A 144,179-nucleotide genomic window follows, 5' to 3' on the forward strand; every position below is an offset into this window, starting at 1 on the left:
CCGTGGTTTGTTCTTGGTTTACAAGTCTGGGTTGTTTCTTCCACAACAACCTCCAATTCTGGGTTTGGATGTCACGATAAACAACCCAGGAATGTTCCAATTTTTTTTAACTCAGCAGGAGTGGGCAGGCGGGCAAGAACCAGCGTGTTTTCTAGCTCCTGCTTCATTATCAACAATCCATAGTTTAAAAAACCATGGGTTGTTTGCGACATGCGAACTGGGTCTATAGACAATTGCCGCATCCAGGTCTGACAATCAACAACACTGTTGCTACATCTGAAGAAAACTCATGAGATCCTAGGCTACCAGCTAACCTTTTAACTCTAGGGCCCCCCTCCCCCAATGATATTAACCCATATTTCAGCTGATTTAAAAAGTGTGGGTGTGGAAGCATTGAGAGGTGCATGTTAGGTTGTAGCGGGCAAACTATGACTCACTTCCATGGCTGGCATCAAGAGTTGGCATGGTTGGGCACCTGCCAAGGGCCCATACCTCAACAGGGTCCCACTGACAAGTGCCCCTTGGCCTTGCTCCTTCTTTTCACCATTGCAATCTACTTGTTCAGCTGCCTCTTGTTCTAACCCAGCAGGGCTGGCCCAGGACCCTTTTTGCTGCCTGAGTGAAGAAGAAGATGGTGCCCCTTCCCATTCCATGTACAAAAAGTGACTGAACTGAAGTAAGAGTTGAATTTTACTTCAATACTGGGGGTGGGACACTGTATCTGAGGCGGCGCGCTAGCTTAGGGTGGGCAGGGCGGGCCATGTGGCACACATCTCTCTCCTCCAGCACCTTGCTGCTGCCTCCCAGCATCAGTCACCTCACATTACCTCATGGTAGGGCCAGCCCCGTAACCCAGACAACAGTGGTGGAGGACCAGTCGAGGCCACGGCACTGCCTACCTGCTAATTTGTTGTCCGCCTGTCGACCAAGCAAGTAGCAGCAATGACAAGAAAGAGGATGAGGAGCAAGAACAGCCGGTGACGATGGTGGTGAGAACGTCAACTCACTGACGCAGGGAGCCCACTGAGGGTGTCTCGCCCAAGGGCCTTCAAAAACCTGGAACCATGACTGCCACTTTCAATGGCTAGCTTCTTTAAAGAGGAACGCTGGGAGTTGTAGCCTAGAAATCATTTGCGATGTTGATGTTCTGAACTGCTCCTGCCTATTTTCATGTCTATAAAGGGAGCCAAGTTCCTTCAGAACCTGCCCCTGGGTTCTGGGTAAGTCAAGATCTGGCTCTGTGTTCTTCAGGAAATCTGATTCATTAGTGAGTCACTTGGTAAGAATGCTGAACTGGGTTGAACTCCTAGCTCAGGATGAAAACAGATGGCCATCACATCACCACTTTTAAATCTTCCCCTGTGAAGTGAACTGAGCGTGACCACTTCCCCCCAGTGATTTGCAAGATGCCACGAGAGTGTGCTAACACTCACTTTACTGCATGGTTGTGAGCAGCAGAGGCTGGTGCCTCCGATTCTGGTGGGGCTGTGAATCCAGTCTAGCTTTCAGCCAGAACCAGCCAGACCACTAAGGGAGCTATCCAAGGTGCTGAACCTAGTTTGGGGTGGGGTTCAGCACCTTGGGTAGCTCCTTTAGAGTTCTGGGTGGTTCTGACTGAAACCTAAAATGGATTCACAGCCTCACTTAAATGCAAGCCGCCAGCCTCCACTGGATGCAAGTTGCAGACATCTGGACTGTCTGTGTGGTTAGAACAGCCACAGAAAAAGATTCAAAGTAGTGGACCAGTACTAAGGGATTGCCAGTTTCAGACTCCTACCACAGACACTTGATAGAGTTACCGTCTCTCAAACTCAGCCCCCCACATCTATAAAATGAAAACAATTGAAACCCACATCATAAGAGAAGAGGTCGGATGTGCAATCCCATCCTATAGTGCCTGGTGGGGCAAGTTGTGCCCCTCCAGATGTTTTGGCCTACAACTCCCATCAGCCCTAGCGAGCATAGCCAATGGTGAGGGATGATGGGAGTTGTAGGCCAAAACATCTGGAGGACCACAAGTTGTCCACCCCCATGATAGCATGTTCCTTGGAAACTAGTCTCACTAAATCCAAGGGGTCCTACTCCCATGTAAGTGTATAAAACCACAGTCTATGGGCTGACACAAATGATGCCCACATTAAATAGGGCTGTATTTATTTAAAGTATTTAAAATATCTTATGGTATATTAAAATTGCATAAAATTAATTATGCAATTAAATTTTTTATGACCCTCCCAGAGAGCTTCGGCTATTGCGCAATATAGAAACAAACAAACAAACAAACAATCTTAATAAAGCCACAGCAAAGTACAACAACAACAAAAGGCAGAAGATACATAAAATAGGCAGCTACACCAGCTGACTTCTTAAACAAGGCTTCCCCAATATGGTGTCCTCCAGATGTGTTGGACTACAACTCCCATAACCCCCCAGCCAACGTAAGCACCAGATTAGAGAAGACCGTCATCAACCAATTTAAAATGCTTGGGCAAACAAATAGCTTTTGACTTGGCACTGAAAATAATATAATAATGGCATTAGTCACAGCTCCATGGGGATGGTGTTCCACAATCAGGGGGCCACAGCAAAGAAGGCTCTCTTCCTTGTTGTCACAGAATGTACCATGGATATTTGGAGAAGAGCCTGGATGAAGACTGTCTGAAGGCTCCTAGCAAGTAGCTAGCGCATGAAGCTGCTGTCCAGGCTGACTACAGTTTTGAGAACGGCTTTGGGCAAAATTCCCCCTGGTGGTCACCCTCTTCTGTTGGTGGGCTCTTGTGGGTTAACTGAGCAGTGGCAACCGACAGCAGCAGCACTCTGAGGAGCAGAAGAACATAAGAATAGCTATGCTGCCTGTGGGAAACCCACAAGTAGAACATGAGTGCAATAGCACCCTCCCACTCGTGTTCCCCAGCAACTGACATACATAGGCATACTGCCTCTGATACTGACTTAGCAGCCATTGATAGCCTTATCCTCCTTGAATGTGTTTACTCCCCTTTTAAAGCCATCCAAATTTATGGTGGCCATCACTACATCCTGTGGAAGCGAATTCCATAGTTTATGCGCTGTGTGAAGAAATACTTTTTATCTATCCTGAACCTCCCACCAATCAGCTTTATGGGATGACCCCAGGCTCTAGTATTACGGGAGAAGGAGAAAAATCTATCCTTACCCACTTTCTCTGCACCATTACCTCTTTTCCAAGCTAAGCCATCTAAGCTGTTGTAACCTCCCTCATAGGGGAGTTGCTCCAGCCCCTTGACCATTTTAGTTCCCTTTTCTTCACTCCCCCCCCCCCCAGCTCTACAATATCTTTTTTTAGGTGCGGTGATCAGAACTGCACACAGTCTTCTAAGTGTGTGTCGCACAATAGATTTGTATAAAGGCAGTGTGATATTGGCAGCTTTATTCTCGGTTCCAGTGAAGCAATCTTGCTAAGACTAAGTAGTTGTGGTTCTGCCAAGAAGTCTAGACTTTAGAGTCTAGACTGCCACTGAGTGCCATGGCAGAAAAGCAGGATATAATGTGAAAGAAATAATTTCTGTTGACCAGGCTTCCTGCCCGAGCTTTATCTTTTGATTCTCACTCTTTTTGCTCCCCATATTCCATTTCCCAATGTTGTCTTGCTACCAGGGCCGGCCCTACCATTAGACAGAGTTAATGTGGATGCCGAGAGGTGGGGAGTGGACAGAGCTGTATGCCCCATGATGTCTGTGCCCCCTAAGCTCGCCTCCTGCCCCCAGGTGTGGTAGAAGATGCTGTAACATTGCCAATGCTGAAGCAAGATTCAGTTCCTGGTCTGGTCAGTTTTTGTGATGGAATGGGGGAGGCGCCATCTTATCCTTGGCCTGAGGCAGCAAAATCGCTTGGTCCAGCACGGGTTGCTACTCTCTATACAACACTGCAAAGCCCCTTCTTTGTCCCCATGGTGAAAAGTTCTGGTCCAGTATGTGGTCATGTCCTGCCTTGCAGAAACCAGAAGGGAGGCACCCAAACTGAACAGAATGCAAAGGGACAACATATTCTCCAAGGTGCCAAAGGGAAATTTCTTTATTTAAACCTAATGTGCTTCAGATAAAAAGGCTCCTTCGTCAGGGGCAATCTTATAAAATGCAAATGCTGAAAATGGGCTAAGGCAGTTTACAAAAGTGGTGACTCTCCTTCATATACCATGCCTCGCTTCAGGGGGCTGGGACAGGCTGCTAAGTTGTAAGAAGTGCGGAAACTTCACGTTTCTTACAACTTTGCTGCCCGTCCCAACTACCTTTGGGACAGGCCACCACCTTTATATGCTGGCTTAGCTTGTTTTCAGCTGTTACATGTTATGCGGCTGCCCCTGACAAAAGAGCTTTTGTCTCTGAGATACACTGGGCTTAAATAAAGACATTCATTCATTCATTTAAATTTATAAATCACCCATCTGGCTGGACCCAGCCACTCTGGGTGATCTACAGAGTGTATAATAGAACAGTTTAAAACAATAAATTTCTACAGTAAGAACATATTTCTAAAAACACCCTAACCCACCCCGAATGCCTGCCTGAACAACCACATTTTTAATGCGCAGCGGAAGCTCATTAAAGAGGGGGCATGGCGGAGTTCCCTAGGGAGGGAGTTCCACAGAGTGGGAGCCGCCACAGAGTGGGAGCCACCACAGAGAAGGCCCTCTCCCTCATCCCCACCAGCCTAGCTGTCCTGGTTGATGGGACGGAGAGAAGGCCATTCAAGGCTGATCTTGTTAAGCGGCCTGTCTGGTGTTGCTGGAGGCACTCCTTAAGATAGGCTGGGTCGGAACCATATAGGGTTTTAAAACCAACACCTTGAATTTGGCCCGGAAAACAACTTTGAGAATACGTTGTCTTTTTACATTTTGTTCATGTCCTGCTTTGACTACTGCAGTCTTCTACTTTCTGGCCTTCCCTTGTCATATCTCCATCCCTTCTCCAGAACTCTGCTGCCCAAATCATTCTCTTCTCCTGTTGTTCGGACCATGTAATGCCCCTCTTCAAACTCCTTTCCTGGATTTCTGTCCCCTTCAAGCACAAATGCCTTGTCCTTAGTGTTCAAGCCTTCCATGTGCAACATTGGCCTATCTTGTCTTTCTGGTCTCACCTCCTGGTATGCTTGCCCTAAAGCCAAGGTTGTGATCCTCACAAGGCCACCCTGCGAACGCATTATCAAGACATATTTATAAATATCTATTAGAGCCACAACAATGGCTGCAACATAGGTTGAACGCTGCTGGGTGCAATAAGGCCATTTAACACTGGTGCTTCACAAACCAATCTGTCCATTGCATTATTGGCATTGTCAGGGCGACCTGGTGCTAAAAGCATCTCTCTGGGGACATCTGCCATTCTGCTAATGTGAGCTTCTCGGAGGCAGCTTTGCAACTAATTCCAACAAGCGCAGGAAAGACGGAGCACTTTCCTTGCAAACTATCGCAGTATTTGGCCTATAGAATTGCAAGATAGGCACATCTAGCCTTAGCAGTGTGGCATATCAAAGGCATCCATTTACAGGCAGCAGCCGGGCATGGCGGCAGGGATCTGAAGTTGGGTGTGGCTGCTCTAATAAACAGCTCATCCGCGAATTGGAGGGTGATCTTGGGTTCACTGTGGGAGGAAGAGGGGGAAGGCCTGCACTCGGGCAGCATTGTACCTGTACTCAGAACGTGGGAAGGCCGCTTGATGGCTTCTTTGACACAAATCCTGCATAAATGCTCTTCAAAATGTGTTGTATTCTGCAGCTTCAAAAATCAACAACCCCCAAACACCCAACAACACCCAGGCTACAGTAAGTTAGTATCTTGTCAGCATGATCTTAATTTTTCTAGACAAAATCAGTGGCTGGCCTGCTTGGAGCAGCTGGTGGCACGGGCATCTCAGATCCTAGTTTAAGTTTATACTTGGCCATGTAGTTCCTTTGGCAACTCATTCTCTCTCAGCCTACCTCAAAAGGCTGTTGTGAGGATAAATGAGCTAAATATTGGGAAATAAATATTTGAGTTTTTTGAAATGGACAACTACCAGTCAGGGCTGTGCATCTGCGGTATTGGGTGCAGGTTCTAGAGAATCGCAACATTAGCCTGTCATCACTGCTCCAACTCTTTTGTCCCTTTAGGGAGCAATCCTATGGCCACCAGACAGCGGCTAGACGGCCATAGGATATGTTGCTGTCCAAATCATTCTCTTCTCCTGTTCTTTGGACCATGTAATGCCCCTCTTCGAATTCCTTTCCTGGATTTCTGTCCCCATCAAGCACACATAAAAACACACACAAACAGAAGTATACACAGAGACAACATATATTTCTAAAAACAACTGTAAGCAATCAGTCAAACCATGAAACAAATCCAAGATCAATCAAAACTCATCACATGCTGCCAGATGCCTGGGAAAAGAGAAAAGTCTTGACCTGGCACTGAAAAGATAACAACTCTGGCACCAGGCGGGCCTCATCGGGGAGATCATTGCACAATTGGGGGGCCACCACCAAGACGGTCCTCTCCCTTGTTGCTGTCTTCCGAGCTGCCCTTGGAGTAGGCAGCCAGAGGAGGACCTTAGATGTTGAGCATAGCATACAGGTGTGTTCGACCTGGGAGAGATGCTCTGTCTGGTATTGTGATCCTGAGCCGTGACCGCGTGAGGTTAAAACTTCAGAACTCTGCTCTTTCTGCTCCAGTGCCCCATCCCTTAACACTTACGTGATCTCAGCTATCTCTTCCTTCAACGCCCTCTTTAAAATCCATCTTTCCTGTTGTGCCTTCGGTAGGATCCTCCTTATTCCTCATCCCCTATGAGGGGGTGTTGAACCTCAGCCTGTGGGCCGAATCTGGCCTACCTGAGAGTCAAATCCGGCACCCTGGGGTTCACCAGCCCTTCTCCTCGCCCCACCCCCTTTCCTCTGACTGCTGCCCATTTGGTGGTTTCCTGAGTTTTGTTCAATTTTTCCCCATTCTAAAAGGTTGAAATGCCTCTCCGAAGGCTTTATTACTGGCAGTATGAGCTTTAAGCTAAAATATGCTGGTATTTTTTAGTATTTTGGCCCTGCCCTTTTGCATTTGAACCCGCCCACCGCTGGAATGCAAGTTGAAACAGGTTCAACACTCCTATCCTAATGGAAACCCAGTCTGAGTAAACATCACTGAATTGGAGATATATTCTTCTCTTTTCCCTTGCAGTATGCCACTGAATATCAGATGCTGAGGGAGGGGACAACGGTGTCCTCCCTGCCATCTATTGTCTCTCCTTTGTCTCATTTTAAATTGTTTTATTGTGTGTTGTTTGGTTTTAGTTTTTGTGAACCGCCCAGAGAGCTTCGGCTATTGGGCGGTATAGAAATAAATAAATAAATAAATAAAATTGTATACTGTAAGCTCCTTGGAACAGGGATCTGTCTTATCTTGTTACTCTGTAAGGCAACATGTGAACTGATGGTGCTATATCAATCCCACAAGCCACAGATGAACAGAATGATTTCATAAAGCAAAAACAAGACAGCAAACCAAAATGATTTGACAGTCTTAATATGCAGCACGGCTGTGTTGTGGATGGAGTGTTTGCCAGGGGGTGGGGAGGGAATTAGATAACAGAAGTATGAATAAATGATATTTCTAGTTACAAAATCCTTCACGTGGAAAAAGAGGCAAAGAACAACGGAGGGGTTCATCACACTGGGGCAGAAATCCGCATTAATACCCGGGCTTTCTCCACCTGGTTTCATCGTGGGATTAGATCGTGCTCCTTTACACAGTTGTTTCTATCTCGTTATATTCCATCCCTTACCTTTTCACAGGGTGGCTACTTTTCCGCAAAAGGCCATTACACACACTGGGGGCATCGGAATTTTCCTGCCTGGTTCCTGCCCCTTTCCTTCCCCTTGCCAATTACTGGTGGTTTGGTTGTGACTGACGCGCAATGTGGGTGGACAGCAACCTCCACCAAACTGCCCGAACCCCACCCCTGCAGGCACCGGCTTCCCGGCAAACTGCTGGGATGCTGGCATGCCAGCATGCTGGCCATTGTGTGTTGTGGAGTATGCTGCCGAAGTCAGGAGCAAAAGTCGGTGCAAGTCGGCGGGTCAGTATACTGACACACCCACCACCCCAACGTCACTGCCATTGTCATCATGACCACACCCCCCAACAAACCAAAACAGCAGCGCACACACAGTGGTTTCTTTACGCTATGGGAGAAATACACAGGGAGGTCATGGCGCTCCTGTTGCGCGGGCTGAAAAAATACTGCATTTTTTTCCGTTTGGGGATAACGTAGGATAGGCAGGGGAAAATGGCAGGAAAATTACTGGAGGATTACGACATCATGTTGACGGACCTGCAAACTGCTGTGAGCGGCCAATCGTGAACGTGCAATAAAGGGCAGGTGTAGAGATGCCTGGAACAAGTGAGATGCTACCATCACCACTCAACATTGTCCTCATGCTAGACTACAGCTAAATGCCTCCAACCTCCTTCCCCCCACCCTAGAAGGGGCTATGTTGATATCAGAAATGGCAATATTAAAAAAAACAGTGCTGGGGAAGTGGCTGCCTGGGATTAATGGGAGTTGTAATCAAACACATCTGAGGGGTGCCGCACTGGGGAAAGCTGAACTATATGTTACATGCTTGGAGGTCTTGAAAAGAAGAAGTCACTTTAGGAAAGGGAAAATTAGAGTGGAAAGGGAGGGAGGAGGGAGTGCTTCACCCTTTCCCCACCCATCGTTTCTCTGCTTCAGATCATCCCCTCTCAAAGCTATGTTCCCCTTCACTGAATTCCAAATGTGTGTCTGCATTTTGGAGCCTTGTGTATTAGAGGGTTAAGTGACAGGAAAGGCAATTTGGAGCGGAGAATGTGATGGGTGGGGAGAGGGTTAAGCACCTTTCCCCTGCCCTGCCACTTCTCTGCGCTAATTTCCCCTCTCCTAAAGTGTTTTCTCTTTTTTAAGTGCCGGGTGATGGTGGTTCTGGCTTTATATAGGTGTTAAGGAAAGAGCAAGAGGGGAAGGCACTTTATGTGTCCCAAAACAGAAGAGAAAATATTCTCAGGTGCCTAAAAAAACTTTTATTATGCCCAATGCATTTTGGAACAGACTATCCTTCCTGCATTATAAAGCAGTAGAAGAACTATAAAGACCTTTTGCAACAAATTTGGAGAAAGGTAAGTGGTCTCTGAGGAAGGAAAGTCAATTCTGAAACATAGTGGGCATAAAAAAGTTTTTTTCGGGCACCTGAGAATATTTTATATAGGTGTTAGCCTGTAACATATTGCTTTTTACGGGTAAAAATACCTTCTGACTCATTAACTCATCGCAAGTGGTATTTGGGTTTGGTTTGAACTTAGGCAGGCAATTTTCAAGGGCTCGGGGAAGTCTGTTCAGAAGAAAAAAAGGCCTTGAGGGTGGTCAGGCATTTTGTTCACAGTTGGAAGCCAGTGTAAAGCAGTAACAGCAGCAATTAGGAACAAAGGAAGCTGCCTTATACGAACTCAGATCATTGGTCCATCCAGCTCAATATTGTCTACATTTGCTGACTAGCAGTTGGTCTCCAGGGATTCAGACAGGAGTGTTTCCCAGCTTGCACAGAGATGTCAGGGGATTGAACCTGGGACCTTTTGCATGCAAACCACTGAGATGCAGCATGTACAGTAGGGAGAAATGGGAGAAACCCCTTTGTCTCTGTTGTATAAGGGCCTCTTCGTGCATTTCTTTCGAAAGGTATAAACCTAAACCATTTCAGGCTAGAATACACACAAAATTACAATGTGTGAATGCGGCCATCACATCTTTGCAAACTCGGGTTATCATACAGGTCCACCCAGTGAGGAACCAGGATTGGCCAGTATGTCCTGGTGTGTGCACGTACACTCACCGGCAAACCTGGGTACGCCATTGAGTGATGTGTGAAAAGGCTCTAAAGAGGTATTGTTACCTTTGCACTGCAGAGGTACTCAAGACGTCTTTTTTTTAATTAGCAGATGGTGCTGTGAGGAGGCATTCAAAGGCTGCCATGGAACCTTTGGGCAATATCAGCAACGACATACCATGCCACTGAGAATCTGAAAACAGTGCATTCCGATCTCATCACACTGTTTCAAATGTATTCAAGCAAGGCAAGAGAAAACCGCCCTCCTTTCTCTAAAGTGACACAGGCAGGCAAAGCAGACACCATTCTGTAAGGGTGTCTAAAATGCCGATGACAACAACAATAACAAAAACATGGCATGCTTTTTCTGGAAAAGCTGGAACCGAACAGCATCAGGGATGTGCATCGGCGATTTCCAGAACAGATGAAGGAACGGCGAGCCTAAACGTGTTACTTAACAAGGGAGTGGAGGGTATCGGGTGATGAAAATGGAGACTGGGAACCAAAGACTGCCTGCCATGCCAACAGATTTGATCTGGAAGTGATGGATGCAAAGGGGGGGGGGGAATCAGCAAGCTCAATCAAAACTGCCATGCAAGGCTAGCCAAAATGGTCCAAGTCCTTACCGTGCTGTGGCTGGCAGGCAATCCGTGTCTGGGAGCCTTCGGTCCCGCTAACCAGGCTCTGGGGGTTTTGTTTGCAAGAGAGATTGTCCTTTATGGGCTCGGTGCAGGAAAATGGAGAAATAAAGAGAAATGAACACAACGTGCAAGGCAGATAGCCGCAGTTCTTTAGCATGCTGCCTGTGTTTTCGTTAAGCTGCATCCGCAGTCGAGAAAAACGTCCCCAAAAATAGCTCAGGCTGTCAATGGCTTGCTGAAACCTGAGAAAAGAATTGCTGAATGTAAAGATCTGGGTTGCTGTGGGTGTATGATTAGAGAGAGAAATTGCTGGCAGGAGGAAACCAGGACGGACTACTCGTGTGTTCAAGGAGTGAAAATGCGAGTTCACTAGTGACAGGGCAGGGGCTGGCCGGCCTGTGCTTCTCCTGACATCAACCCACCAATGCCCCTTCCACTTAACTCTTGAGAGCCCAGTGCAGAAGGAAGTGATGAACATGCAGGGGAAAGAACTCTCTCCCCCCCCATCCCCCCCATCTTTGGGTGACAAGTTGAATTACGGCAGTGCCGTCCTACTTCTGAACCTCCAGTGTGCTCCAGCGAACTGACATTATGCAGAGGTCTGCACATTTTTAACCCATCAGTGGCATGACTTCCTTTTGTTTCGACTGGATCTCTCTAGGCAGCTTCATAATGAAGGACACCCTGATGCTGAGGCTGCCAAAACTGGGCAAAAAAAAAAAAAAAAAAAATCAAGTTTCAATGTGAAGTGGCTGCTGGCTCAGGCTGCTTATCGTTATAACAACCATGATGCAGGAAGAATATAGAGATGAAGGGCAAACATGCCACAGAAGGAGAGCATCAGGGAGTTTTTGTTGTGTATTATTACATTTATATCCTACCTTCTTTCCTCTTGCAAGGAACCCAAGCTGGATTACATGGTCCTTCTCCTCTCCATTTTATCCTCACAACAACCCTGTGAAGTAGGTTAGGCTGAGAGGCAGTGACTGGCCCAAAGTCACCCAGTGAGCTTCCTGACTGAGTGGGGACTAGAACCGGGATCTTCTGAGGCCTAGTCCAACGCTCTGGCTGCTACCCCACACTGGCCATACACAATTGTGTATGGGGCATTGTTGTTTACCTAGCAGTTAAAATGTGCATGGCATTTTATGAAGAGAGATAGGTCTTTGCCCCAATGAGCTTACAGTCTATAACTCCACGGGAGGCCAGTTTATATGGGACTATCCTGATTCTAAATAGCCATTTTGGTGTCTGTAGTGGAAAATCCTAATGCTCCCCAGCGGAGGCCGGTGGCTGCAATGTCAGTGGGGTGGTGCATCCACTCTGGGTTTCAGTTAGAACCAGTCAGAGCTCTAAAGCCCAGACCTCTAGGAGCTCCTTTAGAGTTCTGAATGGTTTTGACTGAAACCCAGAGCAGATTCACTGCCCCACTGACATCGGAGCCACCAGCCTCCACTGTGCTTCCATCAAGCCTTATTGACATGGGCTCGCATCCCCATTGATACAATTGGGACACATGCAGCTTCTGCTTGTTTCAGTAAAGCTCAGCTAAGAGAACATCCCATAGAACAGATCTGTCCGACTCCCCCACAGCAAACCTCCATGGTGCTCCAAATTTGCCATCTCACTCTTGCCCTGTGGGGTAAGGCAGCCTCGTTCGTTTCTACAAATTCAGGAAATTGCAAGAGTGTTGTTGTTGTTGTTGTTGTTTTTAAAGAGCAAATCCACAATTTCATCTTGGATGTATTTATACCAGGATTCATTGGTCTTCAGGTACAGTTCTGATGATATCGATCTCTCTGTGAAACGGAACTTGAGAAAGCATCCTGTGATAAATACCTTCAGCATAAGATCTTTGTGTGGTTAAATGTAGGGATATTAGAGAATTCCGCCATGGACTCCAGTGAGGCCGGATGGCCCCCCGGAGTCCGTGGCGGAACGGAGCAATCCCCCCCGCCACCCTGCGAAATTTCCTGGGATGGACCCTACCTGTTGTTGGCCGTCCGGTCCATCCGCTGTCCCAGTCTGCAGCCGCGAATGGCTGCCCCAGTCTGCGGCCGCCATTTGCCTCCCAATTTTAGCCGTGATAGGCTACATAAGTATTTACATAGCCTATCACGGCAAACAGCAGGGACGCAAATAGCGTCCGCTACGCCATTTGCATCTCTGCCTTTTGCCGTGATAGGCTACGTAAATATATACGTAGCCTATCACGGCTAATGCAGGGATGCAAATGGTGGCCACTATGGTGGCTGCCATTTGTGGCTGCAGCTCAGCAGTGGACAGAAGTCCGGCTGTGGGCGGGCCCGGCCAGCGGTTCTGTGGGCTTGCCGCGGAGCGGAGCCGGCCAGGGAGGATTCTGGTGGGGAGGGACGGATAGTCTCACCCCCAGCGGATGGCCCCACCTAGAACAGGGTGAGTAATCTGTACACCCCTAGTTAAATGAGTGAGGCAGTCCTGATCGTACCACAGTTGTGAAGGGCAGAATTGGCTTTGGAAAACGAGAGCGCATGGCAGAATTAGTGGAATGGTGCAATTCAAGGCCAGCTTGGGCCATTTGAAAGCCGCCTAAGGGCACAATCCTACTAGGACATCCAGACTCAGAGGCTTATGAGCTTCCTATGCAGAGCAGGAGGCGCGCAGAGGTGATTTTCAGCACTGCACTCCTCCCACTCTGCATTTTGGCTAGACGGACTTTTTCACCCATCTAGCTGAGGCTCTGCAGAGTAGGAGGGAAGGAGGCTGGGGATGCCGGAGGAATCTTTGTGAGCTGACTTGTCCAGCCTCCTCCCCTCCCCGCCCACAGAACCTCCCCCTTTCCCTCCTCCCTGCCTTTGCTCCCTTGCGAAGTGTGTTGCCCTGGCTGTGGACATTGAACTCTTACGTCAGAGGTGCCAAGACAGTGATAAATCATATTCAAAGGTTTACTTAAAAGGAGACTTTATTGGGTAACTTACAGCACACAGGCGTACCCAATGGTTGGATCAGACAGCTTTTCTGAACCCAGAGCCATCGGGTACAATGGGTTTTATACAATACATGTTAGCAGTATAACAGCAGCAAGCAGCCCCTAGCATTCATTCCCAGCATAGACTAACAGCACTTGGTTCTCAGCACAGCTACCTGTAAACCAACTTCGCTTCCCAGGCAGAGTGCTTGATAACACTCTCACTAATTAGTATGGAATGCGCTCGGCCGCGCTATTGGCCCTTTGATTCATCTGCACATGCTCAGAGGCTTACTCGCAAGGGAATTGCAACAATAATGAACTTCAGCAAGCATTATGGATCACTAAGGTAAAGGTAAAGGTGTCCGACTCTAGGGTGTGGTGCTCATCCCCATTTCTAAGCTGAAGAGCCAGTGCTGTCCGAAGACGCTTCCGTGGTCATGTGGCCGGCATGACTGAACACCGAGGTGCACAGAACGCTGTTACCTTTCCCGCCAAGGCGGTACCTATTTATCTACTTGCAATTTCTTGCTTTCGAACTGCTAGGTTGGCAGAAGCTGGGACTGAAGACGGGAGCTCACTCCGTCACGCGGCACTCAGGTCTCGAACTGCTGACCTGCCAACCTTCCAGTCTGCAGTTCAGCGTCTTAACCACTAAGCCACCGCGGCCCCATTATGGATCACTAGGCCCCTCTAACACTACAAATGACTTGGCTACGCTCCTGGGGCCAATACAGGAAGGCAGCTGGCGCGGTTCTCTCCATGCCAGCTGCAAAGGGAGAAGGGGAGGGGTGGGGAGCTCAGACTCTTGGGTCCGAGCACTGCCTCCGGCCTCAGATCCAGGAATCCGAACTATCCTATAGCCACCCCACAGACACTTTTGAAGGGCCACAGGACCGCTTCCTGAGTCTACAGTCCTGAGAACACTGGCTTGGGAACAAGTCTCATTCATAGAATCATAGAATAGTATCATAGAATAGTAGGGTTGGAAGGGGCCTACAAGGCCATCGAGTCCAACCCCCTGCTCAATGCAGGGCGAGACTTCACTGTCTCAACATGGCGAGACTTCACTGTAAACATGCTTAAGGTTCTGCTGCATGCCATATTGTCCCAGCTGGGGTTTTTGCAGCAACCGGCAGTAGTAAACCATTTTAGAGACGTAGTTCTAGTTCTAGGTTATTATGGCTGTTTTATCGATTTCCATGATGTTTATTGTTTTGCATTATATTGTATTTTATTCTTTTTAGTATTTGAATTGTATTTTATATTTTTGACTGTGTTTTAAAATGGCAGCTTTGTTTTTTAGCTGGCTGCAATCTGCCCAGAAAACTGCAGTTACTGGGTGGATTAGAAATGTATGAAATACATAAATAATGGCAAGCAGCAAAAGACAGTATCCAGCACTGCTCAGCCTAGACTCATCATATGAACATGTGATGCCACTATATACTCAGAGATGTAGGTATGGTTCCTCCCACCCCGCCTTGAAGGACTGCAGGCAATGCATGGAGTAGGAAAGGGCACAGCATTCAACTTTCACTTTCATTTTAAAAGGACAGGACGTTCGTAGCCCTTACTGCTGCAAAGATATGCTTGAACATATGTGGGCGATGCTAAAATCTCCAAACCCAGATTGATAGCTAAATACGGGAACGTATGAACCAGTGGAGGTTGGTGGTTCCAATTTCAGTGGGGCTGTGAATCCATTCAGAGTTTCAGTCGGAACCAGCCAGAACCTATCCCCCCAATATGTTCAGCACCTTTAGCGTTGTGGCTGGTTCTGACCAGAATGGATTCAGAGCTCTGCCGAAATCAGAGCCACCAGCCTCCACTGGTATGAACTAGCTGTACAGAATGGAACACAAGGAAGCTGTCTTATACCAGCTTTGCCTATGGACACATCCAGCCCAGTACTGTCTGCACTGACTGGCAATGGCTCTCCAGGGTCCCAGCAGAGAAAGGTCTTTTCATCACCTGCCACTTGATCCTTTTCAACTGGACATGCGAGGAATTGAGCTTGGGGTGTTCTATGTGCAGAGCCAGGGTGCGAATTATGGAGAAGTGTGTGGGGTGCTTAATGAAATCTGAAAGCCCCTGCCCTCTGATTCCCTCACCCCGCAAGTTTTAGCCAAGTCATGCCCGCCCCCTCCATCGCCTTCTGAAACAGCAGCCAAAGGCACCCTCACAAAAAGTAATGGGATGGGCTCACCCACCGCCAGTGGAGGCTGGTGGCTCCAATGTCAGTGGAGCGGTGAATCCGCTCCAGATTTCAGTCAGAACCAGTCAGAACTCTACAGGAGCTACTACAGTTCTGGGCTTTAGAGTTCTTATTGGTTCTGACTGAAAGCCAGAGCAGATTCACCACCCCACTGATGTCGGAACCACCACCCTCCACTGCCTGGAGCCTCCGTTGTGCTGTTTTCGGTGCCAGGTGAAGACCTTTTTCATTTTAGTCTTTTAGCTCTGTTGTTTTAAATCTGTTACTGTATTTTAAATCTCTGCATTGCTGCTTTTTAATTTTGGTTCGTACTTTTACACTGTTGCTTTATACTTTACATTTTATATTGTATTTTATGATGGATTTTGTGTTTTAATTGTTGTGAACCACCCAGAGAGCTTCAGCTATTGGGCAGTAGAGAAATGTAATAAACAAACAAATAAATAAATGGGCCCCCCTCTGGCCCTCCCATAATTCAAGTGAGTATGGACCCTGCCCTGAACTATGGCCCCTCTCGAAAGGTTGTGGCTTGTTCTGGTGGGGCTTTGGTGTGAAGCACAGTTCTTGCTCTTCCCCAGAATAAATGATGCAAAGCAAGACAAATGTTGCAAATGTGCTCAAGTTGCATAAGTTAGACTGTGTCAGGGTTGCATCGGAGCCCAGAGAGCCCCAAGCAGTTCTGATTCTGAAGAAGAGATAGAAACCGCGGGAGAGGAACCTGCGCGCTGTTCAGAGGAGCAGCCAGGGGGAGAGCCCCTCCTAGTACACATTCCTGAGAGTGATAGTGACCCTGGCAGGGAGAGGGAGGAGCAACAGCAGTTTCTGGATGCTAGGCGCTGGCGCAGCGTCAAGCGGGAGATGGCGGGCGCTGAGAGGAGGCGCTCAGCCCTCTTGGCGCAAGGGCAACAGCAACACCCTGATGCCCCATGGGAAAAGGGTGGACTCTCTCATCCTAGCCCATAAGTACAGAGGTTTCCCGCCTTCCCCTCTAAACGGAGATCAACTGATTCCTAAGGTTAGAACCCCTGAGTAGGCAGCTCTTTTAAGTCTCACTCGTAGGATCAAGCAATTAGCATCTGTAAGCGTCATCACGTTGAATGGGAAGAAAGCCTTGGAAAAGAGCCCTATTGTCTGCGTGTTGATTCTGGCTACCTGAGGATCTCAGAAGGCGGCAGGGGCGACCTCCTGACAGACTGCTTGCTGGCATTCCATTGCTTTTGTGGAGAATTTGCCTTACCTGGGAGCAGGGGTGCAGCGGTCCATTTTGAAGTGCAGGTGCTCATCATGACAGTCCCCATAGCCACACCCTTGAGAAGACCCCAAAAGGCAGGCAGTTGTACAGCTACACGCAGCAAAGAGAAGCAGCACATAGCATCACACCCAATGATTTGGATGAGCTGACAGTCACAGAATAGTGAGCTGGCAAAGGGCAGTGTAGGGGTTGGCATGTTGGGCTTTGGATGGAGAGACTTGAGACTGCATGAGAAAGAGAAAGAGAAGGACACAACAAGGCCCCAAGCAGCATAACACCACCAGCTCAAGATTTCTCAGGAGTTTGTTTTGCCAGCACTAGAAAAAATTGTGTTATCTCCGGGGTCCCTAGTGTGGTGCCTCTGGGCACCAATGTGCCCACAGAAACCTCTTCTGGTGCCCTGAAGGCTCTGCCCCACCTGATTTATATTTTTACTTAAGGTCTATTTTAATTCTTTCTTTTTTAAACCTGGGAGGCTGCAAAGTGAAGGGCTGTGTGACGTCACCCTCCCTCAGGTCTGTCTGCTTTTGCTTTGGGACAGCTGTCCTCACTGTCTCACAAGCTTCAGCCCCTAAATTCACCAGGTAAAAGAGACCCCCAATATGCCTAATTGGTTCCTTTTACCCAACCAGGAGAAGTACCCGGGAAATATGAACACTACTGGTAGTGCAGAAAGATGGACAAGATGTGGGAGTTTATAATTTAAAAACAAAGTATTTAATACAAGAGATGTTATATCTTATAATTAATCACTCAGTACCCTGCCTTACTCTTACCATTCTAACTCCTATTCCCACAACCCCACTATCTAGATGTAGCTTCATCAAAGCCAAAGGCCTATCTGTATCTCAGCCCTATCTAACTCCTATTCCCACAACCCCACTAGATGTAGCTTCATCAAAGCCTAAGGCCCTATCCGTATCTCAGCCCTATCTAACTCCTATTCCTACAACCCCACTATCTAGATGTAGCTTCATCAAAGCCAAAGGCCCTATCTGTATCTCAGCCCTATCTAACCAACTAATTGTCTGCTCCTGCCTTCTATAAACGCCATATCCTCACACACAGACAAGCCCCTCTCACCTTTTCACTCACTCACTTCCAAACAACCCTAACTTACCTGGGTTCTATTTAACACAGCAAACACATGATGTTGTTATAGGCTGCCTTCCAGCATCATCTTTATTTGGGCTGAAAAGGGTTGTTTTGTATTTGGAGCTCAGATTCCACCTCTGCCTTGTACTTGGGTTCTTGGGCAACTGACTTTTCTTTTAGTCTTACCAGTCTGCCTCCTGGGAAATGAGTGTTCTGCGACTGGCCATGCCCACCATTTTATGAATGGGCAAGCCCTCCCCCTTCTCCCATGTCAGCTATTTTGTGAGAGCACCCACAACACTCTCTCCAAATTCCAAATGTGCCCACTGACCCAAAATGGTTGGGGACCCCTTATCTCAAAGTCAACTATACAGTTCTAGCAGTTATTGTCTCCATCATGAACAGGGCTTTTGTAAAGTGAATTGGTCTTAATTGCCCATTCAAAACCAAGACGCCACAAAATATTTTGCATTGCAACAGGGAACAAAATTCATTTCCACCCAGCTGCTGTGAGAACTGTAGCTAAGCTCAGAGGAAACAGGGAAGTCTGAGGGGTTGGCGGATGATATCATTATCTCTGCTAATCAGAAAGTCCCGGGGCTTTGACCCTGCAAGCCCAAGGTTCATTACACCACTGCCTGGGAGCACTATTTGTACTGAAAAGGTGGTATACAATAAAATAATGTTGTATCCTTTTAGCATGGAGTAGAAACAGCCCTGCTTATACCGAACTAAATCCTTGGTCCATTCTAGACCGATACAGCCTCCTCTGCCTGGCAATGGCTCTCCAAGACTCTAGCTAGGGATCTTTTCCGATGCTGCTATCCGAGCTCTTTTTAACCAGAGGTGTTTGGGACTGAATCTGGTGCTTTCTGCACACAAAGCATGGGCTTTTCTACTGAACTCTGTGCCCTTCCACAGATTCAAGGGAAACAGAGAATGAGATTTGCTGTGTTATCAGAGAACAGCGTCTGTGCTGATGCGATGGGTTACAGAACTGCGAATAAATCTGAGCTGATTAACGCAGGCCCTCACGGCTTCTCTCCTTTGTTGTAAAGGAGTGAGCTTGCAACAACGCTGAGCCATTTCTGACCTTGAGGAAGGACCGAATCTTCTTACACCCCCCTGCACTGTGGCAGGAACGCCGCTCTGAGCAGTATCCTAGGAAAGGCTTGAATATAAATGGATTATCATGAAATGAAGAGAGCGGTGCGGAACCTCTTTCAGCCTGAGGGCTTAATTCCATTTTGGAGGAGCTCCGGGGTCCCACATTCTAGTGGTGGGAGGGGCCAAATGCAAATGGGGCAGGGCTGAAATTCCAAAAATACCACCATATTGTAGCTTAAAGCTCTTTGTGGCAATAACTGAGTCTTAGGAGAGGCACTTCAAAGTATAAGAATTTCCCAGTTTCAAACTGCACAAAACTGGGAAATCACCAGTTGGTGGTCGGGGCGGGGGGAGGGATGTGGCCTTCTAGAGATCCCTGGACAGCCAAATAGGGATGCCCAGAGAGCCAAATTGCCCCCACCCCCTGGCTGGAGTTTCTGTACTCGAGGGCTACCGAGTTTGAACAATGCAGTTCTCAAATTGTAGGGAGGGCAAAGATGGGTGGGGACAGCCCCCTTACCATTTATTATATTATCTTTTGCAATGCCCTTCTAAAAGTACTGTTTCAGAAGGCGAGGGGAGCATGCTTTGGATTAAATCGAAGGGGGTGAGTCTAGGGGGGGGGTAGCTTATGGGTTTCATTAAGGCCACCTGCATCTGAAGGACAGGTGAGACACTGAGCATCATTTATTTATTTATTACATTTGTATCCCACCTTTTTTTCCTCTTTAAGGAATCCAAGGTGGCGAACGTAATCCTCTTCCTCTCCATTTTATTCTTGCAACAACCACCCTGTGAGGTAGGCTGGGCTGAGAGTCTGTGACTGGCCCAAAGTCACCTAGCGAGCTTCTGTGGCTGAGTGGGGACTAGAACCCGGATCTTCTGACTCCCAGTCCAGCACTCTCGCCACTGCACCACACTGGCTTTCTCATGCCAAGGCCAGATTGACATCTTGAATCATATTGCTACGATCCCATCTTGATGATGATCCCTCTTGCGCATTTATATCTCATAGCACACAGAACGGCATCTGTTGCGGTACTTTGGATAATGCGGAATAGAAAGCTGGAAATAATGCTACAAAAGCAGTACAGAAAGCACAACATGCCCCAACAGTTATCAGTTATCAGTATAGGCACTTCAATGCCTATAAAAAGCACTAGTGTAGATCTAGCCCTTGTCGCATCTTGGCCCCTGACGAAAGGTTGAGGTGAGCCCGTGTCAGGAGAATAGTCTGATCAAGGCCAGGAGAATAATGGTACCAGTAGGGTGGCCACATATGAACTGCCAAAGGGGAAATGCATCACAAAAAAGGGGACAGAAGAGGATGGCAATTTGCATAAAATTTGCATATGCTAATTTATATGTACCGACGCAAATTTAGGAATATTATAATTCAAATAGAGAAACAGTACATGTCACTATAGTCCTGGAGAGTATGGGCTTCTCCACACACCAGGCTTTTTATCCTGCAACTTACCGGGGCTTCTGCTTCAGGATTTCCTGAAAATCATCACTCCCACCCCCCCAGCCCCGCAACACACATCAATGCAATTTGCATTTTTTAACAACTTGCATGTTAGATGCAAAGATACATTTAACAGCATGTGCAGTTTGGCCTTTAGCACCGCAGCACAGAGCAAGGAATGTGCTGAGCCAAACCAAAAATGGAGGAAGGTAACAGGGACTGTGACTGTTCTGGAGCTGAAGGTGCCTGCAATCGATGCTGTTTTCATGTGTAAAACTGCTTTGAATTTGCCCAAAAAAGGAGGGGAGGGAAGAGGATACAAGTCTGAAACAAAGCAAATTCTCTCTGGGGCTTTTAAAGGATTTCCCTCTACTTCAATTAGGGAGCAATCCTATGGCCGCTAGACAGCCGCTAGATGGCCATAGGATATCTGGTTTCCCGGGAACCGACATCCCCTTACTTCCACGCTGCCTTGGAGGCAGCATGGAACAGCGCCGTCCTCTGCGTGCACAAGAGAAGTGCGGAGCGGCCAGAAAGGGGCATGTCCAGGGGCGTTGTGGGGCTGGGAGAGCGGAAATGCCTGTACGACACATCCATGTTGTACAGCAGCCTCCTCCCCTGCTCGGACCCCCCATGGCTAGATGGCCAAAATCGGCTGTCTAGGCGAAATGGCAGGGCAGGAGGAGGGCAGAGGGAACGATCCCCTTCGTGCTTCTCCTGCCCTGTATTGGACAGGCAGTCGCCTATCTGAATATGATTGTGCCCTTACTGTATCAAATTAAACTCTGCTTCTATAATGTGTGTGTGTGTGTGTGTGTGTGTATGTGTGTGTGCATTTTCTCCCCAAATGCTCTGAAGCCAGGCAGCTGGCAAAATGCCAGAACTGTTGGAGGCTTCCAAGGCTAAAGTGTTCTGTTCCATTTGGACTTCACCACTTGGCTCTCCGCTCCACAGCAGGCACACGTACCTCTGAGAATGGGGATTGTCTTCTCAACTTTATCAGTCTTGGCATGTCATTCAATTTAATTCTGTTAAATACATCGAACAGCATTTTAGTGGCTCTTCGAAGTCTCTGGCCAAAATACTGAGAATGTGATTCCTTATTGCGGTCTTTCCCAACCTGGTGCCCTCCAATGTGTTGGAGTGCAACTCCCACAATTCCCAGCCAGTTGGCAACATTGTTCATACAGGGAGGCAGTCCACAGTGGTGTAGTGGTAAATTCTGAGGCACAGGCGCTCATCATTGACAGTCTGCATAGCCACGCCCACAAGGACAGCCCCAAAAGTCAAGTCGTTGAGTTGATCCATATCAACAATCCAGTTCGAGCAGTTTTCATCTCCACCAGGAACAGGGCTTTTGTAAAGCGATGGGTCTTAATTGCCCATTCGGCATCAAGCCTCCACAAAATACTTTGCATTAGGAACTTAAGAAGAGCCGTGCTGGATCAGACCAAGGGTCTATCTAGTCCAGCATTCTGCTCACACAGTGGCCAGCCAGCTGTCGACCAGGAACCCACAAGAAGGCGTGAGTGCAACAGCACCCTCCTGCCCATGTTCCCCAGCAACTGGTGCACATAAGCTTCCTGCCTCTGGTACTGGAGTAGCACGTAGTCATCAGGACTAGTAGCCTTCTCCTCTAGGTATTTATCTAAGCCCCTTTTAAAGCCTTCTAAATTGGTGGCCATCACTACCTCTTGTGGCTGCAAATTCCATAGTGTATCTCTGCGCTGTGTGAAGAAGTCTTTCCTTTTATCTGGCCTGAATCTCCCACCAATCAGCTTCATGGGAATACCCCCTTGGATTCTAGTATTATGAGAAAGGGAGAAAAATGTCCCCCTACCCACATTCTCCACACCATGCATAATTTTTGTACTCCTCTATATCATGTCTCCCCTTACCCTCCTTTTCCCCGAAGCTAAACAAGCCCAGCTCCCCAGGTGTAACCTTCCCTCATAGGGGAGGTGCTCCAGCCCCTTGATCATTTTAGTTGCCCTTTTCTGGACTTTTTCCAGCTCTACAATATCTTTTTTTAGTTGTGGTGAACAGAACTCTACACATTATTCTAAGTGTGGTGGTCACACCATAGATTTGTATAAAGGCAGTATGACATTGGCAGTTTCCCTCACAACAATAAATTGCTGCGGCCAATGGCCCTCCCCCCACAGCTACTGTGCAGATTGCAGCCGGGGATGTTGGAGAAATCCATTTTGGGGTCATGTTTGACGAGTTTTCCTAGGCTCAGCCCCCCAGACTTCATTTAGGTTCCTGCTGCGGTGCCAGACTCAATCTGCAGCGAGTCGGGGCAGTTGGTGGATTTTCCAGGCATTTTGCGCCCCCCCACACTGGTTCTGCAATTTGCGCACGTTTCTGAGTAATTTGCACAAATTGTGGTCGAATTTGTCCAAATTGCTCATAAATTTGCGCAAATTGCTGAACCTACCGAGGGAAAATGTGCAAAAAGGCTTCCCAGAGTTTGGGGGAAAGCCCACAGCTCAGCTCACAAACACAAATCGAGCCGTACATACTGTGGAGCTCCGTCGAGTCAAAAAAGAACCAGATTTCCCAGCGACAGACATCCCTAATTGCAGCCAAGTTCAGAGGCAGAAGGGCACCTGAGTGGGTCTTAATTGTCCCTGCGAATCAGAAAGTCCCAGGGCTTCAACCCTGCGAGCCCTGACTCCACTACACCACTGGCCATCCAGTATTATTACTTCTATATTGCAAAATGATTTCTGCTGCTCTTTGGGTTTCATTCTTGCAGGTAAAAGTGGGATATATATAAAAAACAATAACATTAAATATAGAATGTGCTACTCTAACTCTGTATATTACTGCTTTCTGTGGCTTTGAAAAGGCAAGGAGGTATGCTGGAACTGGCTGCAACACAGCTTTCCCCAACCTGGTGTCCTCTGGATGTTTTAGACTACAACTCCCATCAACCCCAAACAGCAGGGCCAATTGTCATGGGTGATGGATGTGGTAGCCCCAAACATCTGGAGGGCAGCAGGTTGGGGGAGGCTGCTGTAATATAACAGTTTTCAAGTGTTCGAAGTGCTTCTCCTGCCCTGTATTGGACAGGCAGTCGCCTATCTGAATATGATTGTGCCCTTACTGTATCAGATTAAACTCTGCTTCTATAATGTGTGTGTGTGTTTTTATGTGTGTGTATGTGCGTGTCTGTGTGCATTTTCTCCCCAAATGCTCTGTAGCCAGGCAGCTGGCAAAATGCCAGAACTGTTGGAGGCTTCCAAGGTTAAAGTGTTCTGTTCCATTTGGACTTCACCACTTGGCTCTCCGCTCCACAGCAGGCACACGTACCTCTGAGAATGGGGATTGTCTTCTCAACTTTATCAGTCTTGGCATGTAACTCTGCAAGGTAGTCTGGTAATGTCATTTTCATTTTATGGATGGGAGACTGAGATGCAGGGATAGTGGCTGGCTTAAGGTCACTTGGTGCAATCATAACTGTGCTGATATTTGAACCCACATCTTAGGAACATAGGAAGCTGCCTTATACTGAGTCAGACCATGGGTCCATCTAGCCCGGTATTGTTGACACTGACCGGCAGCAGCTCTCCAGAGTTTCAGGCAGGAGTTTTTCCAGCCCTACCTGGAGATGCTGGGGATCAAACCTGGGACTTTCTGCATGCAAACCAGGGGCTCTACCCCCGAGCCATGGACCCTCCCATCTTCCCAGCTTGGCAGCTACATTAAACCAGCTCAGCCCCTCATAGAAACAGCCCTTAGAGAGGACAGCTTGAAAAGGGAGACACGCAACCTAACCCTACGGATGCTTGGACATAAGTCCTACTATGTTCTGCCAGTAAAGTGTGCGTAGCGAAGTGGCACTAAACACAAAGGAGGGAAGGAAAAGGGAATGACCCCAAATGAGTCAAACAGCTGAAGTTGTTTTTGGAGAACCCTCGCCTCCCAGGGACTGTTCTGGGTGCCAGTTGCTAGATGGCAGCATTGTACAGACAATGATAAGAACAAGCCGGTTGGTCCTTCGCTGCCCTGCTTTCATTGAGTGGCCAGTGGAGGCTGGTGGCTCCAACATCAGTGGGGCGACGCATCCGCTCCGGGTTTCAGCCAGAGCCAGTCAGAACTCTAGAGGAGCTATCCAACACCTTCAGAGTTCTGACTGAAGCCCGGAGCAGATTCACTGCCCCACTGACATCAGTGAGGTAGCTGCTCCACTGTGAGCAGCTACCCCTTTCAGCTGAAACAAAGGGTTCGAGACAGTCTGAATGGTTAAGATATCTCTCCATTCCAGGGGTGGGCATGTTTTGGTCTACAGCTTCCATCGTCCCTTGCCATGGACTATGCTGGCTAGGGCTGATGGGAGCTGTAGGCCAAAACACCTGAAGGGCCACAAATTGCCTGCCACTGTCACACGTTGCTGAAGGCACTTATTGGTAGGGTATTTTTATCCTGCTCCTCCTCTAAGGAACTCAGGGTGGTGTACATGGTTCTCACCTCAAGGTTGGTGTCCAAGGTAGGCATGGTTGGGCACTTGCCAAGGTCCCACACCCCAGCAGGGGCCCCTTACGAAGAGCCCCCTGGGGTTAGGGATGGCGGAGAATTCTGCCACGGATTTCAGTGAGGCCGAATGCACTGGCATTTGCCCCCCCGAAACCCGTGGAGGAACGGCATCCCACCCCCCGCGGAATCCCCCCCCCCGGGATGAAAGCTTACCTGGGGCGGATGTTCCGGCGGCGGCAGCTCCGGTGGCGGAGGCTGGTCTCTTGGCCGGCTGCTGCAGACTCAAATGGCAGCCACCACGCCATTTGCGTAGGTGCCTTTGCCGTGATAGGCTACATAAAATCACGGCAAGTAAAAAAAAAACCCAAACAGCGTGCGCAAATGGCGGAGGCTACGGCAGCCGCCATATGCATTCCCTTTTTTCCGCTGTTTTAGCCTACGTAAATATTTACGTAAGCTATTATGGCGAAAAAAAGGGGAACGCAAATAGCATAGTGGGCGCTATTTGCGTTCCTCCCCCCCCCCCGCCGTTTTAGCCTACGTAAATATTTATGTAAGTTATTACGGCGGAAAAAAAAAGGAACGCAAATGGTGCCCACTATGCTATTTGCGTTCCCTTTTTTTTGCCATAATAGCGTACGTAAATATTTATGTAGGCTAAAACAGCGAAAAAAAGGGAACGCAAATGGCGGCCGCCGTAGCCGCCACCATTTGCGTATGCGTTTTTTTTCCCCCGGAAGGCTGCCCAGCGGCTGGATGTCCGGCTGTGGGTGGCCCCAGCCGGCGGCTCCGTGGAATCTCTGCAGAGCGGAGCCAGCTGGATCAGGATTTCGGGGGGAGGTGCAGTGCGCCTCCCCCCCACTGTGAATCACCCCGTTGAAAAGGTAAGTGACTTTCGTACATCCCTACCTGGGGTTGCTCCTCTTCTTCACCTTTGTAGCCTGCTTGACCAGCTGCCTCTCACTCTGGCCCAGACAACGGTGGTGGAGAGGAGGAGAAGGAGCAGATGGCATTGCCTACTTGCTCCTTGGCTCTCTCTGCCTGCCAACTAAGCAAGTGGTAGCAATGATGAGGAAGAGGAGAAGGAGGAAGAGCAGCTCCTGTCAATGGTGGTGAGATGGTAGGCTCACTGAGGGAGGGGGCCCATTGAGGGTGACTCACCCAAAGGCCCTCAAAAGCCTGATGCTGACATTATCTTCACAACAACCCTGTGAGGGGGGTGAGGCTGAGAGACAGTGACTGGCCTCAAGGTCACCCAGTGAGCTTTACGGCTGAGTGTGGATTTGAACTTGGGTCTCCCCAGCCCTAGCCTGACTCTCTCACCGCCATACTACACTGAATCTAGATCAGCCTTTCCCAACTTGGTGCCCTCCAGATTTTTGGTCTACATCTCCTATCATCCCCAACCAGCATTAACTTGCCTGGAGATGATGGGACTTGTAGTCCAAACAGCTGGAGGGCACCAGGTTGGGAAAGGTTGATCTAGACACTCAGGAGAAGAGATGTGTAGATTTTGCCTTCTCTGCGTCACTGTCTATATGCATGGCACTTGAGTTTCCCCATAGGAGTGAACGCAGCCATGCACCTGTATGGGAGGAAGTAAAAGATTTCACTTGGGGACATGGCTGGGATGGGAGCTAAACCTGCTCGCTGCTGCCCCCGGTGGCTCCAGCCACAGAGAATCAAACCTGCTTCTGTCTTCCCAGCTCTATGCTGGGATTCTGTTTCTTGGTCACACTCGAATGTCACAGATTGTTGGGTAGGTGAGATGGAATCTCACGGGGGTTCAGATGCACAGTTGGCTATGGCTCTCCCATTCCTTTCAGCAGAGGAGCGCTTCATTTCTTAATTACATTTCTATATTGCCCAGTAGCTGAAGCTCGCTGTGCGGTTCACGACTGATGGGATTATTTAGCAATGATGCCTCCTGTTAGAAAGGTAACCAGCAGAGAAAAAACAAGAGGCAAAACAGAATGAGCATTTACCAGTCTCGCATCCACACAAGGCTATCTTAGAACAATGAGGGAGACCACACCCTTCTTGAGTGAAGGGAATTATTTATTTATTTATTGCATTTCTATCCCGCCTTTTTTCCTCCAAGGAACTCAAGGCAGCGAACATAATCCTCTTCCTCACAACAACAACAACCCTGTGAGGTAGGTTGGGCCGAGAGTCTGTGACTGGCCCAAGATCACCCAGTGAGCTTCCATGGCCAAGTGGGGACTAGAACCTGGACCTCCTGACTCCCAGTCCAGCACTCTAGCCATTACACCAGCTTTGCTCACAAGTAGTCTTGCACATAAAATGCAGGTACAGCACAGAGTTTCAAAAGCAGCTTGTTCAATCCATTTTGTGTGTTCATTACACAGGCAGGAGCGAGAGAGCAAACACAAGTGACCTCAGCAATGGTGGAAGTCAGAAAGGAAGGGGAGGAGCAAAAGGAAGAAATCCCAGGAAACCACATTGTAGACCATAGAGCTCCTAGGCTAGCTGTGGTCAAAACTCCCATGAATTAGCTAACTGCAACACTGCCCCCTTCCTTTAACTTGCAGACAAGATTGTTGTTGTTGCTGCTGTTGTTGTTATTATTATTATATTTATATTTATATCCTGCCTTTTTCCCCATACTGGGACTCAAGGCAGCTTTACAACATTAAAACTTGTACATTAAAACCTATAAATAGAAATATAAATACAAGTATACAACAGTTAAAAATATAATTAAATCATCAATATTAGAATTGTAAAAATATCAAAACATTAAAAGACAACAAGAAAAATAGTATCCATCTGTTATATATCACAGGTCCAGACTAGTTATCCCCAAAGGCCTGCTGGAACAAGAAAGCTTTCACATACCTATGAAAGCATATCAACAAAGGTGCCACTCTCGCCTCCCTGGGAAGGGAGTTCCAGAGCCTTGGGGCAGCCACCGAGAAGTAGGGATGTACGAAAGTCACTTACCTTTGCGGAGCTTGGATTTGCGGTGTGTGGGGGGGCGCTCCATAGCGGCCGCCATATGCATCCTGCGAAGCTGCCGTGATAGGCTACGTAAGTATTTAGTATTAATAAATTTGCGCAAATTGCTGAACCTACCGAGGGAAAATGTGCAAAAAGGCTTCCCAGAGTAGCAGCCTCGGCCAACCAGGTCTCCGTAATACATGCCAGTTCTGCACCCTTATCCAGGATCATGTCATGGATGAGGGAGGTTTTCTGGGTAACAGACCTGGCATTGCAGAGCAGCAAACGAAGGCCAGAAGATGGAGTCACGCCTCCCCCAGCCATGCACCCTTATTTATTTATTTTTCTTACTGGCAGCTGGGATCGCTTCAAAGCAAAGTGGAAGCCTCTAGCTGCTGTCATCTTGATTTCCCATGGAAGCCTCTGCAAAAGACCTTCTTAGGCAATTGTGTACAGCTGCAAGGTCATGCATAGCATGTAACTGGAAGTCTCCAAAGCAACCAACTAAAGAGCAGTGGATTGATAAAATCTGGGAGACTATGAGTATGCATAAACTTACTCAGCAAATGCAGCAAGCAAGGAATCCTAACTCAAAGAATGATATTATGGCACCATGGGTTCCATTCATTTCCTGTGTTGAGGCACTTCAAACTTTTGCTAAAGTTACAACAAAGTACGTCGTTGCCTATATTTTTTCTGATTAATATGCACAAACACACAAAATGACATACACTTGCACATCCTCCTTTTGTATGTTGTACAATTTTTACTTTCATTAGGCACTGAACTCGTTAGGCCATTTTACTGTAGATATTCCATAAGCATATCAGTTATTGACTAAGATTTATAATTTGTGAATTCCTTTGTTTCTTGAGTGATTTCGATTTATTATTATGTACATTCTTCTTCTTTTTGTTACCTTTATTTTGTTAACCTTATTTCAAAATAAAATAAAACGTCACGATTAAAAAAATAAAGGAAGCCTCTGTGCAGGTTATTTCTCTTTTTGGGACAAGCCCCACCCACCCATGGCAGCCATTTTACGGCTGTGCCCAGGACAGTTTCTCAAATTTCCAAATGTGCCCACAGACCCCAAAGTTTGCCTACCCCTGGCCTAGATTTAAGCCCTGCCGGGTTCTACCTGGGAGAGCAGGAAGATTGACAGAGGCTATTTGTGCCTCTCTGTCCTCCAAAGCAGCTTTTTATATTAGATGAACACATCTAAACTTCCCTCCCTGCCAGGGTGGATCTGGGTCTTGAAAGGCCTTTGGATCCAGCAGATCCAGCCCACTGGCCTCCCCTCAACACAACCATTTCCTCTGCTTCCTGAGGCTGGATTCCAAACCCCAAGAGAGGGAGGTGTTACAGAACTTTCTGCGATGGCTGGCAGAGTGAGAGATCTGCATTCAAATCTCCACCTCCATAGTCAGGACTCTGTCTTCCACCTCAGAGGAGGAGATCCACTGCATCCTATGGCCACTCAGATACTATCTAGGAGCTATATGGCCCCTAGACAGTGTTTGTAGCGGGACACAGCTTTTTCGGATTCCTGGATCTGAGGCTGGAGACAATGCTCCGACCTTGGACCCAGGAGTCTGAGATCCCTGCTTTGTTCCCTTCCCACTTGCAGCTGGGATGGAGATGTGAGCTCTCAAACTTGAGCTTGGAAAGGAGGGAAAGGGGGCAGTTCCATGGGCTGAGAGGAGAGGAGACCGGGGCAGCCGGCTTAAGAAGAATCTTATGGCCACCCCAGCCTCCTTTGCTCCCACTACACAGAGCTCCAGCTAGATGGCCAAAAATGCCCGTCTAGCAAAAATGCAGAGGTGACAATTGCCTCCATGCTCCTCCTGCCCTGCATAGGATGCCCATCAGCATCCAAGTTTAGAGGTTGACAGGCATCCGGATAGGATTGTGCCCGGAGCATTTTAAACTGCTGCCTTGATTTGCCGACTCTCAGCATGCGCTTTCTTCTGATTGTTTTCATAGTTATAGCTTCAGAAACAAAACAAAACAAAGAGATACATCCAGACCTTCTTTGCTTTTTGCCATTTGATTTGGACATTACTCCGGGAAGCATAAATGCGGCCAAAGATACACAACACCCAATCAGTCCAATTATGCTTCATTTTTGTGGCAGAAAAAACTCTGAACATAAACAAGGGAGAGCCAAATTAAATAACTTGCTTTTGTTTAGTGTAAGAGGAGCTGATGTTCTGGAATGTACAAGGGTGTTTCGGAGAGGAACAGCTATTTTCAACACACCATGCTGGCCAACAATTTCGGCTCTTCCTGTCTGAAACACCATTCTAGAGACAAGACTTTACATTGTTATATCTGTTTTATTTATCTGTGTTACTTATTTATAAATCAGCAATATAGAAAATGAACCAAAGTGCAAAAGAAGCATCATAAAGTGTTGTCACATAAAGATGCCTTGATTTTCAGGGGAAAAGTTCTGCAACTAATTTTTTGAAACATCAGTAATACTCTCCTTTTGCGTGCAACAAAGTGCTATTTTGGTTATCAAAGGGGCACCAAAGGGCGAAAGCAGTTATGTGGTGGAAGACCTCAGTGTAGGAACCTAGGTGTCCACTGAACATGTAAAAAGGATGGTGGGAGGGGCGCAATTCAGAGCAGGGAAGCAGTGAATGGGGAGAGGTGCTTAATCCTTTCCTACCCGCCACTTTCCACCACACTCCCTTCACTCAGCTGCTTTTCTGACTGGAAGAAAAACAGCTAGGGAAGGATAAAGTGGGGGAGAACCAGAGGGTGGAGGAAGGGTGAGCCCCCTCCATGACAGTTTTCCAAATCACACCTGCTCCCAGCTCCTTTTCAGGGGTTTGATGGAGACCCAGGATCCCAGGAAGAAATGCATCACCAAAAAAGAGGCCGAGAAAGGACACAGATTTGCATACAACTGACATATTGTAACGCGTAGGTACTGATGTAAATTTAGGAAGAATTATTATAAATACAATAACCATAGTGGGAAAGGTTGTCATTGGCTAACCGGTGGCCCTGCTGTTCAGCCAGCTGTCCAGAGGATAACCGTTGATGGGTGACTTCAAGGCCCCTGCTGTTCTCCCTTCTCAGAGTTCTTTATCCTTAAGGCAAACTTGGCTTGGAGAGCCTTTCAAACAGAGGATGCTTTCAAATAGAGGACTGCCCTCTCACAGTCCTTCAAGTAGAGGACTGCTCCCTGTAAATTAGGACACATGGCCACCCTACCACCGAATGTCTACTTTATTGTTAAAGGTGTTTCTTCTTCTTCTTCTTCTTCTTCTTCTTCTTCTTCTTCTTCTTCTTCTTCTTCTTCTTCTTCTCCTCCTCCTCCTCCTCCTCCTCCTCCTCCTCCTTCTCAACCACCCCCACCCCCACCACCCCCTTGGGAGTTAGGTTAAGCTGAGAGATGGTGACTTTCACAAGGACGCCACATGGGTTTCATGGCTGAGTTGCGTTCCCAGGCCTGAGTCTCCTCCACTAGACCGAGTCTAGTCTGCTAAAGAGACAAAACATCGTAGGCTTCAGGAGATGGCAGCCCCGGCCAACCATTCTGTGGTTTATTCTAAAATATTTCAAAGAACTGCACAAGTAGTTCTGTGCACTTGAGGGGGCACCTGAAATCGTGAACTTCCCCTCCGCCCTCCCAGTATCTCCTGGGTGCAGCAAGCCACTTTTGAAACTGAGGGAATCCCTTGTCAGCACAGTTTTGTGATGCGGGATAGACCTCTGCCTACAGGAGGACAAAAGCATTTGGCGCACCTAGAGTAGCTCTTTGGATCCCTGCCGAGGGGGCCACTTCTGAATTGCCGGAAAAGAGGAAATGTATAAACAAAAAAGAGGACAGAAGTAGACACCGATTTGCAAAAAAAAAAAAAAAATGACATGCCAATTGATATGCATAGGTGCACATTTATAAATAATTATAATTTAAACTGAAATACAGCGCATCTCACTATAGTGTGGAAAGCCAGTGTGAAAGCCAGTGTGGTGTAGTGGTTAGAGTGTCGGACTGGGGCTGAGGAGATTCAGGTTCTAGTCCTCACTTGGCCACGAATCTCTCAGCCTAACCTACCTCACAGGGGTGTTGTGAAGATAAAATGGAGGGGCTAAAGGCAGGATATAAATGTAACAATGAATAAATAAAAAATAAATAAATAAAAGGCTGCCACCAGGTGCCCTGTGTGCCTGCCTGTTCAGTCTGCTGTCCTGGTGCTAACTCTTGAGGGGCAACAGTTCTGATGGTTCTTATCTTTAAATTGCACTGGACAGTCCTTCAGTTAGAGAACACCTTCAAATACAGGACAGTCCTCTGCAAAAGAGGACACATGGCCACCCTACCACTGCTTGTAGCTTGTCAACCAGGCTCTGTCCTGCTCTAACACTCTGCCTCTTTATTATTATTAAATTTATTAATCGCCCATCTGGCTGGTCACCCAGCCACTCTTAAAATGTATTCTACTTTCCAGTTTTTAAAATTACGACTCTCTTAAATCACGCCTCCAGGGATTAAAAATGATCATCACCATCTAAATCACTCACAGTTTGCTGCCTTTTAACTCTGCCTCAGTATTTGCCACCAGAGCTGGGCTGCCACAAGCTGCCTCATGGCAAGCCCAGCCTTGGGCGTAAACAGGAAGTAGAACAGGAAGTAACTTGAGGAAGAAAGGCCTGTTTACACAGTGATACAGTGCCACCATCTTTGACTTTTAGTACCATGGCTGCTGGGCCGCCTACTAAACTGATCCTGCTAGTCCATTAAAAAAAAAAAGCAGCAGCAACGCAATGTGCAAGATTTGGCACAGTTGAACAACCAGGCATGCGAATTCAGGGTTCCTGATCCTCAAAGATTCCTCTATGTTTGTGCTAGCAATGGTTGTTTGTGATGGGATTATTTAGTAATGATGCCTCCTGTTAGGAAGGCAATTAGCAGAGAAAGAGCAAAAGAGAGAACAGAACGAGCCTTTACCAGTCCCACATGCACAAAGACTATCTTAGAATAAAAGGAGACCACACCCTTCTTTAGTAAACGAAAGGTAAAATGGTTTTACTCACAAATGTTCTTGCATATAAAATGCAGGTACAGCGTACGGTTCCAAAAAGAGTCTATTCAGTCTGTTTTGTGTTCCATTACACGGGCAGGAGCAAGAGAGCAAACGCATGTGTTCCCAGCAATAGTGGAAGTCAGAGAAGGGGCAGGGAGGGGAGAAGGAAGGGGAGGAGCAAAAGGAAGAAATCACAGGAAACCACACTGTAGGCTATAGAGATCCTAAGGCTAGCTTTAGTCTAAATTCCCATGAACTAACTACAACACTGCCCCCTTCCAGTACCTTGCAGACAAAGTTGCAATATTCCCAATAGTTTGGGTCAATGTTTCCCAGCTCTTTGGGGGATTGGGAATCGGGCGAGCTCAGTGGTAGAGCATGTGCTTTGCATGCAGTCCTAAATTCAATCCCAGGCCCTTCCAGTTTTTTAAAAAGAAAAGATCGACTAGCAAGTGATGGGGAAATACCTCTGGCTGAGGCCCTGGCGAGAGAGTAGACAATAGTGGTCTAGACTGACAAATAGTCTGACATTTAGGGCGCAATTTGATGCATGTTTAGACAGAAAAAAGCCCCACAACTCCCAGCTGTAGGACTTTTTCCTGTCTAAACATGCATAGGATAGCACCCTTACTTTTGAAAATGTTTTTATACCCTGCCTTTCTGCCCCCACATCTAACAATAAAATCCAGATTAAAAACAAAACCTTGATTAAAACACAAAAAACCAAATGCATTAACAACACAATTAAAAGCACAACAATGAAAGAAATAAACAGCATCAACCCATTAAAAACCCTGTAGCTTCCTGTGCTCTAGGTTGGCCACTTACACTTAAACCTAGTCAAAAAAGTGTAATGTCTGTGAACTCAGTGTATGATATACAACTAAGATAAGAACTAGAGAATAATAATAATAAGCATTTGTTGTGCAAGGGGAGCCAAGGGTAGATATCTTGCAGTCTTACGAGATATTTTAGTGTATGTGTATTGTTGTTGTGTTGTTGTTGTTGTGTTGTTGTGTTATTGTTGTGTTTTGTTTTTCTTTATCCACCATGTGTAAAGGCCAAATCACTGGCACACTGGGGGAGGGCGTTCTGTGTTTTGCAAAGCAGGCTGCATCTCAAGAAGAAACACGACACTAGAAAGTAAAACATTAGGGATTTGAACAGAGGAGACAGGAAAAACACGACACAGCCAATGCTGGCTAGTTCATATTATGGGTATTAACATTATGGGATAGATCATAGATGTAAGGAATTGGCATGAAAGCATCCTCACTGAATTCAGTACAAACACATTTTTTTCTGTGTGTGCCAGCTCTGAAAAAAACAGGTCTGTACATTTTCATTGTGTTTTAGTTGGAACCAGGAAAAAGCTGGCTGTGGAAGTGTGCCTATTGGCTAGCCCCTATTGGCTAGTACCTGTGCCTTCAACAACACCCTTCCCCCAATCCTCGAAACAGTTTTGCAATGGTTTTAAACAAATTTACAATTTTATTTTAAAACTAAATAAATGTACCCATGCCTCTTAATTATTATTTTTCCGGTGGTGGACAGCCTGCCTGAAGCAAGAGGGGAGGGGCTTCTACCTGAACCAGACTTGCTGGTATGCATGTGGGTAAGGCAAGTTGTGAAGCTGGGATTACACTGTGGTGAAGATTTTACTCTGACCAGTGTCAGATTATTACATCTGTCTTCGCCCATAAAATAAGCCATCCAGCATTGGATGGGTGAAGTTATCCATTGCACGAACATGAGCATGGCATGAAAAGAATGTAGATGTTTATCTAAAAACCTTTGCCACTGGAGGGTCTCACAGTTCTCCAAGTTTTGTGTTTAGACAAAACAAATCTGATCTTCCCTTTCTTTTGCTTTTGAAATCTGCTCTGTGAAGCTAACGGAAATGATAGATACTATGGAATCTGTAGAAATGCAGGTGCATGGGAAATCTGAACACACAGAAATTATGCTTTGTGGGTGCAATCCACAGGTTTGTTTTAATGCAAACACGAATGGAATAAATGCAGGGGTGTGTGTGTTTGATGCTTTGCATTTAACTGTTGTGAGCTGCCCAGAGAGCTTTGACTGCCAGAAAAGAAAAAAAAAACAACCTGTTAAGGATGGGATGGCTCCACAATGACTTACAATGGTTAGTACTAGGAGCCATCTGTCTGTACACACCTCAACTCTCCCATACAGTTGCCGGTATATTTGGTGTTGGGCTCCTTATCACAACAGTGCATTCTGGAGCAAGAAAAGGCCCTGCCTTGTGTCTATAGACTGTGGCTAAAGGAAGACGATTATTTTTAAGAGAGCAGAAAGTGATTTGAGAGAGGCTTCACTTCTTATTGCAAACACATACATTTCATTTATCCCCTTGCTACCTCTGATCATGCAGGTTTTGAAATGACAGAAACCTTCCAAACCTATTTAACAGAGGCAAACATGCGACGAGCAGGACACACCATAAGCGATGTTGAACTCAACTCTGCAAAAACTATTGTCGGTCTCCAGCCTGTGGGCGGAGCATACAATGCCAAGAAAAGCTTTACTCTACAGCAGCCTTCTACAACTTGGCGCTCTTCAGCTGGGTTGGACTACAACTCCCACAATCCCTCATCAGGATATGGACTGTGGGAGTTTTGGTCCAACCTATCTGGAGGGCAGTTGTTCAGAACAATAAAAAAACCCTCTAGTTTACTTTGTTTAGCCATAGGAAAGGAGGGATGCACCATCTCTCCAGCAGACCTAGAATGCTTTTTCTTGCCCACATTGAAAGCCCAGCTAAACTACACCAGGTTATGGGGTGGTGTAGTTGGAGGGCAAAAGGAAAGTGGAAGGCAAAAGGAAGAGGGGCCGACCAAGGGCAAGATGGATGGATGATATTCTGGAGGTGACGGACTCGACCTTGGGGGAGCTGGGGTGGCGACGGCCAACAGGAAGCTCTGGTGCGAGCTGGTCCATGAAGTCACGAAGAGTCGGAAGTGACTGACTGAATAAACAACAACAACAACAACAACAGTTGGAGGGCACCAGGTTGGAGAAGACTCCTCTAGAGCCCTTAGCATTGGAAGGAGAGAGAGAGAGAGAGAGAGAGAGAGAGATGGCAAAAGGGAATGGAAAGTTTTATGCTTCCAACTGTTTCTGTATGGAGCAATTTGATCTGCACAGGCTTGGCTATTTTTGTTCTCCTTTGTTTACATTCTCAGTGCCTTTTCTTCTTTTTTAGACATGCAGGCACCTACCCTCACATTTACCCTGAACAAAATGAAGACATCAGAGCAAAATGCATCCAAAGGTACATACATGACAAGAGTGCTGTCTTATGCGAGATGGCGTGCTCTTGGCATGAATCCGTCAGCACACACGCATCTGGTGGAGGCCGGTGGCTCCAATATCAGTGGGGCAGTGAATCCCTTCCAGGTTTCAGTCAGAACCAGTCAGAACTCTAAAAGCGCTATCTAAAGCAGCTATCCAAGGTGCTGAAGCTTCAGAGTTTCAACTGGTTCTGACTGAAACCCAGAGCGGATTCACCACCTCACTGACATCAGAGCCACCAGCCTCCGCTGCACTCCGCTGATCTGCGCAGGATGTGCTGGAGACCTTTTGTTGGCACTGCATGGTTGTGATATTGCAAGATGATGCTCTGACGTGCTGCTCAGATCCGGCACTGATTCACTGGCACCTGCAAAGTTATTGCCGACCCAAGTGGCTGCTGGGTTTGTTTGTCCATAGTTGGACAGACCCTCTGTGCGCCTCCCTTGACTCTATGGCTCAGACATGGATCTCTACTTGATATGGCTTCTTTTAATAGAGAGGAGGCGTGCTGTGTGAGCCTTGTTGCCTGGGGACTTTTGCATAGAAACATGGAGCTACCTATTCCCCTGTTGCTGGGGAACTCTGCACATGGAACTTATATTTGTACTTTCATTAGGTATTGAGCCCCTACTTAGGTCGTTTTGTTGTGTTTATTGTTCCATAAGCATATAGACAAAGATTTAGAATTAGTGAATTCTTTTGTTTCCCTCCCTCCCTCTAGCTGTTCTCTCTCTCTGGCTACTCTCTCTCTCTCTCTCTCTGGCTGCTCTCCCTTTCACTCTCTCTCTCTCTCTCTTTGTTTGCTCTCCCTCTCTCTCTGCTCTCCCTTTCTCTCTTTGCCTGCTCTCGCTCTCTCTGGCAGCTCTCCCTTTCTCTCTCTCTCTCTCTCTCTGGCTACTTTCTCTGGCTGCTCTCCCTCTCTCTCTGCTCTCCCTTTCTCTCTTTGGCTGCTCTCGCTCTCTCTGGCAGCTCTCCCTTTCTCTCTCTCTCTCTCTCTCTGGCTACTTTCTCTGGCTGCTCTCCCTCTCTCTCTGCTCTCCCTTTCTCTCTTTGGCTGCTCTCGCTCTCTCTGGCTGCTCTCTCTCTCTTTCTCTCTCTCTCTGGCAGCTCTCCCTTTCTCTCTCTCTCTTTGTTTGCTCTCCCTCTCTCTCTGCTCTCCCTTTCTCTCTTTGGCTGCTCTCGCTCTCTCTGGCTGCTCTCTCTCTCTCTCTCTGGCTGCTCTGGCTAGTTTCTCTGGCTGCTCTCCCTCTCTCTCTGCTCTCCCTTTCTCTCTTTGGCTGCTCTCGCTCTCTCTGGCAGCTCTCCCTTTCTCCCTCTCTCTCTCTCTCTCTCTCTCTCTCTCTCTGGCTACTTTCTCTGGCTGCTCTCCCTCTCTCTCTGCTCTCCCTTTCTCTCTTTGGCTGCTCTCGCTCTCTCTGGCTGCTCTCTCTCTCTCTCTCTCTGGCAGCTCTCCCTTTCTCTCTGTCTCCCTCTCTCTCTCTCTGGCTACTTTCTCTGGCTGCTCTCCCTCTCTCTCTGCTCTCCTTTTCTCTCTTTGGCTGCTCTCGCTCTCTCTGGCTGCTCTCTCTCTCTCTGGCAGCTCTCCCTTTCTCTCTCTCTCTCTCTCTCTCTCTGGCTACTTTCTCTGGCTGCTCTCCCTCTCTCTCTGCTCTCCCTTTCTCTCTTTGCCTGCTCTCGCTCTCTCTGGCAGCTCTCCCTTTCTCTCTCTCTCTGGCTACTTTCTCTGGCTGCTCTCCCTCTCTGGCTGCTCTCCCTTTCTCTCTTTGGCTGCTCTCGCTCTCTCTGGCAGCTCTCCCTTTCTCTCTCTCTCTTTGTTTGCTCTCCCTCTCTCTCTGCTCTCCCTTTCTCTCTTTGGCTGCTCTCGCTCTCTCTGGCAGCTCTCCCTTTCTCTCTCTCTCTCTCTCTCTCTCTGGCTACTTTCTCTGGCTGCTCTCCCTCTCTCTCTGCTCTCCCTTTCTCTCTTTGGCTGCTCTCGCTCTCTCTGGCTGCTCTCTCTCTCTCTCTCTCTGGCAGCTCTCCCTTTCTCTCTGTCTCCCTCTCTCTCTCTCTGGCTACTTTCTCTGGCTACTCTCCCTCTCTCTCTGCTCTCCTTTTCTCTCTTTGGCTGCTCTCGCTCTCTCTGGCTGCTCTCTCTCTCTCTCTGGCAGCTCTCCCTTTCTCTCTCTCTCTCTCTCTCTCTCTGGCTACTTTCTCTGGCTGCTCTCCCTCTCTCTCTGCTCTCCCTTTCTCTCTTTGCCTGCTCTCGCTCTCTCTGGCAGCTCTCCCTTTCTCTCTCTCTCTGGCTACTTTCTCTGGCTGCTCTCCCTCTCTGGCTGCTCTCCCTTTCTCTCTTTGGCTGCTCTCGCTCTCTCTGGCAGCTCTCCCTTTCTCTCTCTCTCTGGCTACTTTCTCTGGCTGCTCTCCCTCTCTGGCTGCTCTCCCTTTCTCTCTTTGGTTGCTCTCTCTCCTTCTCTCTGGTTGCCCCCCCCCCCGCTGCTCTCTCTCTCTGGCTACTGGCGCTCTCTCCCTCTCTCTCAATGGCTGCTCTCCCTTTCTCTCTCTCTGTTTGGCTGCTCTCTCTCTCACTCTGGCTGCTCTCCCTCCCTCCCTCCCTCCCTCCCTCCCTCCAGCTGCTCTCTTGCTCTGGCTGCTCTCTCTCTCTTGCTCTCTCTCAATCTCTCTGGGCATCTCTACACCAGCCTAAAATCCTGCATTTAAAATGGGGCTTTCTGCTTCCATTTTAAATGCAGGATCACAGTTGACTCCCTTAACACGCGCTACCTCCCCCACCCCCGCCGCCCCTTCTCCCCGTATCTGAGTCTTCCGTTATCTTTCCTTGTTCTCACCCCTCTTCTTGTGGCTTTAACTCTTTTCATGAAGGAAACTGAAGCGAAACACAATGGGGTCATTTAATAGCTCATTATCTGTGATCTATTTAAAAACGTAAAAAAAGGACATTTAGTGCCTTGAATGATCATGGCGTCATGTAAAGAGCCTGCAAACTTCTGTGAAGGAGCAATTTCAGTCGAAGGATAAAAGCTCAGTGTGAAGGAGCCCTCTCCCCCCCCCCCTATATGCACACACTTCTGGAGGGATTCCAGTTCCAGATATTTTCCTTACATAGCACCGACAATTTAAAAGGGCTGGTTGCTGGCTCTTTGGGACAGTTTAGCAACAATATACATCTGCCACTGCTGACTGTAATGGTTTAACACCACAGAGGGGTAACATTTCCTTAAACAGTTTGTCTGAACGGGGAGCACATGGCTAAAAGTGATGCTGACAATTTTTTGTAAAATAAAGAGAAGGAGGGGGAAACTAGCCCCCAAAGTAGTTTTGTCAGCAAGCGATATATCAGAACTGCTGCAAAGTGACCTATGTACAGTAACATTAATGACACAATCCTACTTGGAAGTAAGCCCCACTGTACTCAGTGGGGTTTACTCCCATGTAAGTATTCATAGGATTTCTGCTAACTGAAGACACTAAAATAGGATTGTGAAATTGTCATGTTCAAGATGTCTTGCATTTTTTGTTTTAAACCCTCCCAACCCCACACAAATGGTGGTGCAGATTTACATCTCTGCCCCCTCCCCCCCGCCCCCCAAAACTAAAGGTGTCATTGACTTACGCTCCTCCAGGATTTTTAAAGACACTTTCCAGTCGACTCATTGGTATGTTAACATTTCTTTTACAGTCTTTTTGTGGGGGGGGGGAGGTGGGGAGAGGAGGGGGAGGAGAAAAGAGGTGGAACATTGTTTGCTTTCTCAGGTTTTCATATTATGCCAGCCAACCCCCTCCCCTTGCCCCCCATCCTCATTAAACACTATTCAGGTCTGTAGGCATGGTGTTAATGCTGGTGGTACTTTGAAAGACAGACATGGGTAGACAGCCAGCCTATATAATCCTTCCTAGGCTGCCTTTAAAGGCCTATAAAAATGTAATAAAGAAAAAGGGCTCATTAGCCAGAGGCGGGGGGCTGATGATATTGCCGGCCACACTGTGTTTACAGCTGCCTTGGATGCTAATGTCCACCTATGCAGTAAGCCATGGGTTTAATCGATTTAAGAGATGTATGATTTTTTAAAATGCCATCTTATCTAGTGCATTTCTAAGTAAGCACTGCAGTACTTCTCTAATCTCACTTCTATCTTCGGGAGTGTATGTTTCAGGCACACTACTCAGGATGCCGTTTCTGATTTCGGGGAAGGGAAAAGATTCTCAGAAAGGCACAAAGGCCTGCTTGCAGATATATTCGAGATTAAATTGCAACCCCCCTGCCCCCGCAAACAACATATGCACACGTGCAAAACATACACTGCATTTTAAAGGGCCATTTGTGGAGATATTCAAGATGAAAGCTGCAATCCTATGCTTCCCTGGGAGTGTGCCACTGAACGCAGTGGGATTTACTTCTGAGTAGACATGTATAGGATTGTGTTACAAATTGCAAAAACAACACCCCCCACAAAACACACACACATACAAACATACACACACATATTAAGGGTGCAATCCTATGCAGGTTAGACCGAAAAAAGTCCTACAACTCTCAGCATTCCCCATAGCTGGCTTTTTTCTGTCTAACCTGCATAGGATTGCACCTTAAACCTCCTACCACCACCATTTCCCCCCTAAATTCCACCTCAGGCAGGGCTGGGGGGTTGTTAAAAAATGAAAATAGTCTCCACTGGCATCGATAGAAGCTTTTTCCTTTTGTTTTTTTAAACTGCCCCCAGTGTGTTTGGGGGGATTCTGAGAAAAACGGTGGTGGTGGGAGTTTAACCCTCCCCTCTCCATGCATGGTTGTCCTGATCAGTAAATAAAAAGCTAACCTTCAGCTACACTCGATGCGATTGGCGTAACATGAACTTCAGCTCTAAGAAAACCAATCAAAGCAGGAGATAAATTAATCCACAAATAAATTAATCCACAAATAAATTAATCCACAAATAAACAACTAATGCACTATCATGTAGCCCTTGTGCAATTAAGCAAAGCCTTCTGCTGTTCTTTTACACTTACCCTTGATTATATTTTTAGGATCAGGGTTGCTTCCCCCCCCCCCCGCACCCGCACACCCAATGTGTAACGAATCTGTTTCTCCTTCATCATAAACCAGTCTGAAAAAAGGGCCCATGCACTGGAAGTTGTGTCTCTGCTTTTAGCATCTTGACGTGTTTGCTCTTTTATGTTGTGAAATAGGTCTTCGCTTTCTTAACATAGGCCAGGCTTGACACATAAACCTTTCACCCTGAGGGAGGCATTATATTTGATGACTTAAATGGGCAGGCGTTTGAATTTTGAATTTCCAGCCCAGAGTTGACTTGTCATCTTCCCAATATGCACTGCATCCGTGTTGATGCCCCAGAATCTGGGCAACAAAGCCCTATGAAGACAGACTGAAAGAACTGGGCATGTTTAGCCTTGAGAAGAGAAGACTGAGGGGAAATTTGATAGTGCTCTTCAAGTCCTTGAAAGGTTCGGTTGTCACAGAGAGGAAGGCCAGGATCTCTTCTCGATCATCCCAGAGTGCAGGACACGGAAGAATGGGCTCAAGTGACAGGAAGCCAGATTCCAGCTGAACATCAGGAAAAGCTTCCTGACTGTTAGAGCAATACGACAATGGAACCAATGACCTAGGGAGGTGGTGGGCTCTCCCACACTGGAGGCGTTCAAGACGAGGCTGGGCAGCCATCTGTCAGGGATGCTCTGACTTGGATTCCTTCATTGAGCAGCGGGTTGGACTCAATGGCCTTGTAGGCCTCTTCCAACCCTACTATTCTATGATTCTATGAATCTCCAAGGATCTTGTGATGTTTGGCGCTAGGTGAAATGGAGAAATAAAGCTCTGCAAAAGCTACCATAATAGAGGCAAAGGGTTAAATATTACTGCAGGTGGTGCTGAATGAAGGCTTGAGATTTTGGGCATCAGGGCTGTGCTAGTTTTTTTGCATTTTGCAAACCACTTGAAATCCACATACTCTGTGAAGTTGAATTTCAGCTTAAACAGGTTTACAGGCAGTGATGTGGTGGTAAATTTTGAGGCGTTCATCATGACATAGCCAAATCCACCAAGAGAATCCAGACACGCAGGCAACTGTGCTGAGCCACAACAGCAAACCAGTACCAGCAGTTCTCATCTCAACCAGCTGCGGGTCTTTTGTAAAACTAGTGGTCTTGATTGCCCATTCATTACCAAGCCCTCCTCAAAATATGTTGCATTAGAACAGGGAAAGCTGGAAATACATTGTTGGCTGGGTGAGTAATTTCCCCCCAGCTACTGTGAGGATTGCAGCTAAGCTCAGAGGGAACAGGGAAGCCTGAGAGTGGTAGCGGTGGCACAAGTTGGCAGAAAATCCCATCTTAAGGTATAACCTGATGGGATCTGAGCTAGTGGTGAATGACCAAGAAAGAGATCTTGGCGTTGTGGTTAGGGGTGTATGGATCACTCACCCTGTTCCAGTGGGGCTGTCCACTGGGGGGGGAGGCGACCTGTCCCTCCTCCCCGGAATCTTCCCTGGCCTGCTCCGCTCTGCTGCTGGGCTGCGGCTGCAAATGGCGGCCGCCATAGTTGCCGCCATTTGTGTCCCTGTGTTAGCCGTGATAGGCTATGTAAGTATTTATGTAGCCTATCATGGCAAAAGGCAGGGACGCAAATGGCATAGTGGACACTATTTCTGTCCCTGCTCTTTGCCCTGATAGGCTACGTAAATACTTACATAGCCTGTCACGGCTAAAGTAGGGAGGCAAATGGCGGCCGCAGACCGGGGCAGCAGACGGATCGGACGGCCGACAAAAGGTAGGTCCGTCCCAGGGAAATTTCACAGGGTGGCGGGGGGAATGCTCCTTTCCACCATGGACTCTGGGGGGCCGGATTCTAAAGAATCTGGCCTCATTGGCATCCGTGGCGGAATTCTCTAACATCCCTAGTTGTGGTGGACAGCTTGATGAAAATGTCAACCCAGTGTGCCGCCACTGTAAAAAAGGCAAACTCCAAAAGGCATAATTAGGAAAGGGATTGAGAATAAAACTGCTAATATCATACTACCCTTATATAAATCTATGGTGCGACCACACTTCGAATACTGTGTATAGTTTTGGTCACCGCACCCAAAAAAGGATGTTGTAGAGCTGGAAAAAGTGCAGAAAAGGGCAACTAAAATTATCAGGGGGCTGGAGCATCTCCCCTATGAGCGAAGGTTACAACTGCTGGGCTTGTTTAGCTTGGAAAAAAAGGAGACTAAGGGGAGACATGATAGAGGTGGATAAAATTATGCATGGTGTGGAGAAAGTGGATAGGGAGACATTTTTTTCCCTCTCTCAAAATACTAGAACCCAAAGGGGTTACCCCATGAAGCTGAGTGGTGGGAGATTTAGGACAGATAAAAGGAAGGACTTCTTCATACAGCGCATAGTCAAAGTATGGAATTCGCTACCACAAGATGTCGTGATGGCCATCCATTTGGATGGCTTTAAAAGGGGATTGGAGAAATTCATGGTGGATAAGGTTATTCATGGCTACTAGTCCTGATGCGTCTATGCTGCCTCCAGTATCAGAGGCAGTATGCCTACATACACCAGTTGCTGGGATTCATGGGCAGAAGGGTGCTGTTGTACCCGTGTCCTGCTTGTGGGTTTCCTGTGGGCAGCTGGTTGGCCACTGTGTGAACAGAATACTGGACTAGATGGACCCTTGGTCTGATCCAGCATGGCTCTTCTTATGTTCTTATTATTCCTGCTAATCAAAAGATCCAGAGGCGGCTCTATATGTGGGGTGAATGGGACAGTGACCCTCAGCCTCTCCCCCACCTGCTCATAGCAGATAAATCCCCCACACCCAGGAACATTTGCTCCAGTGCACAGCATGCAGCTGCGTGATCTTCTGCCCTCCTCCAACAATCTCAGTAGAACATGGAGTATCTGCCTTGCCCTCTGGCCCGCCAGCCACAATGAGCACTAGGCTAGCCGCCACGGAAACGGTGCTGGCATTTAGGCCCTGTGAGCCCCGGTTCCACTACAACACTGCTTAGGGGTGACTCAAACATGCAAGTAGAAAATGTAGCACGGTCCTCCCTCCCCATGCTGTCCTGCTTCAGACTGGTGCGTGTGTGTGTTTCACATGCTTCAATATAAAATGCCCCTTGCATGGAGAAACCTAGCTCATCAGGAAGCCTAGGCTGCAAATGAAACCTTTCTCCCAGACTCCCTAGCTTTTCATGGATAGGTAGGCATTGTGATGTTGCTGTTTTTAGAATGGGGGAGCCCTCCAACATGTGATCCCCTACCTGTGGTTTGAGGCGCTACAGTTCACAAAGGACTCTGACGTGTGTTCTTTCTGCCCGAATGTATTCCTGCCGCTAATTTGGGAGAAAACCAGTATACTGGATTAAGTGATATGAGGACTGTAGTTAAAGGCTTGTGGTATATCCCAGCCTTCTTCCAAGGAGCTCAGAGTAGCAGTTTAGCTGCACAGGAGCCCTGTAAGGTTGGGTGGACAAAGACCTAAACCAGCAGTGGGTAACACGTGGCTCTCCAGATATTGTTGGATTGCAGCTCCCATTTGTAGCTCCAGCCAACACTGCCAGTGCTGAAGGACTTTGTGTGGGGCACCCCCCCCAACATCTGAGGGACCATGAATTGCCCACCTTTGACCTAAACCCTTCTCACTCATTCTGTGAATGCACGGGGTGACTCACCCTGTTAATGAATGGGGTGACCAGTCACACACACTCCCAGGCTAATCTACCTCAGAGGGCTCTTCTGAGGATAAAGCAGAGGGGGAACCTATGCATGCCACCTTAAATTCCCTGGAGGATAAAAATGTAATCATAAAGTCCTAGCAACTTTCAAATTGGCTGTGAGGCTTTGAATCTCATCACAGACATTGGCTTTTCTCAGGCTCATTTCCCCAGGTGTAATGGGAATGGTCATGATCTTGCACCAGGACTAGGGATGGGGGGTGGAGTTTGAATGGTTTTCCTAGGCCTGGCCCCTCAGACTTCATTTCCATTCCTGCTGTGGTGCGTGACTTAATCTGCAGTGTGTCAGGCCTATTTGCGGACTTTCTGGGAATATTGTGCAGTTTTCTTTTAAAGCTCTGCAATTTGTGCTGTTTTCGGAGCAAACCTGTGCAAATTATAGCCGAATTGGTGCAAATTACGCAGACATTTGTGCAAATTGCAGAGCCTCCCCCCCAAATGTGCAAAATGTTCTGAGAGTTCGGGGAATAGCCCGCAGCTCAGCTCACGGATGCAAAGCGAGTTGTACACACTGCAGAACTCTGTCAAGCCAAAAAAAGATCTGGATTTCCCAGTGATGGACATCCCTCACCAGGACTAGCAATTTAAAGATGCTAAAGACAAGTCTATCAATAGCTATTAGTTATGTTGGCCATATGCTACCTCCAGGATCAAATCCCCAGTTGCTAGGGAACATGAGCAGGAGAGGTTCTGTTGCACTTATGCCCTGCTTGTGGGCTTCCCGTTGGGGCATCTGTTTGGCCACTTTGGGAAACAGGATGCTGGATTAGATAGGTCTTTGGTCTGATCCAGCAGGGCTCTTCTTATGTTCTTAAGCATGGAGAACCAGTTTGGTGTAGTGGTTAGAGTGTTGGACTGGGTCTTGGGAGATCCGGGTTCTAGTCCCCATTCGGCCATGAAGCTCACTGGGTGACATTGGGCCAGTCACAGACTCTCAGCCCAACCTACCTCACAGGGTGGTTGTTGTGAGGATAAAACAGAGAGGAGGATAATGTAAGCTGCCTTGGGTTCCTTGGAGGAATATAAATGTAACAAATATATATATATATATATATATATATATATATATATATATAGGCAAATGAAACTGGAAGACAATGAAACACGCATTAGTTCCATCCCATGAAAGGGAAACCTTCCTGTTTGGAACACCTTCAAGTTTATTATCTTATAAAAATGATAGAACAAGTACATAAATAATGGTTACACATATGTATCTTGGGAAGACTGGGGGTGGGGTGAGGGACAACTCATCCCAACCCCAACCCGGGCTATGGTGTGTATTTGTTAATCTTAAGCAAATTCACTATATTGGCTCTTCCTTTTTCTTAAAAAGTTGCTATCATACAAATAAATACACCACCTTATGTCCCACCTGTCTTGTCACAAATACAACAGGTGGCTCATCTCCCTTTCAAAAATAAGAAAAATAATAATAAAATACAAGTACTGTACCCTTTCCAACAATCTTCCCTCCCACCCCACCCCACAGTGGTACATTCCAGAAAGGGGCATACCACCTCATTTGCTCAGAACTAGATCTAAGTGCTCATTAAGTTACCACCGGTGAGGTGTATGCTGCTTCAGGCGCCACTTCCATGTTTGGAAACAACTGCCCTGTAGACTGAACTCTACGGTGTTGAATTAGCATCTTGCATTGCGCCGGATGAAACAGGTTGCTGCCTACGAAAGCCCACATTACAATAGATCAATGAGCTTCTGATGTGCAGCAGCCACTGCTGTCATCTGGCCTTCTACGGAGTAGAACCATTGGTCCATCTAGTTCAGTGTTTTCTCTACTGATTGGCAGTAGCTTTCCATGGTTTCAGACAGAGTTCCCCTCCCCCCACCCCTGCACAGGGCTGGTGTCAAAGGTAGGAATAGTTGGGTACCAGCTGAGGCCCACGCCCTAGCAGAGGACCATTGACAAGGGGGCCCTGGACTTGTTCCTCTTCTTCATCATTGCAAACACCTTGTTCCCACCTGCCTCTTGTCCAAACAATGGTGGTGGTGAGAAGGAGGACCAGTAGATGCCACTGCCCTCCTTGCTCACTGGCTCTCTCTAGTGGTCAAGCAAGCAAGCAGCAGCGATGCTGAGAAAGAAGATGAGAAACAAGAGCAGCTGGTGACAATGGCAAGGAGAACGTAGACTTGCTGAGGGAGGGGGACCATGGGGGGTGTCTTGTTGGAGGGTCCTCCATAACCGAGACCCGGTGCTGTCGCCCCTTCTCCCTAGCCATACCTGGAGATGCTGGGGGTTGAACCTGGGACCTTCTACATGCAAAGTGTGTGCTCTACTACCGAGCTAAGGTCCCTGCTTGTCAATTCTCTCCTTCCTTCCGGCAGTGGTCTCCTTTATCCATATGCTGAATGAGCCAAAATGCGAATCATCATCTCCTCCCTCCCCGTTTTTCATGGGGGCAAACAACAGAAAGAAATTGAGTTCAGGGAAATTGCTCGGAAAGATATGTGCAAATGGTATCACGGTGACATCATTAAGAGATATAAATGTATGATGCAGGAGCTGGTCTAGCTAAAGGGGAAGGTATGAATGGGGGCCATGGTTCCTGCAACAAATGATGTCACGTCAAGGCCAAACTAGAACTTACTAGTTAGCAATTGTGTGAATGTGTGTGTGCGTGCTTAAAGTAAATAGGTGCAGGGGGAGGGGAATCTGGATCAGGAAACTAGTTGGGGCCAGGGGGACAGGGGGCTTGAATCCTCTGCCTTCCACTTCAGTTCCAATCCAAAGGTGGGAAAGCTCCCCATGCAAAGGGTTAAAGCTCCTACCCACTAGGGTCCTGATCCAGATCAGGTCTCCCACATCTTCTATTTCCTCTATTAAAACAACAACAACATACAATTAGTAATTGCATATGGTGTAACATCCGGATTGGCTCTTCTTCATCACAGCAGAGGATAGCAAACAATACAGTATTTATATGCACCTATGATGGATGTGACTTCATATAGGCAGCCCAGTGACCACAAGACCCATGCCAAAAGGGATCACCAGAATGTAGCTTTGGGCTAGCTGTACTGTACTGGCCTTTCATGTTTTATTCCCGGGACATGTCAGAGGCACAGAAAAGTGAAAACCATTAAAAACTGAACTTTCCCCTCAAATTACTAGAAAAATAAGAGTGATTCTTGCTAATGCCTACTATTTCAACAGTTAAGGGGCAAATTACATGTCACGCACTAGGGCATGTAGCAAGACAACCTATGCCAGTTTTTGAAAGGCAAAGCAGCTTCAGGCAGCCGAGGGGGAATTTCGAGTGGTGAAGTGCCAGGAGGGAGAGAGACAGCTTGACCCTTTCATCACCAGCTGTTTTTCCACTCAAAAACACCTCCCCCGGTTACTTCCTCTTTGAATGATTCCAGATGTGTTTTATGGGGGTTAAGTGCCCTCCTGCTCATCCACCTGTTCCTACTCCCAAACCTACTTTGCTCTTTTTTTTAAAAAAAAGGCATAAAGGCACAGTTACGCATGTTAGCCCGTAGTGTGTCATTCGCCCCCAAGACACTGCTTTAAAAGCAGAAGGTGCTTGTTAGCCTGAAATCTAGCTTTACATCTCAGGCCCTCTGATACCGTTGTCCTTGTATTTTCTTTTCCAGCCAGGAAAAACAAACAAACAAACCACATGAGTCATTTCAGGATTTGCACTCAGTAGAGGAGACATTGTCTTTGCTAAGTCTTGTCCACCTATTAGGTTTTCTCCTGATCATATGCTTGCCAAAAGTTAACTTTTTCAAATACTTTAAGCAACAATCCTTTGCATGAAACTAAAACTTCTCCTTCCTCTCCAGCCAGTAATGCAGAGCCTCCTAGTCCTCAGAGAGAGATATTTAAAGGCCTGACACAGATCTATGCACAAAGCAGCAAGTTACGCTGGGCATGAGATGAATATTGGCTTGCATTATAAGTTTGGTTTTTAGGGCACTGGAAAGACAAGTGAAATAAGCCCGCACTCCAGCTGCAGATCCGTGCCTTCCTCGTCTTTCTTGCATTTCCCTCTCCAGTGCTCTCTTAACAGTGGTCCTTTTCAGACTTCTCGAGATACAAAACCTTCACCAGATCTTCCAGTTCTGTCCTGCACACTTGACTCTCACACATTTGGCTTATCTGGGCTTCTCCCTCGCTGAATATTTTCCACTGGTCTAAAGAAACCAAAAAAGCAGAAAAAAACTTACACAATTTCAAAGCAGATATACCAATTAAGATATTGACACTTCAAGGCATTTGCAAGAGCATCTGGATTCCAACCTGATGGGAAGATACCATACATTCATGTCTTTCCTAAGAGATTGACGGTCCCCACAAAAACATTTGGGTTGTGCTGGTTCACACAGGCACGTCTAAAGCTTGAGAACTGTAACATAAACAGATACCCTGCCTGTGTAAAGGCTATCATCCCATCTAATAGCAAGCTCAGGTTTGTATTATTCCACATAATTAAAGTTGCAAGCATCCAGCCAAAAAACACCTATGAAACCTGAATCATCCCCCTCCCCCACTGCATAAAAAGCTGAAGTCAATTACTGGAGCATGTATCAACATTTTCACAAGTAGATTACGTTTTAAATCACAGTTAACCAAATGGCTGGGAAGATCGTAAGCCCAGTCAGATAATCAGAATATGGGGCATTTCTATTTACATTTATTGTGTGAATTTAGGGTAATATGGGGCACCCCATCTCCCTTGTACCAGAGCCCCATATGTGCTCTGATGTACACATGGAGTGCTTATACATGTGGCCTACCCTACTTGTAGCAGGGAAGAGAAAGGTTCCTCCTGTGCAAGCACTGGGTCATTACTGACCCCTAGAGGGACGCTGCTTATGCTGGCATTTTCATGGCAGACTACAGTGGGGTGGTTTGCCATTGCCTTCCCCAGTCGTGACTACCTTTCCCCCAGCAAGCTGGGTACTCATTTTGCCGACATCGGAAGGATGGAAGGCTGATTCAACCTGAGCCGGCTACCCGAGACTCAGCTTCCGCTGGGATCGAACTCGGGTCATAGGGAGAGTTTCAGTTGCAATACTGCTGCCTACCACTCTGCGCCACACAAGGCTCTAGCAGTGAAGAGAGCAGATGTGCAAACCTACAAAACTTCCTAAATATGGAAACATTTATTTATTTTTATTCATTTACCAGACATACAAACCTATATCTAAAAAAGATTCCTGAGAGGTGAACAGTAAAGAAAAAAACAATCCAAATACAAAAGAATATAAACATTTGAAATCAGGTGAGGCCAATAAAACCGTGGCTGGTCATTCAGGAAAAGCATGTTTAAATAAAAATTCCTTTAACAGACGCTGAAAGCACAGCAACGTTACCGCCTGTCTGACAGCAGTTGTCAGGGAATTCTGCAGAGAGGGAGCCAGTATTCCTGAGGGCCAAATTCAGTAGTAGGGAAGGTCTTAGGGGCCTGCATTAATGGTGGTGGCCAAAGGCAAAGCCATGGGGCCAAAAATACAAAAAATACCAGCCTATTGTATCTTACAGCGATCCCTGCCAGTAACTAAGCCTTAGGAGAGGCATTTCAATGCTTAAGAAGGGGGGAAAAAACTGCACAAAACCTGGGAAACTGCCAAATTATCAGTGGTTGGGGGAAAGGGGGTGGAGCTAGAGAAAGGGGATGTTGTCATCTGGGGCACCTTGGAGGGCTGGATTGGGACCCCAGGGGAAACAGAATGGGTGAGGTTCCCCAATCAGCAGTACACGGAGAGAACAATCCTATGGCAGCTAATCAGTGGCCAGACAGCCATAGGATATCTGGTTTTCCGGGAACCGACCTTGGAGCCTGTGCTCCAAGGTTGGTTCCCGGAGAACCGACCTCCCCCCACGTCCGCGCTGCCTTGGAGGCAGCACAGAACAGCCCCATGCTCAGCGCTCGCAAGAGGAGCATGGAGCAGCTGAAATGGGGCATTCTGGGGCGGGCAGGGTGGAAATGCCTGTACAACACATCCAATGTGTTCTATGGCAGCCTCCTCCCCCGCTCTGCCCTCCCGCGGCTAGACAGTTGCAATCAGTTGTCTAGCCGAAAATGCAGGGCAGGAGAAGCGTGGAGGGAACGATCCCCTCCGTGCTTCTCCTGCCCTGCATTGGATAGGCAGTCACCTCCAAGTTCGGAGGCAGCTGCCTATCTGCATAGGATTGTGCCCTAAAAGCTCTTTTCTGAGAGGACCCTAAATGGAACTCAGGTCCATGCAGAACCACCAGGCATGCGTCATCCGATGATGTCAGTGACCAAGCAGGTTGGTAAGGGAGAAGGTGCTCTCTCAAATAACCTGGTCTCAAGTTGTTTAGGGCTTTATAAACCAATAACAAAACAGGAAACCGGCCTGGGAGGAAACAGGTCACAGGTGTGACATGCTGAAAAGGAGCCATCCCCAAGCTGTTGCATTCTGCACTCGCTGCGGCTTGCGGACCAACCTTAAGGGCAGTCCTACATAACGTGCTTTACGGTAAGTTTTGAGGTTACCAGGGAGACATCTGAAGGAATGCATGGATAGAGGGAAACACTCTCCGTTTTATATCACAGTCACTCAGAGGAATCTATAAGGATTACTCTAAGGTCTGGTTTACACTGTAAAAATATTCCAAGATGGTAATTTGAGAGCAATGGCCCCTGGCAGCATAGGCAAGGAATTGTAGGGCGATTTAGCCCTTGCAGAACATCTCTAGTCAGGTTACCATTTGGCTCTAAGGAACTGTGTATTCCACCCACCTCTGCATATCAGAGATTTCTGGAGCTGACAAGAAATGGGTGAAGAGCAGTGATTCTTAACTCCCAGTACACTTCAGCTCTTGACTTGCTCAGTGAACATGTAAATGTTTTTCTAGTATAATTGACCATGTAAACAGCACCGTGATTCACACTAATGAAATGAAGGTCAGAATATATTCCAAGTGTTGTATCTGATGTTAATCCTACTTAGAGTAGACCCATTGAAATGTTAGACTAACATTGGGTGCAACCCCAGAGCTGTAGCCCTGGAATTTTCTTGGTATGGCCATACTGGAACATGACACTGACAAGATCAGTTGATTTGTTGAAACTGCTGGATCTTGAGCATTTTGTTTTACATTCCAGAATGATTGAATCCAAATATCTAAGGATAATGGCACATTTAATCCAATCACAGTGCAATCCTATACACACTTACCTGGCTGTAAATCCCACTGAACTCAGTGAGGCATGTACAGGATTGCATACTAAGGGTGCAATCCTATGCATGTTTAGACAAAAAAAGTCCTATAACTCCCAGCAGTTCCTCATGCTGGTTGTGGAATGCTGGGAAGCGTAGGACATTTTTCTGCCTAAACATGCATAGGATTGCTCCTTTAGCAGATTAAGAATGCAATTCTCAGCAAATTTATTGAAGACTCAGAATCCCCACAAAAGTCAGCAGGATTTACTTTTGATTGAAGAAGCATAGGGTCGGTGTGTGTGTGTGTGTGTGTGTGTGTGTGAGGGAGAGAAAGAGAGAGAGAGAGAGAGAGATTTCACATCTAACGTTTTGTAAAAAATCAAAATAAGAAGGCTTGACTTACTCAGAGTGGTCTTTGTGATCTGCTTGAAGTGGGGAAGTTCTCTGAATTCATCCTTGGATACTGTCTCTGTATCTAAGTGACTCAGGATACCTGCAGCAAAGCAGTTAGAAGAGCACGCTCAGTGAAGGACCCGTCTCCTGGCTGTTGGCATTGTGCCTCATGCTCCTTGATTGTACAGCTAAACCACCAGTAAACTGAACCATGTTGTGTACAAATCATTGCCTGGATTTTCAGTGTGCCTTAATTGTTTCCATTTGTTCCAATGGCAAACTGAATTATCTCTTACGGTTAGATCTCATGACGAGCACCCCACTTTGTCTATCCTGCTGATCGCCTTATTTACTTAAGTGTAAGTGCACACAGGCCTGATTTGGATTGGGATCATGGCAATCTGGGAGGATGGATGTACACTTTCCCTCCTCTGATTTTCATCCCAAAATTCCATCCCCCAGCGGGCAGGAGGGATTCAAATAGATTTTTTTTTCCTACCCCCCCCATGGGTGTGTGTGGAATTTCAGGCCAAAAATGGGAGGGGGAAAAGCTTAAATCCCCTTCCTGAATCACCATGGTCCTGATCTGAATCAGGCCTGCATGTGCTTACACTAAAGTAAGTAAGCCGATCATATATAGCTCTGCTGTGCGTGATTAGCAGAACATTTAGTTTGGCCCAACACTTCTGCTCTTGTTGGCCCTGCTAAACGCAAAACCTTTATCCTCTGAGGGGAGTGGGCAGGTGAGTAGCAAGACCGTGCATATTATATGCTAGGGAAATTCAAAATTTTTCCAGCCAGATAAGAAAAGGTCAAACCCCGCAGACTTTCAGCACAATCGTATGCATAGAAGTCGAACCACAGAAGCCATTCCAGCAGAGGCTATACTGAGGGAGATGAGGGGGACTGGAGCGCCATTCCACCAGCCTCGCAAAAAGAATTAAATGTTCCCCTCTTCCCTCCCCATTCCTTTTTCCTTGTGTGTCGTGTCTTTTTAGATTGTAAGCCACTCTGCGAGCTGAAGTGCAGCATAAAAATTCTTCAAACAAACAAACAAACATTTACTCAGATGCACGCCCCACTGATTTCAATGGGGCATACTCCCAAGCAAGTGTCCATAGGAATGCAACCTAAATCAATCAGGGGAATGATTGCTTCTTTTTAGGGCATCACCCAGATGAATCAATTTCCTACATCCCAACGCCTTTGTATATGTGGAGCTCCAGAAATAGGGATATTATTCATTATATATATATATATATATATATATATATATATATATATTTGTGAATTGTATGCCAGTCCTAGGAAAAGATTTCTTGCACCTTTGCTGGGAGGAATGTCTGACATAACTTTGGCTGAGCAGATGTGCGAACTACTTGTAGATACGGATCCTTATGTAACTAATCAAGTAGACTTATTTGCAGTGGCAACTAAAAAGATTAGAGCAAAGGTCCTAAAAACTGTTGCTATAGATTGTGCATATGATGAACTGATTTGAGTGGCTTGTTCAACCTTTTTTTTTCTGTGATTGTCCCTCTTTTGTTGTTGTGGCAAAATTGTAGGAACCTATGGTTATATACAATAAAATCAACTGAACTGAGATGAAGCTGGACAGCCATCTGTCAGGGATGCTTTGACTTGGATTCCAGCACTGAGCAGGGGGTTGGACTCGATGGTCTTATAGGCCCCTTCTAACCCTACTATTCTATGATTCTATGACTCTAATTAAACCTTTACTCAATTAAATTGATTAAGATCACTAGCCCTGAAGAAAAAAGGCAATGCATAGTTTTGTTCTCTTTTAAGGTCATTTGTGCACATGTCATTGCAGACTGCATGAAGAAGAAGCATTCCTTTCTGTGTGTGATAGCATGCCTCTTCTAAGAAGAAGCATTCCTTTACGTGTGTGATAGCATGCCTCTTCTAAGATAGCAACTTCACCTGCAGTTTTTGTAATGTTTCTATTAAAAATAGTCCCTTTTTTTACGCTGCTACCTGATTAATTGTGGGCACTTCTTAATAATTGATCCAATTTTATCAAATCTAACAATTTAATTGACTAAACATTGTACCCCTAATCTTTTTTATAACCCCTGCCCTTTTCTGTTAAGCCACAGGCAGGAATAAAGTCAAACCCAGAAGGCTAACCACTGAATGTCCTGCTCACTCACCCTCTGCCTTCTGCGATTTTATTCTCTTTGTATTTAAATGCAATGAGGACTAGCAGCTTGCTTTACAGAAAAAGGAAAAAAGGCTGAGGGTCAGAACGGGGGAATTTGGTATTTCTAACTCAGGGCCAAAACACAGATCATGTGGCAATCCCTCATAGGCTCCCAATGTTTTTTTGGACATTAAAGCAGCTGTGGAGGGTTTAATTTTGATTGGAGCAGTGGCCCCCAGGATGGGTGACTATGTGTTTAATGCTCTCCCACCCTAGCTGTTTTTTTGGATATATATTATCCTCCCCACAAACTGCTATTAACCTAGGTAGTGGAAAATATACAGATAATAGCAAATTTGGAGAGGTGGTGATTTACATCAAGAACACAGCACAGTGGAAAGGGTTAAACAGCCTTTCACCCATCCATGCTGCTCCAATCAAAATTGGAGCTCCTCCTCATGGCAGCTTTAAAGAGCTTTTCTACACAAACAGCTTTTCCTTTCTTGCTTTTCCACAACATAACCTCTAGGCTATTTGCGTTGCCCTTATTTTCGCCGTAGTCTACGTAAAGATTTACGTAGACTACAGCGACCAAATAAGGAACGCGAATGGTGGCTCCCTATGGGGGCCGCCATTTGCGTACGCACTTTTTTTTTTTTAAGTCACCCGTGATAGGCTACGTGACGATTTACGTAGCCTATCACGGCTGACTTGGCAGATCTAGCCGTGATAGGCTACGTTAATCGTCACGTAGCCTATCACGGGGGCGTTTTTTTTTTTAACTTTTAATTTCGTGGCTGGGCGAGGCGAGGCGCCTCCTCCCCGGCCTGAATTTCGGCCGGGTGAGGCGGGAAGCCTCCCCCCCGGCCTGAATTTCGGCCGGGCGAGGCGGGAAGCCTCCCCCCCCCGGCCTGAACTTCGCGGGGAGAGCAGCGAAGCGCCTCCCCCCCACCGCGAAAAGCTGCGAGACCAGGTAAGTGACTTTCGTGCACCCCTAGGAAACACAGACTACAAACATTAAGAACCTGTGGATTACAAAGGGCTTTACTTTTTCCTAGCTGGAGAAAGTATCAATTGCCATTAACCACTTCGACCTCAACAGGTTTGCAACTTGCAGAGTACCCAAGTAAGTGATTTGTGCCCTTTGATTGCTCTCACTCGATCCAGAAATGGCTTAAGCCAAGGAATTCACAAATGAGCTTATGAGTCAGGTGTCTTCTTGATTCTTTCTGAAATCAGTGGAGCAAGTTGTATGACGCATTAGGATGACTTGCCCTGGATACAGCCTGGACAGCATCAAAAGTTGAGTAATGGATTGTCAGCTATTGAAATAACATGCAAATACGTCGTGTTTCTTTTCAGTGTGGAGTTAAACATCTTTTCACGATGTTGATGAAAAGTCAGACGCCAGCAGTGCAAATGCTTAGGGCAGACTAGACATTATGTTAAAACCGCCTTTGTGAAGGATTGAGGCCTACAGAAGCAAGGCAAGGAAAAAGGTCAGGCCTAGAGGACAGGAAAAGGAAGAAGGTCAGGCTGTGAGAGCTGGACTATAAGGAAGGCTGAGCGCCGAAGAATTGATGCTTTCGAGGTGTGGTGCTGGAGAAGACTCTTACGAGTCCCCTGGACTGCAAGGAGGTCAAATCAGTCAATCCTAAAGGAAATCAACCCTGAGTGCTCATTGGAAGGACAGATACTGAAGCTGAAGCTCCAATATTTTGGCCACCTAATGCGAAGAGAAAACTCTCTGGAAAAGACCCTGATGCTGGGAAAGACTGAAGGCAAAAGGAGAAGGGGATGGCAGAGGATGAGATGGCTAGGTAGCATCACCGATGCAATAAATATGAACTTGAGCATGCTCCGGGAGAGAGCGCAGGACAGGAGGGCCTGGCGTGCTATGGTCCATGGGGTCACGAAGAGTCGGACACGACTGAACGACTGAACAACAACAACAAAAAGTTTTTGTTGGGAGGGGGTATCCCTGGGAGGAGGAGTTTCATTTCCCCAGTTAACTGTCATTTCCTCATGTTTGAAACAGTGCTTTCACTTTTGAAGGAGGAGGGTATACAGAGGGAGTCAGTAAGAGCAGATCTGGAGAGACCAGAGCCTGAAGAGGGAGCAGGAAGAAGCAGCCTAGAGAAGTCTAAGTACAGCTAGGGTAAAGGAACTTGCGTTCTGCAACTTTTATTTTCTATTAATGCCTTTTATATGCCTCTCCTCTATTGTGTAAATACCTTTAGGTGTGATTTGCTTGCTTTAATTTACCAGCAAACTGTCGTGGTTAAACCCTGTGTCTAGAGTGTCAGTCACCCCACGCCTAAAGCCCACATTATTGGAAAGGGGAAGTTTAAAAGAAGGAAGGTGGAGTCTTAAGGAGGCAAGGGATCCTTAAGGAGTTGCTCAGGGAGTCCAGATCATAAGGGGAACGCTGACAGCCTTCATAATTTCATTTAAAAAAGCAGTGGTGCAGGGCCCTGATCCATATCTGGACCATGGGGTGGGTAGAGGGGGAATGTAACACTTAAAATGAAGAAAGCTTGGAGGGACACTGAAGTGGATTTCTATGTGAAAAGATTCTGAAGACAAGGTTGGATCTGGCAATGTCCCAGATCTAGAGCTACTCAGAAGTACATTTGTATTTGTATAGGCAGGTAATCCCAGTGTATGGCTTATAGGGTGCAACAGGCAACTGGGCCACAATTTTGCACCTGGCTTTAGTTGGTGGCCAGGTCTCAGGTTGCCAGCTCAGGTTGACTCAGCCTTCCATCCTTCCAAGGTCGGTAAAATGAGTTCCCAGCTTGCTGGGGGAAAGGTAGTCACGACTGGGGAAGGCAATGGCAAACCACCCCACTATAGTCTGCCGTGAAAATGCCAGCGAAAGCGGCGTCCCTCTAAGGGTCAGCAATGACCTGGTGCTTGCACAGGAGGAACCTTTCCTTTTTCCTTAGTTGGTGGAACTCTAGTAAAAAAGACCCAAAGGAGATCCCACAACCCTGAAGTTTGTCCATCCCTATTCACTGCTTAGTCCACAAAAACATCTGTCACAATACACTTTTTAGCCTTTGGGTACTTGCAGACAAGTCTTCTATTCTGCAACTGCCCTGCTTCAGGGTCAAAGCTCACAATACTCCTGGCAGCTCCATCTTTTATCTTTTTCACTCGAGTAAGTGCAGGGGTCCCAGTTCAGGCTCAGACCCTGGTGTGGTTGGCAAAGGGGGCTTTAACCCTCCCCCCACTGTAGCCCCAATCCAGACTGCCCCCGCACCTGCAATCTATAGTGCCAAATATGGACTCATTTGCTTCAATGGATTGCTGTTTGGCAATATAAATTGCAGGCATGGGAGGCCTGTGCTGGATTGGGACCATAGTGTGTGTGTGTGCGTGTGTGTGTGTATGTGTGTCTGGGGGGGGAGGGTTAAAGGCTCCTTACTCCCCAAGCTAGTGTCCTGATCCAGATTGTGGGCTCTGTGTTTATTCTAGAGTTTTTTAAAAAAGTGTATCAGCTAACTATGTCCTTAAAATAACATGTGCTTCAGGTCTCATTCACTGCATTTGACAGGGCCTTCAGATCAATTTGTAACCTTCCAATGTTTTCCCACCACTTCTTCTGCCTTTTTTCTTACTAGAAAAAAATTCTATTAAGGAGGAAAACATGAAATAGCTCCACAAGGCCTTCTGAGTGGAAGAGCTAGGAGCCCTCCAACTGGAAGCATCCTTGAAATGTTCCTGAAGGCTTTATTCTTTTTGTTTTTGCCTTCTAGTGTGTTTCAGGATACAAACACTTGTTTTTATACCACATCAAAGTTGAAGTCCAACATATCTGGAGGGCACGAGGCTGGGGAAGGCTGACCTAGTTAGTGGCTAAGTCACCACAAGATTTTGTTTAGTTTGCCGTAACAGACTAAGGATGCAATCCTATGCATGTTTAGATGGGAAAAAGTCCTGGCTGGCTCGGGAATGCTGGGAATTGTAGGACTTCTTTCTCTCTAAATGTGCATAGGATTGTGCCCTACCACAGCTCCCTCCCCACAGGGTGGTGACCCAAGACCTTTTGGTGCCTGAGGCAAAGGACAAGAAGGCACGCCCTCCCATTCCATGTAGAAAAGTGAACTGGACTGGCAGATGGATCTGTCTGCAACACTGATAATGGGACAGTATCCTCCACTGCCCCTGAAGACTGCAGGCTACCTTACGGGGCACAGAGCATATGGCATGGCCCACTGCTCTCTCCTCCAACACCTTGCTGCCACCTCCCACCATCTGCCACCTGAGGCAACTGCTTCACTCTGGCTAATGGTAGGGCTGGGCCTGCCTCCCCCCTCCCTCTCCTCCTTGGTCATGGAAAGATAATGTGCTGTGCTCACCTTTCCTAATGGTCCACACATGGATTTCTACCTGTGGCGGCTGATCTTTCTCCACAGCTATTTTTCGCACGGTCTCTCCCTCCTCTGCAAGTACAGCTTCATAGACAGGAAGTGTCTCTTCACCACAGTGATAGTCTTTAACGTCAAGGACCTGACTTTCAATTTCTTCTGCAAGAGAAAAAAGTGATTCATCCGTATTTGATGGATTGATTACATCTTCACCCCACCTTTTCTTCAAGGATCCCATGGCAAATCATATGCCCCACCCTTTTATCTCTCAAACAGCCCTGTGAGGTAGGTTAAGCTACGACTCACCCTATTAAAATTAGTGTAAGCTGTAAATTAAATTTGTTCGTTGTACATTGTTATAGCCCAGTTGGGGGTGGTCAGGAAAAGGCAAAATGCAGAGAGGGGCAGTGGAAACCTCTGTTGCTTGTTTTCACCATGTCCACTCTCTGACTGGGTTCACATGATCATGGTGGGGGAAATAAGCCACAGTGGATTATTTCATCTACCGCACGTGCCAGCATGATTTGCTTAATTACCCTTGTCAGTATGGGTTGCTGTTAGGGATGTATGGATTGTGTAAAATCCATTCCATCTGTGTTTCGTGGGTTGTCAGGCACCTTTCATTCCATCATCCACCCATCAACAGAATTGGTTTTTTTTTTAGTTTCCAAATTTGCGCAAATTCATATTTGCGCAAATGTGAATTTGCACAAATTCACACATGCAAAAATGCAAAAATTCCCACAAAATGTGCAAATCCCCCTAAAATGCACATTTTACCCTTTAGCCTATGGGAGAAATGCACATTTTCAGCTTTTTTTTTAATTTTTGCGTATTTTTCTATGATTAAATTTGTGCAAAATTCTGGAAGGTTAGAAAAATGGTCCAGTGGTCTGCAGAATTCACCTGGCAAGGGAAAAGCTGGTCTGCTGCGGAATCCATGGGTCAAATTCATAAAAATCCGAACTCATTTGGTTCCGTTGCAGATTTCTCTGACATCCCTAGTTGCCGTGTCATGCAAACACAGGCGGCTTGGCTATAAGCCATGCACTGTTGTGGGTTATTTGAAGGTTCCTTCCCACTCCCAGCAAGCCATGGCACCTGTGTTCGAATGACATGGCAACTTGTGCTGGCAAGGGTAATTAAGCAAATTACCACGCTGGCACCCGTGTGTGTGTGTGTGTGTAAATAAGCCACTGTGAGTTATTTCCCCAACCGTGATTGTGTGAACCTGGTCAGAGGGTGGGCATGACACAGAAACCTGCTCTGCGAATGGTAATTAAGCGATAAGCAAATCGAGACGGCACGTGACCAGCATGCGTGGCAGGGGAAACAAGCCACCGTGGCTTATTTCCCCCACTGTGATTGTGCAAACAGGCACATTGAAGGGCCAGCCATGTGGCCAGAGCCTACAGAGGATTGCCTTCCCATGTAGCTATGCATGCCCTCTGGGAGGGTTGCCCTTGGGAAGCAACTGCACAGGGAACCATTTACGGCTTGGGTCCCAATGATCTCAGAGAAAGTCTTCTGCCATACAAAACCCCTCCTCCCCCAACACCTAAGACCTTCTGTTGAGGCCCTTTTCTGGATTCCATTGCATGGGAAGGCCAGATTAACCTCCACCAGGAGCAGGGCCTTTGGGTAACAACCGCGCTATTATGGAACTCCCTCCTAGGGAAGTGTGAGTAGCCCCCCCTGCTTATCTTCCACAGACAAGTGAAAACCTTGTTTCGCTTGACCTTTGGGAATTAATTACTCTTTTGCTCCACAGTATATTGTCTGTTGCTTCCTGTTGTTGTTCTTTACTTTATATTGTATTATTAATTTGTAAATCTCTGTGACACATCGGACAAACATCTTTCTTTCTTTCTTTCTTTCTTTCTTTTTCTTTCTTTCTTTCTTTCTTTCTTTCTAATAATTATATACTGCTTCATATAATAACGTCTATAAGCAGTTTAAACACATACTTAAACAAGCAAAGAACTATGAGGTGGCTATTTCCCTATGAACCAGCCCTTATAGTGCAATCCTATATGTGTCTACTCAGAAGTAAGCCCCACTGAGTTCAGTTGGGACTTACACCCGGGAATGATGGCAGCCTCAGTTCCTTAAAGGGCTCAGGCTGAAGCTGGGGAATGGGGTGTCCCCTTTAAATGCAAAGCAATATTGCCATCCCTACCTGGGCAGATTTTACAGCATTTCCCTTCAATTTTCTTTGGCTGCTTGCAGGGATATCGGTCCGGGCAATTAATCTTTTTGCATTCTTGCTTGGTGACATTGCAGGTACATAGCACGCACTCCACAATTCCGTAGGACCGGAGGTTAGGATGCCAAGATTCCCCATGAGAGTAGGTTTTTCCATTCGAAACGCACACTGTGATGAACAGTTAGAGGGAGGAGGAGGAGGAGGAGAGAAGAAAAGTAGATCTTAGATATCAGCAACAGGGATACGGTGGCTATAGCTCCCATTACCCCTAAGCAGAACAGCCAACGATGAGGGATAATGGGAGCTGTAGACCAAAATTTCTGAAGGGTCACAGGTTGCCCTCCCCTGCTCTAAATGCTTATAGCAGCTTTACCCAACCTGGTGTCTGCCAGACGTGTTGGACTATAACTCCCATATCTCCCCAGGCCACAATGGCTGGGGATGATGGGGGCTGTAGTCCAACACATCTCAAGGGCTCCAGGTTGGGGAAGGCCAGCTTATAATGATGCCCCAGAAGAGGGCATGGCTCACAGGCAGGAACCCTGAACAGAAGCACCCATCTTAGAAGGTGAGGACATTTTGCTGCAGGTCTTACTTGCCAGTGATCATCTTAAAGGTACTTTTCAGTTCCCATGTTTCATGCAGAGCCTGTGGTGTTTAAATCCACATAAGAACAGAAGAGCCACGCTGGATCAGACCAAGAGTCCATACAATCCAGCATTCCGTTCACATGGTGGCCAACCAGCTGCCTGTAGGAACCCCACAAGCAGGAAACGAGTTCAACAGCACCCTCCGTCCATGTTCTCCAGCAATTGGCGTACACAGGCCCACCGCCTCTGGTACTGGAAGCAGCACATAGCCCTCAAGCCTAGTAGCCATTGACAGACTTCTCCTCCAGGAATTTGTCTAACCCCCTTTTAAAGCCATCGAAGTTGGTGGCCATCCCTACATCTTACGGTAGCAAATTCCATAGTATCTTACTATTATGTAAGAGGGATAAAAAAGTCTTCCTATCCACATTCTCCGCATGCACGTGTATTTAGTAGATCCAGCCTAGAGATCCATAGATGCATTTAAAAGCTTAATGGTGCAATCCTATACATGTTGACTCAGCAGTAAGCCCCACTGAATTACTCCCAGTGAAATGTGTATAGGATTGCTGCTGAAATGCATTAAAAAAAAAAATATTGGGATCTGCAGTCGGACTTTCAAAAAAGCTGAGTTTGTGGTACAGCCGTGCACACCTAGCCATGAGAAATCTGCAAAGCAAATCTGAGAAACAAATTTGACTGGCCGTCATCCAAATGCGCCTTTCGGGCCTTTCTAAACATCTGCAGTGAACTTCACGGTTGCTGATTTGGAATGTCAGGAATCTGGAGTTGTGTAGTTTGGAGCCAAATATGTGACAATGAGACCGTGACTTCTAAGGGAGTATCTCACCCAATGAGACACAACATCCCCTTTTCCATGGGACAAAGCAGTGAGCTAGCAAGCTGGTCACTCACAACATATCCAATCTATTTTCATGGGCCCAACAGAAACCTCCAACTGACTGCAGAATTTCTTCTACTCATGGCTAATGCTGCCTCCACATCTCTGCCAGCTAGAGATAACTAGTGTCAGGAAAAGAACAACAAAAACTCAAATAAGACTATTGGAACATGCTTTGCAGGGCCAGCCGAAGACATTTTGCTGCCTGAGGCAAAAGACAAGATGGCACCCCCTCCTGTTCCAGAAACCAACTGGACTCGCACTTGAGTGTTACTTCAACACTGGCAACAGCATAGAGTCCTCCATCACACCCGAGGGAAACAGGCTAGCTTAGGGGATGTATGACAGGCTGTGAGGCACACACAGCTTTGTCCTCCTAAGAGAGTAGAATGGCTGGGGTACTGCAACTGCTGCCTCCTAGCACTTTACACCTGAGGCAGTTGCCTCACTCTGCTGAATGATAGGGCTGGCCCTGATGCTTTGTATGCTAGGGCTTTTCATAATGAAAATAATTCATTTCTTTAGGCATGTGCAGAGTGTTTTCCTATCACTACTCTGAATGAATGAATGAATGAATGAATGAATGAATGACTGAATGGAGTACAATTTTTATTGTTACAACCATTGGTTACAACAATGACCACTGGAAGCAGAAAAATATAAAATACGTAAATGCACATAAAATGTTAAAAGCAACAATTCATAATCAATACAACTTATTTATCATTCCACGTAGGGGGTGGGGAATTAGCTCAAAGTTTAGAAGCTGAAGTTCACCATGGCCAATAGGGGTGCCCTTTAATGGGATGTAAACAGAAAATCTGTATTCTCCTATTTGGGGCAGCGCTACTGAATAATCACAACCAACCTCTACACATGTTTCTAAGTTAGGGGACATGACTCCCACGCATGCTTTAGACATTTCCCCTTTGAGCCCGTTTTTGACATTCTCAACTCAAGACAAATCTAACGTTCTAATCACAACTGCTATTGCTCCTTGGATTTTTGTTTTTGTTTTAAATAGCCCAATATGGTTGCCTGCAATGGGGGGGGGGGGTTAGAGATTTTGGGGGAACTCCCAAATTGAGGGTGGCGGGAACTTGTGGACCTCCAAATGTTCTGGTCAACAGCTCCCATTATCCCTAGACAATTTACATTGTAGTTTTAAGCTTTCATATTTTATATTGTTTTATGTTGTACTTTGTGGTTTTAATTTTTGTGAATTGCCCAGAGAGCTTCAGCTATTGGGTGGTATAGAAATAAATAAATAAATACACACATACAAACATACATAATAGACAGAACAGCCAATGGTGAGGGATATTGGGAGTTGTAGGCCAAAACATTTGAAGGATCACAAGTTGCTCACCCCTGCTCTAACAGCCTATAGCAGCTTTCGCCAACCTGGCGCCTGTCAGATGTGATAGACTACAACTCCCATCACCTCTGGCCACAAGGGCTGGGGATGATAGGAATGGTAGTCTAACACATACTAGGGGTTTTTTTTTTAGAGCGTTTGGGGGAACTCCAAAATTGGGGCAAAGGGTGGGAGGGAGAAAAAGGGTTGTCGGTGTTAGCCCTTCTGCAGCCTGAAACTCTGGATGCCCAGAAAGTGCACAGCCTTCTGTTTGCATGTACAATGGCCCATAAGAACCTCAAACTCTATGGCAGTCATGCCTGTGACCTTCTGAAGTTACCTCTCTAGTTAATTAATAACACTCATGCTAATTGCATAGAACAAAAGAAAAAGACCCTGTCAGCATTCTTGTTTCCATTCAGGGGGAAAAAACCCCTCTTGGACTTTCCACGAAGCAGTGTTCAAGCCCCTGCAAACTGCCCTCGTTGTGGGACTGTGTATGGGAAATGTGCTATTAATTTGGAGGCTTTTTACGTACTGAAGCAAATCAGTTAGAAATTGCTTTGATGATATCTTCGTGTGTGAACTGGGGACCTGAGACACTGCAGCGGGCGGGGATTTCTTGCTTTGAGATCCAACATGAAACATCGTCCCGAGCTGAATGTTATTCCATGATTGTTCAGGTGGATAATAAAGACTCTACAGCCAACATTCCTTCAGTTAGTTAATACCTTAAAATATTGTTGGCCATAAATCAAAGGCTTTCAACATGTTGCGGGCCACTTTGGAGAGCCCGTGGACTGTTGGTTTTGTGCAGAATTGCTTTTTTCTACATCCAGATCTTTTTAGTACTCTTGGGGTTTCACCCTGCAAAACGTCAGGGCCAGCTCACACAATCCTCCAGCTGGAAATTTTATGCATACAGTGGGGCAGTTGGCCCATGGGGTCCTGCTATGCGGGGGTCATTAAGCCTTTGGTACAACCTGGTAGCCTTTGGTGTAACCAGTTGCACTGTTATGGCTGGACTTTAGTGTGCAAGTCCAGAGTTCCATGATCTAGAGCCCCCAAATGACCACCAGAGACAGTGACACGTGATGGGGGCAGCTGGTAGCGTGGGAAACAGGTCTGGCAACAGCAGTGCTGTAAAGGAGCCAACTTTCTGAGCTCCTGCTTTGTGAGCAGAACAAGACAAAGAGAGAGAAAGAATGGGGGGAAATGGGAGGGTTACAAGTTGAAGACGGCATAAAATTTCATTAATGAAGCAGGGAATCCGCCATAAAGGCCTTGTCTTGAAACACCCCCAAATATGGATCTCCTGACATTGCATCTGGCTTGGCGCAAAGTTTTTCTTTACAGATATATTCAAACTTTCCACCACAACCATAAGGACTGGGCTCCTCATGTTCCATCCATAGCCATTAAAAATCAATATTTTGCCATGGATTTCAATGGGATGTGGATTGCGCTGTTAGATTGTTAAGAAGAAATGACAGCAGAGATGCTAAATGATCAATTCTGCCCCAGATACCAGGTTCTGAGATGCATGGAATGTGTACATGCACCCAAAAGAAGCTGTCCTAGTTGTTTTAGCGATGTGGAATTCACATGTGATAAAACAGCCGTGAGAGATGCACATTCAGCCTGCCCTGGTGAATCTCAGTAGAGACACAGCAACTTCTATGGCTTGCAGTTCCTCATAGGTCACTGTTCTGATTATAATGCTTTTTTTTTTTTCTTCTCACAGTAGCAAGCCAAAAGGTGTGCGAGCTGGACTGATTTCATACAGAAGGATTTTGCAAATCCAAATATTACAAACTTTGGCAAGCAATGAAGTCAGCAAGATTGACTCAAAATAAACAAGAACCGGAAACATATTTTAAGTCTCACTGTCTCAACAGGACAGAGAAAGAAGGGCCAGCCTGTAGCTCAGAGCCCCTACTTTGCATTCAGAAGGTCCCAGGTTCAATTCCTGGTATCTCCAGATAGGGCCAGGAAACAATCCTCCCTGGAGATCTGTTGCCAGTAGGCAATCCTAGAATCTGACTCGGTATAAGGCAGCTTCCTATGTTCCTAGAAGGCCATTCTTGGGTCAAGCTCATAGGTAATGTTGTCACTAATGAGCACAGGCAGTTTTTCTCCAGAGGTTTGAATCCAGTTTTACCCTAGCCATAAAAATATGCACAGAACAGCTGGATTCTGGATTAGCTCTAGTTGTAGACCTTCCCTTGTGCTCATGGCAAGCTCCCTGCCTGAGAAAAAGGTTTTAAAATGGGAGATGTGCATTTATAAATTTATACAACCATACTTCATCAGGGGGTAAGGAACCACATGTTAAGTTGCAAAATGGCTCCATTGGTTGGAGGAGGCACATGCTGGTGATATCATAGGTCCAGCAGTGAGCCCTCTGCAGGGGTTTGGGCCTCATCAAGTGCCCCTGATGACGTCCCTTGGAGCCAGCCCTGGCCTTACTTGACACAGAAGTCAACAACATGCCAGACTACTGACACTTGCTTCTTGCAGCTTAAAATGTGCAGGAACTGCAGAGGTAGCATAGAACAACTTTCCCTGTCTGGGTGCCCTCCAGATGTCTTGGACTACAACCCCCATTAACTCCAGCCAGCATGTCCAGTAGTCAGAGGTTATGGGACCTGTAGTCCAACACATCTGGAGGGCACCACATTGGGGAATGCTGGCACAGGAATCTCCACAGCCACAAACATGCATTTCTGGCATTCTTCGATGTGTGTGAATTAGCGTTATGCTGAAAATTTCTCCCACATTTTTTCCGACCATTCTCATTCAATTTAATAGAAAAGAAATTGCTTTTGAAAAGACATTCAAAGGAGAAGAAAACTGTGGAGAAATTCTCATGGGATGAGTTTCAGGTTCTTGTGCGTATCCTACTTACGAGGTGGCCAAGGAATGTGCACAAGTGTCCTGCCTTTCATTGTACAACCAACCCTCTGGCAGCCTGTAGCCTCCTCAGCTTCCTGCACTTCATTTAAAGCCTAGGGAAGACGTCATGAGATAATTCCTCTCATTGGGCTTTTTCACATCAAGAAGTGCAGGCAGCCTGGGAGGCTGCAGAGCAATCGAGAGATGTGTAATAGGAAGAAAACACACACACAGCACCCTCAGGCACCTCGCAGTGATTAGGTAAGCTCAAAACCGCCGCAAAAATAAATGACAAAACACCCTGAGAATGACGCAGTGGAAGCCTCTTTCACGGAGGAAGAAAACTTTCAGGAAATTGGAGGACAGATTTTGGCTCAGCACTGGCTCCACCTCTTCCCAGGAGCTACATACAACACTGCCCCCCTCACACCTGCATTGTGGGGGATGCAAAATGGGGGCCAACCTGCCAACACAGTCAATGCTGTTGCCACTCGCAGTGGCAGCACAAAAAACCAAACCCCCTTAGGAACATGGAAAGAAGCTGCGCTACAACCCCTGACAATGGCGAGCACCTGAGAGAAACTGTCAGAAATGGATTGTCCTTCCCCCTTCACAATCAACACCACAAAGAGACAAAGTTTCAGGCTAATACTACTTTATTCTGCTAGAGACTAGCTTCTAAATGCAGATTCCAGGAAGCTCTCAGACTGCCTTAGGCCCTAAACAGCCAATCTGCGTTCCCTAATTAGAAGAGACGAACTGGAGGGTACTGAAGTTGCCACCAGTTTGGGCATGAACCTCACGGCCAGACTGGCTTTGCAGTGATGCCCCTCCCTTAGGGTGGCTCCCTCCTACGGTAGCTTCCAAGAGTGGCCATCCTGGCGGAGTGTCTGAGCCCTGCTCCTAATTTTTCCCGCTTTGCTTTCCAACGCGCTCTAGTGTCTCTCAAGTCACACCCCTCTTCCTCCTCCTCCTTGGAAACTTGAGTTCTTATGGTGGAGGGAGGGGGCAGGGACTCAGCATGGGCCATCTGTTTGTCAAGTCTTTTGGAGGAATCTCTCCCAGCATCTTGGCTCACTAGGAAGGGTTCCTCCCTTGGCCCCTGATCTAGCTGCTCCAACTCTGATTCAGAATCAGAGCTGCCAGACATCTCAAGGCACTTGGACTCATCCCTGACACTGTTGAGAATTTCTCTTCCCTCTGGAAAAATTTGGGTTAATTGTCTCCCCAATTTCTCTGCCCGCAAACAGGGTGGAAAATTTCTAGAGGCCAGTTGTGCACAGCTCTAGTGCAAATGTTGCTGGGTTCTTTCCCCACCTCCCCCCAAACCCTCTAGCAGGTCAACATCTAATCAGAAGAGCATTAATAATGGAAACACATCTCTCTACCTCGGCCGTGCTTATGTTTGTTGTTGAGGACAATTTGTACAATGGTTCCAGAGGCCTGTTGCATGTCCGGTAGGGCTCCTCTGTTACTTCTACCACCAGCGAATCGTGGGATATTGGCCGTTTGCCTGGGATTGTTGGGTGGCCCCTCATAATGGGAACGATGAGGTGAGTGCCTCTGTAGTGGGGAGAGAGAGAGAGAAGGAATGGGAGATTCTCATGAGAATGAAGGATTTAGGAGGGTGTTCTTATGACTTTTGGAGCCTCTGTTGTCAAGAACGCATTCCGAAAGGATAGCTGTGTCCAAAGGGATAGCTTTGTTTGCAGCAAAAATAACAAAGGACCCTGTAGCACCTTAAAGGCAAAAACATTTCTGATGACAGAAGCTTTGGTAGGCCAGAGCCAACTTTGTCAAATGCATGTAGTGGTCAATAAAGGGAGCCAGTGTGGTGAACTCCTGAACTCAGGAGACCTGGGTTCTAGTTCCCGCTCGGCCATGAAGCCTATTGGGTAACTGTGGGCTAGTCACTGACTCTCAGCTTAACCTGCTTCACAGGATTGTTGTGAGGATAAAATGGAGAGGAGGAGGATCATGTATACTGCCTTGGGTTCCTCACGAGAGGAAAAAAGGCAGGATATAAATGTAATAAGTGAGTAAATATTTATTTATTTATTTACAGCATTTATATACCGCTCCACATCTACACAGATTCTGGAGCAGTGAACAGCAAAAGATAACATGATAAAAAGAAAAAAGAAAGAAAACACCATATTAAACATTGTTATTTTTAAAAACTGAGTACCGATAAATCTGACGGATGGATGCATGGACATATAAAATAAGCAACTAAAAAAGCCAACAGAGATAGGCTTATAATTATTCAGTTAAACATTCACATTTAAATAAATAATTTTAAGCCTCTCCCTGTTTTGGCAGTCACTTATTTGCATATATTTCTGTGTGTCCATGTATCTGTCTGTCTTGTCCACTGTCCATTTTATGCATCTGATGAAGTTGGTTCCAGTCCACCAACGCTTTTTGCAATGGACTTCCTATCTGATTGCAACTCTGTCCTCAGATCTATCCTTGCCCATCCATTCCTATCCAAGCCACACATACACAGGAGAAAAACAACGGTGTTGCAAGGTCAGATACAAATATTGTCGGAATCAGTAACTCCTTTTGGAATCAGTTTTCTCTAGAAATGATTGTAGATGTCTGCTTTACCTTGTCCTAGACAAAAAGCCCACCACTTGAAGTATTTATTTCTTTATTTTGGGATACGCTGGGATCAAGATGTTTGTTATTTGGATTAATAAATAAAAGATCTCCTGGACTGCTTGCTTGTTTCCATTCTGTGAAGTTGTCCCTTTGGTTTGAGGGACCCCATTCTCCCATAAGAAGCCTGCCTAGATCCTCAGGAGAGTCTCTTCTTTCTGTCCCACGTAGGGTGGCCATATGTCTTACTCTACAACAGACAGTCCTCTATTTGAAGTGCTGTTGGAGGACGATCCTCTCTTTGAAGGTGTCTTCTATTTTGAAGGGCTGTGCAGTCCAAGTCCAGTTTAAAGATAAAGAACCAAGAGAGGGCAGCAGGGGCCTTGGAGTTGCCCATCAACAGTTGGCATCACCTGGACAGCAGACTAGGCTCTTCGGCAGTCTTTCCCCATTATGGTGAAATATACTGTATTTCTATTTAAATTATAGTAATTATTTCAAAATGGGCACTTGTACATTAATAATTAGCATATGCAAATTTTATGTAAAACGGTATCATCTTTTGTCGTCATTTTGGTGATGCATTTCCTCTTTTTATACATTTTCAACTTCGAACCAGACTTGGGCAGCCCATCAGATGGAGGACATCTTCAAATAGAGACCTGTCTTCTGTAAAGTAAGACACCTGGGCAGCCTATGTCCACAAAGAGGCCTCTAGCCATACTTGCCCCGGGGACTGCATTTCATAATCTACTCTGAAGTTTGGGGCTAGCAGAATGGAATAATTTCGTGTACTGCCAATTTTTTGTTTTGTAGTGGAATAGTGAGGAAAGATACCATACGCATATTCTGGGAGACACAGTGTATCTGGCCTTGACATGCCATCGCACAAGCTGCCTTGCATGTTCTGGCAACTTCTCCTGATAAGAAGTTAACAGAATAGCCTGCAGGGGCATGACTGCCTTGCTGTGGGCTGACACATCCAGAAGTCAGCATGTGCCGAGAGGTGACCACACAGGACAGAGCCTTCTCTGCAGTGGCCCCACACCTTTGGAACAAGTTGCCATTGGAGTCTGCCAGGCTCCGTCATTGCAGGCTTTTAAGAAGGCCTTGAAAACGTATTATTTTACCGTGGCCTTCTCTTAGTAACATATTAGGTAGAAATAATGAATGAATGAATGAATGATTAAATAATGGCACAATCCTATGGCGATGCCTGTCAGTCTCTGAACATGGAGGCTTACAGGTATCCCATGCAGAGTGGGAGGAGTGGTGGAAGTGATGTTCACCTCCATGCTCCTCCTGCTCTGCATTTTGGCTAGATGGGCTTTTTCACACATCTAGCTGGGGTGCATCAGAGCAGGATCAAAGGAGGCTGGGGAGGCTTTGGATACATCATATCCCAGCTTCCTCGGACCCCTCCCCTCCCTGCCCACTGGCATGCCCCCTTTGCCCCCTCTCCGAGGTCGCCTTTGCAACATTGGAGAGGCAGCTGGCATGGTTCTCTATGCGCTGGTGGGGAGGGGGCGGGGAGTGCAGATACCTGGATCTGTGGTTAGACATGCTGTCTCCGACCTTAGATCCAAGAATCTGAATTATCCTATGGCCCCCCAGACTCTGTCTAAGGGCTATAGGATTGCTCCCTAAATGTATGTCTTAGAAATCAAGTCAACTTCCAGATAAATAGCTGGAAAAAATGATGGCGGTGGATGGAAGCCAGTAAAAGCATATTTGAAGAAGTCCAGGAGTGGTCTCTGCCAGGGGCGGGGGCTGCTAGCAGCTGCCTGAGGATGCTAATCCTGGCCTTGCCATCACATCTGGGATCTGTAAAGAATTCTATCCCTTGTCAGATTACCTAGCGGCTTGGATTTCCTTTCCTTGCAGAGTTAAACACGCTTAAGCCCATTGATTCCAATGGGCATACACTCACTTAAGTCTGTTTTGGATTATGTCCATTATTTTGAGCAATGAAAACACACACACACGCACACAGGCACGCTTGTCAGCCTTTGTTTGCTTTTGTTAGGCTTTGCTCCTAAGATTTCAAAATACTGATCCTTTGCTCCAAATTACACTGTTATAACAATCAGTTATGCTGGACTGAAAACCTGACAGTTTGGTTTCATAATGCAGACACCAAAATCATTGCAGAGACAAGTTTAGTTCCTCGGTATGAACTTTATATCCCTGCTCTCTCCCTCCCTCCCTCCCTCCCTCCCTCCCGGGAAGAACTCTGCTCCAAATGTAAGCTGGGGGTGTGGGAAAGGGACGTTTGCTATCATCACTGGCCAGAGGACAAAGAGCTACTGCAGCCTTTACCAACCTGCTGCCCTACAACTCCCATCCCATCATCCCCATCCCATACTCACCATCCCCATGATGGGAGTTGTAGTCCAACACACCTGGAAAGCACTAGGTTGGGGATGGTCATAAGAAGACCCAGCTGGATCAGACCACAGGCCTATCTAATCCAGCATTCTGTTTGCACAGTGGCCAACCAGATGCCCAAATGGGAAGCCCAGAAGGAGGGCAGCAGACACCGTCCTACTCATGTTCTCAAGCAACTGGTATTGACAGGTATACTGCTTCCAATACTGGAGGTCATGTATAGTATCATGATTATTAGTAGCCATTAACAGCCTTATCCTCCATGAATCTGTCTAATCCCCTTTTAAAACCAACCAAGTTGGTGGCCATCACTACATCGTGCGACAGCAAATTCCATAGTTTAACAATGACAAAAGGCTTCCTTTTATCTGTCCTGAATTCCCCACCACTTAGTTGCACTGGATGATCCCAGGGTCTAGTATAATCCACATCCTCCACACCATACCTAATTTTATATACCTCTATCATGTTCCCACTTTCGCTAAGCTAAAAAGCCCCAATGTTGTAGCCTTTTCTTTTGGGGGAGCTGTGCCAGGTCCTTGACTATTTTCTTTGCCCCTTCCTGTACCTTTTCCAATGCTATCCTTTTGGAGGTGCCGGATGTAGTGATGGCCAGCAACCTATGAGGCTTTAAAGGGGGATTAGATCCATGGAGGATAAGGCTATCCATGGATACTGGTCACGATGGGCTATTTGTGAGGAAGGGTGGGATAAAAATAAAATCACTCACGAAAGAAAATCCCAGTTGCTGGAGAAACAGACTGGAAACAGTGACCAGAGTGCTATCAAATGCAACATATAGGCACATAAGCAATTGCTGAGGAGGTTCAACACAGCCATATGTGACTTCAAAAGAGGAAACTTCTCCAAAATGAGGGGGAATGGTAAAAAGCAAATTGAAAGGGAACTCAAGAGAATCAGTTATCTCCAGAAAGTGAATTAGACGAAAGCATGGAGGATAAGCCTATCAATGGCTACTAGTCATGATGGCTATATGCCACCTCCAGTATCAGAGGCAGCATGCCTATGTACATCAGTTGCCAGGGAACATGAGCAGGAGGGTGCTCTCGCCCTCATGTCCTACTTGTGGGGTTCCCACGGGGGTATCAGGTTGGCCCACTGTGAACAGAATGCTGGACTAGCTGGACCTTTGGCCTGATCCAGAAGAGCTCTTCCTATGTTTTTCTGTTTTCCAACACTCCATCCCTCCCCAAAGGCTCTCCAAAACTTGTGCTGATTCAGTGGCCACAGAAATGGATATAGATGTTGTTTTGATTGGCAAGACACTCTACTCCAACCACAGAAATAAGCAATCTTCTACGTTTCCTTTGCCACTAATTCTTTTTCTTAAACAAAGGATGTCTCCTAACCTTCCCTCCACCCTGAAGACAGGGCCATGAAATGTACTCTTGCCCTTGTTTGCATTTCAACTATTCATTGGCTGCAAAAAGAGAAACCAGGGCCTAAATGGATGGAGGAAATGAAAACACAAAAAGAAAAGAAGCTGCCAAAGAGGAGAAACAGAGCAGTCCTCTCCAAATTTCAAGTCACTGAACTCGGAAACGCACCACTTTCGTTTCCAATTAATTTAGTTGACTCCTCAACTTCCAGAGGATGTCTTCATGACAAAGATACATTTTGCTACCATGTCAATGTCTGCCAGAAATGCTCAGGGTGATACAGGATGGATGCGGAGTTAAAAACACACACAACAACCATCATTTTGGCAAGGTTTGCTCACAGCTCAGTGGGAATGTTCTTTTCTTTTTGATGAGATCATGGACTTGACTTACAGCTTCTCTGTTGGATGGCTGCCGAAAGATGTCACCATCTGAGTTGTCCCACGACAGCTCCCCATCACCTGTGTATAAAGAGACAATACTGTCAAGTATTACTGGAGCCAGTTGTGACACCCCAAGGTGATGTGGATCAGTCTTTTTCTGGGCCCTGATACTTTCACATGAATGCCCCCCAGAAGTCCATCCCATCATATTTCTGCAATAATCTGCAATTTTTTGTAAAAAAAATGCACAAAAAATTACATGTAAAAACATACTTAGATATGTATTTTTCAATGTGTTTTCACTCGAATGATGCATTTTAAACACATTTTCCCTCAAAATATACATTTAAAAATGTGTTTTGGGATATTTTTGAGCTGAAAATTGCACTGGAAGGTTCTGAGAGTGTTAAAGCCAGTAGATAACTAAGTTCTGATCCACACATTAGTCCAAGAGGTGTGGACAATAAAGAAATAATTAAAGGGATGCCGAAAACTTAAAAGCTGCCTTTCCCCTTAGCAGTTTGGGGTGGCTGGTGAGAATTGGGATCATTTAGGCCAGGGTTGCAGAACTTCAGGTCTGGGTGCCAAATCTGGCCCACCAGAGTTCCCTACATGGTCACGTCCACATCCCCTGGCTCCACCCTCTTTCCCCCAAACACCAATCTTTGGTGGTTTTACAGCTTTTGCATGGTTTTTCCTCCATTCTAAAAGGTCAAAATGCCCCTCTGAAGGTTTTGTTACGGGCAGTAAGAGCTTTAAGCTAAAATATGCTGGTTATTTTTGGCCCCAGCTAGGGCTGGTGTCAAGGGTAGGCATGGTTGGGCACCTGCCAAGGGCCCACACCCCAGCAAGGGCCCCTTACAATGAGCCCCCTGGAATTGCTTCTCCTCTTCCCATTGCAAATGGCTTCTCCCCCTGCCTCTTGCTCTGGCCCGGACAACAGTGGTGGTGAGAAGGGGGAGCACAGATGCCACGGCCTGCTTGCTCATTGACTCTCTCTGCCTGTCAAACAAGGTAGTGGTAGCAATGATGGGAAAGAGGATGAGGAGCGGAGGCAACTGGTGACAATGGTGGTGAGAAGGGAGACTCGCCAAAGGAAGGGACCCATTGTGGGTGTCTTGCCCAAGGGCTCTCAAAAACCTGGAGAAAGGACTGGGCCCACCTCTTTTACCTTCAACCCCACCCACCACTGCAATGTGGCCCCTGAGAGTTTCTCCGAAATGGAATTTGGCTCTCTGGCTGAAAGACGTTCTGCACCCCTGATTTAGGCAGTCAGTCATGATCCAAGACCCTGGAGGGCAAGGGCAAGAGATGGCTTAATACACTCACATACACACCCTATTCAGGCATTCCCAATCTATGCACAGAAAATACATGAGGAGGGAGAGAATGTTAGCGCAGCCCTTCCGTCATTGCATTTGTCACCCTGTGTCTGTGAAAGCTCCCCACATGGTCCACAACACGGTTTTTCCAGCATTCAAAGTCACATGGAGAGCCGCCACAAAGAGAGGGCAATGAACACAGTGACAGAGGGAGCTGGGCTAGCACAGTCCCTCTTGTCGCATGTTTAGTCTCCCCCGTTTTGGAATAGCTGAATAGGGCTGCACCCAGGGAAGTGGCATACAAACCCAGGTTTGGAGAGCAATGACGGCTCAAACGAAAGGCTTGCGGGACCTTGGACAGATCGCCCGGAGCGGACAACTAGCTCCAACCGAATCCAAGCTCCAACTGAGCGCTTTGTCTCTCCTGGCCCTGACTACCCCGCCCCTCAAGCTCCACCCTCTCGCTGAGGAGCAAAGATCCCTAAAGGGGCATCTCTTAGCCCTGGAGCCAAACAATCCATTGCCTCTTTGTTATTCCCAGCTGGTGCTCTCCCTGCAGTGGTAAGTGGACATTGTGGGATAGGAGATGCCTGGTATGATGAGTCCCTCGGAGGAGTCGGGCTGAATAGGAATGGTTTCTGGGTCTCCAGGGATTTGGGCTCCTAGGACTTCCAGGTGTAGGGTGGCCAGGTGCAAAGGAAGATGGGGCGATTGCACTTTTAATGGTAGTGTTGAAGAAGGAATTTCAGCAGGTATAGCTTGTCAGGCAAGCTGCACCTGCTGAAATTCTTTCCTTGCCTTCAGCTATTAAAGATGTGGAGCCCAGTTCTCTTTTTGCATCTGGCCACCCCACCTGGTGGCCAGATTCAGGCTTGGTGTTATGGCCTGCACTTCTGCAGATGGTGCTGGTGACCTGGATTGGTTTGATTCTTCCCCCTCCATGTCCACGTCATGACTACTACTTGAGACCCAGGTCATGTCAAAAGCTACATATTTTTTTCTCTCTCTCCCCGTCTCTCTGTGTATCCACATAACAACCCAATCCACACAGCAGCAAAGCGATTTAAACTCATTTCATTCACTTGAAAATGCTAGGACTGAATTGGCTTAAACCCAAGAACATGGCAAAAAATGTTTGCACATATGTAGCAAACACCATTCAGACTTTCAGGGGCTGCAGACTGACCAACAGATCATACGTCAGCCATTTTGCAGACATTTTCATGCAAACAAACTGCTCCACCAGAACCACACACAGAAGATCACTCTCTATGTGCCAAATTGAAGGGAGATTAGTTGAAATGATAATGATGACAACAACAACTATTTTCATGGCACTCATATTTTTCTAAATCTTCGGTCTGATTACTTGAAACAAACCTGAACATGATTTAAATAAAAACATCATTACTGTGGTTCCATGCTATGGGTCCTGAAAAACCTAACTGGGGTGTGGCATAGATGATGTACACAGACCAGGGTTGGATTTTGAAACTTTGACTCTTTAGTTCAAAATCCAACTCACCATATAAGGTTAAATTATATGCCAACGTACCTCAAAAGCTAAAAATAGCAGATAAGGAGCAGAAACCGGGAACTGGATAACCAGCTACTGTTTACCTCTTCAAATAGAAAACATGTATAATGAACTGTGGTCAGCCACAATCTCCATTATTTCTAGCATATTTTCTCTCAGGCTGAATCATATGCTCCTTTGTATTGGGTGACTCTCCACTAACATTTATTTAAGAATAGAACAAGAGCCCTGCTGGATCAGACCAAAGGTCCATTTGGTTTCCAACAGGGATTCCACCAAAGCTTGGAATTAGGCAGGATTTTTTGGTAGAATCTATTATGTTTGTAATGTCCATACCTGTACTGAGGTTGGATGGCTATCTAACAAACTCTAGTATTTTTGTTATTCAAACTGAGCTTGCATGACTAACACATCTAAATTCTGCCATTTCTGTGCATGTCCTGATATTAGTTAGCTGAACCCTTTCTGAGGGAAATGTAAATGTCCCATTTGTAATGCTGATGCTCATGGAATGATGTCACTTAACCCTTCATTTACTGGTTTCCAAACCAATCAGTGTAAAAGTTTGGATCTGAAAACTGGAGAAACAACCATGTATGTTAGTAGAGAGATTCAGCTATTGGGGGCTATAGAAATGTAATAAATAAATAAAATAAATAGTATCCATCCCTTGTTCAACATTCCCCCCCCCCACACACACACACTCATGGCTTTGTTTCTTTCCTTAGTTGCCCCAAGTTTGCTTTTATAAAAGAAAAATACATTTGAAGTTCTAAGTCATGGAACTCCCATGTCAGGTCTAGTTTGACCCTTAGTCAAATTTCAAAATGGTGCCTGGTCAGGCACAAGGGAGTCCAAATTGCTCTCCAGGAAGTTGCTCACCACCTGACAGGAAGGTGACCTTCAAAATTCAAAGGTTGCCTCTGCTATAGTAGTTTCTTTGCTGATTTCGGAGCCTGCGTCTGAAACAAAAGAATGCCATTCAAGTTCAGGGGTGTAGAATGTCTTTCAGCCTGTGTGGTGAATTCCAATTCAGAGAAGCTTTTGAGGCCACATTCCAGTGGTGGGTGGGGTCAAAGTAGGGATGCCGTGAGGGTCTACAGGGGTGATGGATAAGTGGACTCCCCTTCGCCTGAACTCCTGGACCCTGCTTGCTGAACTGCGGGGCATTCACAAACCTACTTGGCAAGCACCCCTCGGCAAATGCCTGGCAGCTGCCTGTCTTCCATTGTGCACAATGGGGGCTCAGGCACTTTTGGGTAGGTAATGTTGTGTAATTGGCAGCCATAAAGGGGCCATCTACACAACATTACAGGCGTGAATGCTCCATTCATGCCTGTAATGTTGTATAGATGGGCCTTTATGGCCAGCAATTATGCAACATTACCTATCCAGAAGTGCCTGAGCCATCATTGTTGTGCACAGTGGTGGCTCTCTAGGGAGGATGGGTGGCCCCGTGGCTTCGTTGGGTGCTTGCCAGGCCGCGATGAAATTCGTGTGCCACTGCAAGAAGGGACAGGCGGTGGCAGCAGCTTGGCGAGCGCCCAACGAAGCTGGGTGTGGGTGAGTCCGTCCATCCCTAGGACAAGGCAAAAGAGACAAGGCCAAAATGCCAAACATACCAGCCTGTTTGAGCGTAAAGCTCTTCTCGCCGGTAATTAAGCCTTAGGAGAGGCATTTCAACCTTTTAGAATGGGGAAAAAAACTGCACAAAAGCCGGGAAACCAGCAAATGAGTGGTGGTTGGGGGGAAAGAAAGGGTGTGGGGAAAGGGGGTGCAGCCACCTGGGGAATCCTGGAGTGCTGGATTGGGGCCCCAGGAGGGCTGGACTGAGTTCTAGAGGCTAAAACACCATGCTTAATTGCTGAGCTCTCTCAAGACATTGATAAATTCTGCAGGCAATATTCGTTTGTTTTACCTCTGCAAGCTGGGCAGCAGGAATCAGGCACGGACACTGGAGAGGAGCAAGTTAATTTGGGACAAGTCTTCAAGCCACAGTATACATTTCCTTCCTGCCATTAAAAAAAGAGGCAAAAACAAGACCCATTAATGCACGATATAGAGACGTTGATCCCTACAGCAGATGGTTGCTATAGCAGCAAAGAATCCAAACTGCATTCTTTACCTTTTATGAAGTGTTCTTTAATTGCAGTGAAGCTTAAGCAGGACAAGCTGCTGTGTATATGAAGGAAAGATCTGGAACCCTCATAACATCCTCATGCCATTGACCTCTCAATAACCCAGATTCAAAGGAAGATGGCAAACATTAGCAGGTGCATCTTTTCGAACCCCTGCAGTGCTAGGACATGAGTGACAAGCCAAACCTTCCCAAATACCCTATTCTTGTGGCTTTCAAATTGTATTTGGGGGAACCCTGAGGTTCCCTGGAAGCTTATCAAGGGTTCCTCAATGAGATCAGTAATGGTAAATAAGCTTCCCTGAGAGTAGGGATGGGAGATGTTGAGTTCAGTTTTTTGATGAGAACGCCACAAAATTCACAATCTTCATAAATGGGATGAAAAGAACTTGAGATTTTAACAAAAATTGAATGTGGGAGAAACCAAAACTGCAGATTTGTCCATCCAGGCTTGCAGCTTTGAGCGTTTAGCTCTTCAAAGTCTGGCTTTGAATCCCTGTGTGTATTTACCTATGGGTCGGGGGCTGAGTTAGGGCTGCCCCCTCTTTTTTTCTGACAGGCTCCTCATCTTTAACAGCTATACGGCATGCAGGTCCTCTCCATACTGGGAATAGCTGAACCTATTGAATTTGGCTAAGTGTAGATGGATGAGAATTTTGTTTTGGTTTGGTGTTTGATAAGAACTTACCAAAATCTGCAAATTTTGCCACAGACAGATTGGAACTTCAGATTAAGTATATTTGAATGTCAGAGAAGCCAAAACTGAAAGATTCAGCCATCCTTACTTGAGCGGGCCTACATTTTTGAGATGCTGTCTTTTAAAACAGCAGGGAGAAAAAAGAATCCTAGCTGGAGATATTTGAGAAGGTTATTTGTTGTTACCCCCCCCCCATCCCCAGGTCTCATTTGTGGCCATTCATTAACTTCCCACATGTCATGTCCATCAGAGGTGTAGACTTCCCTTTTTAGGCAGTAGTCCCCAAAATCCTAGTCTGGATTTAAGACCAAGATTTCTACTGGGGAGATTAAGATGTTGAAGTTTTATTTTATTTTATTGTATGTATGTATGTATGTATGTGATATATACCCTGCCTTTCCATCAAAAACATTGCTGGCTAAGAGTAATAAAACCAAGATTAAAACAAACTTCATTAAAACAATCATAAAAAACAAAGATTAAAAACACAAATTAAAAAAACACAACAGTAAAAGAAATTTAAAACAAACACACAAACACACAGCACCAAAGCCAATAGAACCCACTTCAGTAACAGACCAGCTTACAGGCCAAAGGTCTGCTTGAATAAAGATGTCTTTGCCTGCCTGTGGAAGGACCTCAGAGAGGGAGCCACTCCAGCGTCCCTTGGCAAGGAGTTCCAGAGCCTGGGATCTTCCACCAAGAAGGCCTTCTCTTGCGTCCCCACCAAGCACACCTCTTATGGCAGTGAGACTGAAGAAAGAGCCTCCCCATAAGACCTTAAAATCTAGGCAAGCTTGTATGGAAGAAGGCAGTCTTTCAGGTAGCCTGATCCCAAGTCATATAAGGCTTCATACGTCATAACCAGCATGTTGGATTGTGCCTGGAAGCAGACAGGTAGCCAGTGAAGCTAAGATCTAAATTTCCTGGGGTGATTTTGATGCTAAAGATGGCACTCTTGCCCAGGGTCAAGAGTAGGGATGTTCAGGCACCTGTCGAGGGCCTGCACCCCAGCAGGGGCCCACTGACAAAGAGCCCCCTGGACTTGCTCCTCCTCTTCACTTGCTTTGTTCCCCTGCCTCTCGCTCTTGCTCAGACAACCATGGTGGTGGTGGTGAGGAGCAGGAGATGCTCACTGGCTCTCTGCCTGCTTCCTACACCACTGCTGGTAGATGTGCATTGGCCTTTAGGGAAGGCCCAGTAGGCTTTTCTCACACAAGCACACAGCAGAGGGTAGCGCAGTTGTGTTACTTACAGAGCAGCTGCACTGGGCACATTGGTTGGCTTGTCTGTTTTGGAAGAGTCCCTCTGCCACAAACATCTCCCCATGGTGGTAGGTTGTGCCATTGTATTCACAGGACTTCCCAGTGACCTTACTGCCCACGGAAAATAGTGAATCATCTGGAAAAGATGTGGCGGGGGGGGCAGGGGGGAGAAGGAATTAACAAAACAAAACTGTATAAAGAGGCTTCACTGTGGCAAAAGCAAACAATAAAATAAAAATAAATAAAATATTAACAACTCTCCAGTGGAAAAAGGTTCCCAGAGTGGCTTACAAAGATTAATAATGAGACAGTCCCTGCCTTCAGGTTTATAATCTATAAGCCACAACACAAAAGGAAAAGGGATTGGGAGGGAGGAGGAAAAAGCAAACTCAGGCACTGGTTCTTAGTTACAAAGTTCTTAGAGGTGTTCTTTCTGGTAGGAAAGGGCAATAAGCAAGTTCCCTGCAGCTGCTCCCTCATTGGCCCATGTCAGTCTCCCCTTTGCCATGATGTTCTTCCTTGGAGGCCGGAGGTGTAGCCTACCAGGGGCCCTTGGATCTCTGGCTGATGGATGAGGCCAAAGTCAGCCTCTTAGGGCAACTGTCAAGGGCTCCCCAACTTTCAGAGGACACCTATCCGGGCTCAGCCACTGCTTTCCTGTCGAGGAGATTAATTTCATGATGGGCAAGGGGAATATACGTGCTCATGCTGAGTTACAGTAGGGCAGCTTTCCTGTACCTGGTGCCCTTTATATATTTTGGACTCCAACTCCCATCAGCCCCAGCCAGCACAGCCAGTGGTCAGGGATGATTGGGGTTATAGTCCAACACTGGGTCAACTGGACCTAGAGTCTGAGGATTTCATCTCTTTGAGCATGTATTTCTTAGGATGACAGCCCAGAATTCTGACTGGGGTAACCTCAAGCTGTTGCTGATTCCTTACACCAGCCCCATGTTACAATAATTATGTGTAATGTGCTTCTAGGGCCAAATTCCAACCTGGGAAATGTCTTGGAGGCACCATTCCATCTGTGGGCGGGGCCAAAGGCAAAGTGAGTAGGGCCAAAGTGTGGTTCTTACTGATTTTACTTCTACTCAGAAATAAGCAGGACACACCTCAGCATGTCTACTCACAAGTAAGCAGGACTGAATAATTAAGCTGCGCTTTCAAATATGATCCCAAAGACCCATCCCCTGCATGTCTACTCACAAGTAAGCAGGACTGAATAATTAAGCAGCGCTTTCAAAAACGATCCCAAATACCCATCCCCTGCATGTCTACTCACAAGTAAGAAGGAAAAGCCTATACTTTAGGCTGAGGTATGGCAATGTATGCCATACCTCAGCCTAAAGGTATGGCAATGAAGGGGAATGTTCCCCTTCATGGATCACTGCCTTGTTGTGGCGAAGGGGCTTGCGTAACCCAGTGAAGCCATAAGCTATGCCAAGCAGGGCCACCCAAGACGGACAGGTCATGGCAGAGAGTTCTGACAAAATGTGGTCCACTGGAGAAGGCAACCCACTCCAGTATTCTTGCCAAGAAAACCCCATGGAATGTATCACAAGGCTAAAAGAGATGACACCGGAAGATGAGCCCCTCAGGTCGGAAGGTGTCCAATATACTACTGGGGAAGAGCAGAGGGTATTTCCAAGTAGCGCCAGAAAGAGCGAAGCGGCTGGGCCAAAGCCGAAAGGACACTCAGCTGTGGATGTGTCTGGTGGTGAAAAGAAAATCCGATGCTGTAAAGAACAATATTGTTTAGGAACCTGGAATGTCAGATCAATGAATCAAGGTAAGCTGGAGGTGGTCAAACATGAGATGGCAAGATTGAACATCAACATCTTGGGAATCAGTGAACTAAAATGGACAGGCATGGGCGAATTTAATTCAGGTGACCATCATATCTACTATTGTGGGCAAGAATCCCTTAGAAGAAATGGAGTAGCACTCATAGTCAACAAAAGGGTGGGAAAAGCAGTACTGGGGTACAATCTTAAAAATGATAGAATGATCTCAGTACGAATCCAAGGCAAACCATTCAACATCACAGTAATTCAAGTCTATGCCCCAACCACTGAGGCCAAAGAAGCTGAGGTTGATCGGTTCTATGAAGACCTACAACACCTTGTAGAACTAACACCAAAAAAAGATGTCCTCTTCATCATAGGGGATTGGAATGCGAAAGTACAAAGTCAAGAAATCACTGGGATAACAGGCAGGCATGGCCTTGGTGTACAAAATGAAGCAGGACAAAAGCTAATAGAGTTTTGCCAAGAGAACACGCTGATCATAGCAAACACTCTTTTCCAACAGCACAAGAGACGACTCTACACATGGACATCACCAGATGGTCTATATCGAAATCAGATTGATTATGTCCTTTGCAGCCAAAGATGGAGAAGCTTTATACAGTCAGTCAAAACAAGACCTGGAGCTGACTGTGGCTCAGATCATGAGCTTCTTGTTGCAAAATTTCAGCTTAAATTGAAGAACGTAGGGAAAACCACTAAACCATTCAGGTATTACCTAAATCATATCCCTTATGAATATACAGTGGAGGTGAGGAATAGATTTCAGGGATTAGACCTGATAGACAGAGTGCCTGAGGAACTATGGACGGAGGTCCGCAACATTGTTCAGGAGGCAGCAACAAAATCCATCCCAAAGAAAAAGAAATGCAAGAAAGCCAAGTGGCTGTCTGATGAGGCTTTACAAGTAGCTGAGGAAAGAAGGGAAGCGAAAAGCAAGGGAGAAAGGGGAAGATATATCCAACTGAATGCAGAGTTCCAGAGAATAGCAAGGAGAGACAAGAAGACCTTCTTAAATGAACAATGCAAAGAAATCGAGGAAAACAACAGAATGGGAAAGACTAGAGATCTCTTCAAGAAAATCGGAGATCTCAAGGGAACGTTTTGTGCAAAGACAGGCATGATAAAGGACAAAGAAGGCAGGGACCTAACAGATGCTGATGAGATTAAGAAGAAGTGGAAAGAATACACAGAAGAACTATACAGGAAAGATCTGAATGTCCCTGATAGCCATGAGAGTGCGGTCACTGAACTTGAGCCGGACATCCTCGAGAGTGAAGTCAAGTGGGCCTTAGGAAGCATTACTAACAACAAAGTAGTGGAGATGACAGTATTCCAGCTGAGCTATTTAAAATCGTAAAAGATGATGCTGTTAAAGTGCTGCATTCAATATGCCAACAAATTTGGGACACTCAACAATGGCCACAAGACTGGAAAAGGTCAGTTTACATTCCAATTCCAAAGAAGGGCAACGCCAAAGAGTGTTCAAACTACCGCACAATTGCGCTCATTTCGCATGCCAGCTAGTTGATGCTCAAAATCCTACAAGCTAGGCTTCAGCAGTATGCGAACCGAGAACTACCGGAAGTACAAGCTGGGTTTCGAAGAGGCAGAGGAACTAGAGATCAAATCGCCAACATTCGCTGCATCATGGAGAAAGCAAGAGAATCCCAGAAAAACGTCTATTTCTGCTTCATTGACTACGCTAAAGCCTTTGATTGTGTGGATCACAACAAACTGTGGCAAATTCTGAAAGTGATGGGAGTACCAGACCACCTTACCTGTCTCCTGAGAAACCTGTACGAGGGTCAAGAAGCAAGAGTAAGAACCAGACATGGAACAACCGATTGGTTCAAAATTGGGAAAGGAGTACGACAAGGCTGCATATTGTCACCCTGCTTATTTAACTTATATGCAGAGTACATCATGAGAAATGCCGGGTTGGATGAATCAGAGGTCGGAATTAAGATTGCTGGGAGAATTATCAATAACCTCTGATATGCAGACGATACCACCCTAATGGCAGAAAGCGAAGAGGATCTAAAGAGCCTCTTGTTGAGGGTGAAAGAGGAGAGTGCAAAAGCTGGTTTGAAACTCAACATTAAAAAAACCAAGATCATGGCATCTGGCCCTATCACTTCCTGGCATATAGAAGGGGAAGAAATGGAAGCAGTGACAGATTTTACTTTCTTGGGCTCCAAGATCACCACAGACGGTGACTGTAGCCATGAAATTAAAAGATGCTTGCTCCTTGAGAGGAAAGCTATGGCAAACCTAGACAGCATAATAGGAAGCAGAGATATCACCTTGCCGACAAAGGTCCGTCTAATCAAAGCTATGGTTTTCCCAGTAATAATGTATGGCTGTGAGAGCTGGACTATAAGGAAGGCTGAGCACCGAAGAATGGATGCTTTCGAACTGTGGTGCTGGAGAAGACTCTGACGAGTCCCCTGGACTGCAAGGAGGTCAAATCAGTCAGTCCTAAAGGAAATCAACCCTGACTGCTCCTTGGAAGGACAGATACTGAAGCTGAAGCTCCAATATTTTGGCCACCTAATGCGAAGAGAAAACTCTCTGGAAAAGACCCTGATGCTGGGAAAGACTGAAGGCAAAAGGAGAAGGGGACGGCAGAGGATGAGATGGCTAGATAGCATCACCAATGCAATGAATATGAACTTGAGCACGCTCCGGGAGAGAGCGGAGGACAGGAAGGCCTGGCGTGCTATGGTCCATGGGGTCACGAAGAGTCGGACACGACTGAACGACTGAACAACAACAACAAATGGCAATGTTAGTACTGGGAATGTTAGATGTTTCCTTTCATACACAGCCGCTTGCAGTCAAAAGTGCTTTTGGGGGAAGGGAATTAACAAAGTGTTTGTTTTCTGGAACCTGCATAATGGGCATGCAAGGAATCCATGGGTTTGGAAGCTCAGCGCAAAAGGAACTGTCTTCCTTGACCTGAAAAATTCATGGGTGGCTGCAGTCCTTCCACATCTGTGGAGTAATATCACGTAAAAAGAAACTCTCTGGAATTATTATGCTACTGAGGAATGTCAGAGTGTTTTGTTGCTGTTGTTTCATTTGTTACGCTGGGCACTCAACCAAAGGAGCAAGAGGTTTCAGATTATAGGCATATGAGCTAAATGGTGACATTTTGAGGCCCCAGTGTAAACCATTGATTTTGGCATGCTGGTACCTCAAGTCTTTGGAAGAAAGAGGAAAAGTAAATGTCAGGACCTCTGTGTTGTACAATATGTATGAAATTCAATACCTTACAGGCTTGTATGCATGTGTGATTCCCTACGGCCAGGAAAGCACATTTTAATGTTTATACTACCTTCGCACGGGTTGGAACAGTCCATAGTCTGATACAATGAAGCCTTCAAGCAAACTTACACAAATGACAGAGTTGGACACATTACACCTCTTTGCCTGAGTAACGTCATGCCTGCTGGCACCCCTAGGCACAGCCCCTGCCATAGTTTTCCCCTTAGCCCCCTGAGGGAGGGGTCTGTCCCATTCCCTTGAGAGGGGGCCTGCCCCGCCCGCACAGAAGGGGGCAGGAGGCAGGTGTAAAACTCTGTCCCTCGGCCTGCTAATCACCTGTGGCTTCAGACTGTGTGGACTGCAGAGCTATGTGCTTATTAGGAAAGTCCACCCCCATGGATGAAGATGTTACCACAGGCTTCAGCCACAAAGACACATTAGAATTAATTAAGGGTGCAATCCTATGGATGTTTAGACAGAACAAAATCCAGCATTCCCCACATCTGGAAGACACTGGGTTGGGGAAGGCTAGTTTACATCTTTAAAGGCTCAGTCCTATGAACCATGTTCCTGGTGGTTCCCCATGGCCCAACTGGTGTCCTCCAGGAGCAGAGCCGTCAGTGTGGTGGCCCCCTTCCTGCAGAATTCCCTGCCTTTGGAGGTCAGGCAGGTGCTAACGTTGTGTTGCTTTTGGTGCCTCCTGAAAATATGGCTATTTCAGGAAGCCTTCTTCAAGTGACTGGCTGCAGTGTATCAAACTTGGTTTTTATCAGAACTCTGTTTCTTTTTTTAAAAAATGTTTGAATTATTTTAACATGGTGTTCTTATTCTTTATCCTGTTGCTGTTCACTGCTCCAAGGTCTTTGGATGCAGAACAGTATACAAATACTGTAAAATAATAAATAAATAAATAAATCCATCCATCCATCCATCCTATACTGGCTGGGGGATGCTGGGAGTTTCTGTCTAAACATGCATAGGATTGTGCCTTAATGCAATTAATGCACTTAAAAAACAAAATAACCCCAAGATGCACACTCCCACAGTCCTTTTAGTATTCATGCCATGTTTCAGGAGTCTAGGTTTCATGGTCCTGGCGTTTTGGCGCTGATGGGTGGATGGATAGACAGACACACGTCCTCTTTTATTATGATGGATAAGAATTATACATTTTTGTTGTCACATATCCTGTGCCCCAAATATTAAAACATTCCACATTTTGAGAGGCAGTTCTGTTGCTGGTGTTGTGCCACTAGATAGAGACACAAGGGACCTACAAAGCTACAACACTAAAGGAGCAATGCTATGGCTGCTAGACAGTGTCTAGGCGGCCATAGGATATCCGGTTTTCCAGGAACTGACCTTGGAGAACCGACCTCCTGGCATTTCCACACTGCCTTCAGCCCCATCCTCTGTGCTCGCAAGAGAAGTGCGGAGCGGCCAAAAAGGGGCGTTTCGGGGCGGGGAGGGTGGAAATGCCTGTATGACACATCCAATGTGTTGTCTGGCAGCCTCCTTCCCCGCTCAGCCCTCCCATGGCTAGACAGCCGCAATCGGCTGCCTAGCTGAAAATGCAGGGCAGGAGGAGCGTGGAAGGAGCGATCCCCTCCACGCTTCTCCTGTCCTGCATTGGATAGGCAGTCGCCTCTGAGTTTGGAGGCAGCCGCCTATCTGAATAGGATTGCGCCCTAAATCCAATTTCACGGCACACCAGTAACCTGGGCACACACTCAGAGAGCAAATAGGATTTAGCGGGCACATCAAAGGGCATGAAGGGAAAGGGTGAAGCAATCCTTCCTTCCTCCCCCCTCCCCTCCCCAATGCTTCGGTTCACACAGGCAGCTTCCTGAGCTGCTTTTTATGTAGAAACATGTGGGAGAGCGCTGTTCACATCTGTCCCCTGAAACATTTACTTTGGCCCTTTATCCAGCTCTCTCCTGTTTGCCTCTGTTCTGAAACAATTTCCTTTGGCAAAGATTAAGGCTGCAATCCTATACACACGTACGTGTGGAGTGAGCCCCATTGAACTTAATGGAGCTTACTTCTGAGTAGACAGGCCTAGGATTGTCCTTACTCCAGAGCTCATTCTGTTGCTGATTTTAGCCCCAGAACATCTGGGAGAGATGTCAGAAAGTCTATGGTCACTTGTTGTTGTGGTCCGTCCCCCGCCTTACAAGTTATTTTTTTTTCCATGGCAATATTAAGAGTCGCCCGGCGTCTGTCATTTGCCGACAGGGTTGTGGGTTTCCACTGCCAAATGAACACATGGGCATGCTAGACGGATCTTAGCAGCCAGCCTGTTCTATGGAGCAGCCTGCTTTGCAAAACGCTTGTGCTTTTAATAACAGCCACACAATCCATCACTCGAATGTGGAAAATTGGCTATATTTAGAAATGCTTGGCCTCCAGAGTTTTGGGGATGGGACAATGAATTCAGAAGAAAAGAGGACAACAGGAACATAGGATGCTGCCTTACACCAAGTCAGACCCAGTGGAGGCTGGTGGCTCCGATTTTGGTGGGGCTGTTAATCCATTCTGGGTTTCAATCAGAACCAGCCGAAACTCTAAAGATGCTATCTAAAATGCTGAACCTATTTTGAGGACAGAGTTCAGCTCCTTGGATAGCTCCTTTAGCATTCTGGCTCATTCTGACTGAAACCCAAAATGGATTCACAGCCCAAATGAAATTGGAACCATCAGTCTCTGCTGCTCAGACCATTGGTCCATCTAGCCCAGTACTGTCAACACTCCCCAGGGTTTCAGGAAGGGTTTTTTTCCCCCAACCTACCTGGAGATGCCAAGGATTGAACCTAGGAACTGATGGCCAGTGTGGTGTTGTGCCTAGAGCAACCTTCCCCAACTTGGTGCTCTTGAGATGTTTTGGACTACAACCCCAACATCCCTGACCATTGGCTATGTTGGCCTGGGCTGATGGGAACTGCAGTCCAAAACAACTGGAGGATGCCAGGCTGGGGGAAGGCTGGCCTGGTGTGCCAGATTTAAGCTGAGGGAGACTTGAGTTTGAATCTCCACTCAGCCCAGAGCTTATTGGGGGACTTTATGCCCATCCCTATCTCGCAACCTACCCTACCTCGGAGGGCTGTTGTGGGAATAAAATGGCATGGGGGGGGGGGCTCAGTTTCAAGCTAGACTAGCAGAAGCAGACCAAAAATCATCAAGTGAAGCAAACGCATACAAAACAGGTTGGAGAATTTAGTGGTGTGTGTGTGTTTAAAACAGTGCTTATGTATACATAGGCCAGTGTATGGGAAAGGGAAACACTGAGTCACACATGTGGGCTGCATAGAATTCCGTTTATTCCAGCCTGTGGCAGCCAGTACCAACTGGAGGTAAGCTGATACATGTGCAGAGCAGACTTCTGGACACTGTTGCTTAAATTACCACATGAAAAGAGCTTGTTGGGGCCTTCTAGTGGTAGAAGACATAAGCCTCCAAGTTCTGACTGTTCTAAGGAACGGCATCTGAACCAGGCACTGAGGACATCAATATGTCGATGGCTGTATTCACACACACAGACATTATCTGCCTGATGCCTGCACCATCAAGTGATGACTTGCATGTGTGAATGGGTGACCTGTCACTATTCTAATGCCATAGACAGCCTGTTCACATCCCCTCGAATCATCTCAGACCCAGCTTTTCTCAGGAGTCAGCCCTGCCAGTCATCAGCTGCCAGTCATCAAACAAACGGACAAGCACAGAGAAAGGAAGAGTCCTGAATGAGGGGCAACTCTATGAGCTCAAACAGAAGACCAGAAGCCTCCAATGATGTATCCCTTCCTGGGCTATACCATTCCATAGAGCAGTGGTGCCGGTGGGGAATCAAATGTTTGAAGGAGAGATTCAGCGACCACTAGCTGCAATTGCTGGCCAATGTGGCCAGGTATTCTACTTTACGCAAGATGGCCCTCTATTTGACAAGCTGTCAGAGGACAGTCCTATATTTGAAGGTGTCCCTGAACTGAACCTACCCAGACACTACGTTCAACATCTGAAGCCTTCCTCCGAGGGACACCTCTAAGGGAGGCTCAGAAGGTGGCAACAAGGACGAGGGCCTTCTCAGTGGTGGGCCCCGTCAGTGGAATGAGCTCCCCACTGAGGCCCGCCTGGTGCTGATACTGCCATCTTTTTGGCACCAGGTTAAGACTGCCCTCTATTCCCAGGCGTTTAATGGCATATGATGGAGCACTGTCTTGAACAGGTCTGTTATTTTAAAATGTTTATTGAAATTGGGTTTAGCTGTCTAAATTGTTTTAAATTCTGTATGTTAAATTTTTTTAGACTATGTCTTTATCACGATGTTGTATTTTGTAATGTTGTTTGTATTTTTTATGAATTGTTGTGAACTGGCAGAGACCTTTGTCTACTGGGCAGTATAGAAAAAAATAATAATAATAATAATAATAATAATAATAATAATAATAATAATAGTAATAATATAATTGATGGGCTGCCCCGACCAAGTCTGACTTAAGGAGGGGGAGCAGCAGGGGCCTTGAAGTTGCCCATCAGGAGTTAGCCCTTGGACAACAGACTGAACGGGCAGACACACAGGTCATCTGGTCAGCCTTCCTCACTATGGAAGGAAATATGAGGAAGAAATATATTGTATTTCTGTTTAAACTATACTTATTATCTCTGAATTTGCATTTATGCATATAAACTGGCATATGCAAATGTGATGTAAATTGGTTCTTTTGCCCTCTTCTTCCGTGATGCGTTTCCTCTGTTTTGGTGATGTATAAACGATCACCCTACTGGTGGTAGGCTGCTTGAGTGGGCTGGTGGTGTTGTGGCCTCCCAGCCTTTATTGTCCTTTTCTGCAAGGAGCATCAGACAGCATACATATTCCTGCCAAAATTTTATCCTCACAACGACTCCATGAGGTAGGTTAAGCTAAGAGCTAAGAGCTTAGTGACTGGATCAAACTACCCAATGAGCTTGGTGGTTGAGTAGAGACTTGAACCTGGACCTCCCAAAGTCCAGCATTCTAAAAGCTATTCCTCACAGGCTCTGTCCTGCCCAGGAAAAAAATTGTGTTTTGTGCACTCCTGGTGTACATGCTGGCCACATTCAGATGAACATGAGGAGAGCCAAGAAGAAGGGAGCTGAGACTCAGACGCAAGCTCTCAGTTCTCCCTTCACATACTGAGGGCTTTAGGGAACATCGGAAGCTGCCTTCTACTGAGTCAGACCCTGGGTCCATCTAGCCCAGTACTGCCGACACTGACTGGCAGCAGCAGCTGTCCAGGGTTTCAGGCACAAGTTTTTCCTGCCCTACCTGGAGATCCCCTGGACTGAACCTGGGACTTTCTGCATGCAAAGCAGGGGCTCTGCCACTGAGCTACAGCGTCTTTCTAAACTGGCAACCTGTTTGCCAGCAAAGCATAGTTTGCTGTTGCAACTTGATTGTGCTTTGGGATCTTGGACGATTCCCAATGTAGAAGCAAACTATGAGTTTTACCAAACCCATAGTTTGCCGTGATGAGATGCAGCAACACATGATAGTGTGCTACTTGGAGAGGTGGCATGGAGACAGAAGCAATCAGAAGTTGTAAAAATTGCATTAAGCTCATTAAAATGTTAAATGATAATACAATTAAAATAGCAAAAGTTTTAAACAACAAAAGGAGACGTTTTAGTATAACCAGGGTCATACATTTTCTTGACACCAACATACTTCTGTTTGGGGGGTTGTTTGTTTTTAACAAGGTAGACTTCTTCTTTTAACTAATGAATGTCGGAACTACTGGGCAATGATAGTTTCAAAGATGACGGGAAACTTTCCAAGGACTTAAATGTGCCTTGAAGAAAACCGAAAATCCATCTGTAGATGGATTGAACCCCTGAAGTTCCAGCCTCAAATCCTTAAGCATACAGTAATTTAATAGTTAAATAAAATAGAAAGTGATTTGGGTGAGGGCTCAAGATTTTCTTTCTAAACTCAACTCACTTGTGTTGCTTTTGAGCAGGGGCTGAAAGCGGTGAGAAGGGATTGGGAAGCGATCCAGCGCCAAACAACTACAAACGTGGGCTCTAACTGCATCCATATGTGTGTGCAACCTTAAGAGGCAGGTGTCAAACATATTATGCTACCCAATGCTGTTTGAAAGAAACTTCAAGGACCCTGCTAAGCTTACAAAAGCCAATCCAAGCCAGTGACTTGTCCTGTAACACAGCGGGCCAGTAGCACATGCAAGATCACCCACCGCTCAGAGCGATTAAACCAGCGGGGGGGCGCATGGCCAACCCAAGTTTCCCTACTGTATCAGGTTAATGGTAAAGTTTCATTTCTGATGCTCAGGTTTCTTGAGCTTTCTTGAGTGAGAGTTAGTTCCTCTGTAATGCTTTCATATTTGTGGGTGTGGGCATGTGGCTTAATTTCCTGTGTTTTCCTTTTTTGGTTGTTTTTACGGTGGCATAAAGAAAATGCTTGATGAAAGCCTCAGAGCAAACCATTAAAAATATATTTTTCATAGCTCCATTTTAAATTGCACATGTAAGGGTGGGGGATAGTTTCTCAAATGGCAGCGGATTGCTCAGAGATGTGATGCCTTTCAAACTACCCTTAAAAAACACCTTGGAAACCAAAGGATGGCTGGTGGGTGGAAATCATTGGAAATGAGCTGCTAGAACCATGTTTCTTTTTTTTTTTTTTAAATCACAGAAGTATTGCCTGCAGACACAGGGCACTTTTCACCAGGGACAGCATCAGGGGTTGGCTTGGTCAGGCACTGACCAAGGCCCACACCCCACTGCTAACCTCTGGAGCCTCCTGCTCTGCCTCCTTGCTCTTGCTGCCTGTTCACCTGCCCTCTCTGAGCAGGCGTGCTGTGGGAGGAGCAAAAGGAGCGGTAACTTCCACACTTGGATGGCCATGCACCCTACTTTACAGAGGACAGTCCTCTATTTGAAGGGCTGCCCGGACCAAGTCCACTTTAAAGATAAAGAGCCGTAAGAAAGGAGGGTAGCAGAGGCCTTGAAGATGCCCATCAACTGGGGGGGCAGCTGGTGAATCGCCAAGAAGAGGACACCTATTTGCACCAAATGTGGATATGTATAGATGCCAGCTTAGAAATAATTCTTATAACTGAAAGAGAAATACAGGACATCTCACTGCAGCGTGGAAAACGGTGACTTGGTGCCCTGTGGGCCTTGCTCAGCCAGCTATTCGGGTGCTGTTGATGGGCAGCTTCAGGGCTCCTGAGCTCTGCCTTCTGAAGATTTTTTACAGTTCGGACTGGACTGCCCTTCAAAACAGAGGGCAGTTCTCTGTCAGCCTTTCACATAGAGGAGTGTAAAAGAGGACACATGGCCACCCTACCATCAACACCTAGCAGCGCCTGGGCAGCAGACTCAACAGCAGCTACACAGGACACCCAGCCACCCGAGAGACAGAGAGCAGTAGGGAGTTGCTGGACAAGAGGGCAGCAAGTGACCTACGTCCTGCCTTGAGCCTCCTAAACCAGCCTGTTGCCCTCGGATGCAGTGGAAGGAAGTGCTGAAGTAAGATTCAGCTGCAGTACTGGCTGGCTTCTGTATAGAGAATGAAAGGGGGCAACAGCTTGGACTGTCCCTCAAGCAGCAGAATGTCTTGGACTAACCCTGAAGAGAAGGAAGTCAGTGTAGTGGCTGGAGTGGGGTAGTGGTGAGAGTGTTGGACTGGGAGCTGAGAGATCCGGGTTCTAGTCCTCACTCAGCCATGGAAGCTCACTGGGTGACTTTGGGCCAGTCACAGACTCTCAGCCCAACCCACCTCACAGGGTTGTTTGTTGTTGTGAGGATAAAATGGAAAGGAGGAGGATTATGTTTGCCACCTTGGGTTCCTTAGGAAGGAAAAAAGGTGGGATATAAATGTAATAAACAAACAAACAAACAAATAAAATGAAAATGTAGCAAAGGATGAGTGTTAGCAAATGACACCCAGCAAGATGTAAGTACTCTGCTCTTACTGACACAGTGACTTATGCAGAGAGGGAAAAGCTGTTACTCAAGGACTTCTGGTCCTTCCGGGGTTGGTTCATTCTCTTCCAACTCATCCCGCCATGCCTGAGTTTCTTCTTGACCATTTAAATGAATCCAAAGCTTAAGTGGGTTAAGATGCTGGCTGTGATGCCAAGAGATCACATAAACTGAGCATTAAGGCAGGGGTGTCGAGCCTCTTTCAGCTCAGGGGCCAAATGTAATTACAGAGAAGCTCTCGGGGGCTGCATTCCAGTGGTGGATGTGGCCCAAGGCCAAAGGTGATGGGGCCAAGATACCAGCATATTTTGGTTTAAAGCTGTTACTGCCAGTAACTAGGCCCTGGGAGAGGCATTTCAACCTTTTAGAATGGGAAAAAAAGCACGTAAAAGCCATGAAACCACCAAAAGATCACCAGTTGGCGGAAAGGGAGTGGGGCCAGATGAAAGGGGCATGGCCTTCTGGGGCACCCCACAGGGCCAGATTCAGACGCCAGGCAGGCCAGATTTGGCCCTCAGGCCTGAGTTTCGACACCCCCGTCCTATCATTTATTCTATCACACCAGGCAAAAATCATGCCAATGCATCTGGTTGAAAAGGAATGCATGACGTTCATGTGATTAGCAACCCTCTGCTAAGAATTCCTGTTGTAATTCAGTATGCTGTGATCTATGACACGTGTCTGCTTCTAGGTGAGCAGAGCCACAAATTAGTAATGTAATGTGAGTGATCAAAAACGGAGCCATATTTTTTTCCTGCTCTTGATATACTTCTCTTTGAGTTCTTTCCATGTCGGAAAAGCAAAGAAAGGATTGAAAAGAGAGAACAGAGAAGGTTGAACTCGATACATGCTGGGGGAAAAAAAAAACATTCACAGGAATCTGAGCATAAATGTGTAACTAATCATTAAAAAGTTACTGAAAGACTGAATATTGTCTGGGACACAAGACGAAAGAGTTCTTGGATCCCGATGAACTGACCCATATGGTGTTATCCAGCCAAACATATTTGGAGATCAAAGCAGAGGTGGAAGATGGAAACCCTCCATTAAAGACCGATGTGTGCATTTTTAAAACCCTATTGGAAATTTGCTTGACTTCCCGTCATGCAATCTTAGAGATTTGTTGGTTGGTTGGATTAATAAAGCTCAGTTATCTCCAGATGTAAAAACGGTAACTTGAACATATGTAACTGCCTTACACCAAGGGAGACAATTGCATACTTCTTCTCATAGTGTATCATGTTAAACTATGGAATTCACCACCACAAGATGTAGTGATGGCCACCAACCTGGATGGTTTTAAAGGGGGATTAGATACATTCATGGAAGACAAGGCTATCAATGGCTACTACTCATGGTGACAGCTGGGGAGCATGAGTGGGAGGGTTCTATTTGCAGTCATGTCCTGCTTGTTGGCTTCCCATTTGGGCATCTGGTTGGCCCCTGTGGGAACAGAATGCCGTATTAGATAGGCCTTTGGTTTGATCCAGCATGGTTCTCCTTATGTTCTTAACTGCCTTGCTATTAAGAATCTGGGGCAGGGACCAGGTTTTATTCATTTTCAGCTGTGCCACAAATAGGATGGCTAGGTATCCTATTTTATAGAGGATAGTCCTCTATTTTGGGGAGCTGGCAAAGGACAGGACTGTATTCGAAGGTGTCCTCTGTTTGAAGAAGTGTCCAGTCTATGACTGATTTAACATCAAAGAACCATAAGGCCTTGAAGATGCCCATCAACAGTTATAGCACGTGGACTGAGCAGGTACACAGGTCACCTAGTCGGTCTTCTCCATTAGGGTGAGATGTATCGTAATTCTATTTAAATTATACTTATTATTTCCAAATTTGCACAACACATGTACATTTGCCTATACAGATGTTATACAAATTGGGGTCCTCTTCTGTCCTCTGTTTTGGGTGATGCATTTCCTCCTTTTTGGTAATGCATAAGTGGACACCCTAGCCATAGATCTCATTGTCCCATAGAACTCAGTGGGAGCTTTTGAAAAAGCAGCGTTTCTTGCATCTTCACAGAGCCACCCCTTCATCTAACAGAGGTTCAGTTTCATGGTCATTCTAGAATGGGATGGAATGAAGATATGAGATTCCTACCATTTAGGTTTTGAAGGCTACTTACAGACATGTTTGAACAAACATGCTTTCAGTCAATGGGGGTATTGACAGCAGGAAATGTTTGCAAATTGTGCAAATTTCAGAGAAAAATGAGTTTGAAACTGCAGTTTTTTTTTAAAATGCACAATTTCATGCTTTAATTTTTTGCGGGAAAGTTGTGCAGCTTTGAAAAATACAAAGGCAGAGATCGGCACCAGATCAACCCTGTAGCCCTCTGGAGAAGGCTGAATAAATACCTTCTTTGCAGTGCTGTGTGACTATTGCCCTTTTATAACTAGAAATGAGGAGCTGAATAAAAGGTGGCAGGAGCAAGGGGTGAGCGCTGAAACTCCCAGACGTTAGGCGATGTCGGGAATTTGGCAACAAACCCCAGAAAGATCTCGCTTCGTCTACATTGTACAGTGGCTCTTAACAATGAAGGTATAATAAATGTACAGTCTGTAGGAGTTTATTATGTAGCGTACAACCTCATTTATACTGCCATAAACATTGCCAGCTCTCTGCTTCTCTGATTTACAGCTCCCTCACCTAATTAGGAAGCTAGGTTAGGCTCCACTTGTATGGGGTTTATATTTAGGGGGGGTGCGTCCTCTCAGATAAAATCTCTGTCCTCTGGTCACTTGGGGCCAGGCCAAAGGGGTGCAGCACCTTAAGGCAAGGGGCCAAACCTGGCCATGTGGGGGTCCCAATCTGGCCCTCAGGGAACTCACCCTTCCCCCCAACCACCAATTGTTTGGCAGTTTCCTGGCTTTTCTGCGGGTTGTTCCCCATACTAAAAGGTTGAAATTAGAGCTGTGCACAAACAGCCTCCCAAAATTCTCCAGCCTATTTCTGAGCAGAGAAATTGGGGGGACAATTTCACCATATTTCTCCTAAGGGAGGAAAAAATTTCCAACAGTTTCTCACAGATAGGGCTCACAATTGGCAGGGGTTGTAGCACAGCTTCTTTCTTTTCTCCTAAGGGTTTTTGGTTTACTGCCCTGCTTCTGTAGGTGGCAACAGCGTCAGCTGCATTGAGGCTTCCACTTTTCTGAGGCAGAATTTTGAATCCCTTTTGGTTTTTGAGCTTATCTAATCGCTGAGAGGTGGCTGAGGGTTTGTTGTTGTTTATTTGGTCAGTTGCTTCAGACTCTTCTTGACTTCGAAGGGGCCGTGGTGGCTTAGTGGTTAAGATGCTGAACTGCAGACTGGAAGGTCGGCAGGTCAGCAGTTCGAGACCTGCTGCGGGACGGAGTGAGCTCCCGTCTTCAGTCCCAGCTCCTGCCAACCTAGCAGTTCAAAAGCAAGAAATTGCAAGTAGATAAATAGGTACCGCTTCGGCGGGAAAGGTAATAGTGTTCCGTGCACCTCGGTGTTCAGTCATGCCGGCCACATGACCACGGAAGCGTCTTTGGACAGCGCTGGCTCTTCGGCTTAGAAACGGGGATGAGCACCGCACCCTAGAGTCGGGCACGACTGGTTGGGGACACCTTTTACCTTGACTTCATGGACCAGCCCACACCAGAGCTTCCTGTCGGCCGTCGCCACCCCCAGCTCCCCCAAGGTCGAGTCCGTCACCTCCAGAATATCATCCATCCACCTTGCCCTTGGTCGGCCCCTCTTCCTTTTGCCTTCCACTTTCCCTAGCATCAGCATCTTCTCCAGGGTATCCTGTCTTCTCATTATAGGGCCAAAGTACTTCAGTTTTGCCTTTAAGATCATTCCCTCAAGTGAGCAGTCTGGCTTTATTTCCTGGAGCATGGACTGGTTTGATCTTCTTGCAGTCCAAGGCACTCTCAGAATTTTCCTCCAGCACCACAGTTCAAAAGCATCTATCTTCCTTCGCTCAGCCTTCCTTATGGTCCAGCTCTCGCAGCCAAAGGTTACTACAGGGAATACCATTGCTTTCACTATGCGGACCTTTGTTGTCAGTGTGATGTCTCTGCTCTTAACTATTTTATCAAGATTTGTCATTGCTGTCCTCCCAAGAAGTAAACGTCTTCTGATTTCCTGGCTGCAGTCAGCGTCTGCAGTAATCTTTGCACCTAGAAAGACAAAGTCTGTCACTGCCTCCACATTTTCTCCCTCTGTTTGCCAGTTATCAATCAAGCTGTTTGCCATAATCTTGGGTTTTTTTGAGGTTTAACTGCAACCCAGCTTTTGCACTTTCTTCTTTCACCTTTGTCATGAGGTTCCTCAGCTCCTCCTTGCTTTCAGCCATCAAAGTGGTATCATCTGCATATCTGAGATTGTTAATGTTTCTTCCAGCGATTTTAACTCCAGCCTTGGCTTCATCAAGCCCAGCACGTCTCATGATGTGTTCTGTGTACAGGTTGAATAGGTAGGGTGAGAGTATACAACCCTGCCGTACTCCTTTCCCAATCTTAAACCAGTCCGTTGTTCCGTGGTCTGTTCTTACTGTTGCTACTTGGTCATTATACAGATTCCTCAGGAGGCAGACAAGATGTCTTGGTATCCCATACCACCAAGAACTTGCCACAATTTGTTATGATCCACACAGTCAAAGGCTTTAGAAGAGTCAATAAAACAGAAATAGATGTTTTCTGAAACTCCCTGGCTTTCTCCATTATCCAGCGGATATTGGCAATTTGGTCTCTAGTTCCTCTGCCTTTTCGAAACCCAGCTTGTACATCTGGCAATTCTCGTTCCATGAATTGCTGGAGTCTACCTTGCAAGATCTTGAGCATTACCTTACTGGCATGTGAAATAAGTGCCACTGTTCAATAGTTTGAACATTCTTTGGTGCTTCCCTTTTTTGGTATGGGGATATGAGTTGATTTTTTTCCAATCTGTTGGCCATTCTTGTGTTTTCCAAATTTGCTGGCATATGGCATGCATCACCTTGACAGCATCATCTTGCAAGATTTTAAACAGTTTAGCTGGGATACCGTCATCTCCTGCTGCCTTGTTATTAGCAATGCTTCTTAAGGCCCATTCAACCTCACTCTTCAGGATGTCTGGCTCTAGCTCACTGACCACACCGTCCAATCTATCCCCGATATTATTATCCTTCCTATACAGATCTTCCGTATATTCTTGCCACTTTTTCTTGATCTGCTTCTGTTAGGTCCTTGCCATCTTTGTTTTTGATCATACCCATTTTTGCCTGGAATTTACCTCCGATGTTTCTAATTTTCTGGAAGAGGTCTCTTGTCCTTCCTGTTCTATTATCTTCTTCCGCTCCGACACATTGCTTGTTTAAAAATAATTCCTTATCTCTTCTGGCTAACCTCTGGAATGTTGCATTTAATTGGGCATATCTCCCCCTATCACTGTTGCCTTTTGCTTTCCTTCTTTCTTGGGCTGCTTCCAGTGTCTCAGCAGACAGCCATCTTGCCTTCTTGGTTGTCTTTTTCTTTGGGACGTTTTTTGTTGCCGCCTCCGGAACAATGTTGCGAACTTCTGTCCATAATTCTTCTGGGACCCTATCTACTAAATCTAGTCCCTTAAATCTATTCTTCACCTCCACTGCATATTCATTAGAAATATTAGTGAGCTCATATCTAACTGTGGCTCTTCCCTATTCTCTTTAGTCTGATTCTAAATTGTGCAATAGGAAGTTCGTGATCTGAACTACAATCAGCTCCAGGTCTTGTTTTTACCAACTCCATAGATGTCCGCCACCTTTGGCTACAAAGGATGCAGTCAATCTGATTTCGGTGTCGACCGTCTGGTGAAGTCCATGTATAAAGTCGTCTCTTAGGTTGTTGGAAGAGAGTGTTTGTTATGCACAGTGAGTTGTCTTGGCAAAATTCTATCAGCCTATGTCCTGCTTCATTTTGTTCTCCCAGACCATGCTTGCCTGTCATTCCAGGTGTCGTTTGACTACCCACCTTAGCATTCCAGTCTCCTGTAATGAAAATAACATCTTTGTTTGGCGTACTATCCAGTAGGTGCTGCAGATCCTCATAGAACTGATCTACTTCTGCTTCTTCAGCATCTGTGGTTGGGGCATATATTTGGATCACTGTGATGTTAAATGGCTTACCCTGAATTCTAATTGAGATCATTCTGTCATTTTTTGGATTGTATCCAAGCACTGCTTTAGCCACTTTATTATTAATTATGAAGGCTACTCCATTTCTTCTGTGGTCCTCTTGTCCATAGTAGTAGATCTGGTGGCCATTTGATGTGAAGTGGCCCATTCCAGTCCATTTCAGGTCACTGACACCCAAAATGTCTATAATGAATCTTGACATCTCCCCAATAACCACATCCAATTTGCCCTGGTTCATAGATCTTACATTCCAGGTTCCTATGGTGTGTTGATATTTAGAACATCGGATTCGTCGTTCACCACCAGCACCATCGGCTGCTAGCCGTCCTTTTGGCTTTGAGCTAGCTGTGTCATCACATCTGGGGTTAGTTGAACTTATCCTCTGTTCCTCCCCAGTAGCATTTTGACCATCTTCCGACCTGGGAGTCCCATCTTCCGATGGTATACCGACATATCTCTGGTTGTACTGATCCATTTAGTTTTCATGGCAAGAATACTGGGGTGGGTTGCCGTTTCCTTCCCCAGGGATCGTATTTAGTCTGACCTCTCTGCCATGACCTTCCCGTCTTGGGTGTCCCTTCACGGTTTAGCTCATGACGTCACTGAGGTGCTCAAGCTCCAGCACCATGACAAGGTAACAATCTCCTTTGCTGAGGGTGCCATGTGTGTCTTCTCTCTCTATCACACCACTGTCCATTGCTCTGCAGCCTCCCAGGCCACCTGCACTTTCTGAACTGAAAAAGCCCCATGGGAGGAATTGCCTCAGGATGTCTTCCTCATGATGGCTTTAACTGAAGTGAGGGAAGCTGAGGAGGCTACAGGCTGCCACAGAGATCATTGTGCAATGAATCTCTGTACACTCCATGGCCACCTCATAAGTAAAGTAAGCACAAGAACCCCAAGCCGAACCCATAAGAATTTCTCTGAAATTTCTCCTCCTTTGAATTTCTTTTCGAAAGCAATTTATTTTCTATCAAATTGAATGAGGATGGCTGAAAAAAATGTGGGAGAAATGTTGGCCCTCAAGACAAAATAAGTTCTGCACCTCTGCTTTAGATATATTGTGCCAGCAGGTTCAGCAGAACTCTAGGATTAGTGGCCAGGAATTGGACACCATATGCCATTCTTTCTCTGAGGATGGTGTCTTGATAGAAGCTCACTCTACCACAGTAGTAACTTCCTGGAAACGGAAGGCCTTAGAGACATTAATGCTCTGACATGAGGGGGCATGCTTGCTGGCCCTGCCCACCGTGCCCCCCGGTCATGCCACCTTTGCTTGGCCTTAATGCTAGGGCTTAGCTTCAGCACTGCCAAGTCTGCCATGGGCCTTGCAGGGCATACCTAAGATTTGATTAGAAGTCGCCTGGAAGGGCCAGGGCCTATTCAGCCTCTGGAATGTCCGAATCTGTGCGAGCTTATCTCTGTAAGCCTGCACAGATTCTGACATTCCAGAGGGGCTGAATAGGCCCCAGCCTATTTTAGGATAAAATGTTTTAGGATAAAATGCATACAAAAATGTGTGAAAAATATGTTTAAAAATAATGTGGATTTTGTGCTTTAATTTTTGTGTGTGCGGATGGACAGGAAACAGGGCAGAATGTATGGAATCAACACATGCAAAACTGACATGGAGTAGAAACAGACTGATCTGTCCATCCCTAGTTCAGAGTATAACAAGCAATATGCCCAGAGACAGAAACTTTTCCATGAGGTCTGGCTGCATGTGTGCATTGCCAAATCTGTTAACTGCAAAATGCTTTCTTCCTTATAACCCAGAGAAGCTCCTGCTCATATTTAGATGCCAGGACATTTACATGGTCATGCACCTCCCTCCTCAAATTCTACCATTAAAAAAGAATTTCAGCATTCAAATCGTGAAATACAGCTCCCAAGACAAACATTGTGCCAGCCAAAGAACTACAAAGAGACCATTTTTAGTACCAGGTAAATAAAAAATGGAGCACGCTGCATACTCAGAGGAAGACAGGGGCTATTAAATAGACATATTTGAAGGGGATGTCACCTTCCCAGCTTGCACTGATAAAAGTAATGGAGGCCTTATAGGCATAGCACTGAAGGCTAGTGTGTGTGTGTGTGTGGAGGGGGGGAGGTTTCTTTCCAGGCTGTCCCCATCCAATAGTCTCCTGAGAATATGGGCCTCTCTTGTCATAAATGGAGTGTATAACAGGGTTTGCTGCATGAAAGCATTCCATTGTTATTTTTAGACAGGGAATTTGTCTATTTGCTCTGTGCCAGCATCCTTAGCAGAATACATTTCAGGGAGCATTGTTGTACTGGAAATAGACATTACCTGGACACCTTGAGCAGCACAGCTGTGGCACATGGACCGGGCTGGGGCAGTGTAAATTCGGGCACCTTATTCTGTTGCATAACACATTCCCATTCTGGGGGGGGGAAGAAGGTGACAACAAAAAGGGTTAGGCTTTTTCTTTTTCAGTGGATACCTTGAGCATGCAAAGTGCTTCCCTATCTTTGTCTCCTTTGACCTCCTGATATTAGCCAAACCACTCCCTCTAAGCCTCAACCCCCTATTTGTTAGAAGGGTGAGTACTGGCCTACCTTGCAGGTTGCTGTCAGTAGCAGTGGAGGCTGGTGGCTCCGATTTCGGTGGGGCGTACATCCATTCTAGGTTTCAGTAGAACTAGCCAGAAGTCTAAAGGAGCTATCCAAAGTGCTGAAAATATTTGGGGATTAGGGTTCAGCATATGGGGTATATCCGTTAGAGTTCTGGCTGGTTCTGACTCAAACCCAGATTGGATACACAGCCCCACCAAAATCGGAGCTACCAGCATCCACTGCTCGGTAGTATATACATACTGAATACTTTTTATTTATTTATTTATTTATTAAAACGTTCTATATCACACCTTACTGTCCTGTTAGGTTTTAAGTGTAAGTCATCTTGGGGCCCCTACTTGGGCCAAAAAGTGACTCATAAATGGACAAATAAATAAGGAAACAACCAAAATGGGAAGATGTTCAGCTTGGCTAATGTTTAGCTTTAAGATCTTTGACTGAGGTCCTTCTCCATGTACCTCCTTTAGCAGAGATAAGTGACCAATCCTGCCTGGGGCTGAGGGGTGGGGGTAGAAGATCGCCCACTACTTCCAAGGTCCAGCCAGCTTTCCCCCTGCCTAGGACGCCCCCACTTTCAAAACCAAGGGAGGGGGAATTAGCTACACTAGCTCCAGGCTGTGTGAGGGAATACACAGGGGCTTGGATCTAGGCAAATGGCATGGATCCAGTCTCCTCCAACAGCCACCCCCTGTCTTTGGAACACCCCATCGGTGGGTGTATCACAGCAGGAACTCTGCTGCTGGTAGATTGACTCCCATGGACCTTTTTGCAGATGTAACAGAGAGCCTTCAGGGCAGTTCCTCTCTGCTGGGGGAGGGGAACCTCCCTCAGGCAGCTATCTGAAGGAGTTATGTATGCTTTACATTATGTCACAAGAGAGATGGCCTTTCCTGCAGTGGTGCCCAAATTACGGAATCCTCACCCCCCAAGAAGCTCCCATGGTGCCTATGTTGCAGCACCTGGTGAAAAAACTCCTTATCTACTCAGGCATTTAAGTGGTTATCATTGTAAACTCTGCTTTTAAATGTTGCATGCACTGTTGCTATGGTATTTTTAAAATGATACACATTTTGATTGTACAACTCCCTGCAATCCAAACAGGATGGATATAAATGTACATGGATGCATATACATGTATGTCAATGTTTTATATAAAATAAATTAAAATATATTTAAAAAACCCCAAATCATAAAACACACGAACACCAAAAACAATGAAAAATAAATGACCTAGCTCCAATTGTGTACAGCAGCTAGAAACATTTCAGTATCATTGCCTATCAACACTCAGAAATGCATCTCTAAAAAACCTCTAGAATAACCAGGTTTTGGCTGTACTCCGGAAGGCAAATGTAATAACTAAATAACCTTCATTCCTTTTTTCCTTCTTAGAGGCAAATTTGCAGAAATTCTGTCACAATCTATGATGGGTTGGCCAGGTGTCCTACTTTACAGAGGACAGTCCTCCATTGTGGGGAGCTGGCAGAGTCTTGCATTAGAAGAGGTGTCGAGTCCAAGTAGGGATGTCAGAAAAATCCGCAATGGATTTGAATCTATGAATCCAACCTCCAGATTCTGCAGCAGACTGGCTTTTTCCAGGTTATGCTGATTCCAAGGAGTTGCAGACCATTTTTTTAAACTTGGGGGGTGGGGTGGATTTCTGCAAATGCACACTTGTACTAATGTGCCCTTGCACAAGTGGAACAAAATTGTCATATATCCTTAAACAGATTCCAGTTCTATCAATGAGTGGGCAATGGAACAACAACAACAAAACCCCTGGCAATCCACGAAACACAGATGGAATGGATTTAACAAAATCCATACAACCCTAAGTCCAAGTCTGGTTTAAAGATGAAGGATCCTAAGAAGCTAGAGCAGGGAGAGGCCTTGAAGATGCCCATCAACAGCTCCTGGACAGCAGACTGAGAAGGCACTCAAGTCACCTGGTCAGTCTTCTCCACTATGGTGAGATGCATTTCTGTTTAAATTATAGTTATTATTTCTACAGTTGCACCTATACATATTTATTCATTTAATTAATGTATATGCCACCTTTCTTCCATCGTGGTTCCCAGGTGGTCTCCCCTCCAAACACTGACCAGACCCACACTTGCTTAGCTTCAGCAAGGTGAATGCCTCATGTGCCTTCAGACCATGCCTGGGACACATAATTTTCCACATGCCAATGTCATGCAAATCACTGTCATCTTTTGTCCTTTTCTTGGGGGATGCATTTCCCCTTTTGGGGTGATGAGTAAGTGGCTACCCTGTACTCTGATGATCAAGAAACTGAACTGAGGACATGAATATGCAAATTAGGGGGTGGGGCAAGCTTGATACTCAATGGCTTCCATTGAATGGGCTTCATCTGGGGATGTAGTTGGGAAAAGACAGAATCTCCTGTGTCACTGCAGATATTTGGATCACCAGGAGTGGGGGATGAGAGGCAGATTATAGAACAGTCTCTACTAGTGATGCTTAAGAATTTTGTTTTTTCCGCATTTCAAAGTGAACCATACTGATTCACATTTCCCAGACTAATATGAGGATTGAAATATAGCTATCTTTTGGTTTTTGTATTTCTCCCAGTGTTGTGATACACTTCTCAGCTAAATAATTTTTTAAAAACTGAAATGCACATACATATTTTAGGATTATTATGCATACATAAATGCATACTTTAAGGTACAGGAATACATAGTGTATTTTGCTGGAAAATATGTTAAAGTGATGCAAATTTTCATGTTTTTTAAAAAATTGCAGGTTGTTGCAGCAATATGAGACGGAAGGGACTTATCAATGAACACTAGCAAAACTGATAAGGATTGGAAATAGAGTGATCCCTCTATCTGTAGTCCTTGTAATACAAAAGCCCTCCCTCTAAAAATAACTGACATGTCATAATGATAGGTATTTCTTATTTGCAACTATCTTTCTGACCATCAAGACTGAAAAGGAGTAGAACGAGGTGCAAGAAACATACCTCTGAGCAGAGACAGTTAACACAGTAAACAATTCCATAGGGTTCTAGGTACGGATGCCACCTTTCGCCTACACGATACTTCTTATTTTGAAACACACAATAGGTCTCTGAATCTGCAACAGAGAGGAAAAGCTGTGAATGGGTGAGTGAGGGACCTGTGCGAAATGGCAAGTTACACTTAATGCATAGAATGTAGTTAGGTCACTCTTTGTACAGGCCTGGTTCGCCCAATACGCTAACCCATGGCTTGGGGTGTTGAATTCAGCATTGTCATGATGTGTGAATGTGGCCATGCTAACAAACCATTGTTTGTTAACCACAAACAACCTAGAAAGAGAAACCATGGTTTGCTGTTGGATGGTGAACTCTGGGTTATTTACACCATGGCTTGTTGTTAAGTGGGAACTCAGAACTGTGGGTTGTTCATGGGTTTTTCTCCAGGCTACAGAGGCAGCAGGCAAGAGTGGTAAAAAAGACCCCAGCCTCTTTATTTGTGAGTACTAAAATGCTGCAAAGGCATTTTGGTTACAGGGAGGGAGCGGGCAAAGGAGGAAGGCAAGAATCAACCCAGAGACTGAGAAAAACAACTATGGTTTGTTTGATCATCTGCCGACAAACCCTTGGTAGGGCAACAACTCATGGGTTAAAATAACCATGGGTTTGGGATATTTGCAAATCAGGCTACTTGTTATGATATACTCCCTTACTGATAAGGAGAATGTTGTTCAGTACAATTCAGCAGTTAAAAACCAGCTATAACATATGGTGCAAGACTAGGGCAAATGACAAGGTCTTTGTACGACATCAGAAAGACATCAATGTTGGTGCCAGGCAAGCTTCCCTATGGTAGACCCTGGATATACAGCAGGTGTGTTGAGCCTCAGGCCCAAGGGCCAAATCCAGCCCACCTAGGATCTCAGTCCAGCCTTCTGGGTTTCCATAGGGGGCCACACCCATCTCCCTTGGCCCCACCATTTTTCTCATTGTTTGGTGGTTTCCCAGCTTTTGCACCTTTTTCCCATTCTAAAAGATTGAAATTCCTCTCCTAAGGTTTAGTTACTGGCAGTGAGAGCTTTAAGCTAAAAGATGCTGGCATTTTTTGGTATTTTGGCCCTGCCCTATTTTGCCTTCAGCCCCGCCCACCACTGGAATGCGGCCCCTGAGAGATTCTCCAAAATTCAGTTTGGCCCTTGGGCTGAAAGCGGTTCAACACCCCTGGTATGTATATATATATAGGGTGCCACAACTGAGAACAGGAACGGGAGAACCAGTTATGCTTGAGGTCGGTGAAATTCTCTGAACTTCACTTCAAAGCTCAGTTTGGTTCACTCCCATTCTTGCTGGTGACCTGTTTCTTTTCAGTTCGTTCAAATGGGGAAAGCGTGCATTTTTCTACAGTGTGCACTTCCCCCATTGACTAAAGTGTAAAAATGTGAATTTTTAGAAGTCCTCTATTTGAAGGCGTCTTGTATTTGAAGTACTGTCCAGTCCTAGTCCAGATTAAAGTTAAAGAACCCCAAGAAGGTAGAGCAGCCGGGGGCCTTGAAGGTGCCCATCAACAGTTCTTCAATATGATGTGTTATGTTATTGCTATTGTTATTGTTATTCTTTACATTTCTATACCACACCGTAGCCGAAGCTCTCTTTGGTGTCATATTTCTATTTAAATTATAGTCACTATTTCTAAATTTGCATCTATACATATAAATTAGCATATCCAAATTTTATGTAAATTATACATCCACTCCTCTATTTGGGTGATGCATAGCTGGCCACCCTAACCCACATGTCTGTCTTGGCCCCCACTGTCGGTCTGACACATCTCCGCAAGAGGCAGCATATATTAGAGGGAAACGTGCTGAGATATGCAGCATTTAAACCTGGTCGTTGAAATCTATTTTCCTTCCTTCATTCTGCTCAAAGCAGAGAGAGAGGGGGGGGGGAGGGATGTGTGGAGCCCTGTGGTAGCTCATGTGAAAAGATCTGCTTCCACATCAGTCAGCTCTGGCATGAATGAAGCTTTCATGTCTGCGAAGCAGTGAACTGGAGATGCCACTGAGAGCCCCTCAGTGATGCTCCTGCTTTGGACAAAGCTATTTGCACAGCTCGTTCTTGTGAATAAGCTCAGTTGAGCAGAGAGAATGCCTCCCTTGGACCACGTCCATCTCCTTCTTCCCTTTTGTATTCATCTACTTGCTAGAGATGTTGGGTTAGAGCGAGAAAACATGCTTGCTCTGTGGTTGACTATGTGACAAAATGTTGGGCACTACCAGAAATAAATCAGAGAAAAGCTGCACCTGCAGGTAAGATAATGAATTCCATGGTTTCATCTATTTCCAGCAGTCATCAAGTATACTGCAAAGCATTTTATCAGGGCCGGTGTCAAGGACAGGCATGGTTGGGCACCTGCCAAGGGCCCACACTCCAGTAGGGGCCCACAAACACAAGCCCCCTGGAGTTGCTCCTCCTCTTGACCATTGCAAATGGCTTCTCCCCCTGCCTCTCGCTCTGGCCCAGACACTGGTGGTGGTGAGAAGGAGGAGCAGGAGATACCATTGCCCCCTTGTTCCCTGGCTCTCTGCCTGTCAAGGAAGCAAGTGGTAGCAATGATGAGGAAGAAGACGAGGAGCAATAGCAGCTGGTGACATGGTGAGAAGGTAGAATCATTGAAAGAGGGGCCCCACTGAGGGCGTCTTGCCAGGGGCCCTCAAAAACCTGGTGCCGGCACTGTTCATGATTTCTGACAAGCAATGACACTGCTGGATTGTTAAAAGTACTCTTCTATATTTTGGTTTCCAAAGATCTCATGAAGATTTTTTTTTAAAGAACCAGAGTTGTGTAGCGCTTAGAATGTTGGACTGGGATTTGGGAAATCCAGGTTCTGGTTCCCACTTGGCCATGAAGCTCACTGGGTGATTTTGGACCAGTCACTGGCACTCAGCCTGACCTATCTCACAGGTTTGTTGTGAGGATAAATTGGAGAGAAGGAGGATCATATACACTACACTGGGTTCCTTGGAGGAAAAAGACAGGATATAAATGTAATAATGATAATAATGATAATGATAATGATGATGATGATGATGATGATGATGATGATGATAATAATAATAATAATAATAATAAAAATAAAGTAAGTCATGTCTGGGTAATTATTTCCCTACATTATTTCATCTTTAACACAGTTCATGTTAGGTCGATGAACAGGGAACATGACACAGGTATACAATCTGAAACCTTTAACACAGGCTTTTAAGGCATGGGGTAAAAACTAGATAACCTCTCAGTTGTGTTTGGAGGTGCTTAAAACGGCATTAAACATGTTCTGGATTAGTGACATTTGAAGTAAAACAGACCCTCCACCAAATAAGTGAATTTCTTGACAAGGAAATGATAATTATCACTTCAGAGGAAATAGAGGGCATAACATTAAATTGATCAGAGATAAATGTAAACATGTTCAGGGTGAAGGCAAATGTAACATTGTAATACTAGTCGCACTGGGTCCTTCATCCGCAGAATCATAGAAAACTGCTTTATACCAGGTCAGAGTATTTGTCCTTTTAGCGTAGTGTCAAACGACAGGTAGCAGTTCTCTAGCATCTGATCCTTTAATTGGAGATACCAGTGATTGAACCTGGGCCATTCTGCATGCACAGTTTACACTCTAACACTTCGCCATGGTTCCTGACCTTTGCCCTATGGTTTTTCTCTTGGCTTTGCCACTTGTCCTCTACACATGTATATCAGCAAGTTGAATGCTGGTTTTATTTTAAAAAAACATTTGCAAACATTTCAAGTACAGTTGCAAACCACTCCAGGGCTTGGGTGAAGTATGTTGGTGATGTAATGGGCATTTGACAATAGGCACCTGCGATAATTTGCTTTGGCATCTGGTTCAAGTTCAACCATCCCCAAAATTTGCAGAACTGATTTTTTCAAGGTTAACTCCTGGACAGAAAATGGTATGAATTTAAAAATAGTGACATGTTTTTAAAATAAATAAATAACACCAGTAGTATTTCCCCAAATCCAGTCTTAAAAGGTGGCTTTGCTGCTTTCTTCCCTAAAACCTAACAGACAAGCAGTGGCAGCAGGGCACAAAATCTGATTCTAAGTTCCCACAATCAGTAGCAAAGCAGTGGCAGCACTATCACCAAATAACATAAAGGAAGTTGTAGTTCTGGCTGGGGATGATGGAAGTTGTAGTCTGGAGGGTACCAGGTTGAGGAAAGCTGGCTTAATGTATTGACAAGTATTTCAAGTAAAAATAACTGCCAAGTAAAGCTTTGAATTTGTTTGAATGTAACATTTACACCACATTCATAGTTAACTGATTTTGTAATTAGCATAAGTATCAAACCTATTGATGATTAAGGCTGCAATCCTATACACATTTAGTTGGGAATAAGTTCAATTGAACTCATTAGGACTTACTTCTGAGTAGTCATCATGCCGTTAGTGTGCTTTCTCCTCTCTGAAGGTTTTTATGACACTTTTAACATACCTACAGTGCAATCATATACATGTCTACTGAGAAGTAAGACCCACTGAGTGCAATGGTGCTGACTCCCTGGTAAGGGGGTATTGGATTTTATCCTAATTTTAGGACGACTGAAGAGCTGTGTGCATAATTATATATGCTTCCCAGGGATACTCACCTGAAAACGTTCATTACAAATTTTGATTTCATGTATGACTGGCATGGTATCCATTCCATTTACTCACTTTGGCTTGTATCATGTTCATTATGTTATTAATTAATGTTATGATGGAACTCAGTTCTAAAAACAGAAAGATTTTCCATGGAAAAATATAGCAGTGGAAAAATTTCCAGAACATTTTCCATTTCAGTTCAGAACATTTCTTTTGCAGAAAATATTCCACCCCACGCCACTGCTGGATGAGGATCAGCTATGCCAATGGTGGCGGCAGCAGCTGCTGCTACTAAGCGTAGGAAATGAGACCCAGATCTTGTGTTCTGCTGCCATGGCCTGCCCCCTTCTATCTCTCCAGAGAGAAGGATCTGGAATCTGGACTGTGTCCTAATTTGCCAGGGATCGCAAAAGCCATGTGATAGTGGAGTTGTAGGGCTTGCAGGGTCGAAGCACCGGGAGTTTCTGGTTATCAGGAAAGCTGACATCATTTGCCATGCCTTTCAGACTTCCCTGTTCCCTCTGAGCTTAGCTGCTACCCACACAATAGCTGGCGTGTGTGTGTGTGTGTATGAGATAGATTTTCTCCTGTTGTGAGCTGTCCTTGTTGTAATGTTGTATTTTGGGGTGGCTTGGTCTTGAATGGGCAATTAAGAACCATTAGCTTTATAGTGTCTTTTTTGCCAGCTCACTATTCTATGACTATGAGCAGCTCCTAATACATGGGCTAGTATTCTACCTACTGCTGTCTACCTACACATATACCCACATCCACACAGATCAACACACCTGCCTACACTTTTGGATTCTCCTCGGGGGTCATAGAATCAGAGAATAGTAGGGTTGGAAGGGGCCTATGAGACCACAGAATCCAACCCCCTGCTCAATTCAGGAATCTAAGTCAAAGCGTCCCTGACAGATGGCTCTCCAGCCTCGTCTTGAATGCCTCCAGTGTAGGAGAGCCCACCACCTCCACAGGTAATTGGTTCCACTGTCATATTGCTGTAACAGCAAGGACGTTTTTCCTGATGTCCAGCTGGAATCTGGCTTCATGTCACTTGAGCCCATGATTCCGTGTCCTGCCCTCTGGTATGATCGAGAAGAGATCCTGGCCTTCCTCTCTGTGACAGGCTTTCAAGTACTTGAAGAGCGCAATCCTATCTCCCCTCAGTCTTCTCTTCTCAAGGCTAAGTACACCCAGATCTTTCAGTCTGAACTGGGTGTTGCTATGGGGACTGTCCTGATAACTGCCAGCATTTCAAGGTTTAACACTACATCACTGCAGAGAAGACCATCATACACACATCCCCTGCCCCCCACACCCATGGATACCCAAAGGCTCATATTGTATGTCTGTGATGGATTTCAGTTGTTGGAAGGTGCTTTGGGAGACCATCTTGGCTGAAAACAGGGATTTGTATGGGGGAAAAAACATTCGTGAAAAAAATTAAAGCATAAAATGTAAAGATATTGGACACCCCCCCCCCATATCTGTACCAGTGATTCTCAAATTACAGAGTGGCTAGTGGTGGGAGCTGTAAGGGCCACTGGAAAACTGTGCCCCCTGACTCTCAGGACGATCATCCTGCCAACAGGAAGGCAAGCTTGGCTCCAATCATCAGCCAGAGAAAGCAGCAGCCATGGTGGAGCTTGTTTTCCCATTCCTGCCAGAAAGAATTCTCAACAGCTAGGAAATGGAGGGAGAGTGTTGTTTGTTTTTAAAAGAGAGGAATGGAAAGGAGTATTTTGGAACATGGCGTGGAACAGTGTTCCACACTGCAACATTTTGTTGCAGATCCCCCTTGTTCTGTTCTAATGCCACTGTTAAATTAGCCAGCACCCCAATCCACAGATCCTTATGGCCAGAGCAAATGGCTGAATAAACGCAGTTTGCCTATCAAAGAAAGGGCTGCGAGGGCTCAAAATACTAGAGAAGAGCTGGTGAAAAAGCATCAGAGCCTTGCAGCTGGATCAGACCAAAGGCCTATCTGGAGTGCTTCCAGACCAAGGGGTTGTAGCAGGGCCAGAATCAAGGGTCTCCTTTTAAGTGGAGATGCCAGGGATGGAACCCAGGACTTTCTGTATGCAGAGCATGCTCTCTGTCTCTGAGCTATGGACCCTCTCCAGACTAGCTTCAGTTTCTAAGCCAAGTGGTTGGTCCAACATTCATAGTAGGGAACCATACTTTGCATTAGACTAATAAACATAAGGGCATGTGAATTTAAAGACAATGGACCTCAGAGATTAGGATTTATGCGCCTTTCCAGAATACAATTATGCTCCATTGACCCAAAACTCAGAAGGGACGCACAGGGCCAGCATCAAGGGTAGGCATGGTTGGTCACCTGCCAAAGGCCCATTCCCAAGTATGGGCCCACTGACAAACATCCTTGAAGTTGTTGCTCCTCTTCACCATTGCATCCTGCTTGTTCGCCTGCCTCTTGCTCTGGCCCGCACAACGGTGGTGGGGAGAAGGAGGAGTGGGAGATTCCATGGCCTCCTCACTCACTAGCTGTCTGCCTGCCAACCCAGCAGATGGTAGCAATGATGGGGAAGAAGATGAGGAGCAATAGCAGCTGGTGACAATGGTGGTGAGAAGGTAGAATCATTGAGGGAGGGGCCCCATGGAGGGTGTCTTGCCCAAGGGCCCTCAGAAGGGTGGAGCCAGCTTGAATATGAGGAGAGAAGTGCTGGTGGCAGAGCTGACTCTGGGTTTGAGAGGGCCCTGGGCAAAGTTAACTCTGCTGGACCTCCTCCTCTGTGGCTGGGCCCTGCCAGGCTTACCTGGCAGTGATGGTAGGCAACACTAGCATTCCAAGCCGCAGCTGGTGGCCAAGAGCTGCCATTTTGATTTACTATGGAGCCCTGGAGTGAAGCTATGTTGGGGGCATTGTGGGAAATTAAAATGGGAGCCACTTGGAACCTGAGGCCAGAATAGAATTTAAAGGGGTTGCCAGGACAGCCGAAGTTCCATGGTTTTTAACAGAGCTCATGGGCAATTAAATTTATCTACTTGCAATTTCAGCCTCAATCAAACTTCTGAAACCCAATGAGATGGTGGTGGGCCTGGCCAGGGGATTGGGACCCTAGCAGCTGCCCAAGGATGCCAGCTGCCCAGGTCAGTGAACTGGCCCTGACACACCCCTCCCCAATACATTCATTTCTACATGGATGAATGTGTGGGCAGGATGATAGCCATGTGAAATAATATCAAAATGGAGTCTCATTGGGTTTCAGAAGTTTGACTGAAGCTGAAATTGTGAGTAGATAAATTTAATTGCCCATGAGCTCTGTTAAAAACCATGGAACTTCTGCTGTTCATTGTGCACCATAGCAGTGTCTCAAATACTCGAGACTGTAGCAGTGCATGTTAAGAGTTTAGATCAAAATGTCTCAAATGTTTTTTGAACTCTGCCTCTGAGTAAGGTGTGTTCTGGTCCTGACAAAGAAGTATTTCTATTGAAGCAATCGTTATTATTTCTAAATTTACATCTATACATGAGTTTGTTGTTGTTTATTCAGTCAGTCACTTCTGACTCTTCATGACTTCATGGACCAGCCCACGCCAGAGCTTCCTGTCAGCCGTCGCCACCCCCAGCTCCCCCAAGGTCGAGTCCATCACCTCCAGAATAACATCCATCCACCTTGCCCTTGGTCGGCCCCTCTTCCTTTTGCCTTCCACTTTCCCTAGCATCAGTATCTTCTCCAGGGTATCCTGCCTTCTCATTATGTGGCCAAAGTATTTCAGTTTTGCCTTTAATATCATTCCCTCAAGTGAGCAGTCTGGCTTTCTTTCCTGGAGTATGGACTGGTTTGATCTTCTTGCAATCCAAGGCACTCTCAGAATTTTCCTCCAGCACCACAGTTCAATACATGAGTTAGCATATGCAAATGTTATGCAAATCTGCACCCACTTTCTCCTCTTTTTTGGTGATGCGTTAGTGATCCCTCCAAAACCTATAAATACAATTGATACCTTCCATTTCCCCAGAGTATAGAACATGCTTTTGAACACATGGAGGCTCATTTCCACACAGATAAATGTGTAAACGAGTTATAAGACACCAAGGGTGACAAGATTCTAGTTACTTTATACTGAAAGGTGTACTTACATTTTCCTTGTTCTGTTTTAGTTCCCTCAATGAAAAGGAGGCAGAGCACACAGGCAAAAATAAATCTGAAGTTTTCCATTCTCCAAATTTTTCTCATCTTTGTTATGAAGGAAAAGGTCAGCAAAAATCCTTTGCTGGGGAAAATGCAGGAGCTGTAGGAGAAGAAAACCTGCAGTTACTTCAGATGGACAGGACTCTTTACAACACAGTCTTTGAAGATGAATGGGCTCAGACTACAGATAGCTCAACTGCCAGAACAAGGGACAAATCTGGAGAGCTCTTTTGCTAGTGCAGCAGTTTTTTGAATTTCTGGAAGCTCTTGCCACATGGATTTGTCTGCTTTGGAAACCCCCACATGGTGCAAAGGACTCTGGGGTGTGTTATAAGGCACACTCTCAGTTTATGCAGGGCAGCAGCCAGAACTAAGAACGTAAGAAGAGCCATGTTGGATCAGACCAAAGGCCCATGTAGTCCGGCATTCTGTTCAAACAGTGGCCAACCAGATGCCAATGGAAGCCCATAAGCAGGACTTGAGTGCAATAGCAGTCTCCCACTTGGTTCCCCAGCAACTGGTATACAGAGGCATACCAGAGGCAGCATATACTTATTAGGAGTAGTAGCTATTGCTAGCCTTATCCTCCCTGAATTTGTTTAATCCCCCTTTAAAGCTATCCAAATTTGTGGCCATCGCTACATCCATAGTTTGATAATGTGTACTGTGAAGAAGTATTTCCTTTGATCTGAGAGAGAGAAACAGACAGACAGATGGATAGACAGACAGAACAACTGGAATGCTATTTACTTAACCAAAACATTCTACATAAAAAGAAAGAATTATAATCCATGTCTGCTTTGTTTTGGAATTTCTGATACATCCTCTAATTCCATTCACCTAAAAATGTTGCTTAAGGATAGGAATGTTGTGAAAACCAGAATTTCCAAAAAATAATGCTGCACTGTTAATTCCATTTTGTAATTTGAAGTTTCCAATGTAAAAACATAGTTGATTAATTCCTTTTTAAAATAAGAAACATGTTTGTTTTAATGTCTCCTTTGATCAAGAGCTTCTTTAATACTTGTGCTAATTTTTGGATGTCCATTGTTACAACTATTTTGCCCTTTTCATCATCATTATTAGACCTGTTTTAAAACATTTTTTGCAACAGCTAATACCAGGAGTAAACATATGCTTTCAAGAAATTGGGCTAGAATGGTTGGAAATGACAGCAATACAAGGGAATCTAACAGAGTGTATGAGCAACATGTGGTCCTCCAGATGTTTTGGCCTACAACTCCCATCAGCTCTAGCCAGCATAGCCAATGGTGAGGGATCATGGGAGTTATAGGCCAAAACATGTGGAGGGCCACAGCTTGCCCATCCCTGGGGTATACTAAAAACACAGGGCTGTATCCAATGTTAGTCTTCCTTAGAGTAGGCCCATAGAAATGAATGAGACTTAAGTTAGACTAACACTGGATACAACCCACAGTATCAGCTCCAGGGTTTGGGGCACCTTGGGGAAAAAAGGCCCTTGGTGGACCCTCCTCTCGGAGTGGGCCCACCTCCTTTTCACCACTGTTACTTCTGCCTATTTGCTTGCCCTCGGGGGTCCAATCCATGCAACCACTCAGCGGGAGCATGCAAAGCATATGCTGCACCATTGCCACACCCTTGTCATGGCTTGCATGCTCACAGAGAGCAGACAAACAGGACACAACAACGAGGAGGAAGAGCAGCTGTGCCAGGAGGCCCTGGGGTCACCAATTGGCCCCCTGATCCTAGGTGGGCCTTGGCAAATGCCCGACAGTGCTCACCCCTGATGCTATCCTGTGGAAAGGAAGGAAGAACACAAAAGAGCCAAGGAATTCCAAGGCTCCTAAATTATTAATATTACTTATCTATAGTAGCGTAGTAGTAAATTCTGAGCTGCAGATGTTCATGACAGTCTCCGTAGCCCCCACCCACCAGGGAGAGTCGTAGAAGGCAGGCAGCTGTGTTGATCCATCTCTCTCTGTTTGTGTATCATATTAATCTTTTGTAAAGCTAATGGATCCTCTTAATTGCCCATTCAAGACCAAGCCATCCCCAAATATTTTGCATTAGAACAGAGATAGCTCACAACAATATATTGCTGCTGGGAAAATCCATTTCCTACCAGCTACAGCGAGAAATGTAGCTAAGCTCAGGGAGAACATGGAAATCTGAAGGGGGTGGCAGATGACACCCTCCCTGATAATCAAAAAATCCCAGCCCTTTGTCCCTGTGACCCCTGGCTCCACTACACCACTGTCTATCTAACTGTCAGGAATGAATCTGACCATGTGGAGATGTCTGGCAGCTCAGATTCGGAATCAGAATAGGAGAACAGCAAGAACAGAGGGAGGCACCCTCCCTAGTGAGCCCAGATACGGCGAGACTTTTTTCCCAAGACCTTGACACACAGATGGCCCAGCCTGAATGGCTCCTCCATTCCTCCACCATGAGAACTCAAGTTTCAGAGGAGGAGGGTGAGGAGCGTGACTTGAGGGATGCTAGTGTCCGTCGCAGAGCGAAGCAGGAAAAGTTAGGGGCAGGGCTCAGATGCTCTGCCAGGTCGGCCACTCGTGGAAGCCAACGTAGGAGGGAGCCACCCTAAGGGAGGGCCATCCCCGAGAAGCAAGTCTGGCGTGAAGTTCATGCCCAGACTGCTGGCAACTTCTCTAACTTCCACTTTGGCTCGCTCCTCTATTGATATTCGTAGATGTGTGGCTTAGCCAGTTCTATGCAGCCTGAGAGTTTCCTAGAATCTGCATTTGTAAAGAAGCTAGTTGTTAACTCATAAAGTGGAGTTAGCCTGAAGCCTTGTTTGCTGGAGTGTGTTGAATGCGAAGGGAGAGGATGTAGGAATGTGACACTAACATTTAACCCACTCATGGTTCTAGGCCAGTCTAATAACACCAAGACCTAAATGCAGTGGAGGCTGGTGGCTCCAATATCAGTGGGGTGGTAAGTCTGTTTCGCTTTGCAGCTTGGATAGCTGCTTTAGACTTCTGACTGAAACCCGGAGTGGATTCACTACCCCACTGACATTGGAGCCACCAGCCTTCACTGTTTAAATGACTGGGAGGGGGAACTTTCTATGAAGTGGCTGCAGTGTTTCCGGAGCACATTTACTGAGAAGAAAGCCCCCATTGAGTTCAGAGTGCAATCCTGCGACTAGAATGTTGTTTTCGTTCGCAGAACATGTGAGCCTGCCCTGTTCAAAGCTCTGAGTGTGAACACAAGCATGCATTCACTGAAAATATTAGTAAATTGCTGAACACCCGCTTGCATTCGTCTTGTTGTCGATTCCCAGTTTGATTTGTGACAATTTTCTCCATAGATTGAGTAAGCCCCATTTTAGTCTATCGAGGAAAGTTGCACAAATTAGGAAATCCATACAGATTTGGGGAAACTTGCCCAAATCTCCACTTCAAACTTGATTTGCGCAAGTTTCCTGTTTGTGCAGAGTGCGCAGCATTTGTGAACAGGAACCAGGCACAGGATGCGGGGTGTGATGATGCTCGCAGAATCCTGGCATGTAACTGTATATTCAGAAATAAGGCCCACTAGGAGCAAGTTATTTGAATAAAAGTATAAAACAATAAACGTTCAGACCTTGAAAACCAAGCAGTAAACCCACTTACACCTAAAATTAAATCATTGTGTAAAATACCCAGAGACTTGAATCCAGTACTCAGGCCATGCTGCCCAGGTAGGGATGTTCAGACTGTGTAAAATCCATTCCATCAGTGTTGTGTGGATTGTCAAGCACCTTTCGTTCCACAGTCGGCCCCATTGACAGAACTGAATTTTTTTTGTTTCCAACTTTGTGCAAATGCGCAACCCCCCAAATGCACAAATCCCCCCAAATGTGCATTTTCATGTTTTAGCCCATGGGGAAATGCACATTTTTGGCTGGGTTTGTGTGTGTGTGTGTGTGTGGTTAAACTGTATATTTTTCAGTGACGAAATCTGTAGAAAATTGGGAAAGTTCAAAAAATGGTCCACAAGTCGGCAGAATTGCCTTGACTGGGAAAAAGCTGATCCACTGCTGAATCCACCAGTTGGGGTCATCAATATCCAAAATCATTTGGTTCTGTTGCAGATTTCTCCGACATCCCCAGGCCCAGGCACTTGCCTGCACCAATGAAGGAGCTTGCTTATGATGGCAAGGATGGGTATTACGGCTCAGCTGGACCAGGTGACCTGAAACTCCAACAGGGGCCTGGCTGGCTCTTTATTACTGACCTACTTTATTACTGACCATTGTTCCTTGTTTATCAAGGAATAATGTAGACAGACCCACCACACCTGACATGTCATTGACCTCTGGTTTACTAGACCATTCAGTGTCGCCTCCAGGGTTTTGAGGGCCCCTTGGGCAAAATACCCTCACTGGGGCCCCCTCCCTCAGTGAGTCGACCTTCTCACCACTGTTGTCACCAGGTGCCATTGCTCCTTGACCTCTTTCTCATGATTGCTGCCACTTGCTTGACAGGCAGAGAGCCAGGGAGGAAGTCAGCCGCAGCATCTCCTGCTTACCACCACCGTTGCCAGGATCAGAGTGAGAGGTCAGTGAATAAGCAGATTGCAATGGTGGAGAGGAGGAACAAGTCTAGAGGGCTCTTGTCAGTGGGCCCCTGCTGGGGTGTGGGCCCTTGGCAGGTGCCCAACCTTGTTGCTTGGCCTCCCTTTGTCAGACCCCACTGCTGGGGGAAATGGACTGCTGGGGGAAGGGGCATCACTCAAAATCAGGCTTGGAGGCAGGGATGAGAAACTTTTCTTCCATAAAATTTCTTAAATGAACATTTTAGGATTTAATCCTGTGTGCGCTAGGAGAAAGCAGTTTATTGAAATAAGCCCAGTGCATTTAAGGCATAAACTAAAGCCATTCTTCTTTGACAACTGTAAAAACACCCATCTAAGCCATGATTCAGAAAGAAAGATCTAAAAATTGTCCCACTGTATTATTTACCTTCAGGCATACTCCAATGTCACAGATCAAAAACTCTTTTAGGGTGTCACCCTATGCATATTTAGACAGAAGAAAGGCCTACAACTCCCATCATGCCCCTTTTTCTGTCTAAACACGCATATGATTGTACCTTCAATCTCTCTTTTTTCTCTTTATTCATAATAACTACAGCCATGTTATCAACATCTGTCAAACCATCACCTACTTTAAAACCCTGCGTCAACCTGCCATTGGGACAACTTACAACAGAAACAATAAGAAGAACCATTGTGATTATCCCCAAATTGCAAATGTGATGCTGGGAAAGAATAGTCTGCTGTCTTTTTGTCAGATCGCAGTAGAAGATGGATTCCCCCGCCCGCAAATTGAACCCATCCTTATTGCCTGAACTATGTAGCCTGTGGCCCCAACAAGCATCCAGGGGCACTGTGAAGGAGAGAGTGTTGTATTAGCAGCGTGTTGAAATCCCTGCTGAACCACCGAACTGAAAGCTACTTCCAAAATTACAATATTCTTGTACAGAAGGCACTTCATCGTTGGGATTAGCAAGCAATCTACAAGTCAATTGCACACAGCTACGCACATATGGGTAGTAGCAGAATTAGTTGCATTAAATGTTGCAACTAACTCTGAGCACCCAAGAGGGTCAAAAGAATCTGCTTTATACCATATCAGACCGCAGGTCGAGTTAGCTCAGTATTATCTACACTGAAGGGCAGCTGTTCCCTCAGGGTTTCAGACAGGGTTCTTTCTCAGACAGTCCTATCTGGAGATATAATGGCCTGGACCTGGGATTTTTTGTATGCAAAGCCTGTGGTCTACCACTGAGTTATGTCTCCTCTCCATCCAAGGGGGCCTTTGGATTTGTGCTTAGATTAGGGATTTTGTAATATTTTGGAGTGGATCTGGGCTAGTTACTCCTTCCCAGGGTTACTGTGGGAATAAATGAGAAATGAATGGTAGAGCATTTTCCATGTTGTGAAAGCAATACAGAAGCAGTTTCTAATTAGTAACAATTAACAGTAAATAATAATATAATGACTTAGCTATATTTCCACTGACAGATGGAAAAAAGAGAAAAGGAAAAAAGTTTTGCCCACAATGACTAGTTGTGTCCAACTGTAGGATAGAAACCACACCTTTAGTCTGCTTTCTCCATCTTCTTTCAATAACATTCTCTTATTTGATCATCTCAGCCAAAAATTATCTGAAAACTTTGTTCAAAGGCACTCTGGTTCATTCAGTTGTTCCTCTTTTCTGTCTATGTTTTGTTCCAGGAGAGCATCCTATCATATTACTAAGATGAAATATCTGACCATTAAAAAATCTTTGGTGGCTTTTGATGGAAAGTTACTTTGCGTGGCCCAAGGAATCCTCCTCCCAGAAGACACCAATTAAATACATTGCAAATATGTATCCAATCAATTCAATTTGAGCCAGGGTTTTCTGTCTCCTAGGCTAACCTCCAAGGCTTAAATTTGTGCTGGAATCAGTCCAGGAGTTGTTTCCGAAGGACTTGGTAGAGTTTATATTATTGAATGCCTTTCCTTTGCTGTTGAGTTTGTGCAATCAGCTCCACCAACTATCCTTGGACTTCCAGAACAAAAAGCTTAATCTAAGACAGAACTCAGCCACAGGGTCACAGAACTCAGCTACGGGGCCAGGTTTGTTTGTTTTAGGGTGCAATCCTATGCATGTTTAGACAGAAAAATATCCTACAACTCCCAGCATTCCCCAGCCAGCTATGGTGGCTGGGGAATGCTGGGAGTTGTTTAGACAGAAAAAAGTCCTACATGCATAGGATTGCACCCTTAAATGCTAAGGTTTATCTCTGAAACATGTTAAATCAATAATATGTGCTGCAGATCAAATATAATATATTTATTTATTTATTTCTTCCTTCCTTTTCTATACTTCCTAATAGCTAAAGTTCTCTGGATGGTTCACAAAAATTAAAACGACAAGATACATAGTGTGTTTTCCCTCACCATTGTCTCGTCACAACTAGCCTCTATACATCTAGGATTAGGGCTAATACATTTCTGAACAGAAGGGCTGGAAAAACAACCGATGGCACCTTTTTGTTTAGCAGGAATTGGTGGAAGGTGAGTAAGGAAGGAGTGGGAAGGAATCATTAAAACATATACAGCTTCAACCTATCCATCTTTGTTCAGAAGTAAGCACCACATATCTCAATTGGGCTTCCTGCCAAGGAAGAGTGCATAGGTTTGCAGCCATAAGGTGCTCCAAATTGATGTGTTGGTGGTGAGGAGGTAAATAAATATAGATTGATTTATTACTGGCATTATTATTACATAAATGCAGTTACTCAATTTCTTTGTTGAAAAATCCAAAAGGCAGAGCCCAGTTATTAAATGCATAATAGTTCAAAAGAGAATAGCAGCATCCATCTCAAAGGATGAAAATGCTAACGCCCCACAGCCAGCTTCCATCAGAGGGGTAGCTCTGCTAGTTTGCCTCACCGAAAACAAGAGTCATGTGGCAGCCTGAATGACCCAAAGGGCAATCGTACGTTTGCAGGACTCTGAAGTAAGTCCCATTGAGTTCAATGGGACTTACTCCCAGCTAGGTTGTGTGTGTGTGTGTGTGTGTAGGATAATCACTGTAATGTAAGGCTGCAACCCTAAGCACACTTACCTGAGAGTAATCCCCACTGAACTCAAAGGAGCTTACTTCTGAGTAGACATGCCCACCCGGAATCGCCCTCTTAATTGATACATCTGATGAAGTGGACTAGAATCCATGAGAGCTTATGTCAGAATAAATTTGTTGGCCTTTCGAGGTGCCACAAGACTGTTTGGGCTACAATGTAGACTTAACACCCCCCCCCCCCTGCGAAATCTTAGTAGATGCGCCGCAGCAGCTTAATCTCTGGAGGACTACGGCTGGCCCTTATAGACCCACTTGCCTGCTGACCTCAGTGGGACCTGCTTCAGAGGAGACACGTGCCCAGGATGGCGCGGTAAAGAGCTCGCTTCGTCAGATGCAGGTTCCCCCCAACCTTCCGCGGAGGCAAAGCCAAACCAGGCTGGCCCTTGAGCTGGATTCTCGCTGTAGAGCTGCAGACGGGGGAGGAGGAGGAGAACGCAGGCTCCTGCTAACCTACCTGGTCAGTTTCAAGCGCGCCTCTCTTGCCGGGCCGGTGGACCTGGTCAGTTTCAAGCGCGCCTCTCTTGCCGGGCCGGTGGACCTGGTCAGTTTCAAGCGCGCCTCTCTTGCTGGGTCGATGGACCTGGTCAGTTTCAAGCGCGCCTCTCTTGCCGGGCCGGTGGACCTGGTCAGTTTCAAGCTAACCTACCTGGTCAGTTTCAAGCGCGCCTCTCTTGCCGGGCCGGTGGACCTGGTCAGTTTCAAGCGCGCCTCTCTTGCCGGGCCGGTGGACCTGGTCAGTTTCAAGCGCGCCTCTCTTGCTGGGTCGGTGGACCTGGTCAGTTTCAAGCGCGCCTCTCTTGCTGGGTCGGTGGACCTGGTCAGTTTCAAGCGCGCCTCTCCCGCTCCGCTGTAGCTGCAGCCTGCGCCGCTTTTCCTCCGCTCTCGGAAGACCGAAAGTTGCGAGGCGCGGATCAGGAGGCGCCCGCGGGAGCGGAGAAAGGCGCGGGTTTTCCCTTCTCCCCAAAGGCGAGGGTCGCTCCCCGCTTCACACGCCTGGCCGCTCCTCGCTTCTTCAAGGGACGACTCGCACTCCTCCTGTCGCCCTCGTCCTCCGTGGGGGGAAATATATAAGCGGGAGAGAGGGAGAGAGACTCAGCCTAGGCGAAGGAGGCGCGGCTCTCCCCGGTTCCAAGAACACGCGCGCTGGAAGAGAGGCGAGCGGACGGATTTTCTGGCCAAGGCTCCTGGAGTTTCCAGAGCCGGGAGGGCTCGGAGCAGGGTGGGGGAGCGGGGACACCTGCTGCGCGGATGATGCGCCCGGACGGCTGCGGAATTGCAGGCAGCGGCTGGGCGGCCGAGGCGATGCGCCGCCCACCCGCGCGTCTCCTGCTTGGCACGCAAATGGCGATGGACACAAAGGTACCCCCGGGTGCGGCGTCTTTCATGCTCGCGAGGGGTCGGGGGGTGGGTGAAGAGGAGGAGGGCTGGTGTGTGTGTTTGCAGTGCCAGCACCAGGTATGTGTGTGTGTGTGTGTGTGGTGGTGGGGGGTTGGGGGCACAGAAAGGTCAGGGTGCATTTCTGAGGGATGGGGGGGGGGGTGTTCAACGCGCCAAAGCTTCTTTTGTCTCACCCCAGTGAAACATCCCTGCCCGGGAATGGCAAGAAACAAAACAACACACACACACACACACACACACACGCGCGCAACCCCACCCCACAAAAAAGCCCAAACACAAAATGGTTCGTGTAGCTTTAACCCATCACACAAAAGCGACGTCCTCGCTCAGGAACCACACAGGGACATCCTTCATTCCCAGTGTCTCCCAGAACATGCTCAGGCACTGTTCTGTAAAAAGCAAACGAAACTGGGAGGCTTGCATGGTGCCGGGTCATGGAGGAAAAGGCTATCAATGGCTACTAGTCCTGATGGCGATGTGCTTCCTCCAGTATCAGAGGTGGTAGGCCTATGTACACCAGTTGCTGGGGAACATGGGCTGGAGGGTGCTGTTGCACTCATGCCCTGCTTGTGGGTTTCCTGCGGGCAGCTGGTTGGCCACCGTGTGAACAGAATGCTGGACTAGATGGACCCTGGTCTGATCCAGCAGTTCTCTTCTTATGCTCTTACGTAGGGTGGGAGAGTGAAAATCACGTACCAGACGCTGTACAGGACACAGGAGTTATGTTAGATGGGAAACCAAGGAAGGCCAAACTAATGGTCTTTTACCTTTACTTTCCCTCTTCCGGAAGAGCTGCTGTACTTCTAAAAGCGACAGGCCAGGCAGAAGTTCAGTAGTGACAATGTGCACATCTCTGCCTCCTTCTGCCTGAAAGGAGCTGTACCTGTCAGATTTCTGCCTGCTGTGCAGCTTTCAAAGGCACAGGAGTCTTGTAAAAACAAAGAAACAAAGTACAGTAAAGTGAAAGGACATTTGCTGGGTATGATCCACAGCCATTCTGAAATGTTTAAAACTCATTCAGCATTGTTAATGAAGCTGACCTTAGTAGCATTATAGGAATACAATATAAGGTATTACACATTTATTGTAATGTTTCCTTGATTTATTTGATTGTCTTAGGGAGCATGTTTAGACAGAGAAAAGCCCCACAACTCCATGGCTGGCTGGGGAACCCTGGGAGCTGTAGGACTATTTTTTGTTGGAGGGAGCAACCCTATGGCCACTAGATACTGTCTAGAGAGCCATAGGATTTTTCAGATTCTGGGAACCAAGGTCAGAGCCAGGGCTCTGAAAGCAGTTCCCAGAAACCATGCTCCCCTCCGCCACATAGCCAGCATGGTTCTCTCTGCACTGGCTATGTCTCTGTGCTCAGAAAAGGAATTCATAGATGGAGAAAAGGGGGCGGGGCGGGGAGGAGGCTGCAGAAGCTACCTTATGCTGCTTCCTATACGCCACATGGCCTCCTTCCCTCTCTCTCCCCGAAGCCGCAGCTTGACAGCCGAAACTGGCCATCTAGCCAATAATGCAGAGTTGCTGGAGTATGGAGGAGAGGATCGCCTCTGTGTTCCAGCTGCCTTGCATTGGATAGTTGGCCACCTTCAACTTCAGAGGCTGGTGACTCTTGGATAGGACTGCACACTAAACATGCATAGGATTGCAGCCTTATGTATTCATATGTATAGATTCATATGTATAGTTTGAAACAAAAAACACCCTCTTTGCTCTCATGTTTTGATATATCCCTGCCAATGACCCTTGCTTCTCTAGTTCTACCACTGTCTCCACCATCTGAAGGTCTCTTGCCCTCCTAAGTGTCCATTTACTGTAATAACTTGTATCCCGCCGTTTTCCATAAATGGAGCATCGGCTTCCAAAGGGGTGCTTTCCTCCCGATTCCAGCAGCAGCTTCCGAGGAGCAATTTTCATTAGGACCACAGCAGGGGAGGAAAGGGTTCAACTCCCACTCCCCAATTATCAGACCCCACCGCCCCTGACAGCAGCTGCTAGCTGCATTGAACAAAACGTGCATTAAAATGTAAAGACACATTTCACGTCATGTCTAGTTTGACCCTTATGTAGACACAGAGTTGCATTCTAGCACCCCATTTGTACAAAAAGTGCCAGCCTTTTCCAGACATTTACCATCCAAAGAGTAAAGACATATAGGTGTGTATGTGTGTAGTTCTGGGGTCCCCAACATGGTGCCTGTGAGCTCCCGTGTGCCCAAGGATAATTCTCTTGGGACCTACCAAACTCCCTGCCCCTCCTGGTTTTTATTTTATTTTTTAATCTATTTATCTTTTCTTTTTTAAAATGAGAAGGTTCGCAAGCTGCAAAGCAAAGGTTTCCCCTCCAGCACCATCTTTATTTGGGTTCAAAAGGGTGGGTTTGTGTTTTAGAGCTCAGACCCCACGTCTGCCTTCTACTTAGGTTCTTGGCAAGTTACTTTTCTTTTAGGGTCGCCATATTCTGGGAAACTAGTGTTTTGTGGCTGGCCATGCCCCCCCCAGTAGCCATTTTATGAATGGGCATGCCCCCGTGGCAGCCATTTTGTAAGAGCACCCACAACACTCTCTCAAACTTCCAAATGTGCCCACTGGCCCCCAAAGGTTGGGGACTCCTGGAGTAATGGCATTACATTGTGTACCATTATACACACATAGGGAGTTTTCCACATCATATCTGCAGAGGTGGGGAACTTTTGGCCCTTCAGACATTTTTGGATTACAAGTTCAATAATCCCTGACCATTGGCCACATTGGCTGGGGATAATGGGAATTAGAGCCCAATAACAACTGGAGGGCTACAGGTTGGGCACCCCATAGAAAGCTGCTTTTCAACATAGAATTGTGCACTCATATGTCTGTTTCAGACATCAAAATGAATGCGCATAGGGGTGGAGCATGCTACTGCAATGCCACTGAGTGCCCATGCACACGAACTCTATGTGTGGTGAACTTTTGAAAAGGACTTGTGTGTCCAGGTGAGGGATCAGGGAGATGTTTCACATTTTCAAATCAATACGTGAACTGAAACCCAATCATCCTTCAAAATTTGCACTTCCCTGAATTTGGCATGGAGTCCTCCAATTAAAAAAATGCATGCAAAATGCATATATTAGAGAAAAGCACACACAACAGTGCATATATTCATGAAGATACCATTCAAAAGTGCATTGTATTAGGAAATTGCTTGCAAAAATGTATATATTATACAAGTTTGTGTACAAAAATCCATGTATTAGGACAAGTGTGCACAAAGATGTGTATGGATTTTCATGCATACTTAAAAAATAAAAATCTCAAAAGTTCAAGATGAACCAAACTTAAGATTGGAAATACTGGCAAAGATTGGGACAACCCAAATTTCAGATTGGCAAAATGAAAAATGGAGAGAAACCAACATCGACTGATTCATGCATGCCTTCTCCAAGTATGACATGAGTGTAAATATTGCAAACAGTGATCCCTCTTTCAGACCGCCTTTTGCTCTCTAAAAGGTGCTCTCCCATCTCAGTTTGGCCCTTAGGATCCAACCAGAGCCCCCCCCCCCCCGCTCCGAAGGATGCCCAGTATAAGGTTTGCTAGTTTGGACGGCTCAAGCTGCCAACACACTTTCCCATTCCTCATTGACGATTTGGTTGATTGGGTGGGAAGGTTTCAGGGTCACCTTGACATTCTGGGGAGGTTTCAGGGTCACCTTGACATTCTGGGAAGACATGCTTGAAATTCCTGACTCCACATTATATGCTTGGTCAGCCTTCCACATTTTTGGGCTTGTTGTGACCCACGGAACTAATAAGAAGAGATCAGCAAAAAATGCCTAAGCAATGATCTGAGAAAAAAGGGCGAGAAGATATTAAAAAGGCGTCATTGTCTGGAGGGAAACAACTGATGGCTTATTTCCCCCCTCTCTTAGTTTGGTAGAAGGGGCATGGGAGAGCTTAACGCTGCTGGCAGGTCAGGAAACCCCCTCCCCTCTTGACCCCAAGAGAGGCCAATAAAAATGAACACTGTGTACAGCTTGTATCACAGGAATTTAAAACGTTCATTGAACAAAGCACAAGAAAGATACTGTACAGGGCAATTAAAAACTGCAAGAGGAGAACTGAATGTCATAACAGGTGTTTCTCGGCATCCGTTACAGCTCTCCTTCACTTCATAATAAAATGTGAGTTCCGGGGTAAAATACTTCCAATTGCCCCCACCCACCTGGGCACATTTTGAACTTAATTCAGTTTTAAATCAATGATCCTTGGAGGTCTTATTGCTTTTTCAGGGATGCTCTGCATTTGTCACCCTTCTTCTTGCTTCCCAGTGGTAAACCTAACAAGACCGTAGAGCTCTAGCTTCAAGGATGCGAAAGATTGGATTTGCCATGCATGTTTGCTCTTAGATGCTGATGAATTACAGAATAACAACGACAGTCCATCCTGGTTCCCCACCCTCCTTGTGGGATACAAAACACTGCCCCCATTTTTCTCATAATGTCAGGTCCAGGGCATGGGTGGCAAGTGTCCTTGGCTAGAATACCAGGACCGACAGAGGTGGGTGAAGAGCCAAGGTTCCTTGGGCAAGGGTCAGACCCAAACAAGGCGTGGCAGGGCCAGAGGCAAAAGTGGAGTCCAAACAGGCAGGGGTCAGTTGCCAGCAAGGCCTGAGGCAAAAGCATTGTCAGGAACAGGCAGAGGTTGAGAACCAGCAAGGCGTAGTGAAGGTCAGGAACAAGCAACTGGAACTGGTGTTGCTGTGGCAAAGCTTGGAAGGAAAAGCAAGCTCTTTATAGGGCTTCCTGAGGCTCCCAGCTGGTCTGCATTAGAGGACCTGCAAGCCCCTGCAGGGCCAGGGCCAAATCCTGCAAATACGACAGTGTGGACCAGCCTGCCTTCTATATCTGGCCACCAGATGCAGAGCTTCCCAGGCCAAGCAGATCCTGACACATAAGAAGATCAACAGTGGTGGAACACTACTGCCATTTCTGACAGTCAGGGAGGGGGCAGGGCTCCATGCCCCCTCCCAGGGGCCCTGCCCCCTCTCCCTGCCATTTGGCTGTTTCCTGGCGTTTGTGCATTTTCCCCTCCTTCTAAATGGCTAGAAGGCCTCTCCTAAAGCATAGTTCCTGGCAGCGAGGGCTTTAAATAAAACGTGCTGGAATGCTTGCTGTTTTGGCCACACCCCCTTTGGCCTGGACCCCACTCATTTTTTTCTACAAACCCACCAGCCACTGGAATGCATCTCTGACATGAATTCACCAAGACCTTAATCTTTTGATAGTTTATCATCAGACTTGCGCGCAGTCAGTATTTGGAAAGCTTCATCATCAATCTACGCAAACCAGTCTTTGTCCAGGATAACAATACTGCATTGTCCGCATATAGTAATATCGGAATCTCTTTTCTAGCCAGTTTTGGGAGATGAGGGGAATATATACTGGGAACCAGATCATTTATATATAGACTGAGCAACTGTGGTGATAATGCACACACCTGTTGCACCCTTCTTGTCATTGAGGTGGCATTTAATAAGTCCCCTTCTGGGCTACAGTGCACTTTCATGGAAGTATTGGAGTGTTGTTGTTGTTATTATATTTATTTATATCCCGTCTTTTCCCCAATACTGGGACTCAAGGTGGCTTTACAACATTAAAACTTATACAATTAAAACCTATAAATAGAAATATAAATACAACTGTACAAAAGTTAAAAATATAATTAAATCATCGATATTTAAACTGTAAAAATATTAAAACATTAAAAGATAACCACCACCACAAAAATAGTATCCATACGTCACATTTTCACAGGTCCAGGCTAGTTATCCCCAAAGGCCTGCTGGAACAAAAACGTTTTTACATGCCTACGAAAGCATATCAAGGAGGGTGCCCTCTTGCCTCCCTGGGAATGGAGTTCCAGAGCCTTGGGGCAGCCACCGAGAAGGCCCTCTCTCGTGTTCCCACCAGGCATGGGAACTTTAAGCGTGGGAACTTCTCTTTAATCAAAGAGAAGCACCCTCTTATCCGCAGAGGCTGCGTCCAGTTTTTCCCATAAACACTCTCTCGATATAGAGTCAAATGCTGATTTAAGATCCACAGACTGAATATATAATTTCCCTTTTAGATGCATTGAATATTTCTCTGTCCAGTGAAACAGGTCGGTCCAAGGATCCAGTGTTGAACAGCCCTTTTCAAAGCCTGCCTGCTCTGCCCCGGTAACATTCCTTTCCTCAATCCAGTCCATTAATTTGGGTTTCAGATGCAGAGCATATAACTTCCATATTATAGATAAAAGGCTTTTAGGGTGATTGTTTGCTGGTTATGTCTTACTATCTTTCTTATAAATTTGAATAATTATTGCTTCAGTCCCACATAATGGAATTAGGCCTGATATATCTACATGGGAGAATGCCAGAGGTGTCTCCCACCACTCACTGTTCTTCTTCAGAGCCTTCTAGCTCTGTTACAGGTTCCCATGATGGCAGATCCTTGGAGTGTTTCTACACCAGGCTAAAATCCCGCAACTTTGCTGGGCCTTTCTGCTTCCGTTTTCTTTGCAGGATTATAATGGGTTCCTTTAGACAGCAAGCATGTGGTGTGGGATTGAAAACTTTATTTCTTGGCAATGCTTTATATGCTCAATGAAACAAGGCCATCTAGTGGCTGAATTATAGTGCTACACAGGCATTACACACTGGCAAAATCCCACAATTTTTTTAAAATTCCAACTTATCTCCAATCTTTTAAAGTGGAATAAATGGGGAAAGCACAGAAGATGTCCTGGAGGTTGACGTCATCGTGTAAAGTATCTGCAAACTTCCATGAGTGGCCAATCATGAGTGTGCAATAAATTGCTCATGTAGAGAAGCCCTCAGTTTCCTGTTCCAGTACAATTCCTACTGTTTCCTTAGTTATAACATCAAAAATTAAGTAGAAGTGACTCTTCCACAGGTTTGCTGATTTACAGCAGTCATTAATTCCACTCATGCCCTGCAAGGCCCCTAACGCTATATACCAGAAACTCCTTTTGTCTTTAATACGTGATCAACTGAGACCAGACTTCCTTCCCCATCTCTTACTTCTTTTTTAGAATCAGGGCTTTAGGGTGCAATCCTATGCATCATGTTTAGACTGAAAAAAGTCCCACAACTCCCAGCATTCCCCAGCCCTTATATTCTCTTTTTTGGGGTGCTGAAATTAAGAAACTGGCAACATCCTTTCATGATATTTCTGTAACACATTTTAGGGTGCAACCCTATGCATGTTTAGACAGAAAATAATCCTACAATTCTCAGCATGCCCCAGCCAGCTATGCTGCCTGCAGAATGCTGGGAGTTGTAGGACTTTTTTTTTCTGTCCAAAGATGCATAGGATTGCACCCTTAAACTCCTTCTTTTTAAGGGCACATTCCTCATCATACCAATAATTCTGTCTAGCACCAGTATTCTTGCTTTGCTGCCCTGCTTCCATTAGCAAAAGTCCTGCAATATCAGAATTAATTTATCATATGAAGCAAGGGAGTCATTCAATGGACTAGTTTCTATATTTGCTTTTAATTTCCTAAACTCTGGCACATTTAACACTTTGCACATGTTTTTATTCAGCTCCATGGTCCACTTTCGGCATCTTCTATTTAAGCATTCATTCAACTGACTTCAATGGAAGTGCCTGCATTGATGTTTGGGCTGGACAAAAAAAAAGAGTCCAACTCAATAATTAAGGGCTGATGATCACTAAAGGAATTTGGCCCAGCCTGAAAGTTCTTGACATTAGGCTTCATAGCACCAGAGATCATTATATAATCTATCACACCGTTGCCCATGCATGCATTATAGGTGAATTCTCCAAATTTATCCCCCCACCCCTATAGTGCCATTTAAGATCTGCAACCTTACCTTTTGCTTGAATTGAATTAACCTAATTCCTGCAGCATTAATCATTTTATCCTTAGAGTTCCTTTCACTAATGCCATAAACTTCCTCATCCATCCCATTCTCCAGACTTGGAGATGCAGACCGAATAATCATTTTCACCTGAGCGTTAAAATCTCCTGCTACTAAGACATAAGCAGTCTTAGTCTATTGTTATCAGCTCCTTGGATGGAAGAAGTTAAATTTTGGCAGTCAGAATGGATGCTATAAAACATACTAAACCAGCCTAAAACACACTAAACATCAAACCATCAAACTGCTTGATAAATCTCTAAATTCTCCATGAAATGCTTATATTCTCCCAATGTGTAATATTCCAGCTCAATAATTTCAAGGACTGATTTGTCTGGCGTATGGTTTGTCAATCTGTTCCTTCAGTCTTATTCATTTCTCCTTCCCTCATCCACATACATGGCTCCATTTCACTTTGGTGATACCCATACCCAACCTCTCCCTCCTCCTGCTGGCTTATGACATTGGACATAGATTCACCAAATTCTGTTGGTTCTAAGAACAGTCCTTGCATCCATTCTTTGTTTGACATTGGATTTATAGTAGCTAAAGTAAAATTATATTCTCTCATCAAGGGGGATTTCCTTTCCAAACTATTAAAAAGGTAAAGGTAAAGGTGTCCCCAACCAGTCATGTCCGACTCTAGGGTGCGGTGCTCATCTCCATTTCTAAGCCGAAGAGCCAGAGCTGTCCGAAGATGCTTCCGTGGTCATGTGGCTGGCATGACTGAACACCGAGGTGCACGGAGTGCTGTTACCTTTCCCACTGAAGCGGTACCTATTTATCTACTTGCAATTTCTTGCTTTCAAACTGCTAGGTTGGCAGAAGCTGGGACTGAAGATGGGAGCTCACTCCGTCACACGGCACTCGGGTCTCGAACTGCTGTCCTGCCGACCTTCCGGTCTGCAGTTCAGCGTCTTAACCACTAAGCCACCACGGCCCCTTCCAAACTATTACACACTCTCAAGTTCTCATTCTGTTGCTCATTTCCCAACCTTACTTCCCATTTATTGATGTCTATTATGACTTTACCTCCTCCTTCATCTTTTTTTAAATTACTTCCACGTTCTGGTGTTCTTTGGGCCTAAGATTGCTTTCTTCCCGAGAATACGACACTCCTATTAAGTTCTTTAATGTCTCCATTATTTCCCTTTGAGCTCGGGAAGGTAAAGCAGAGAATGTGTTCCAAAGACTTTTCTCCCCAGGGATAAGATCATCATCTGTTCCCAGATCTTCTAGCTGAAATGGAATTTGGGGTGAAAGAGGTTCAGCAGCCCAGCTTTAAGGGAAGCATAGCAGGGAATGGTCCATCAAGTCAGTGGAGAAATATCATGGGAGAGCCCAGCAAACTTCCAACCACATGAGGACCTATTTGTGGGGCTGCCAGTTGACTCTGTTTCAAACATGATGAGTACAACGTGGTTGGCAGTGAAAACTACCACCACACAGTAGGCAATTTGTGCCACAGCCCTAACGTATGCATGCAGTTTCCCATGTGGGTTTGCCAGATTGCATAGTACATACACCAGTGACACCAGACCTCAGATGTAGTACTGACATGAGCAGTTCCCATCATGCAAAGCAGGCAATCCACTTGGGAAGGTGATTCTAGATGCTATGGGTGCATTGTGTTGGGTTGTTGGTTTTTTTTGCAGATAAACGCATCATGTTGTTAATATTGATTGATAGTTCTTATATATATAATTCAAAGTCGGATGTTGGTTGGTCAGCCCTTTTTGGCTGCCTTCCTGTTGACCAATTCTCATGAAACACACTTCACTGGAATGCTCTTGACATGCAGATTCCACAAATAACAACAGTTTTACTTATAATTCAAAGTTGGGAATGTATTATGTCCATAAAGCTTTTTTTTTTTGGTTAAAGAATTAGGCTATCTTCTATAACAATATACTATAAAGTGTTATTTTTAATATCAAAAAATTATCAAGTATAATTAAACAAACAGAATTAATTGCAAATTCAAGCAAAATGAAATATGAACACAAAAAAGTATTTGTACACCTTTATAAGCACAGGTGCAGGTCAAAATCAGCCTCGGATGGCCTTCTCTCTGTCCCATCAGCCAGGACAGCTAGACTGGTGGGGATGAGGGAGAGGGCCTTTTCTGTGGTGGCCCCCACTCTGTGGAACTCCCTCCCTAGGGAACTCCGTCATGCCCCCTCTTTAATGAGCTTCCGTCATGCATTAAAAACGTTGTTGTTCAGGCAGGCATTTGGGGTGGGTTAGGGTATTTTAGAAAATGTTTTTCCTGTAGAATTTTATTGTTTTAAATTGTTTTTATTGTATGTTGTACATTGCCCAGAGTGGCTGGGTGACTAGCCAGATGGGCGATTCATAAATTTAATAAAAAAAATACAAAAATACAATGATACGCCAGTGACATACGGCCTGTAAACAAACCATGGAGGGATTAAGAGAAACCTACAGTTAAAAGTAACCCAGTTAAACTTTAGTTATTGCTCAGAAAGGAAGTCTCTAGCTGTTAAATTTAACGAAATAACATTTACAAGTTTCTGTACACCTTTATAAACACAGGGCAAGCAGACCTTCCTGCCAAGGATCAGCCTCACACCTTCTGACTCATCTCTCCCCTTCCAGTTCCCCATTCCTCTGGCCTTTGCCATTAGCAACAACAACAGCCAGGGACAGACTGTGGATCAAGTTGACATCTATCTGCCTACACCTGTCTTCTGCCTTGGAGAACTCTACGCTGCCATGAGTCATGCGCACTCATTAGCAAACCTCAAGATTCAAGTTGTTGATGGACCAGAACAAGGACATTACAGTGGCCGCCCTGGAGTTTACACCAAGAACATTGTATTTAAGGAAGTTTTGTAAAGATAAAAGATGCAACACGTTGAATGTTTCAATAAATGCAGTTAGTTAAGTAAAACCTTTTGTTAGTTTTGATTTTTCTCTGCAAACTGTGCTTGCAGGTAACCGACTGGTTTTATTCATTTAAAATACTGATACCCTGCTCTTTAGGAAGACTTTCAGGTGGTTATCAAAAGCAAGGTGGTAACCAGCAGAATACAAACAAACCATCCGTTAAAAGCCCAGGAGAAAAGTAAGGTCCTAACCTGGTACCTGAACAGTTAACAGTGTAAGCACCATATGGATGTTCCTAGGCAGGAGTTTCCAGAACTGGGGCAGCACCAGGGAAAAGGTCCTGCCCCAGAGGCGGACTTCTCTCAAGAAGGACAGCTGCTACAGGTCATATGAGGCCACCGCTATCCATTTACTACTACTATGATTTGCCACAAGCACAAAACAAGAACTAGAAATATGAGCTGAGCCAATAACTCAAGCGCTAGGTCTTATCTACAGACTACACAGTAAGTCACAAATTCCTATAAATAAGAACATGCATATATGTAGTCCAGCCTTTTCCAATCTGGTGCTCTCCAGAAGTTGTGGACTACAACTCCTAGCATTCCAGGCCATTAACCATGCTGTCTGGGGCTGATGGAAGTTGAAGTCCAAAACATTTGGAGGGCACCAGGTTGGGGAAGGCTGATGTAGCATATTATCAAGGAATGAAGCATTGGAAAAATGGCTAGCCTGTCTTAGAAAAATGTGCCCATTTTATGGGTGGAGTACACTAGTGAAATTTAATTTTCTAAATATTTTGATTGTTTTCTGCTAGCCTAACATAAGTGAAAGGTTAAAAATGGGGACCCCCAAAATAATGACCAGGTAGGCTGGGGCTTCTCTTTAAAATAACTAGGTAGGTCATGTCCCCCCACTCACCTGAATTCCATCCCTGCCCCTTTTCTCCATCCACCTCACCTCCATCCACCTCACCTCATCAGAGCAGCGACTCGGATGAACATCTTAAACAATGGGCAGCAGGAACTAGTGATTCTTCTGATACCATAGCTCAGTGGTAAGAGCACCTGCTTTGCATGCAGAAGGTTGCAGGTTCAATCCCTGGCATCTCCAGTCAGGACTAGGAAAAACTCCTGCCTGAAACCTTGGAGAGCTGCTGCCAGTCTGTGTCAACAATGCTGGGCTAGATGGACCTTATACTGACTCAGTCTAAGTTGGCTTCCTATGTTTCTACGTTCATATGTTCTTATGTTCTTACCTGCTGATGGGCAACTTCAAGGCCCCTGCTGCTCTCTCTTCTAATGTTCTTTTAATCATAAAATCAGACTTATTGTCCATTGACAGTTGGCAGCTGGGCAATAAACTGAGTCAGTAAACACAGGTCATTTGGTCATAATCTTCTCTGTTATGGTGAGATGCACTGTATTTCTATTTCCACTACAATAATTATTCCTAAATTTGCATCACGACATATATGTTAACATATGCAAGTTTTATGAAAATTCAGACCCCCCCCCCCTTTTTAGTGATGCACTTCCTCTCTTTGGACAATGCATAAGTGTCCACGCTAGCCCAAACACAGGTTGACCACAGCAGGACTCTGTGATAAACTGGTGTTCATAGCATCTCTTTTCGCTTTTAAAACCTGTGTTGTTGTTCTTTTTAAAGAAGATACAATGGGACTTGGTGCTGATTAGATCTGGGGCAACGTTTTGTAACTAAGGGTGCAATCCTATGCATGTTTAGACAGAAACAAGTCCTACAACTCCCAACTCCCAGCATGGCTGGCTGAGGCATGCTGGGAGTTGTAGGACTTGTTTCTGTCTAATCATGCATAGGATTGTACCCTAAATGAACTTCCTGAGGAAAAATAATGTGATTTCAAAAAATTTCAGTCTTGTTCAAGTTTGAAAACTTCTGCATTGGTGCTGAATCAATTGTAAGTATGTAAAAACCTATTTCATGATAATAACATGAGCATATAAAAATGTATGAAAAACATCTAAATGGAAAGAAACAGTTAATGATGCTATGGGTGGAGTGGCTTTTTTCGGTATTAAGAGTCCTGTAATACAACAACAGTTCCTTTGATTCATTCTGTCTCGCCTCCCTCTTCACAATGTCCAGCACGAACTCACAAGGCTGTGAAATTATCAGGCCTGGATTGAAGCCAGTACAAACCAATTTATTGGGGTCCAGCAATTTACTAGAAATCAACCTAGAAGGCTTGATTAATTGTGGCATGACCCAGCAGGGGAGCACTGATATATGGAGAGAGAGGGAGAGAGACCGGGCAGGGGGAAGAGAGATCTGTGCTCTTGTACCATTTCTGTTCATTTCAGCGGAGCTTGGCAGGAGGACATCCCAGTGGATGGTGCCCCAAACAAACTGATGCTGCCAATAAACAGTCGGTGAATTCCAGGAGTCATACGATGATTGCATTTAATATCCAGCGGCTTCCTAAAATCACACATTCTTTTTGTATCCATCATCTAAACAAAACAAAGCAAAACACTCTGGCTAGATTTCATGTGGATGGTTTCTTGTTGCTGTACTTGCTAACAATTGCATCAAATTTTTATTTCCACTTCTGGGGCAGAAGGCTGGCGGAGCAGAGCGGCTGTGAGAGGAAAGGTGCAATCCCTATGTACGTCTACTTTGCAGGATGTTCCATTGAGTTGAAGGAGCCTGCTCCCAGGGAAGTGGGTATAGAATTGCTGCTTAAGTTACACATCAGCAAATCCCCATCTTTGAATCTCAACGCCCTGCTGTGTTCTTACTCAAACCACTCTCTCCCTCCCTCTGCTTCAGTCCCCCCATCTGCAGTATGGGGGATAATAACACTGGCTTACCTTACAGGGTTGGTGTAAGGAGTTGAGTGATAATGCATGTGAAGTGTTATCTCTGCTAGGTTTGATTAATCCAACACAGAGTCTTGAATCCAAAGCACCATGAGTGGTGTTCTGTGCTCACGCTCGGAGACCTTTTAGTTCTTTGCTGCGTGCAGCCTCCCACAAACCTCTAAAAAGCACCCCCAGAAAAGCACTCAACAAGCAGGAGGGCTGTTGCTGAGAGGAGGAATCAGTCACCCTCCTCCAGCTCTCTCTCTCTCTCTGTATGTGTGTACAAGTTCCCTCTAGAGGTGATTCTTTTTGGGGAGTGAGGAACTGGAAACAGGTTAAAAAATGTTCACCCATTCAGAGTGAGGGCCAGAAGCATTGCCTTTGCTCGGAATTGCCTCATAGCTACATGTGTGGCTACATGGGGTTGCAATATCATCTCTTTTACTATGTAATCACCACTGGGCTGGGATTACATTTTCAGGAAGAAAAAGATGCAGTTAGAAAATGACACTGTCCACCTTCTGCTTAAATACCTCCCATGAAGGAGAACCCACCACCTAATGAATGTTTTCCTAAAATTTAGCTGAAACCTGCTTCCTTGCAGTTTCCACTCATCATTCTAGTCCTGTGCTCTGGAGCAACAGAGAACACATCTGCTCCATCCACTCCATGACAGCCCTTCAGACATTTGAAGGCTGATACCATGTCTCCCCATAATCTTCTCCAGACTAAGTATTTCCAGTTCTTTCAACCATTCCTCATGGGTCCTGGTTTCCAGACTCCTCACTAACCTGGTCACCGTTTTCTGGACACACCCCAGTTTGTCAATGTCCTTGTGAAGGTTTGGGGCCTACCGAGGCGAAGGGAAAAAAAGGTCAGGCTTAGAGGCCTAGAGTTTTCTGTTGGGAGGGGTAACCCTGAGAGGAGTAGTTTCATTTCTCCGTTTGAATGTCAGCTTCATTTTTCTACTTAAGTTTCGTTTCTTCAGGTTTGAAACAGTATTTTCAGTTTTGAGGGAAGAGGGTATATAAAGAGCGGGAGAGAGCCAGTAAGAGCAGAGAGACAGCCAGAGCCTGAAGTGAGAGCAGAGTCTGAAGAGGGAGCAGGAAGATGCAGCCTAGCAAAGTCTAAGGATAGGTAGGGTAAAGGAACTTGCATTTTGCAACTTTTATTTTCTTTGAATGCCTTTTGCATCACTCAGCTCTATTGTGTAAATACCTTTAGTTGTAATTTGTTTGCTTTAAATCTACTAGGAAACTGTTCTGGTTAAACCCTGTGTCTAGAGTGTCAGTCACCCCAGGCCTACAGCATAAACCACACGTTACTGGGAAGGGCAAGTTTAAAAGAAGGAAGGTTGGGACACTTAAGGAGGCAAGAGATCCTTAAGGGGTTGCTCAGGGAGTCCAGGTCATAAGGGAACCTTGACTGTCTGTCTTAAAATGTGGCAACAAGAACGGCACACAACACTCCAGATCCAGACTGCCCAGTGCATAATAGAGCGGAACTATTACTTCTCACAATTTGGACATTGTGTAGCCTAAGATTACACTCCCAAGGGCCCTAAGGATCCTAAGACTGCATTCCTAAGGATCCAGATTGTCAGTGAATGGAGAACTGTTTCACTGGTTTTCACAGGTAAGCTGCCTTATTTAATTATAGCCATGCTATAGATTGTGTTATGTGAGACATGACCACTGACATGACATTTGACATGACCAGTGGGGGCTGGTGGCTCTGGTGTTAGTGGGGTGGTGAATCCACTCTGGGTTTCAGTCAGAACCAGTCAGAACTCTAAAGGAACTATGCAAGGCACTGAACCAGTTCTGATTGAACCTGGAGTGGATTCACCGCCCCACTGACATCAGAGCCACCAGCCTCCACTGGACCTGACCTAGGTAAGTGTGGGAGCAGGAGACGGCTGTGGGCCAGTTCTGCACCTGTGGATATGCAGAGTTGGGGAGAGGAAGGACTGGTCAGGAGGGTATTTAGCTATTGCACCCATGATCCTTATACAGAAACCTCTTTCCACATGCAAATTGAGTCTGCTAGATGAAGGAGAGCATGTTGCAGTATGACAGGGGGGTTGAGCTTCTTTCAGGCAGAGGCCCAAGTTCAATTTCAGAGAAGCTCTTGGGGGCCGCGTTCCAGTGGTGGGCAGAGCTGGAGACAAAATGGGGTGGAGCTAAAATTAAAAAAACACACAAGACATTGTAGCTCAAAGTAGGGATGTAGACTGTGTAAAATCTGCTCCATCTGTGTTTCCCGGATTGTCAGGCGCCTTTTGCTCCATCGTTTGCTCACAGATGTTTGCGAATCATTTTTTTCCCATTGGAAAAATATGCAAATATTTACGCAAGAGGTTTCCTAACAATTTACATAATTTGGCCTAGTGCATAACATTTAGCGCATTGTTCCCTATTCCATTCAACTTTTCTTCAGTAGAAACTTGCGTATTTTCCTATGAAGAAATATGCTTAAATTTCAGGAAAGTTAAAAATCATCTGGAAGTCTGTGGACTCCGTGCAGCCTGAGGGGGTCACTCCACAGAGGATTCTGCAGGTCAGATTCTTAGAAATCCAAGCTCATTTTAGTCTGTCTCAAATTTCTCCAGCATCCCTAGCTCAAAGCTCTTGCCACCAGTAGCAAAGACTTACAAGAGGCATTTCAACATTTTAGAATGAACAACACCCACACAAAAGTCAGGAAACCACTGAATGATCAGTGGTTGGGGAAAGGGGCATGGCTGGGAAAGGGGTGTGGCCTACCTGGAAGGCCAGATAGAGACCTCTGGTGGGCCAGATTTGCCCTGCAGGCCTGAGGTTCTCCAGCCCTGCAATACAAGCTGATCATTCAATTAAAAGCTGAGGTTTCTCCCATGTTTCTTGTTAAGCATTTGATTTTAAAGTTGAGTCATGGAGAGCAAGGTGGTCCAGATTTATAATGACTGTTGAAAAACCAAACCAAATACGACTTCTCTTATGCTACATGCCAAGATCACGGACACAATATTTCTCATTTGCCCGGTTTTACATGATGCCATGCTGCCCAACTCCACTGGCTCTGCTGAGACACCAGCTGCCATTTTGCTCCTCGCCTTGCTGGACTCTTTCCATTCAAGCTGGTCCTGATCCGAACAACCCTAAGAACTGGTGCTGAAGCGTACTTGTTTCCCTCTTCCCTCCCCATCTCTTTTCCTCTTGTGTCATCTCTGGGCAGGGACTTTTTGGGAGGTAATCTTTGTACAGTGCTTAGTAAATTTTAGGCACATCCATGAGAAACAACAACAATAATAATAAGAAGAAGGATGCCTGATGGGGGCATCCTTCTGAGCCACATCCACAGGGGCGATATTTTAGGCTAGCCAGTGAGATAGGAAAAACTGTCTCCTCCAACTTGGCCATGTCCATTGGGGATTTGAAGTATGTTATTTTTTTTCTCTCCCAAAGATATTGGCAGTGCAAATGAGGATTTGTGGAAGGTCATCTAATTGAATCCTTGGTTCTGGCAGCCCTTCACAAAGGCTGCTAGAGCGGGCCATAGTTTGCTAATGTTTAACTGTGAATACCCGGCAGGGGTCCTCTGCAGGGCTGAATAGAGTCAATTGTGATATTTTTCTAAATATGAGTGACTCAGCTGTCTCCGCTTGTGAAGAGCTGCCAAGGTCACAGATATGCTCAGACAAGCCCCCTGCCTCCGCTTACAACCAGTGAGTGGGAGGGAGGTGGACACGGGAGACTGGGCCATTAACTGGACCTGGCTGGACCCCAGAGAGCCACTGCTGTGGCCCAGCTGATTCTGTTCCTGGGGGAAAGGGTCATGTGAGCTCTTAGGACCGGTGGACTGAAATGTGCGCTCTCCTTGCTCACAGTCAACTAACTGCTAAGGAAAATTTTGAATGCATTATTTCAGCAATCCACCATTACGTGATTGTATACCTGCTCACGTGCTCTCTCTCCCCCCCTCTCGCCCCCTCCCTCCCAATTTGCCCCACCCCCTGAATGTTTCATGGCAAGCTATGTCCTTTCATTGTTGTTGTTGTTCAGTCGTTCAGTCGTGTCCGACTCTTCGTGACCCCATGGACCATAGCACGCCAGGCCTTCCTGTCCTGCGCCCTCTCCCGGAGCGTGCTCAAGTTCATATTCATTGCATCGGTGATGCTATGTAGCCATCTCATCCTCTGCCGTCCCCTTCTCCTTTTGCCTTCAGTCTTTCCCAGCATCAGGGTCTTTTCCAGAGAGTTTTCTCTTCACATTAGGTGGCCAAAATATTTGAGCTTCAGTATCTGTCCTTCCAATGAGCAGTCAGGGTTGATTTCCTTTAGGACTGACTGATTTGACCTCCTTGCAGTCCAGGGGACTCGTAAGAGTCTTCTCCAGCACCACTTCTCCAGCACAGTTCGAAAGCATTGATTCTTCGGCGCTCAGCCTTATCCCCTTTTAGGATTCTGTGAGGTGATCGAGTTTCTACTTGTTTTATTCTACTTTTATTCTGGAAGCTGGACTCCTGGCAGACCATAAGAAGGTTTTGTCCTGGGATAACGGCTGCCTTTAATGGGTTGATTGTATCCTGCTGGTGTCGTTTCTGTCCTTTTGGATAGTCTAGATGTTAATTAAATCATCCATCATTTTATGAAGGGGAAATGCTAGAGCAGGAGGGAGGAAGGCATCACTCAGATGAGGTTACCCACAGTGGGGGCTGGTGGCTCTGATGTCAGTGGGATGGTGGATCCGCTCCGAGTTTCAGCCAGAACCAGTCAGAACTCTAAGGGAGCTATCCAATGTGCAGAAGCTTTAGAGTTCTGACTGGCACTGACTGAAACCCAGAGCGGATCCACCGCCCCACTGACATCAGAGCCACCAGCCTCCACTGCTTAGGCATCTAAAACATTAGATTCATTGGAAGCTGCCATTACCAAGTGCACCAAGCTCCGTGCTCTGCGCTGAGTGGCAGTTGCACTCCAGGGTTTCAGACTAGGGGTGGGCAAATGAGCGATGTTCGAGAGCGCCAGGATTTGTGGAACATCAGCTTGCTGCTTGTCTTGTGCCAGATTCCTGTTTGCATTTGTGATTGCTCCTCGCTCTGCGTGAGAAGGAAAATTGTGCAAATTGAGCAGTGATCGAACATGAAATTTGTGCAACTTCCACCTGTTCTATTTGTACAAATTTCCTAAATGGATGCAAATGTCCTAAATTTAGGACATTACATTTGTGCCACTTCCCCTCTGTTTGATGTATGCAAATCTCATAAATGGATGCAAGTTTCCTAAATTTCCTTCATAGACTAAAATGATTCAGTCAATGGAGGAAATTTGTGCAAATTACATTTGCGCAAATTTAGGAAATCTGTGCAAATCAAATAGGAACATGTTGGGCGTTTTACAGACATTTTTGATGGACACATGCTTGCAATCGCATTAGAAGTTGTGAATGGGGCATGTTCACATATTTTGCAGGCAAAACCTAAATTCTCATACATCCCTATTTCAGTCGGGAGTCTTTCCCAGCAGTGGTGTAGTGGAGCCAGGACAACAGGACCAGGACCAGGTGTCTGGTGTTCTCGTCCTCTAGTGCCCTGTCTCTCCTGGAATCCTTCCTACAGGGCATTTGATGGTCGATGGCCTAGGAGTGGTGCAGTGGGCAAAGTCCAGCTGGAGCAGGCTCTGAGGTTGTCTTTGCTTGCCTCACCAAAATGTATCTCCCGAAAATAGAACCCAGTTTTGCATAAAATGTGCATATGCTAATATGTATAGGTGCCAATTTGGAAATAATGACTCTAATAACTCTAATAACTCTAATAACTCTAATAATAATAATAATAATAATAATGTGTGTACCCAGGTACCTGCTCAGTCTGTTGTCCAGGTCATGCTACCTGCTTATAGGCAATTTCAGAACTCCTCTTCTGATCTCCTGTCTTATGGTTCTTTCTCATTAAAACAGACTCTGACTGGACAACCCTTCAAATAAGTCCTCTGCAAAGGAGGACACCTGGCCAGTTCTTTCTCCTCTCCCCTTGATGGTACTACAGCAGCTGGATGGGGTTTTGTGTGTATACTTTTGCTGTTGTATGCCTGCACAACTTAAGAAAATTAATATATGCTTTAAAGTTTGCAAATATGACCATTGCATTAGCAAAGAAGTAGTTTGCAATTAAGCCAATTGTGTGCAACAGTGGTTCAGAGCTGCAATTTACAGAAGCAGTTTTCAGAGTGTTTGCCAGTGTGGGGTTTTTGGCTCACTCTCAGACAGCTGGCCCTTCATTGTGCGAACCTCACCAGTTGCAGAGAGAATGGCATTCCATTCATGGATCGATAGAAATCCTCCAGAAATGTATGTGTGGCTTCTTCCTGTTGCTGATTTGGAAATGCATAAACTGATAGCTTGGAAGAGGAGAAATAAGATAAGGAATTATAATGAAATGTCCTCTGCATTTATGGATTATGTTACGAACGAAATAGAAATGAAGATTTGATATCCTTGATCATTTATACAAGGTTTACAAATGGCAGGATGATCAATGATGCTTTATGTTGGTGTACTGAGTAAGGAAGGATTGGTTTGTAATTGGGATTACAACCAATCAGATTGGTTGGTTGTTTTAACTGATTGATTGTAAGTAGTTAACATTTTGATTAGCTGTTTATTAATGTGTAATTATTGACTTTGTTTATATTATTGTGTTGTATATTTTGGGGTTAATTGGAATGTGCTCTGGTACAGAGTGCAATCTAAATTTGGATGATGGTGATGATGGACTTTTATAGACGCTTGTATATAGACACTTTTAATAGACACTTGGTGACCAGCCAGATGGATGATTAATAAATTTAATAAATGAAATAAATTTAATAATAAATAAATATAGTGTATAAGGGCCAAACCAGAAGCAACTGCTTTTTAAAGCATGCACTTGCAGGGTGGCCACTTACGCATTGCCAAAAAAGGGGACAGAAGAGATTTGCATACAATTTGCTAAATGCTGATTGATAGGTCCAGATGCAAATTTAGGAATAATGACAATACTTTAAAAA

At 45.9% G+C, this 144,179-nt stretch overlaps 1 protein-coding gene across 2 annotated transcripts; it reads right to left on the reverse strand.

Annotated features, from left to right (window-relative positions):
• Positions 1-49,169: 49,169 nt before the first annotated feature.
• CHRDL1 (chordin like 1) lies at positions 49,170-114,551 on the reverse strand. Of its 2 annotated transcripts, none has more exons than XM_084813351.1 (11): positions 114,455-114,551; positions 105,688-105,800; positions 102,415-102,508; positions 80,903-81,048; positions 78,732-78,825; positions 73,965-74,032; positions 68,568-68,742; positions 61,410-61,604; positions 59,222-59,389; positions 52,704-52,793; positions 49,170-49,300 (listed from the first exon to the last, which is right to left on the reverse strand). In XM_084813351.1, exons 1-11 carry the CDS (start codon positions 114,549-114,551, stop codon positions 49,170-49,172), a joined length of 1,371 nt encoding a protein of 456 aa, XP_084669477.1. The 2 variants fall into 2 exon arrangements, with proteins under 2 accessions (XP_084669477.1, XP_084669476.1); XM_084813350.1 differs by having other exon boundaries at positions 59,222-59,391; positions 61,397-61,604.
• Positions 114,552-144,179: the final 29,628 nt, after the last annotated feature.

Source organism: Heloderma suspectum, chromosome 9 (assembly GCF_057233095.1).
Source record: "Heloderma suspectum isolate Gila_16-S chromosome 9, 16-S_ref, whole genome shotgun sequence".
Lineage (NCBI taxonomy): Eukaryota > Metazoa > Chordata > Lepidosauria > Squamata > Helodermatidae > Heloderma > Heloderma suspectum.

Coding starts and splice junctions, on each gene's coding strand:
- CHRDL1 (XM_084813350.1), bottom strand. CDS start 114,551: ATGAGAAAAATTTGGAGAATGGAAAACTTCAGATTTATTTTTGCCTGT. Junction 102,509..105,687: donor TTAACTGTCTCTGCTCAGAG/GTATGTTTCTTG, acceptor TCCCCCCCCCAG/AATGGGAATGTGTTATGCAA. Junction 68,743..73,964: donor AGCCATCCAACAGAGAAGCT/GTAAGTCAAGTC, acceptor TCCCCACTACAG/AGGCACTCACCTCATCGTTC.